Source organism: Bubalus bubalis, chromosome 9 (assembly GCF_019923935.1).
Source record: "Bubalus bubalis isolate 160015118507 breed Murrah chromosome 9, NDDB_SH_1, whole genome shotgun sequence".
Classification (NCBI taxonomy): Eukaryota; Metazoa; Chordata; class Mammalia; order Artiodactyla; family Bovidae; genus Bubalus; species Bubalus bubalis.
Window position 1 is genome coordinate 65,206,555 of NC_059165.1, and position 142,270 is coordinate 65,348,824.

General features: G+C 48.2%; 2 protein-coding genes and 1 long non-coding RNA gene across 10 annotated transcripts; 2 read left to right on the top strand and 1 right to left on the bottom strand.

Moving 5' to 3' along the window:
* Positions 1 to 26,054: 26,054 nt before the first annotated feature.
* On the top strand, positions 26,055 to 38,470 carry SKP1 (S-phase kinase associated protein 1). The gene is made up of 6 exons (XM_006042808.4): positions 26,055 to 26,212; positions 29,385 to 29,481; positions 33,386 to 33,459; positions 36,196 to 36,339; positions 37,284 to 37,424; positions 38,050 to 38,470. The coding sequence occupies exons 2-6, from the start codon at positions 29,385 to 29,387 to the stop codon at positions 38,083 to 38,085; spliced, it is 492 nt and encodes a 163-aa protein (XP_006042870.1). The 5' UTR covers positions 26,055 to 26,212; the 3' UTR covers positions 38,086 to 38,470.
* Positions 38,471 to 42,873: 4,403 nt separating this feature from the next.
* On the bottom strand, positions 42,874 to 74,907 carry TCF7 (transcription factor 7). 6 transcript variants are annotated; one of them, XM_044947657.2, is made up of 13 exons: positions 74,440 to 74,907; positions 74,179 to 74,245; positions 73,529 to 73,653; positions 52,363 to 52,474; positions 51,480 to 51,570; positions 49,942 to 50,034; positions 48,722 to 48,841; positions 48,104 to 48,266; positions 47,882 to 47,989; positions 47,334 to 47,382; positions 45,742 to 45,814; positions 44,256 to 44,500; positions 42,874 to 43,919 (listed from the first exon to the last, which is right to left on the bottom strand). In XM_044947657.2, exons 1-13 carry the CDS (start codon positions 74,689 to 74,691, stop codon positions 43,807 to 43,809), a joined length of 1,611 nt encoding a protein of 536 aa, XP_044803592.2. In that variant the 5' UTR covers positions 74,692 to 74,907; the 3' UTR covers positions 42,874 to 43,806. The 6 variants fall into 6 exon arrangements, with proteins under 6 accessions (XP_044803592.2, XP_044803591.2, XP_044803593.2 ...); XM_044947656.2 differs by having other exon boundaries at positions 42,874 to 44,500; positions 74,440 to 74,904; XM_044947658.2 differs by lacking the exon at positions 49,942 to 50,034 and having other exon boundaries at positions 42,874 to 44,500; positions 74,440 to 74,901.
* Positions 74,908 to 97,600: 22,693 nt separating this feature from the next.
* LOC102408782 lies at positions 97,601 to 111,020 on the top strand. 3 transcript variants are annotated; one of them, XR_003111403.3, is made up of 4 exons: positions 97,601 to 101,008; positions 103,720 to 103,802; positions 104,001 to 104,100; positions 110,626 to 111,020. It is a non-coding gene; the product is annotated as an uncharacterized LOC102408782 (long non-coding RNA). The 3 variants fall into 3 exon arrangements; XR_006553390.2 differs by lacking the exon at positions 97,601 to 101,008 and adding an exon at positions 101,016 to 103,218; XR_006553391.2 differs by lacking the exon at positions 97,601 to 101,008 and adding an exon at positions 101,016 to 102,574.
* Positions 111,021 to 142,270: the final 31,250 nt, after the last annotated feature.

Sequence of the window (142,270 nt, forward strand, 5' to 3'; positions counted from 1 at the left end):
TAACAAACTAATGTGTCTACTTATCAGTCACTGCGGTTTCTGGTAGTAAATATTGCTGTGTAACATGGACATTTTAAGACAATTGAGAGATTGGTAAGTTTTTAACAAATACTGGTACATTGCTTGTCACATGACCTTACAGTTAAATTGTCTCCGATAAGATATAGCTCTTAAAATATTTTCCTCTATTAATTTAAGTTCTTTAAATGATACTAAATCAAATGAAAAACTATTACTGGATCATGGTTTAGTGTTATGCACATTCACCCTAGGATAAAAATGGCATTTGAAATGAAGTGGCAGTGATAAATACATAATGAGTTTTCCCCCAGCCTGTCTTTTATCCTTTGAATAGTATTAGGAAGTTGAAATAGATACTAATACTTGATTGTTTTAAGCTACCAGGATAAATAAACTTCAGGACACTTAATTGTGTAGGTACAGTAATAAAAGTTTTGCTTTGTACTGTGGTGAATTTGGAACTGATGAGGAAATTTTTTGCATTTCTCTAAGATACTTGAAGAAAATACACACATACACAGTATATTTTTTTAAGTGGTCCACTCTCTTCTCTGTTCTAATTGACAATATTTTTGGTAGCTCGTGGAGTTGATTGTCCAGAAGACCTTAGTTTTTCCATGTCTCCATTTCATTTTGTTCTTAAATGCTTTCATGAGAAATACATCCTTCTCTCTCTCTCTCTCTCTCTCTTAATCATTTTATGCCTTTTATTTCTGACTGGACAAATAGTTTATTAATGTGCAGTACTGATGATCCAGTGTCCAAGTGATCTAGATACAAGCAGTGGTTTTACAAGTCCTGTAGTTAAAATTTACTCCAAAGGAACTCACGTCTTGTAATTGAGTTTTTATTGTCATCCAGGTACAAATTCTCTAAAGTAAACTTTGTGGTTAACAGAAAAGGGCTTGTGGGGACTTCCTGGAGGTAAAGTGATTAACACTCCAAGCTTCCACTACAGGGATTTAGGGGATCAATCCCTGCTGGAGCAATTAAGATCCCACCATCCTTTCTGTGTGGCTCAAAAAACCCTACCTGATTATGAACTGGATAAAATGGCATTGTTAAAACGTTGTAAATCAATCATGCTTCAGTTTAAAAAAGTTTTTTAAAAATAAAATGCATTGTTAAGTATAGTAAATTTCCTTTAAAGAAATATAATTGCTGTTGGTGATTTCTCAGTAACGGATTAAAATACGATTTTCAGTTTTACAAAGCTGCTTGTTCAAAAAAGGGAGTGTGTGTCTTGAGTATTCTAGACTGAAGAATTGGAGAAATTTGCTTTGGAACTTACTTTGTAAGGGTGAAATGAGTCAATAAAATGATGTACTCATTTCTTAGGTTGAATATCCTAAGCAAACACGGTGACTTTTTCTTGATTGCAGTAGGTGTGTTTTGAATGGAAGTGTAGTGTGTCAATATTGGATAATTTTTCAGAAAGATCTTCCTGTGGCTTAATAAGGGAAGGATGTTTTTTCCTATTGTTCTTAACATTGATGCCCATAGAGATTTTATATCTAGATTTAAGAGCCACTGCTCAGTTTTCCAACTACAAATTGAAGAATACTGGATTTTGTGGTGATTGATGGTGATCATGGGTTTTAGTAAATAATTAAAATATACCATGTGACTGTTCTTTCAGTAGTGAGTTAACCTGTCCTGTGTGATAAGTAGTCCTTCATTTTCAACTGTAATGTGTCACTAGGAATGGACCTTAAGATTGAGTAATAGGCTTGTTTGTTACGAGGTAGATTGTGTTCTCAAGAGCTAAAATGTTTTTTCATTAAAGCCTTAATCTCTTCTCACATGTTCTTTGATGTATTACTAGCTTTCATGAACTTTTTTTTGGCCACACCACACTACCACACATGTGAGGTCTTAATTCCCAGATCAGAGATGGAACCATGCACCCTGCTTTGGAAGCAGACAAGAGGAATGGGAGGAGAAGCTATATGGTGTATTTGGCCTTGAGGAATCTTTGTTTCTTGGAAGGAAAGTTATGACCAATGGAAGGAAAGTTATGACCAACCTAGATAGCATATTAAAAAGCAGAGACATTACTTTGCCAACAAAGGTCTGTCTAGTCAAGGCTATGGTTTTTCCATAGCCTAGTCATGTATGGATGTGAGAGTTGGACTGTGAAGAAAGCTGAGTTCCGAAGAATTGATGCTTTTGAACTGTGGTGTTGGAGAATACTCCTCAGACCCCCATGGACTGCAAGGAGATCCAACCAGTCCATCCTAAAGGAGATCATTCCTGGGTGTTCTTTGGAAGGAATGATGCTAAAGCTGAAACTCCAGTACTTTGGCCACCTCATGCAAAAAGTTGACTCATTGGAAAAGACTGGTGCTGGGAGGGATTAGGGCCAGGAGGAAAAGGGGACGACAGAGGATGAGATGGCTGGATGGCATCACCGACTTGATGGACGTGAGTTTGAGTGAACTCCGGTAGTTGGTGATGGACAGGGAGGCCTGGCATGCTGCAATTCATGGGGTCACAAAGAGTTGGACACGACTGAGTGACTGAACTGAATCTGTTTCCTGGAATCACATGGAAAAGAATAATCTCTGTTGTATAGTTACAAAGTTGTGCCTGACTCTGCAACCCCATGGACTGTGGCACGCCAGGCTTCCCTGTTCTTCACTATCTCCTGGAGTTGGTGGTGCCAGCCAACCATCTTTTCTGTTACCCCCTTTACCTCCTGCCCTCAATTTTTCCCAGCATCATGGTCTTTTCCAAGAGTTGGCTCTTCGTATCATTTGGTCAAAGTATTAGAGCTTCGGTATCAGTCCTTCCAATGAATATTCAGGGTTCCTTGGTCCAAATAAAACTACCTCTTTAATTTTCATTCTTCTAATGATCTGTGACTGAAAGTAGACCATAAAGACAATAAGCCCTAGCTCACCACTCCTTCCCTGTAGCCACACCAGAGCCGATTGTCCAGAAAAGGGCTAGAGAGATAGGACAATCAAGGACATATCAAGATATTTTTAATAGTGGTATAATAGCTTTCATGTCCTCTGTAAAGCTCAGGGTGATAGGAAATACGGTTACGGCCTCTTTGGTACCACAGCAGCATATTTTGTCCTTGGCTGAGTTTTATTTCTTTAGATTGAACTATGGTTGATTTACAATATTGCATTAGTTTTAAGTGTTGGGTTTCCTTAGAGCAGAAGCTTTTTTTCTGACTGTGCTGTCAGGCATGTGGGATCTTACTTCCCAACCAGGGATCAAACCTATGTCCCTTGCATTGGAAGTGTGGAGTCTTAACCACTGGGGGTCAGGAAGGTCCCTAAAGCAGGATCTTAATGATTGCAGTGTAGGCCATTTGTAGTGTTTTTTCCAGCTTTTCCTCAGATCCTAGGGAAAATACCCAACACCAGAAATTAGAATCCAGGATGGCTAGATGACTTGAGTGAGGATATTTGTTTAAGCCACCTTTTAGAAGCACATTGACATTTCTGCTTTCATCTTGAGTGGTAGATAACCTACAACATTAGGTATGTTTGAAGAGTGCAGAAGGAGTGATTTGTGGCTTCTGAAGTACATGAATTTGATACTGCAATCCTAAAAGCAGTTGCTGATGTTCTAAACTAGGTTAGTTCTGGTGGTGGTGTCATTTGTGAATGAGGAGGGGGGAGTGCTGAAATGACCATTACTGTGAAGGGGTTAATTGAATTCAGAATGGTCAGGAGAGCATTAAGCATTGGCCCTTCAGTTCTTGAAATGGCAGAAATAGCTAATAGTGAATAATGTCAAATATTGAGCATTTCCCATCTGCCAGACATTTTACATGGATTATTTTATTGAGTTGTCTTAACAGTTTAAAAGGGGTGGGGAGGTGAAGCTGTTTTGGCAGTGTTACCCAATTCCTTGAATTTCAGAAGGCATTAGAATTTGCTTTCCTTTGCTGAGATTTGTATTCAGTGGCCTTTAGGTAAGAGCTACACAGCTTTTGGCTCTAGGTATGTGCCTGATCCTGCTTCAGATAAGCCACATACGCAGTAGGCCCTTTGCGAAGCATGGTCGAAGGAGGTTTTTACACGGGCCGTCTTGAGTGTTGGCGCGAGTCAAGTATACTGGTCACTGCACTACTGAACTTCTGAAGCTTGTGTAATAACTTCACTGTGTGTCTAAGGGACATTTATATGAGTTAGACTCTGAGAATTGAGTCTGATTAAGAAAAATTATTTTTCACTTTTGCTATCTGCCACCATAGCCTTGTTATTCCTGAAGATAAAGGAACATTCACAGGGGACTTAGACTGACAAATGTATTAAAGACAAAAAGGAAAACCTATGATTTATTTTAAGGAGGTATGTGTGGAATGGGATATCCCATCCTCCGGTTTTTGTTTTTCGTTTTTTTTTTTTTTTTTTGAGAGAGAGAAAATGTGGGTTCACAGCAAAATTGAGATGGGACAGAGGTTTCCCATATGTTTCCCATATGTTCCTCTACCCCAACATATGCATAACCTCCCCTACTGTGAACATCCCCTATCAGAGTGGTAAATTTGTTAAAGTTGATGAACCTACATTGACGTGATCTCCTGGAATTTACAGTTTACATTAGGGTCCATCCAGTCTTAGTGTACATTCTCTGGTTTTGAAACCATTCACCTCAGATTGGAAGCTGAACCCATGTACTGGGACTCAAGACCAGCCAAAATCCACAACCAAGATCGCACATCTAGTTTCAGGACTTAATTACGCTCAGGTTCTTGATGTCTCATGCCAGAAAGAATTCAGTGAGAAAGTGATAGATAGGAAGTGGATTTATATAGAGAAACACTCCACAGAGCGTGGGTCATCTCAGAAGCTGAGAGTGGCCTCGAAATGTGATGAGGTTAGCTTTTATGGGCTGGGAAATTTCATAGAGAAATCTGTATGCAGGCCAAGAAGCAACAGTTAGAATTGGACGTGGAACAACACACTGGTTCCAAATCAGGAAAGGGAGTACGTCAAGGCTGTATATTGTCACCCTGCGTATTTAACTTATATGCAGAGTCCATCATGTGAAATGCAGGGCTGGATAAAGCACAAGCTGCAGTCAAGATTGCTGGGAGAAATATCAATAACCTCAGATATGTAGATGACACCACCCTTATGGCAGAAAGCAAAGAAGAACTAAAGAGCCTCTTGATGAAAGTGAAAGGAGAATAAAAATTTGACTTAAAACTCAACATTCAGAAAACTAAGATCGCGACATCTGGTCCCATCACTTTATGGCAAATAGATGGGGAAACAGTGGAAACAGACTTTATTTTGGGGGGCTCCAAAATCGCTGCAGATGGTGACTGCAGCCATGAAATTAAAAGACACTTGCTCCTTGGAAGAAAAGCTGTGACCAACCTAGACAGCATATTAAAAAGCAGAGACATTACTTTGCCAACAAAGGACCATCTACAAAGCTATGGTTTTTCCAGTAGTCATGTATGGATGGGAGAGTTGGGACTATAAAGAAAGCTCAGTGCCAAAGAATTGATGCTTTTGAACTGTAGTGTTGGAGAAGACTCTTGAAAGTCCCTTGGACAGCAAGGAGATCCAAACAGTCCATCCTAAAGGAAATTAGTCCTGAATATTCATTGTAAGGACTGAAGCTGAAGCTCCAATACTTTGGCCACCTGATTTCAAGAAGTGACTCATTGGAAAAGACCTTGATGCTGGGAAAGATTGAAGGTAGGAGGAGGAGAGAACAGGATGAGATGGTTGGATTGCTCGTTGGAAAACACCCTGGTGCTAGGAAAGAATGAAGGTGGGAGGAGAAGGAGAGGACAGGATGAGATGGTTGGATGGCATCGATGGACATGAGTTTGAGTAAACTCTGGGAGTTGGTGATGGACAGAGAAGCCTGGCGTGCTACAGTCCATGGGGTCACAAAAAGTCAGACACCAATGTGCAACTGAACTGAATTTCACAGGCTAATGAGTTGGAGAATTATTTCAACTCTTTTGGAGAAGGGACAGACTTCCAGGAATTGGACCACTGCCTACTTTTTGGTTGATGGTTGGCCTTGTTCTGATCAGTTTATATTCTGTCCTTGGGCTATGTCATTCATTCAAAGGTTGTGCCCTCCTACCCTTTCCCTCCTATTTTGGTTTTGGACATGTATGACTTAACGTGGCTTCCTTGGTATCTCAGCTTGTGAAGAATCCACCTGCAATGAAGGATTCTGTCCAATAAAGGGCAGAAATGGTATGGACTTAACAGAAGCATAAGATATTAAGAAGAGGTGGCAAAAATACACAGAAGAACTATACAAAAAATATCTTAATGATCCAGATAGCCATGATGGTGTGATTACTCACCTAGAGCCAGACATCCTGGAATGTGAAGTCAAGTGGGCCTTAGAAAGCATCACTACGAACGAACCTAGTGGAGATGATGGAATTCCAGCTTAGCTATTTCAAATCCTAAAAGATGATGCTATGAAAGTGCTGCACTCAATATGCCAGCAAATTTGGAAACCTCAGCAGTGGCCCCAGGACTGGAAAAGGTCAGTTTTCATTCCAGTCCCAAAGAAAGGCAATGCCAAAGAACATTCAAACTACCACACAATTGCACTCATCTCACACACTAGCAAAGTAATGGTCAAAAGTCTCCAAGCTAGGCTTCAACAGTTTGTGAACCAAGAATTTCCAGATGTTCAAGCTGGATTTAGAAAAGGCAGAGGAACCAGAGATCAAATTGTCAACATCCATTGGATCATAGAAAAAGCAAGAGAATTCCAGAAAAACATTTGTTTCATTGACTACGCTAAAGCCTTTGACTGTGTGGATCACAATAAACTGGAAAATTCTGAAAGAGATGGGAATACCAGACTACCTTACCTGTTCCCTGAGAAACCTGTATGCAGGTCAAGAAGCAACAGTTAGAACTGGACATGGAACAATGGACTGGTTCCAAATTGGGAAAGGAGTATGTCAAGGCTATATATTGTCACCTTACTTATACACAGAGTACATCATGTGAAATGCTGGGCTGAAAGAAGCACAAAATGGAATCAAGATTGACAGGAGAAATATCAATAACCTCAGATATGCAGATGACACCACCCTATGGGAGAAAGTGAAACCAAAGAGCCTCTTGAAAGTGAAAGAGGCGAGTAAAAAGCTGGCTTAAAATTCAACATTCAAAAAAACCTAAGATCATGGCATCCGGTTCCATCACTTCATGGCAAATAGATATGGAAACAATGGGAACAGTGAGAGACTTCTTTTCTTGGGCTCCAAAATCACTGCAGTTGTGACTGCAGCCATGAAATTAAAAGATGCTTGCTCCTTGGAAGAAAAGATATGACCAATCTAGACAGCATATTAAAAAGCATAGACATTACTTTGCCAACAAAGGTCCATCTAGTCAAAGCTAAGGTTTTTCCAGTGGTCATGTATGGATGTGAGACTTGGACTATAAAGCAAGCTGAATGCCAAAGAATTGATGCTTTTGAACTGTGGTGCTGGAGAAGACTCTTGAGTCCCTTGGACAGCAAGGATCCAACTAGTCCATCCTAAAGGAAATTAGTCCTGAATATTCATTGTAAGGACTGATGCTCAAGCTAAAACTCCAATACTTTGGCCACCTGACGTGAAAATTGACTCATTGGGAAAGACCCTGATGTTGGGAAAGATTGAAGGCAGGAGGAGAAGGGGATGACAGAGGATGAGATGGTTGGATGGCATCACCGACTCAATGGATGTGAGTTTGTGCAAGCTCCGGAAGTTGGTGATGAACAGGGAAGACTGGCGTGCTACAGGGGATCACAAAGAGTTGGACAGGACTGAGCAACTGAACTGAATGGCTTAATTTTTGTTATTCAGTCGCTGAGTCATGTCCGACTTTTAGTGACCCCAGGGTGTTGCTAGTGGTAAACTTTTGGGGTCCTTCAATGGACCGGGACCTGGCGGTCCAGAGGCAGTGGTAAGAAAGTGAAGGAGAGAGTCCTGGTTTACGCAGAAAACCAATAAAGCCCTTGACACAGGACTTGCATCTCTCACGAAGGCACCGGGCGCCTTCTTGAGAGAGTCTTAGAAGCCCAGGCAGGAGAGTGAGCAAGACGGGTTTCTGTGCTCCAAAGAATCAGCTGAGGAGAGAGACAGAGAGAGAAAGAAAGACAGACAGACACGGGGACCCAAGCTCTGATGGAGCAAAGGTGCTTTAATGATTTCTCTGTGAGTATATAAAGGCTGTGGTACAAGAAGTTTCTTTCGACAATGATAAAGATCAGAAAACCAAATGTACAGCACTGTCACCAAGGGAACAAGGGATTAATAATGGTCACAAGGTCAGGAGACAATCCATATCTCAAGAAAGGGGATTGAGACTAAGCAGTTTTGTCATAAAGAGAATGTTTACTAACGGAGATTCAAGCCTATCTCACACAATGATCTCAGTTCCTGGGAGCAGCGTGCTGTTCCACTTAAAAAGAAATGAAGGACTTGCGAGAAACAGCACATAGGAATCCTCCTGTTAAACATTCCCTGACAGTAAACCCACCTGCCAATGCAGGAGGCATAAGAGACACCAGTTCAATCCCTGGGTCAGGAAGATCCCCTGGAGGAGGCCATAGCAACCCACTCCAATATTGTCTGGAGAATCCCATGGACAGAGGAGCCTGGAGGCCTCATACAGTTCATGGGCTCACAAAGAGTCAGACACGCTTGAAGCGACTTAGCATGCATGGACTGCAGCATGCCAGGCTTCCCTGTCCTTGACTATCTCCTGGAGTTTGCTGAAGTTCATGTCTATTGAGTTAATGATGCTATCTAACTATCTCATCCTCTGTCGTCCCCTTCTCATCCTGTCTTCTATCTTTTCCAGCATCAGGGTCTTTTCCAATGAGTCATCTCTTCACATCAGTGGCCAAAGTATTGGAGCTTCAGCTTTAGCATCAGTCCTTCTAATGAGTATTCAGGATTGGTTTCCTTTAGGATGGACTGGTTTGATCTCCTTGCTGTCCAAGGAACTCTCAAGAGTCTTCTCCCACACCACAGTTCAAATACATCAGTTCTTCGGTGCTCAGTCTTCTTTATGGTCCAACTCTCATGTCCATACATAACTACTGGAAAAATGATAGCTTTGACTAGACAGACCTTTGTCAGCAAAGTGATGTGTCTGCTTTTTACTTTTTTATTAGTATTTTGTCTAAGTTTGTCATAGCTTTCCTTCCAAGGAGCAAGCATCTTTGCATGGCTGCAGTCACCATCTGCAGTGATTTTGCATCCACTATTGTAGTATGCAGTGCTCTCACTGCCCCAAATATGTTCTGTGCTCCACCTGTTCACAACTTCCTCACCCCACCCCATTCTGTTGCATTCTATCTAAGTGTGATAATTTACTTTTCTCCCTGTTAGCCCAAATTCATTTTTGATCATACTGAAATGATCCTGGTATTCTATACTCTTTAATTAAACATCTGGTATTTTGTACAGGACCATTGGAAACTAGTCAGTTGTTAAGGCTTTAACAAGGAGAGTAAGTGGAAGCTTCTGCTTGCTTTTCATCACTAAACAACCTCTCCTTTCTGAAGACCATTAACTTAGTTGATATTTTAATACTCGTAGTAAATTCAAGCAATAAAGATGTATACAAAAGTCTCCCCCACCTTACATCCTGTGAGGTTCTTTTAATGATTCTAGATACCTCCACAAGCATACATACCAGCATGTGCCTTTTGTATGATGGTCATGCTATATCCCTCATGATAATCATGAAAAGTAAATTGCTTCCCTGGGAGTAACTTGGGTTTGCTTTACAATTGTCTTTCATCATCTCCTGGAGTTTGCACATAGAATTCTCTCTGTGTTACTCCTGGCCCTTTTCAAACAAATGGTCACAGACACTTCGGTACACTGCTTTGGTTTAGCACATTATCCAGGTTTTAACATCTTGGATATTGTGCCAACTGTATGCACTTCCAGTTATTTCACAAGTAACAATAGTGAGCTGGTGAAAGTATGCTGGGCCTTTGATGTAGCCAAGTTTTAAACAGGGAGGCAAAATTAAGTTAATTCACAAGGTGTTTGTTCTGTTGGTTTTTTTTAATATTTAAGATGTTTGAATATGGTAATAGTTGGGCACAGTTCCAACATAGGGTGTTTGTGAAGCCCTTGAGAATTTCCCAGGAAGCAGAGCTTTCAGTTTGAGAACTGGGACAGTTGGTCACCCCAATATGGGGTTCTGTACCTACCTCTTGTGCATACATAAAATCTCTCCTGCTCTTAGCAGAATCAAGGCTCTGCTTTGGCTGTCATCTGGGTTTCTGGTGGAGGAGTGCATGAGGGGAGATGGTAGCTGGATGGATACATTCACACCTGAATCCTAAGTCCTATTTTTGGACTGGTCAGCAGGAACCAACCTATATTTAAAAGCCTGTGTCTCTAGGGTTTACTGACTCCCAGCACTGCAAGCCTTGTTCTTTATTAATGCTCTTGTTTATAAGAGAATTTCAAGGCTCCCCAAGTCTTGAAGCAAAGGAAAGAGATACTTGTCTAAAGGGGAGATGAGAAGTAGGAGTATCACAGACAAGTGACAATATGGCCTGGGGATGGGGGACTTGGGAACCATTTTGATGTCACTGCAGCACAAGGCTGTGTCCTTTCCTCATAAGACAACTGGATGGTGAAGGAAGTGGAGAGTATACTGAGGCAGGCCTCCTGATTGCTGGTGTGTTGTCCTGCGTAACTGTAGCTTTAAAGTTTCTTCATTAGATACTTCTCTTTTGTTAGCCAGGAGCTTCTTAAAATATAACAGATTTTGAAAGGGCAAAGAGATTTAAACACTCATTCAGCAACTACTTACTGAGCCACCTGTTAGGTGCCAGGTATTATTCATTTCCGTTCAGTTCAGTCGCTCAGTCGTGTCTGACTCTGCAATCCCATGGGCTGCAGCACGCCAGGCTTCCCTGTCCATCACCAACTCCTGGAGCCTACTCAAACTCATGTCCATTGCCTCAGTGATGCCGTCCAACCATCTCATCCTCTGTCGTCCCCTTCTCCTCCTGCCTTCAATCTTTCCCAGCATCAGGGTCTTTTCCATTGAGTTGGTTCTTCGCATCAGGTGGTCAAAGTATTGGAGTTTCAGCTTTAGCTTCAGTCCTTCTGATGAATATTCAGAACTGATTTCCTTTAGGATTGACTGGTTGATCTCCTTGCAGTCCAAGGGACTCTCAAGAGTCTTCCCCAACACCAAAGTTCAAAAGCATCAATTCTTTGGTGCTCAGCTTTCTTCACAGTCCAACTCTCACATCCATACATGACCACTGGAAAAACCATAGTCTTGACTAGACGGACCACTATGCACCTGCCTTTTTGTCCCCTATTTCTTATAGGCAAGACTCCAGCCTCCATGATATTCCCTGAGTTCCAAAGAGCAGATTCAAACAGTTCCTAATCAAGGGAGGTGGTTGTTATTTAATCGCTCAGTTGTGACCAACTCTTTGTGACCACATGGACTGCAGCACACCAGACTTCCCTGTCCTTCACCATCTCCCAGAGCTTGCTCAAACTCATGTCCATTGTGTCGGTGATGCCATCCAACCATCTCATCCTCTGTCATCCCCTTCTCTTTCTGCATTCAATCTTTCCCAGCATCAGGGTCTTTTCTAATGAGTCAGCTCTTAGCATCGGGTGGCCAAAGTATTGGAGCTTTAGCACCAGTCCTTCCAATGAATATTCAGGATAGATTTCCTTTAGGATTGACTGGTTTGATCTCCTTGGTGTCCAAGGGACTCTCAAGAGTCTTCTCCAACACCACAGTTCAAAATCATCAATTCTTTGATGCTCAGCCTTCTTTATGGTCCCACTCTCAAATCCACATACATGACTACTGGAAAACCCAAGAAAGTGAAAAGTCACTCAGTCGTGTCCGACTCTTTGTGACCCCATGGTCTGTAGCCTGCCAGGCTTCTCTGTCCATGGGGATTCTCCAGACAAGAATACTGGAGTGGGTTTCCACGCCATCCTCCAGGGGATCTTCCCAACCAAGGGATGGAACCCAGGTCTCCCACATTGCAAGCAGCTTCTTTATCATCTGAGCCACCAGGGAAAACCCATAGATTTGACTATAGGGACTTTTGTCCATATAGGCAAAGATCAAGAGAGGAGCAGCCACAAAACCACCTGATTAGGAGACCTGACCAGCTAAAACCCTCCACCCTAACACCCCAATCTTGTCAGAAACCCCACCCACCCTTTTAAATTTTGTAGAAGAGAATGCCAGACTGTTACTCCCTTGATCCTTATCACATAACCCTACCAGACTATGTAACCTTTCCTTATTCCTGGGGTGGGGGTTTGGGATGGCACAGTTCTTGAGGTTCTACCCTAGTGTTTTCCCCTTTGCCTGGCAAATAAATAAATCCACTTTTTCCTTCTCCTCCAAGACTCTGTCTCTCTATTTCTGTGCACCAAGAGCCAAGATTTGGGTAGCAGCAACATCCCCATCTGCAAGGAGATTAAACCAGTGAGTCCTAAAGGAAATCAGTCCTGAATATTCATTGGAAGGACTAATGCTGAAGCTGAAGCTCCAATACTTTGACCACCTGATGTGAAGAACTACTCATTGAAAAAGACCCTGATGCTGGGAAAGATTGAAGGCAGGAGGAGAAGGGGGACTACAGAGGATGAGATGGCTGGATGGCATCATCACCTCGATGGACATGAGTTTGAGCAAGCTCCAGGAGTTGGTGATGGGCAGAGAAGCCTGGCATGCTGCAGTCCATGGGGTTGCAAAGACTCGGGACATGGCTGAGTGGCTGAACTGAACTGAATATCCCCAGAGATTTTTGTATTCACCTGCTGGGACAGAGAGGTTGGGGGCAGCAGGACAGAAGCTGCTGAATGGTAACCTGTTATAATCTAGCCTGGGATTTTCTGACCAGAGCCTGTGGCTGAACCTGAGCAAGCAGAACATGGCTAGGGAAACTGACACAACTATACTCTAGGGACTCATACAAATGTCAAAGGGACTGTAGTTACCGCCAGAGGATCCCCTTCACTTCCTGAGATTTCTTCTCAGCCATCAGGACTGACACAGATTGCCAGCACCTTCCCTCCAGAACTCTGATGACCTTGCCTGTTAACACCAGCACAGTATAATCAGACAAGATCTCTTTCCTTCCTCCTGCCACCAGCTCCATCAGCTTATCTCTAATTTTAATTTCCTCAATTGGATTATTCTCAGCAGCATCAACAAACATGGCTCATTATCTTCAATCCTAAAAGCAAACTCCTTTCATCTCATAGCCCCCATAAGTGTCTACTCTTTTTCTCTACTCCTCCTCTTAGCAAAGCTCCTTGAAAGAAATGTTATCTATTATTTTCATATTATATTCTCTTCTCAGTACACCACTTTGCTGAAATGATTAACTTTATTAAGATTACTTACATACTGCCAAGAACAGCAGATATTTTTCTGAATATTAAATTCCAGTTTCTTACATTTGAAGCAAGTGATCTAAACAGTTTCCTGGAAATAATTTATTCTTCCACCTTTACTCAGTTGGAGAAGGAAATGGCAACCCACTCTAGTACCCTTGCTTGGAAAATCCCATGGACAGAGGAGCCTAATGGGCTACAGTCCATGGGGTCGAAAAGAATCAGACACGACTGAGTGACTTCACTTTCACTTCACTCAATTCAGTTCAGTCGTGTCTGACTCTTTGCAACCCCATGGACTGCAGCACGCCAGGCCTCCCTGTCCATCACCAACTCCCAGAGTTTACTCAAACTTGTGTCCATTGAGTCGGTGATGCCATCCAACCATCTCATCCACCTTCAATCTTTCCCAGCATCAGGGTCTTTTCAAATGAGTCAGCATCAGGTGGCCAAAGTATTAGAGTTTCAGCTTCAACATCAGTCCTTCCAATGAATATTCAGGACTGATTTCCTTTAGGATGGACTGGTTGGATCTCCTTGCAGTCCAAGGGACTCTCAAGAGTCTTCTCCCACACCACAGTTCAAAAGCATCAATTATGTCCCCTCACCCCTACTTCAGCTCTTATTTTCTTCATGGTACTTACCTGCTTAACAGTCCCTTATTTGTGCTTGTCACATTAGAAGATAAACTCCCTGGTGTCAGAAGTCTTCTTCTTGTTTACCACTGCCTCTAACATGGTGGGGTGCAGCAGAAGCTACAGAGTATGAGATAAATACTCATTGAAGAACTGACACAGTCCATACACTGGCAGTTTTCTGGGCCAGTTAGAGGGTCACTAGTCACAGATTCTCTTGGGGAAATCCTTGACACTCAGTGGCGTCTTGGCTGATTGGCCTTTCTGCCTGGGCATTCAGTAGTCACAAACTGACACCTGCCTTGTAGGACCTAATCAAACCACACTTGCCTTCACTTCGCTGATGTCTTCCTGAGTCTGGCTCATAGAATGCTCAGCATCTCAGGGCCTGGGCTGGAGCGCCACAGGCCAACAGCTAGCAGGCTAGGCTGCAAGGCTTTCAGACAGATTGCTCTGTCTGGTAGTCTCTGTCCCAGTCAGCTGGCTCCAGATTCTACGCTGGTACTGGGGTCTTCTGATCCCCCACATAGGCAAACAGTGGGAAGACACAGCTGGAGTCTGTAGGTCATGCCTGTCATAGTTTTGTCATTTGCATAAGAAACTTTGATGCCCTGCACTGCCCTGCTCCTGACTGAACCTAGTTGACTCCTGCTGCCAGGACTTGCTGTGTGTGAATTCGATTTCACAGACTGACACTGTGGTCCACAGGACTGGAACAACCACAGTGTGTGTGAAAAAGCTGTCCCAGCATTCATGCTCTAGTAGTCAGACCAGGGATCTGGACAGGATTCTGGGTCCAGAGGGGAGAGAGGGCAGGGCAAAGAGGACAAAATTTGGAGGGGAAAGGCTCAGTAAAGATGCTCCCCTTGGACAGCCATCTGGGCCCTCAGGCACTATCTGCTGCCTAAAACTAGTCAGTGTTGACAGTTCTTGGGGATTCAAGACCAGCCTGTTGTTGTTTTTCAGTTGCTCAGTTGTGTCCAACTCTTTGTGACACCATGGACTGCAGCACGCCAGGCTTCCCTGTACTTCACCATCTCCCAGAACTCATGTCCACTGAGTTGCTAATGACATCCAACCATTTTGTCCTCTGGCGTCCGCTTCTTCTCCTGCCTTCAATCTTTCCCGGCATCAGGTTCTTTTCTAATGTATCAGCTCTTTGCATCAGATAGTCAAAGTATCAGAGCTTCAGCTTCAGCATCTGTCCTTCCAATGAGTATTCAGGATTGATTTCCTTTAGGATTGATTGGTTTGATCTCCTTACTGTCCAAGGAACTCTCAAGAGTCTTCTCCAGCACTATAGTTCGAATACATCAATTCTTTGGTGTTCAGACTTCTTTATGGTCCAACTCTCACATCCATACATAACTACTGGTAAAATCATAGCTTTAACTATATAGACCTTTGTTGGCAAAATAATGTCTCTGCTTTTTAATATGCTATCTAAGCTTTTCAAGGAGCAAGCGTCTTTTAATTTCAAGGCTGTAGTCACCATCTCAGTGATTTTGGAGCCCAAGAAAATAAAGTCAGCCACTGTTTCCATTGTTTTCACATCTATTTGATATGAAGTGATGGGACCGGATGCCATGATCTTAGTTTTCTGAATGTTGGGTTATAAGCCAGCTTTTTCACTCTCCTCTTTCAGTTTCATCAAGAGGCTCTTTACTTCCTCTTCAATTTCTGCCATAAGGGTGGTGTCATCTGCATATCTGAGGTTATTGATATTTCTCCTGGCAATCTTGATTACAGCTTGTGCTTCATCCAGCCCAGCATTTTGCATGATGTACTTTGCATATAAGTTAAATAAGCAGAGTGACAATATACAGCCTTGATGTACTCCTTTCCCAATTTGGAACCAATCTGTAGTTCCATTTCCAGTTCTAACTGTTGCTTCTTGACCTGCATACAGATTTCTCAGGAGGCAGGTAAGGTGGTCTGGTATTCCCATCTCTTTAAGAATTTTCCACAGTTTCTTGTGATCCACACAGTCAAAGAATTTATCATAGTCAGTGAAATAGAAGCAACCTACTTCTACTTTTCTGGAATTCTCTTGCTTTTTCTATGATCCAATCAGATCAGATCAGATCAGTCGCTCAGTCGTGTCCGACTCTTTGCGACCTCATGAATCGCAGCACGCCAGGCCTCCCTGTCCATCACCAACTCCCGAAGTTCACTCAGACTCACGTCCATCGAGTCAGTGATGCCATCCAGCCATCTCATCCTCTGTCGTCCCCTTCTCCTCCTGCCCCCAATCCCTCCCAGCATCAGAGTCTTTTCCAATGAGTCAACTCTTCCCATGAGGTGGCCAAAGTACTGGAGTTTCAGCTTTAGCATCATTCCTTCCAAAGAAATCCCAGGGCTGAAATCCTTCAGAATGGACTGGTTGGATCTCCTTGCAGTCCAAGGGACTCTCAAGAGTCTTCTCCAACACCACAGTTCAAAAGCATCAATTCTTCGGGGCTCAGCCTTCTTCACAGTCCAACTCTCACATCCATACATGACCACAGGAAAAACCATAGCCTTGACTAGACGGACTTTTGTTGGCAAAGTAATGTCTCTGCTTTTGAATACGCTATCTAGGTTGGTCATAACTTTCCTTCCAAGGAGTAAGCGTCTTTTAATTTCATGGCTGCAGTCACCATCTGTAGTGATTTAGGAGCCCAGAAAAATAAAGTCTGACACTGTTTCCACTGTTTCCCTATCTATTTCCCATGAAGTGGTGGGACCGGATGCCATGATCTTCCTTTTCTGAATGTTGAGCTTTAAGCCAACTTTTTCACTCTCCTCTTTCACTTTCATCAAGAGGCTTTTGAGTTCCTCTTCACTTTCTGCCAGGGAAAACCACTAGACCATTCAGGTATGACCTAAATCAAATCCCTTATGATTATACAGTGGAAGTGAGAAATAGATTTAAGGGCCTAGATCTGATAGATAGAGTGCCTGATGAACTATGGAATGAGGTTCGTGACATTGTACAGGAGACAGGGATCAAGATCATTCCCATAGAAAAGAAATGCAAAAAAGCAAAATGGCTGTCTGGGAAGGCCTTACAAATAGCTGTGAAAAGAAGAGAAGCAAAAAGCAAAGGAGAAAAGGAAAGATATAAACATCTGAACGCAGAGTTCCAAAGAATAGCAAGAAGAGATAAGAAAGCCTTCTTCAGCGATCAATGCAAAGAAATAGAGGAAAACAACAGAATGGGAAAGACTAGGGATCTCTTCAAGAAAATCAGAGATACCAAAGGAACATTTCATGCAAAGATGAGCTCAATAAAGGACAGAAATGGTATGGACCTAACAGAAGCAGAAGGTATTAAGAAGAGATGGCAAGAATACACAGAAGAACTGTACAAAAAAGATCTTCATGACCCAGGTAATCATGATGGTGTGATCACTGACCTAGAGCCAGACATCCTGGAATGTGAAGTCAAGTGGGCCTTAGAAAGCATCACTACAAACAAAGCTAGTGGAGGTGATGGAATTCCAGTGGAGCTATTCCAAATCCTGAAAGATGATGCTGTGAAAGTGCTGCACTCAATATGCCAGCAAATTTGGAAAACTCAGCAGTGGCCACAGGACTGGAAAAGGTCAGTTTTCATGCCAATCCCAAAGAAAGGCAATGCCAAAGAATGCTCAAACTACCGCACAATTGCACTCATCTCACACGCTAGTAAAGTAATGCTCAAAATTCTCCAAGCCAGGCTTCAGCAATATGTGAACTGTGAACTTCCTGATGTTCAAGCTGGTTTTAGAAAAGGCAGAGGAACCAGAGATCAAATTGCCAACATCTGCTGGATCATGGACAAAGCAAGAGAGTTCCAGAAAAACATCTATTTCTGCTTTATTGACTATGCCAAAGCCTTTGACTGTGTGGATCACAATAAACTGTGGAAAATTCTGAAAGAGATGGGAATACCAGGACACCTGATCTGCCTCTTGAGAAATTTGTATGCAGGTCAGGAAGCAACAGTTAGAACTGGACATGGAACAACAGACTGGTTCCAAATAGGAAAAGGATTTTGTCAAGGTTGTATATTGTCACCCTGTTTATTTAACTTATATGCAGAGTACATCATGAGAAATGCTGGACTGGAAGAAACACAAGCTGGAATCAAGATTGCCGGGAGAAATATCAATAACCTCAGATATGCAGATGACACCACCCTTATGGCAGAAAGTGAAGAGGAACTCAAAAGCCTCTTGATGAAAGTGAAAGAGGAGAGTGAAAAAGTTGGCTTAAAGCTCAACATTCAGAAAAGGAAGATCATGGCATCCGGTCCCACCACTTCATGGGAAACAGATGGGGAAACAGCGGAAACAGTGTCAGACTTTATTTTTCTGGGCTCCTAAATCACTACAGATGGTGACTGCAGCCATGAAATTAAAAGACGCTTACTCCTTGGAAGGAAAGTTATGACCAACCTAGATAGCATGTTCAAAAGCAGAGACATTACTTTGCCAACAAAAGTCCGTCTAGTCAAGGCTATGGTTTTTCCTGTGGTCATGTATGGATGTGAGAGTTGGACTGTGAAGAAGGCTGAGCCCCGAAGAATTGATGCTTTTGAACTGTGGTGTTGGAGAAGACTCTTGAGAGTCCCTTGGACTGCAAGGAGATCCAACCAGTCCATTCTGAAGGATTTCAGCCCTGGGATTTCTTTGGAAGGAATGATGCTAAAGCTGAAACTCCAGTACTTTGGCCACCTCATGGGAAGAGTTGACTCATTGGAAAAGACTCTGATGCTGGGAGGGACTGGGAGCAGGAGGAGAAGGGGACGATAGAGGTTGAGATGGCTGGATGGCATCACTGACTCGATGGACTTGAGTCTGAGTGAACTTCGGGAGTTGGTGATGGACAGGGAGGCCTGGCGTGCTGCAATTCATGGGGTCGCAAAGAGTTGGACCCGACTGAGCGAGTGATCTGATCTGATCTCACTTTCTGCCATAAGGGTGGTGTCATCTGCATATCTGAGGTTATTGATATTTCTCCCGGCAATCTTGATTCCAGCTTGTGTTTCTTCTAGTCCAGCATTTCTCCTCATGTACTCTGCATATAAGTTAAATAAACAGGGTGACAATATACAACCTTGACGAAGTCCTTTTCCTATTTGGAACCAGTCTGTTGTTCCATGTCCAGTTCTAACTGTTGCTTCCTGACCTGCATACAAATTTCTCAAGAGGCAGATCAGGTGTCCTGGTATTCCCATCTCTTTCAGAATTTTCCACAGTTTATTGTGATCCACACAGTCAAAGGCTTTGGCATAGTCAATAAAGTAGAAATAGATGTTTTTCTGGAACTCTCTTGCTTTGTCCATGATCCAGCAGATGTTGGCAATTTGATCTCTGGTTCCTCTGCCTTTTCTAAAACCAGCTTGAACATCAGGAAGTTCACAGTTCACATATTGCTGAAGCCTGGCTTGGAGAATTTTGAGCATTACTTTACTAGCGTGTGAGATGAGTGCAATTGTGCGGTAGTTTGAGCATTCTTTGGCATTGCCTTTCTTTGGGATTGGCATGAAAACTGACCTTTTCCAGTCCTGTGGCCACTGCTGAGTTTTCCAAATTTGCTGGCATATTGAGTGCAGCTCTTTCACAGCATCATCTTTTAGGATTTGAAATAGATCAGCTGGAATTCCATCACCTCCACAAGCTTTGTTCGTAGTGATGCTTCCCAAGGACCACTTGACTTCTTGCTCCAGGATGTCTGGCTCTAGGTGAATGATCACATTATCATTGTTATCTGGGTCATTAAGATCTTTCTTATATAGTTCTTCTGTATATTCTTGCCACCTCTTCTTAATATCTTCTGCTTCTGTTAGGTCCATACATTTTCTGTCCTTTATTGTACCCATCTTCACATGAAATGCAGGACCAGCCTGTAGGGCAACCCTATACCTGTCCCTGCCTTCACAGGGTACAGTCTGCCCACTCTGAGCCCACAGGGGCACCTACATGTTCCCATAAACTTTCGTTCCGGGAGAGAGAATGGAACAGAGAAGAACCTGTGTTCTTCTGGGAAACCTTGTTTTTTCTGCAGTGAGTCAGCCAAACCTAGGTTCAAATCTCACCTCCCCGCTTGTCTGCTGTGTGGCTGGGACAATTTTCATAATCCATCTCAGTCTCATGGGCAGGCCCACTCTGGCTTGACAGTCCTCCAGTCGAGCCTGTGCCCACAGCTCTGTGATGGTACTTGGTACAAATATGGATCAGGACATTTTCTCCTGTACCGTTTAAGTTGGATGCCCTTCTACTGAGAGCTTCCATGGCAACTTCCAGCGGGTGGGTCCATAGCCCTCCAGGGGAGACCCAGCGCATGGACTGGCTGTAATAGAATCAAGGAAGCCGACTAGTGGCCGTTCCCTTAGTGTTGCCTAAGGCCTCAGTTAGATACTTCCACCCTGGGCAGAAGAGACACATGGGCCTTGCAAAACTTCCCACCTTCCCTCCCATTGTCTTTCAGTACTTCTGCAGACTGGGTTGTGGAAGGTTGGGTACCATGTGAAGGACAGGCTGTGGGCATATATGCTCAGTCACTCAGTCATGTCCGACTTTTACTCCATGGATTGTAGCCCACTAGGCTCCTCTGTCCATGGAATTTTCCTGGCAGGAATACTGGAATGGGTTGCCACTTCCTCCTTCAGGCAGTCTTCCTGACCCAGGGGTGGAACCCACATCTTCTGAGTCTCCTGTACTCTTTATGCAGATTCTTCACCACTTGAGCGATCTGGGAATCCCTGAAGGGGAGGATACAGGGGCTTGAAGTTCCATCTGGACTTGATTCTGGATCCATGCTAAGCACACAACATCCATTTTCATATACCCCCCCTACTTTTAAATTGTTATGACTTGTATACAATACACAAATATGATTATAGCTCAGTAAATTTTTATATGTGCATACACCTATGAAACTACCACCTGAATCAAGTTAGGTAACTGCCAGCATCCCAGAGCTTCCCTCATCAGTACCTGCTTTTCCTGGCAAAGGGAACTATTATTCTATCTTCTCTCACCAACATTAGTGTTTGCCTGTTTTTGGTCTTAATTTCAGTGGACTCATAAAATAAGTACTCCTGTTGTCTACCTTCTTTCGGTCAACATTGTGAGATACATCCATGGTTATATAAGAGGTTACTTTTTCATTGCTGTTTAGTGTTCCATTGTACAAAGATATAACAATTTATTTTTTCATTTAACAGTTGCTGGATTTATTATTTCTATTTTTTTCCTCTTAAAAGTTACTGGGAACATTCCTAAACATATCTTTTGATGGACATGAGGACTTACTCATGTTGCCGATTAGTCCAGAATTGGGATTACTGAGCCACTAGGTATATGCATGTTTAGTTTTAGTAGATGTTGTCAATTTTCTGAAATATACCAATTGGTATTCCCACCAGCAATGTGTGAGAGTCCCATTTGTTCCACATCCTTGGTAATACTTGGTATTATCATTCATGCTTAGCTATTCTAGTGATTGAAATAAGTTTCATAAAAATTCTGTGAGGTAGGTATTACCAAAAGCCCCATTCTACAGACATCGAAACTGAGGCTAGAGAGGGGAAGCCACATAGCCCACCCAGATCACACAGAATGTGAAGAGCAAGTGGGCGGCAGCGGATCTATATGATTGCTGTGCACCATGGCTGTATGAGATTTTGTCAGAAAATTTGGGTGTGCCAAAATGATAGATCTCTTTTTTATATATAATTTTATTTATTTATTTATTTTTTGCTGTGCTGGGTCTTTGTTGCTGCTCTGGATTTTCTCTAGTTGTGGCGAACGGGGGCTACTCTCTAGTTTTAGTGTGTGGGTTCCTCATTGAAGTGACTTTTTTGTGGAGCATGGGCTCTAGGCCACTCTGGCTTCAGTAATTGTGGCTAATGAGCTCAGTAGTTGCGGCTCTTGGGCTCTAGAGCACAGGCCTAATAGTTGTGGTGCATGGGCTTTTTTGTTCTGCAGCATGTGGGATCTTCCTGTACCAGGGATTGAACCCATGTCTCCTGCATTGGCAGGAGAATTCTTTGCCACTGAGCCACCAGGGAAGGCTAATGGCTCTCATTACTTTCTATAGTACCTACTTCTATTTGACAGCAAAAATATAACCTGTTCATTTCAGACGGTTGTATGATCATTCAGTCATTTCAGGGGTGTGCTCAGTCAAGTTGAGGGTTTTGTCCCTGTTCTTCTTTCCAGGGTCACAACTATATCCTGAGCTTATGTGATCATGGCATGGAGTGGGAGTTGAGGGGGCTGGAGATTGCCTGGTCCTTGGTCAACATCCATCTTCAACTGCTCATCGAGGCAGGTAGACTTGACCTCTACTAGTTGTGAACTGTCATCCTTGATTTCTGCTCTGCCCACAGATGTCTATGTTTGTCCATGGTCTCTGGCTTGGATTGTCCAGATTCTTCTAGGTTCATTTGGTTCTGTTTATTACATCCCACAACCTGTCTGCCTATCTAGGCCCTCTGAGCAACTTACAGACCAAGCACAGATTCTCTTCACTCTCAGAGCTCCCAAACCTTTTTTGGGGGTCCTATTCTCCCCTTATCCCTGGGTAGAGGGGATTGGGGGAGGAAATGAGAGAGTCTCTTCTCAGAGACCCACCCCAGTAGCTAACTGTAATGCTCTCTTTGATATAATTTTTCCCCACCCCCATTCTTTTGGAAAACTGACTCTGGTATTATACCTTCTTACCAACTCTGCTATTGCTGATGTAAAATATAAGCTATGAGTCCTTCAGCCTCTTGGACTTTCACTGCTCCAAAAGAATTTTCTTGCTCTAAACAGCTTTGGGTTTAAGAGTCCATTTTGCAAATCAAGATCCAAGAATTTCACTCTTTTTTTCTTTGCATTCAGCACTCTCTCCACAGGAGTAATAAGGAAGTCTTATTTTAGATGATTTTAGATGGAAGACTTAAGAGTTTGACAACAGGGAAGAAGGAGGGGCTAAGCAGAGGAATGTGAGGCTTAGAGAGGTGAAATAACTTGCCTAAGGTTACATAACAGTCAACAGTGGCTGTGCTCACCACTCTATCAGGAGAGCAAGACTGAGAAAGTTGACAGAGCAGGAGAGTACAGCCAGTGGATCTCTGACCATGAAGACTGTGTTACTTCTTAGCTTACATGCTGTCCTATGGGCTATGGGTAGTTGTCTGAGAAAGGGAGTGTGATTGAATTCTGGGCAGGAAAATCTGATTTTAGATCCACTGAGAGGGCAGGTCTTCATAGGAATGCTGTCAACCCTTTTCAGCAGTGAAACTCTATTTACAAAAGGAGATCATCTCTAGAAATGAATTCACCATAAAAACCAGATTTTCCCACCTGGACTGTTTGAATCCCAGGGCTTTAGCTTCCCTGGAGGTATAATATGCTGGGAATGGTTAATCAGAAAATATTCCTAGCATTTGAGGATGGGGCTAAAATTCAATATCTGGTTACAGAAGCATAGCTGGTGCTGGAACCTCAGCCCTGCTCTGCAGTAGCTTTGTGACACTGGAAAAGTCCTTTCTCCTTCAAAGATCCTTTTTGATCACATGGTGTGTGGAGTAATTGAAGTAAGCATGAGACCTCAGCCTTCTCGATGCCACTGTGGAATCAGCAGAACTCCACCTCACACCCCCATATTCCAAGGGGACTGTGTGGAGGCCAGTCCTTTCTGATCTGGTGATTATGTATATGTGCTAAGTTGCTTTAGTCGTGTCCGACTCTATGCGACCCTATGGACTACAGCTCATCAGGCTTCTCTGTTCATGGGATTCTCCAGGCAAGAATACTGGAGTGAACTGTCGTTTCCTTCTCCAGTGATTATGTATAAATGAGTGGAAATTCGTGTTCCTCAGCCTGTAGCTCACAGTCCTGCAACTGTCTTATCTCTCCTGAGTGGAGGGTAAGGTTGATTCAGAAAATGTGAAGCTGAATGAGTCACCCTTGACAGACACTGCTGGCCCCTTCTTAGCAGTGCTTCATCACTGAGTTCCTACCATAGTGGTTTCTCAACTTACCCTTTAAGAATCACTTGAGAGAACTTGTTCAAAGGCAGAAAAACCTGCCCCCAGGGAGTCTGATTCATTAGATCAAGACTGGACCCAGGAATCCTCATTTTTCTTGACCTGATGCCAATTTTTTTGAAGTAAAGAAAAATTTGAATATGTCATACATTTATATGGATCAAAATCCAAAAGGTAGAAAGGGTATAAAGTGAAAAATGACCCCAACCCTCTTCTCTCTTCACCTAGTTCCCCTCCCCTGAGGCAAACAACTATTTGTTTATCTTTCCTGAGATAATCTATGCATATGATAGCTGTAAGAGTAATAAGATCTGCATTTAAAAAACAAGACTTTCAGGGAGTTCCCTGGTTAAGACTTCACCTTCCAATGCAAAGGGAGCTTCCCTGGTCAGGGAGCTAAAATACCACATGTCTCTGGCCAAAAAGCCAAAATAGAAACAATACTGTACCAAATTCAATAAAGACTTTAACAATGGTGTACATCACAAAAAATTAAAAAAAAAAAAAAAGATTCTCTTGGTGATTCTAATGCTGAGGGAGCACAGGCATACTTGGAAAAAGCATACTCTTACTTTATGCCAGGCCCTGTGTGGGATCTTCAGATCAGATGTGTGATTGGCACTGATTAGTATGCTCAACAAGACTAGACGGTGCCACTGTAAGCAGGGGAGCAAAGGGACTCCAGTGGGCCTTGACTAGGAGACCAGAAACCGGAGCTAGTGAGGGCAGGGTTGTGCTGTGACAAAAAAAGTATGAGGCCTGTAGGTCCTTTCATCTTCCTGTCATCAGCTGTGGCACCTGGCAGACACTGGATACCACAGCTTGCAAACAAAGACCTGGTAACCCAAGGAGCTGCTTGGCCTTCCTGCCCAGTCCCATCCCACAAGAGCTGTGGGCCTCTGCTTTCTTTAGGGGCCCCTTGTGTGGAAGTGTCTTTTGTCTCTTCGGCGTCAAGAATACCAGTCACGTGCTTGTTGGTTAGGTGAGCTGGCGCCTTGTCTCCTGCGGTGGGGTGGCTGTTGTTCCCTAGGCAGAGCAGGGTAGGGTCAAAGTCCCTGACTGGCGAGGGTGGGGGTGGGAATTTTCAGACTAATCCCTTTCCCTTAAGGGTTCAGTTCAGTTCAGTTCAGTCGCTCAGTCGTGTCTTAAGGGTTGGGTTCATCCAAAGCAAAATTATCAGGGAGCATCCCACACAAGTGTTCAGAGCGGGTTGGGCTGTGGCTGCCTAGTTTGCTGCAGAGCTCTTCCCCATTCCAGTCCTCACCCCCACCCCCCAACTCCCGCCCCAGGCTCAATACACTTATGCAGAACGGATGTTCACCGGTTGAGACCTCCACTCTAGACTTGGGCTCTCCCTGTTTATTTTGGACTAGAGGCCTCTTCAGAAGTCCTTGGCAGGAAATACGGGTTAAGAGTATCAAAAACTCCTTGCACTGCCTCGTTCTGAACCTGTTCCCTCACAAATAAAAAAGGGAATAACGATATTTCACCATATGGATTATTGTGAAGAGTGAGGTAACTCGTGTTAGGTTCAGGGGAGGGCACGGAGGCCCTAAGCAGAATCTCACAACGCTGCCTGGAAACGCCAGCTCCATTCTGAGTCCCAGTTTCCCTACCCTGCAAGGGAGTCACAGCCCCTCCCAAACATCACCCACCCAAGAACACCTCTCCCTCCCTCAAACCCCGCTTCCCCACCTCTATCCCACCCTTCTCCTCCCAGTTCACTCCCTTCCCCCTCCTTCCCCTACGCCCGTGGCTTTTAGGCTTTTCAAGACCTGGGTCTTTAATTCAGTTTAGGACATCCCCGCCTGAAGGACCCCTGCAGACCGTGATTTACCGCAGCCAGTCCGCCGTTCCTGCTTTGAGGAGAGCGAGCCGAGCTTTCGAGGAAGTGGGTGAGAATCAAGGCCCGCCGGACCTCGCCCAGCCGCGTCTCCACCTTGCCCGTCCCGTTGGCCTCCGCCTGCCTTCAGGCGATCTCGCCGGCCAGCCCCGCCGGTTCTGTGACGTCACGGGCCCCAGGGTCCTCGGCGCCTGCGCCCGCTCCTATAAAGGTCGACGCCTCGCCGCCCCGCTGCGCTGTAGTGGCCTTGTTCTCCGCTGTTCAGTGTTGCTGTTTGACGACGTTGCCCTGCTCACTTCAGCCTCCGGCCCGCCATCTCCTTGAGACCTAACACCGTAAGTGGACGCCGACGGGGCTGGAAGGGGCGGGTTGCGAGCTGGTGGTCATACCGTTAGGGCTTTGGCCAGCTGAAGGCGGGAGGCACCTGGGCCTGGCCTCACCTCAGGCCTGGTGGAACAGTTGTCGACCCCTATTCTCCGGGAGGTGCCAGCGGGCCCAGTTCTCCCATCCCTTGGTTCGACTCGAGGAGGCGGCCTCTAGTCGCGCGTCTTCACCGCGCCCCCGTGAGTGCCCGGCGGGCGGGAGGGAGAAGGTGCGAGTCGAGCCTGGGATTGGGCCTCCTCTCCACGGGGCGACCATCAGCCGCTGCGGTGTTCGGCTGCAGGCCCAGTCTAGGGCCGGGGGCCTCCCTTGTCCGTAAGCCTGCCGGCCCCAGGACCCAGGGCGAGGGTGGCGGTGGGGCTTTTAATGGAGTTCCAGGGGCTGTCGTGAGTGTGGGCGTGTGTCCATGTTTATTGTTTTGGTGTCCGGAGCGAGCGTGGCAGTGGTAGTCCGGGAACGCTGGATTCTTGGTTCACATCCTTTCTCGCCCGTTTATCTGGCGTCACTAGTCACCAGTCCTACCTAACTGCTGGGACCGAATCTTGACCAGAGAGCCGCCTGCTCCTTCCGAATATTTCTGTTTTACCACAGCTAGGGATTGCTGAAACGGTTGTTGTAATAGCAGATGCCATCGTCATAGTGGTGTGGTTTTTTAGGTGCGTTAACTCCAGGTGCCTGGCTTTTTTTTGAAGGGATATTCATTCCCTGCTTTGGTTCACTTTTTCATGGAGACTTCAGGCTTAGATTTGGGGTCATGAATTTTTTTCATCAGAGCCTTATTATAGTAGAAGGTTTCTGTGTTATAGAGCAATGCAGGTTTAATTCTACCCCCTAAAAGGTGTTAGAATTCCGAGTCACTTAAAACAGGTTTTTTCCTCTTTTTCCTCTATAAAACCCACCTCATAGAGGGTGATTTAATTTACAAATACCGGAGCATAAGGAATTGAAGGAATAGTCTTGAAAGCATTTCAAACAAAATTTCATCCATTATTAAATTTTGCTCTGAATTCCAGATGTTTAACCCTAAAAAAATTTGAGTATCAAGTTTAGTGTTAAAAAGGGCATCGAATTACAGATTAAGCGATTGCTTCCTTGCTGTTGAGTAAGATCTCAACTCCTTTAAAAGTAACCTAATACACGAATTTGACTGTGAGTAAGCAGATCTTGCTGTTTATCTAAAGTTATTTGAAATATGCTTAAACGTAATTTTATCAGCTGTTTTGCCGGACTTGGGGTTGTCTAATAATTTTCGCTCCAGTACATGGAAAGTAAAAAAAACAACAACAAAGAATGTTTCATAATTAGAAATTGAACTTACATTAAAATACTTCTTTGGGGGATACCTTTTGTTAGCACCTTGTTACAGAGAAGGTCCTCTGCTCTGGGTCTTTACCCATGGAACTTGACAACTGCATTATTGGCAGGTACTGAGCAACATGGAGAAAACAGACGTATTTGTGAAATGAAAAATGAAATCTGATTCTCTCCAACCATGGATGAGGGAGAGCTGGGTATTTCAATGGCTGGTTTTAAGATAACTTTACCTTTTTGCTTCCTTGTGCTAATTTGTCTCTTTGGGAAATGGGGATACTTATCTGGGGAAAGCAGAATGAATATTTTAAGTGTTTTAATGGGTTTTAAGTCTTGGGACCTTAACAAAGGTTCAGTCGGTGTTTTCAGTGTCAAATTCTATGTTTTTAAGTTGTAATGATGTCACAGGATTGAAAAATTTATACTTGAAATTGAAAGAGGTCTTGAATTTTTAGGGTCAGGTATTGCTGCCATTACCCTCTTCCCTGAACCACTCACCCAAAAATCTGAAGATGGTAAGAAATTGCTGGCTTAGAAGCTTAGAACGTTTCAATTTTAAAGAGGTTTTTTTAAAAAAATTTTTTTGCCACAATTCAGCTCTTTTGAATTGTTTAATTTTATGTAAGAGGTGTCCTTTTCCTAATGACTCATAACGTTGAGTTAATAAATTTTTTTTGGAGCAAATAATAGGTTATTACTCTGAGGATTTTGGAAGATCTCAAACTGGGGATACCTGGACAGTCAGTAATGAAAGATAAAAAGAAAATTTAAGTTATTATGTTTAAGTCATTAGGACAACATCTGCTTATTAAATATTATATTCACTTGTATATGGTCTTGCATTGATCCAAACATAAGTATATCCTGATCTACTCTTTCGATCTGAACTCATTTTTCACTGATAAGTCTTACTGCTGGGAAAATTACTATCTTATTTGGTAGCTTTGGGAGGGATTGGGGGCAGGAGGAGAAGGGGACGACAGAGGATGAGATGGCTGGATGGCATCACTGACTCGATGGACTTGAGTCTGAGTGAACTCCGGGAGTTGGTGATGGACAGGGAGGCCTGGCGTGCTGCGATTCATGGGGTCGCAAAGAGTCCGACACGACTGAGCGACTGATCTGATCTGATCTCAGGTGTGCAGGTGGTTAATAGTGGCAGTTAACTATTCAAATAGGGTAGTCAGTGAGAGCAGAAAGGCAGAGTCAGTAAGTCCATTTTAGATGTATTTTGCATCAGAATTATAAATTATTTATTCTAAATCTTAAACCAGTGAGAGCAGGTGTTAAAAGCTTCTGTACCTAGGAGTTATACTTAGAAAAAAGGTTTCTACCTTTGTGTGCTAGCCTGTGAATAATCAGAGTGTTTATAGTGTTATATACTATAGGTCCTTAGGATTTTATGGTTAATGAGTTGGAAGGGCTCTAACAGGCTACAGTTGATGAAATGCCATATAGAAGTATTATCTCTTAAATTTCTTTTTTTTTTTCTTTAGCCATGGACTTTATTGTTTGAATATTTGCAATTATTATTCTATACACAAATGTTAATTTCTTAAAAAACTCTGTATTCCATATTGCTAGGTCACTTCACTCTTCATTTTATGTCACATTCCATCAAGAACTATTTACCCAAATCACCATCTGCCTGATTGTGTGTTGTTGTTCAGTTGCTAAGTTGTGTACGACTCTGCGATGCCAGACACTAGTCCGCCAGGCTCATCTGTCCATGAGATTTTCCAGGCAAGAATACTGGAGTGGGTTGCCATTTCCTTCTCCATTAAATTTCAAATTCAGTATAATACCTTTTTTTAGATGCCTTCAATTAAGTTGCAGAGTTCTGATGGAGAGATATTCGAAGTTGATGTTGAAATTGCAAAACAATCTGTGACCATCAAGACTATGTTGGAAGGTAAGTTTATTAGAAAACCTGGGTCGGGGAAAAGGGGAAGAAATACGTAGTTTGATATAACCTGTAAACATAGTCTGGAAGTAACATTCTGTCAAAATTGCTCAAGGGTATGAAGAGGTAACGTTTTTTCTTTCTAAACTACATCTATCTGATAGAGGTCATTTTTTCAGCATTTTCTGAGTTAGTTTTTTCTCTTATTAAGTAGATAATATCGTAGGCTATTAATAATGCCTAATGGACATGATTTCCAAGACTCAGATAATGGCTCATTTCTCTTCCAAGGAAATTTGCATTCACATTTCTAATGGCAAAAACTAAAGCCTTTGTAAAAAGATACCTTATATATGGTAGTTAAATAGAACACCTTGTTTCAACAGAGGGAGTAAGCTGAGTAGATTGTAAACCAAGTTAAAAAAAACCAAGGTGTTTTTTTTAAACCAAGTTTTCCCTTTTATTTTGTCATTCCTTTGAAACTGCAGAGCATGAACACTACATAAAGAAGGCAAGAAAACAAATCCTGAAGCGTTTTAAAACTTTTACTATTAACATGGATCTCTTACTAATATCAGTGGGTTGGTAGACATCAATAATATATGGAGATACACAAATCAGTTTCTAGAACTGGTGGAGAAAAATACTTAGAGTGGCAAAAATGTTCTTTAGTACAGTTGTCCCCATATCTGCAAGGGATTGGTTTCAGGACCCTCTGTGAATACCAAAATTTATGGATACTCAACGGTCACATGATATAATTAATGCATTAGTCCAAGCGGTGCTATGGAAACATCTTGGCTGCTGTTATTCTTTAGGCTTGTGGAGAGAGTATAGTGTGTAGTCCTAGTGAGGTGATACTTCAAACTAGTAAAGATGTTTTGGCAGAGCATTCTGAGGTAAACTGAGACAGGATGTGTTTAAAATTTGAGGGTTTTTTGCTGGGATTGTGATTGTGATTCTGTACTTGATAGAGCTGAGTAACAAGTTTGAGGGGAATGGAAAGGAAATGACTTTGAGCTTGAACATGTTGTGTAAGAGATTCGCTCAAAAGATCTTTGTAATAACCTACTGGTCAATTGACTGTTGGCTCTTGGTCCCTGAGTTATAGATCACTGGAGATCGACTTACTTTGTATGGGGTGTGTGTGTGTGTGTGTGTGTGTGTAAGTAAATGAGATTGGCAAGTGGCTATATTGAGGCAGGGTAGGGTGTTAGGAGTGGAAAAGTCAGAAATGGAGAACCTGTAGTAGGATTTGTGAAAGCCAAGGGAAAAGGGAGGATTATCAGATTGAAGACTGATCAGTTAGGATTTCAGAGATAATTTAGACTTCTAACAAGTCAGATACTAGGTGTGGTAGAGATGGAAGCTGAGAGGCAGAAGGTTTGTCTTGTGTTTTTTTAAAAGAAAATAAAATAACATACTTTCAGATTTTTCAGTTTTTTAGTTTGGTAATTGACAACAATTATGTGGCACTTAACTATGTGGTTAACCAGTCCTGTACACTGGTTAACTTATATGGATTACTTCAGTTAAGTTGTAAATCCCTTGATACATCCCACAATCACTGTTCACCAAGTACGTGTTGAATGAAGAACTGTGGTATGGTCACATAGGAGTGTGAAAGCTAACCAAGTATTCCTAAAGGCAGATGAGTAAGGCTTTATCTAGAAGATGTAGAAATTGATACCAGAATTACTGCCTAAATACTTGGCTTTGGCAATGAAAGTGTTCTTTACTTCATCTTAGTTGGTGCCTGGCACCCTAATCGGTCCTTTGCTGCTTCAAAGAAGCATTTGCCAGGTAGAACGAACATAGGACTTCTTGGGTTTTCCATGTCAACTTTGATCACTGAAGCAAGTGAATAGTAGACAGCAACAGTTCATTTCTTCCCATAGCCTTTGGGCTTTGGAGGTGAATGGCTTCATCTAAAGTACCAGTGGTTTATGTAGAAATCTAGTCTCTTGAGGACTGGAGTGAATTGAAATGAAATCTAATCACTGTAAAATCAGAAGTGAAAGTGTTGTGTGTACACATGAATTGACTGATTTCTTCAGGTCCAGAGTGTGGTATCAGGATACAAGTGTTTTTCAGACATTCTTGAAACTAAATAGCTTAAAGGAATGACTGTTGGTACTTGAGCCTTCTGTTAGCAAAAAAACATTGCAAATGCTTGGTTTAAATGCTAGAGAAGTGGATCATTGACAACTATAAGGCCCTTATTTCTAACATGAATTAAGGCTTCCAAATAACATTTGTATCTTCTGAACAAGCTGGTCTTCTGCATTTCCTGTAATATGTTCACTCCCAAAACCACATGTATATTACATAGTAGAACTTCTTTCTCTCGCCTCTGATTTAAAAATATTTCATACTAGTTCAAGAAAAGGGTAAGTGGTTTGATCCAAATTGAAATATTGTCATTTTGTAGTTTTACTCTCAGAGATGGGATCAGGGAAAGGCATTGGTGGAGAGCAGAGGGGAGATGAGTGAATGCACGCATACAGGAAAATAGGATGCTTTTTGAATCTACTCTCATCTTTACCACTTGATTGGAGAAAGCTCATTGAGCTCCATGTTGTCAGGTGCATCATTTCAGTTCTCATCTATACTTACTGAGAGCTTCTGGCATTTGATCAGTCCCTTCTAGATTTGGCATTCAGGATACTTACTACTTTCCTCACTCACATCCTATCTCCCCATTTTTAAAGCCTTCAGCCTCCAGGATTTGCTTAATCATTGTACCTCTTAACTATATCAATACTCGTTCATTCCTTGGTTACCTCAGCTAGTCTTATAGTGTTAAGAATGATTTACGCATCAATTCCCACCTACAGTTCTGATTTCGTTGGATATTTGTAGCTAATTCTTCACTGCCTAGGATAGCTGTAAATTAGGGACTCAGAAGTTTGAGCCCTGTCAGCATAACTGATGCTGTGAAACAACCAGTATAGCGATGCAGTAACTTTTGACTTAATCTTGGCACCGTTACACGTTTCTTTGGCAACTCTGGAAGACAGACCCATTTGGTTTGAAAAACATTCTTTCTTAGAATCTGAGTAACATACAGATTTTAAGTTTTTCTTTGGAGCTCAGCATCCACTTTGGTAATCTGAAAGTTATGATGACATCTGGAAGCCTGTGTCCCCAACGTGCCATATGATGTTTAGTTGATACATTCAGAGAAATTTTTCGTCCAAAGAAATACCAAACAACTATTCTACCAAGAAACTGAGACACTGCTGTTCTTTGGAATAAAGTTTCATACTAAAATAATTCTGATATAAGATGCCACAAAAGAATGCTTTAAAGCTTGGGAATAGGAATAACATAATTTGGGAAAATCATTCACTTCCTGAGTCATTCCAGAAAAACCCTATCTTTTTAAAATTCTTGCCTTACAGAAACCATGAAAGACTTTTTTGTTAGAGAAACCTGTATATTACTTTAATATTGAATCATACCAGTAAGTGTGGAGCTGCCTGCATTGTTTTTGTCAGTGGCTGCATAATCTGTTGTGTGTGTGTGTGTACATATTTGGGCTTCAAATTTTAACATACCATTCTGAGAAGTAAAACAATAATTCACATTGTTTTATTTTCCTAAATGATCTCCATCTAGAGAGTTTGGTATCAAGAGTAAGGGTAGGAGTCTGGCTTTTATTTTTTCCCAAGTGGTTGCCAGTTATCCCACTTATTAAATCACTTTTCCTAATTAAGAACTCTACTTATATAATATTCCTGTATTTGTTAACTCACACGTTTTAATATAGTTTTGGGTGAACTTGTTTTAATAAGTAAAATACTTTTTTGAGTCTTTCAGATAAACTTGTCTTGCAAATTATTTGTTTGAAGCAGCCTGATTGTTATAATGGAGTTAGATAATAATGGCAACTCCCCGCTTGTTTTCTTAGATTTGGGAATGGATGATGAAGGAGATGATGATCCAGTCCCCTTGCCAAATGTTAATGCAGCAATATTGAAAAAGGTAAGGGAGCAAACTATACATGTGAATACATATGTATCCTTTTTTTAATTAGCAATATCTTGGTGATCTTTTTATAGAGATACATAGTGTTCTTAAAAAAAAGCTATCGTAAGATTATGACTAAGGTATTTGTTTTGTTAACCAACCCTGTGAATATTTAAGATGTCTTTTTCATTAGCAGATTTGAATTATTGATATATGATAGTATAAGGTTAGCAAAAAGGAAAATATTTTTGATTGCTTGTCTACTGAGTAGGTGTGCCTCAAAAGGAGTTTGAGAACATGATACGTGCTTTTTTTTTGGTTTGTTTTTTTCTCAGTTGATCACCTTATCCTATGCATAAACATCCATCTACATATTAGTGTTTCAGGGAGTGTGGCTTCTTAATAGAGCCTGCTGTGTAATTGAATGCTCTTCTGAAGAAACGGCATCCAGTTTCTACACTAGGGGGAAAACTGGCTAGGCTTAGAGATGGGAATAGTTGGTTCCAATTGGTCCCTTCTTAAGGAGTTTTCAGAGTCATTAACCATACACAGTTGGATTTTATGTGTTCTCTTGAGCTTGGCATGAGATGCAGCTATACTGCATATTTTTCCATATTCTCACTGTGATTGGCTGTTACCAGTCTTTTTAATGTCCCTAGTGTAGGTAAAAATTGTCTTAAAATCACTATTCTGTGTTCCGTGTATGAATTTGACTGTACTGGGTATCTTTTAAAAATGGGATCTTAGAATATTCTTTGTGTCTGGCTTATTTCACTTTGCATAATGTTTTCCAGGTTAATGTGTTTTATAGTCTAATAGACTTTATAGGAGTTCTTAATGAATTTTTTTGACCACATTGCTTTTTGTTCAGTCACAAAGTCGTGTCTACTCATTGCAACCTCTTGGAGCCTCCAGGCTCCTCTGTCCTACACTGTCTCTTGGAAAGAGTTCGTTGCTCAGTCATGTCCAACTCTTTACAACTTTGTGAACTGTAGCCTGCCAGGCTCTTCTGTCCATGGAATTTTCCAGGCAAGAATACTGAAATGGGTTGCCATTCCCTTCTCCAGAGACCTTCCCGACTCAGGAATTGAACCCAGATCTCCTGCACTGCAAACAGATTCTTTACTGAGCCATCTGGGAAGCCCACTATCTCCTGGAGTTTGCTCAAATTCATGAGTCAGTGATACTATCTAACCATCTCATCCTCTGCCGCCCCATCCTCCTTTTGCCTCTTTAATCTTTCCCAGCATCAGGGTCTTTTCCAGTGAGTCAGCTCTTCCACATCAAGTGGCCACAGTATTGGAGCTTCAGTTTCAGCATCAGTCCTTCTAATGAGTATTCAGGATTGATTTTCTTTAGCTAATGAATATTCAGGGTTGATTTCCTTTAGGATTGACTGGTTTGATCTTCTCTCAAGAGTCTTCTCCAGCATCACAATTCAAAAGCAGCAGTTTTGTTGGCAAAGTGATGTCTCTGATTTTTAATACGCTGTCTGGGTTTGTCATAGCTTTTCTTCCAAGGAGCAAGCATCTTTTAATTTCATGGCTGCAATGATTTTGGAGCCCAAGAAAATAAAATCTGTCACTGCTTCCACATTTTTCCCTTTTATTTGCCACGAAGTGATGGGACCAGATGCCATGATCTTAGTTTTTTGAGTATTGAGTTTCAAGCCGGTTTTTTCACTCTCCTCTTTCACCCTCACCGAGAGACTATCTGTCATTAGAGTGGTATCATGTGCATATCTGAGGTTCTTGATATTTCTCACAGCAATCTTTATTCCAGATTGTGATTCATCTAGCCTGACATTTCACATGATATACTTTGCATATAAGTTAAATAAGCAGGGTGGCAATATACAGCCTTGTTCTACTCCTTTTCCATTTTTGAACCAGTTGCTCCATATCTGGTTCTAACTGTTGCTTCTTGACCCGCATACAGGTTTCTCAAGAGACAGGTAAGGGGATCTGGTACTCCCATTGCTCTAAGAATTTTCCAGTTTGTTACAATCCACATACTCAAAGGCTTTAGTGTAGTTATTGAAGCAGCAGTAGATGTTTTTCTGGAATTCTCTTGCTTTCACCATAAGGCAGCGAATGTTGGCAGTTTGGTTCTTCTGCCTTTTCTAAATTCAACTTGTATTTCTGGAAGTTCTCAGTTCACATACTGCCGAAGCCTAGCCTGAAGGATTTTGAGCATAACCTTGCTAGCCTGTGAAATGAATGCAATTGTACAGTAGTTTGAACATTTCTTTGTCATTGCCTTTCTTTGGGATTGGAATGAAAATTGACCTTTTCTGGTCCTGTAGGCTTTGCTGAGTTTTATAGATTTGCTGGTTGAGTGCAGCACTTTAACAACATCATCTTTTAGAATTTGAAATAGCTCAGCTTGAATTCCATCACCCCCACTAGCTTTGTTCATAGTAATTGTTCCTAAGGCCCACTTGACTTTCAGACTCCAGGATGTCTAACTCTAACCACACCACCGTGGTTATCTGGATAATTAAGACCTTTTTTGTACAGTTCTTCTGTGTGTTCTTGCCACCTTTTCTTAATCTCTTCTGCTTCTGTTAGGTCCTTACTGGTTTGCTGTTATATAAGATCTTCCATCCTCTAGGGTTGTGATTGTCAAGCTTGGCTACTAACTTTATTCAAGCTGACATATAGCCAGTCCCTGTGTAGGAATGAACTTGCCCCAGCAGTGGAAGTACCTTGTTATAAAATGCCACATAAGAATAAACTTTTTATGTTGTAGGTCATTCAGTGGTGCACCCACCACAAGGATGATCCTCCTCCTCCTGAGGATGATGAGAACAAAGAAAAACGAACAGATGATATACCTGTTTGGGATCAAGAATTCCTGAAAGTTGACCAAGGGACACTCTTTGAACTTATATTGGTATGTTTTTAATGCATAGTATAGGATATTTTTGGCATAACCTTTAGCACTTTTCATTTGTTACATTCATTGATACTGAATTTTAACTTTAAACTTGTGCAGTGCTATATTTAAATCTACATATCAATAACCACGTTAAATGTAAATGGTCTGTGGGGAGGGAGAATGGAGAATTAAATGTTTAATGAGGACACAGTTTCAGTTTAGGAAAGTGAAAAATTCAGGAAATAGAAGATGGTGAGAGTTGCACAGCAGGGTAAATGTAGTTAGTGCCCTTGAACTGTGCAGTTAAATATGGTTAAAGTAGTATGTTTTATATTATGTGACTTTTTACCAGAATAAAAAGATGTAAATGGTCACCACAAGTAATTGGATAGAAAAATAAGACTTAGCTATTTTTACCAGAAAAACTCACTTTGAATATAAAGACACAATTAAGTTTATAAACGGTGGAAAAAATATGCTAACAGTAATAACCAAAAGAAAACTAGAGTGACTATATTAGATTTCAGGGTGAAGAATGAAAGGATTAAAGAGGTTCACTATATGATGATAAAGGATCTGTTCATTATTTAAGAGGACATAGGAATCCTAAATGTTTTTGTACTTTTAAGAGCAGAATTTCTAGAAAGTGAAACAAAACCAGTAGAAGGATAAGTATGTAAATCCACAATCACAATTGTAATCTCAGTTGAGATCTCAACATCTGTCTCTGGTGAAACAGACAGAATCCACAAGGATGTAGAAGACTAACGACAGCGGAATATGCTTTGAGGTATATACTTCCAAGATAGACCTGTTTTGGGCTTTAAGATTTAACAAAGTCTTTAATTTCCTAAAATTGACTAGCTTTTTAAGCTGAATTAGATGTTCATTGTTAGTCACTAACTTTGGATTTGATTTAAAGCATCAAGTATATAATAAAAATGACAATTACTTTACAGGCAGCAAACTACTTAGACATCAAAGGTTTGCTTGATGTTACCTGCAAGACTGTTGCTAATATGATCAAGGGCAAAACTCCTGAGGAGATTCGAAAGACATTCAATATCAAAAATGATTTTACTGAAGAAGAGGAAGCCCAGGTAGGTAGCTAACAGCTTGTTCTTAATCAAATGCTTTTAAAGAAACAAAAAACCCATAGCATGCTAGGAATAGAGGTGTTTATATCAAGGAGTCTTTACCTTACTTGAGGGAAAATAGGTCCCTTTGGTATGCTAAAAATATACTGGTCTCTTAATCTAAGCACTTAGATGATACTGATCTTTTATAAGCATAAGAACAATTAGTTCTTATAGTGCAGTTTGATGTTTGTTCCTTAGCAGTTACTAGTTTTGGACCTGGGACCTTACATATAAACCATCAGTATTTTACTTCAGAAGAGCAGGCCCTATGGATTGTATGCCAGGATAACTAGTGTACTGAGAAGAAATGAATAGATCAGAATGATTTTGTTGACACAGGTCATAACTAAAGCTGTAATTGCCAATTGTCTTTGCTTTTTTTGATAATTTCAGCAGGGCACAATAAAAAAACTCAGGAAGGAAAGAATGGCAACCTGAAAGTATACTCTTAACCTGTTTGTTTGTTTGTTTTTTAACTAGTTTTCAGTCTGTCTTTCTAACCTACCTCACAGGCTATTGATGAATCATTAGGTAGTGGTTTTAGTAAAGACTACTTAAGGTACTTCCTTATATGTGTCTCTTCTAGGTACGCAAAGAGAACCAGTGGTGTGAGGAGAAGTGAAATTTCGTGTCTAACGCTGTAACACTGTAAGGATTATTCCAAATACTAGTTGCACTGCTTTGTTTATAATTGTTAATATTAGAAAAAGAATCAACAAATGCAGCAGCAAGTCAATTGTATCAGCAGAATGTTGTCCTCATTGCATGTGTAGTTTCAGTACAGTTCCCAAACTTAAGGCCCAGTTTCTTCTAGTGTGATTGAAAGTTTCTTTTCTTTGCTCTGAATAAAATTGAACTGTGGGTTCCCTATAGAAAGTGGCATTTTGGGCTTTCCCTTTTTGTAAAGCAATTTCTGCCTAGTTTATTGTCCAGTTAATTTTAGTTCAGTGACTTTTAAAGTTGGCGTTGTAAATAAAGCAACTTGCAAAAAACCTTCTGAAATAGAATTTAACAACGTATTATGTTTATTCAACTGGAAACTGGATAAAGGCTACTTGAGGTAAATGGTTTGAGTGGGGTTATCAGAGTGTCTTTAATCTTCCTGGAGGAGTAAATACCCCTGGTATTCATTAGCCTGTATGTAGCAGGGCTTCCTTAATTGGGTCTGAGGGCTTATTTTTGCATTTTTAATCCTCTCAGCTTTGAAGGCTCAGTTACTACTCAGTTAGTGGTTTGGGAGGAGATATAATAATTAGTTTGCTAGCTTTTCAGTTAAAAAAGATAGCCTATATGGTGTGTCATCTTTTTATAATCAGTGATCCCATGTGGGGAAAACTATTCATACTACTTGCATGTAGAAAATAATTTAACCTTTAATGTTAAAATGTGTGGCATAACCCAGAAAGCATCCGTCATGAATGCAAGATACTTTCAATAAAGTTACCTAGTAGGTAGTAAATGGTTTGCTTTTTGTGTATTTAAATGTTTCTCTTTACTTAATATTGAAAGAGTTAAATTTGTGTGTGGTTGTTTAGTTGGAAAAGACTTGGAGGCAGTTCTTGTCCTAGTTCTCTGGAGGCTGCTTACATAACTAAGGTTCTGATAGACCTCTGCCTCTTCTAATTGTCATTGATACCATTCAGGGGAACCACTGGCTGTTTTTTACTGGTGTACGCCAAACTGCTCTGCTCTGGTTTCCAGCCTCTCACCTACGGTTGAATTAAGTTTTTCTTGGTAGTTTGAGATAGCTCACAAATTTTTAATTTTCTTTCTTCCTTGTGCTCCCTGTTTTTCTTACTTTAGAATTATCTGTATTCTGTTTTAATGTGTTCCCTTCGTGTAGCTCTTGTGGCTCAGATCATTACTAAACAGTAGTTTGCCTTTATTTCATCTGTTTGTCTCATATCTACTTCTACAATAGTGTGTGTGTGCTCAGTCATATCTGACTCTTTGTGACTCTACATAGCCTGCCAGGCTCCTCTGTCCATGGGATTCTCCAGGCAAGAATACTGCAGTGGGGTGCCATTTCCTTCTCCAGAGGAATAATTGACACACCAAAGACTATACCTGACCAAAAAGCCTAAAATATTTACTCTATGGCCCTTCACAGAAAAAGAATGCCAACCCTTTGATTACTTCTGGATTAAGCTATTTTTCCATTTGTGCTGGTTTTAGTGGGGAAGGTAGCAGCATTCAGTCTAGCTAGAGTATCTCATTTCTGTTTCCCAGAAGAGAAAGGTCTTTCTGAATATTTAAGATTGAGTGGACAGACAATATGATTGTTCCCTTCCTTTCTGTAGACCTTGACCACAGTCTTTAAATCATGATTAATAGAGATCTGACAGCTCATTTAAGAAAACAGGCAATTTATGGACATTATTAAGAGACCCTTCAAACTGGCTGCAGCACTTCCCTAACCTTTTCCCTCTTTCTGCTGTATACTCATTATTTCTTGAATGTGTCTACCAGTTTTCCAGCCTCTCATTTTTATCCAAAGAAAGTGAGGGGCCCTTTCCCACAGCATAACAACAAACCTGTCAACCTGTCTGCCTTCTCATTTCCGAGTTATTCTGAGCTAATACTGTAGTATGAAGTCAAGCTGTGAGGCTGGAGTCCTGCCTCTGCTTCTTAGGACCTATGTGGTTTTGGATAAGTTGAAAACAGTAGCTCCCTGCAGTGTAATGCTGTTGGTGAGTTGCTGGTTAAGGATATATGCCCTCTAAGAATTCTTAACCTTTTTTGAAGTGCTATTATTAGCTTGCCTTCATAAGTCCATCTTTAATATACAAAATAGATATTAGTTTTGATATTTTTCCAAAGATTCACAGAGGTATCCCTTATAAAAGTTAGAGATCCCAGAGTGGCATTATACTGTCATTTGTTTATTCTACAATTGTTCCAACATACCTGCTGCTGGAATTAATTAAGCAAAATCTATATTGTAACTTGTTGGACCGCATGATGTCATGCTAATTCTTGGTCTGGAACTAGCTGGAGAAGGATGGTGGCAGTGAGTCACTGGGCATGTGACTCAGGGCATATGAAGTTTTCTTGGTAGTTTGAGATAGCTCACAAATTTAATTTTCTCCTCCCCTTTTCTCTAACTCATGGGGGCCAGTAGGCATAGACTCATTCTTACCCCTTGGACAGAATTTGCCCTTTCCAGTTAACTCCATTCTGTACAATCCCATACTATTCTTCAACATCTCTTTGGACCTAGGCTGGGCTTTTATTAGTGGGACTGTCCCCATCTCTGTTGTACCTCTCCCTGCTGTACTCTCTGAGTATATTCAGTTACGGCTCCTCTGAGACCCCCCACTGCCCATTGTGGACAAGCAGACCAATATAGAGAGCCTGAGGTCCATGGTAATTTGAGGTCTGAAATAGGTGATTAGAATAGTTGGGATTGGGGGGTGACACAACCTAGGAACCTGTTCTGCTTTGGTGACTGGCTCTGTTTCAAGAACCCATGTGTGTGTGAGCGTGCTCAGTTTTGTCTGAGTCTTTGTGACCCCATAGACTGTAGCCCTCCAGGCTCCTCTGTCCAAAGGGTTCTCTAGGCATTTGCCGTGCCCTCAGGGGATCTTCGCAAGATAGGCATCAAATCCCCGTCTCCTGCATAGGCAGGCGGGTTCTTTACCACTTGCGCCGCCTGGGAAGCCCCTATGGTGAACTCTTAAAGCTCTCTAGAGACTTGAAACAGTTACAGTAAAACAGCTTTTCTAACCTGACAGAAAAGGCAGTTTAGCTTTTTTAATATAATGAATTAGTTTTTGGTTTCACATCTTACAGGCCTGGCAAGTCTGTGTTACCCTTGCCCACTCTTTGTGCAGTTTTTTCCCCCTAGAATTACATGCAGGGACTAATAGCCTTTCTTTTTTAGAACAGTGTAGAGAACCATTCTGGCCTTCTTTAGCCAGGCTTACTAAACACTGAATAAGGTTGGGCAGCATGGCTTCTGGGCTGTTCAAAGTGTAGTTACAGTTCTGAAGTTAAGCCACAGGGCTTCCTATAGAGGGGGAAATGTCGTCAATTTGGGAGGCTTGGGGAGATTCTGCTGGCTTGCTGGGCGGAGCCCTCACTGAGTGTTCTAAGCCCAAGAGGGCAGGGGAGCAGCTTTAGCAGGGGTTGGAACAAAGCTCTGTATTTCAAGCAAATCTGCCAGTTGTCTAGGAATCTGTAAGGGAAGTTCGGGTGTCTCAGAAATATCTCAGAAAATGACTAGGTTTTGGCTGGAAATGAGGTGGGACTGCTGTGGTATTTGAAATTGAATTTGAGGGTACACTCTGTCAAGTCACCCTGTGGCCTCACAGGAATGTGCTGGTATGATCTCTGAGGATTTGAGTTTCCTCTTTGAAGTCAGGGTTTTTTTTTCATTTTTATTTTTAAGGCTGGTTCAATTTTAAGAATGTTGCCAAAGCTCTCCTCTTTACTCTCACATACACAAAGAGTGCATTGTTATGTATCCTGTGTGCTCTTAAATAAGACACCAGATCAGATGCAGCAACCTGGTCTTGCATAAGCCTTGGTTAAAATGCAGTTTTTTGAAACAACTAGGCCAGTAGCCAGAGTGGATTTCTTTAAATGGGACAGATGTCAAGAGAATGGCTGGTCTCCTCTAGCACCCAGAAAAAAGCAAGTCTAGGATTACAACTTCCAGTGGCCTACTTCAATGATACTACCCTGGAAGATGACTTTATATTTTAAAACATAAAATCCAAAAAATTAACCGCATTAAGTGAAAATTGTAAAACATGATGGTGGCCCAGCCGCTGGCTATTGTGATACACTTCTTGGTCAACATTTGTATCTAATGGTTGACTGACCTTTTGAGCTGGCTCTGTAACTTCAGAGGTTTTGTATAAAATGAATACTTCAGGAAATACATCACGCATCTTGTCGGTCTTTGGGAGGAAAGGGTGCTTAAAATATCCATCTTTTGGATTTTACGAGAATACCAACTTACAAAAGATTGCTTTGTGTTCATGTTTTCCTTAGAATAGGATATGCACTTGTCTTTTCTTTGCCTTCAGAGGGAAATTAAGCCCAGTAATGTGTGCCTGTTTCTGGTTGGGTTGACTTAGGGGCTGTGGGTGGCAGTTTCCAATCCATCCCCATATAAGCAATGGATGCAGGTTGGCCTGTGCCTGCATCAGTGTGAGGTCAGAGGACTAGCGGGGTTAAGATCACAGCTTGGAATAGGGGCTGTACACCTAGCATGAGCTCTCTAGGTTGGAGCAGGCCCCAAGTCCCTTAAGGAGAGTGACCAGAGTAAATCCCTGGCTCAAGGTCTTGAACATGTGTAACATAATAGAGAAGAAACCCACAGTTTTGTGACTGTGGAAAAGAAACAAGTGGCATACTGTCAGTGAAACAGCTTATTGTTCAGAGGCAGGATTTGAAAAAGAAACCCAGTAAAAAGTATCTTTATTCTCATATCAAAGTTTTTCTGTGATATGCATTAACAATACAAAAATATCTTGAATATTACAATGGTCCTTTTTCTGTCAAGACGTCTTGCAGCACTACACTAGAACATACGATCTTTGGATTCTGAGAAGCCAGTGGCTAACGTAGGAACTAGGCTTTTGTTGAGGGGTGTGTGTGGGTACAAGGATAGCCCTTTCTCTTTGGATTCAGGCTACGTACAGTGAAGTGGAGGCAAAAAGAAAACAAAACTAAATTAAATTAAAACGTGTGTTTTTTAAGGCTCAGGGTTGAAGCTTGGCTCAGAAATGGGTTAAAGTAGGCTGTGGTGAAAACCCGATGTTCACCACTAGAGGTTTTCTGGGCTCCTGCTTTAGTTGTATGGTCTTCCTTCCTGCAGCCCCATAGGGAAACTGAAGCTGGCCTGCTTACATGCTGGAAAATAGGTACTGGCTGTCCTGAGGTTTGATTTGCCCTATCTTACAACTGTCTAAAGAGCTGGCTAGACTGATGTGGATAAGCTGGAATTGGATCGGACAAGGCTCTCAGAAGTGGGGAAGGATGCACACTGGTTTTGAGCCACAGCTGACTTGAACCAGTGACTAGGGCATTAGGTATCAGGGCTTCTTAGGTGGTTGAATTTCTCAGGAAACATTTCCAAGTAATTTGAACTATAGCCACAAACACTCACCACCCACACTTGCCTGTAAGGTAGTGTCAGGTTATTCCTGTTGCCGGGCTGATAGGCCTAAATCTAACCTATTCCATTCACTTATTGAAAGCTGCTAAAGAGAATGTGGGAAGAAGCTTCCCTTGGTTCAGCTTACAGATAGCAGATGGTTTTCTGTAAACAGGGCTTCTCCAGGCCCTTAAGAGAGAAGCACTGTCATCTTGAGCTTTGTGGTTGTGACCATGCTTACATGTTGTTTGGTAAACCAGCTGGTTCTTGGTCCATGAAGTATCTGGTACAGGGAAGGTGGGGCAGTGGTGGAGGGAAAGCAGCTGGGCTCAGTCCAGTCCACCTATGACCTATGGAGGAAAAGCAAGGGGGGCAGGGGCACCTGGCTGTCAAGACAGGGAGGGAGCCTGCCACAGGCATGGGGGATGCCCCTGATGAAATGACACAACACAGATCTGCTTCCCATCACTTGGAGCAGTTTAGATTGATGGCCCCAGGTTAGGCAGAAGTTGTGCAGACTCTGATATCTCCAGGGCCTGAGCTGTGAGAGGGAGCCAACAAGCCCCCTGGCCGGTTTCCACCTGCTTTGGGACTCTGTCGTATCCTCTCAGAGGGTGAGCCCCTGGAGGAAGCCATGTGTCTTGTGCATGCTAGGATGCCTGTCTCTGAGATTCCTGTTGCTGTACCTGTGTACTCTGCTGGTCGCTCTGAGGGGGCTGAGAGGCTGAGAGTGGCTGAGAGGCCTGGTGATGTAGGCGCCGATTCTGCAGGGCTAGCAAGCAGTTCTGTGGGGAGGTGGGGCAGCAGGAGGTACGAGGGCGAATCCTGGGGAGTTGGGGACCTGGGGCAGCCTAGAGCACTGTCATCGGAAGGAACGGGGCTGGGGCAGCGGCCTTCTCCGGGTAAGTACCGAATGCATTTCTTTTTCCTCCTAGGAATAGTGAAGAGAGTTATCTGTAAACAGAGGGTGAATTCATAGTCATACACCACAACCAAAAAATGCTGTCCTTGCACAGGCCTATCTCCCCATGACTTACATACATATGCCTATGCCTTAGGACTTAGCCTGACAACTGCTGGGCCTGGCCCAGACCGTGGACAGGTGCAGTTCCCAACAGAGCCACTAGATGGCACAGGGACCTTTTGTAGCTCCATGTGTGGGCTGCCTGCTATCTTCCAGGACAGCTGTCTCCTAGTCTAGGCTGCTGCAGCTCTGCTTCACATGTCTGTGAAGCTCAGATCTGATTAATGTGTGCTTGTGGCTTCTAGCCCTGAGCATTCCAAATACTTAGAGCTACGCTAGGAGCAGAGAAGGGGAAGAAAGGGAATTGTCTCACCCATTCCTACCATCTTATTTTCTGTTTGAGGACAAGGCTGCCTCCCATCATGTGTACATATGTACACACACTTACTCCCCCAAATTCCTCTTTGTTCTTGGACAGGGAACGTGGGGGTACCCTTCAGGGCTGAACAAGTATTCCCTAGAGTCAGTGAACTTACTGCCTGAGCCTAATATAGGCCAGGCCTGAGCCATTTGGTAGGTATATTTTCTTTTCCCATATACAAATATTGTATGCTGAAACACAGGTTTAATGCCATAGGATCTGAGTATGGGTGCCAGGGGTACCTGTGTTCACCTCTCCCTACCTCTGGTCTCAGTAGGTCACATGGCCATTGGGCATTTACCTTATTCAGGTTATTCTCTACTACAGTACTACTTTGTTGTTCTTAGATATGAGGCTCAGTGTGGTACAACAGGGATCCCAATTTGACGTGAGGGAGCTGGTGGTCCACAATGACGCTGAGGCCTGGGGACAGGGGCTTGAGCCACTTAAATGCTGTGTGTGAGATTTGTCTAATACGGACCTGCTCGGCCTGATTAGCACATCCATTACCAGGGACCCCTGGGCACCGGGCACCAGGCACCAGAGATGCCTTTTAAGCCTGCCTTTCCTTCCATCTAGGATATTCTCTCCTATTCCTTCCACTTAGACCCAAGTGATCTTCCTCACAAGCTGTGTTCATTCTCACTCTCAGGAGGCAATGGCTTCCCAATCTGTGGGTATGTTGGGGGGCTAGAGGCCAAAGGAGAACAGCAGGCCCAGCAGAATCTGTGCAGAGTCAGGGAAGCAGCTTGAAGCAAAGGGAGGGTGGTGGTGGGGACAAACCCACCTGCACGGACCACACCAATCCGTCTGCTGGTTGAGGCCAAAGCGAGCACGGCATTTCTTAGGCGAGCCAGGGTCTGCTCACAGCCATGCCAGAGGGGCAGAGCAGGGCAGAGGGCGGGCAGGCAGGCAGCAGGGCAGAGCAGGGCCCAGAAAGAAGAGGTAATATCAGTGTTAGCCAGTCACAGATACCCCACAGTCCCTACAGGCAAGGGCCTCTCCATGGCCTGTCCAGTCTTAGTGGGAGGCCAAGGGCCCAAAGCCAAGGTATCAGGAAAGGCTGGCACCCAGCTGGCAGTAGAGAGGCAGGGGAAGAATGGTGGGGGTGGGAGGGAGGAGACCCTATCAGGCTGGCTCCTCTCTGCCTGTGGGGCCCCTTGCAGCAAAGGGGCTGAGAGAAGGGCCTGAGGGGCCCATGGGGATCAAGCTTCTTCTGCCTTAGGCCTTCCCATCCCCTCCCCCAAGGCCCTGCCCATTTTGTCCATCTATTTTAGCCATCAGTTTTTCTTCATCTTTGCCAGTGCCCAGTCTTGCCTGACTCATTTCCCCTTGTGTTGTAGCTTAAAGCCTATGCTATACACGATTGAACACTGTCCAATCTTAGAGAAAAGACTGAGGACTCTGCTGAGCCCCAGTACTAGCCCCCTGTGTGGGGGCAGCACAACTAAGAAAGTCATTCATGGATATGGAGTGTGAATTACCAGAGTTGGGACAGGAATTCACCCACAGGAAGATTACCTGGAGCAGGGTGTGGCTTTCCTGGGTCCTCTATACAGTGCACTTGGCACCTCCATGAGAAAGAGGGGCTGGGGCGATAGAGAAACTACTAGGTACCAGCCAGCAGGCTTAGTGACTATAGGGCTCGGGCCTGGAGCGTGGCTCGCACTCCACCCAGACAGCCTGATGCTCACCTCCGCAGAACTAATCTGGATGCAGTGTTTGGGTTTAGTCTTGATTCAAACACTCAGTTCTCACTAGGTTCTCTGGCAGAGGGTGGCTGTTAGGAGGGCTTACAAAGGAGTGTATGTTTGTGGTGGGTCACAAACCATTGCTACAAGAATTGGCTTCGGGCTTCCCTAGTGGCTCAGTGATAAAGAATTCACTGGCAATGCAGGAGACACAGGTTCGGTCCCTGTCCTGGGATCCCACATGCTGCAGGGCCACTAAGCCTGTGTGCCACAACTGTTGAGCCTGTGCTCGCAAGCGGGGAGCTACAACTACTGAACCCTGCATGCCCTAGAGCCTGTGCCCCACAACCAGAGTAAGCCCTTAGGTGGAAATGAAGACCCAGCCCAGCCGAAAATAAAATTCTGCTGGTCTTCCCTGGGACTTAAAATAGTAAAGAGTCATGTCCAACTCTTTGTGTCCACTCATGGTGCCAGTCTCCTCTGTCCACAGGGTTCTCCAGGCAAGAATACTGGAGTGGGTTGCTGTTCCCTTCTCCAGGGGATCGTCCCGACCCAGGGTTCAAACCTGGGTCTCCTGCATGGAAGGCAGATTCTTGACCATCTGAACTCCCTGGGATTTAGTACAGCTCTTTCTTTGGTGGGGCTTTGATTTGTGAGATGCAGGCCTAGCTCTGAGGGAAGGCCTCACCTGAGTTGGATTCTTGGTGCTTTTCCCTCGACCGTCTCTTCTTCTTCCCCTGCAGGGAACAAAGTGGAAGATGCTCAGGACTCTGGATGGGAGTGGTTGGGACACCTGCAGCCTACTGCCTAGTCAGGCTGTCCCTGGGGTTCCCAGCCCACCGTCCCCTCTGACCTGACCTGGGGCTCTGGTGTTTTCTTGACACCAGTTTTTGCTAGGTAACCACAGGGAAATTAGGGGCTCCTCCTCCCTTCCCCACACTGGCCTCCATTTTGGAGGAGGAGGTGACTTCAGGCTCATTTTCTTCTTTGTGCTGACCTCATCAAATACTGCACAACGGCCCTGTGTGGAAGCACATCCTGGGGAGGGGATGGGATGCGAGCCTGCCTTCACGGGTGGCTGCCCTCATCTGAGCCTTCCTGAGCTAGCCATCAAAGGTCTTGAGCCTCTCCTCCACCCTGTCCCCTCCTCCTGTGTGCCTTCAGGACAGCAGGCCTGACTTCCTCTGGGGTATGGCACGCAGAAGGCTCCCCTACTGCGTGTGTTTGGCCACTCACATAGTTGTCCCGCGCCGACCAGCCTGGGTATAGCTGCATGTGCAGCTGCCTCTCCTTGCGGGCCAGCTCATAATACTTGGCCTGCTCTTCCCGGGACAGTGCGTGCCACTGCAGTGGGGAAGGGGGGCAGATGGAGGATGCATCAGAGAGTTGGCAGGCTGCTCAGGGTGAAGGTAGTCAGGGTAGTCACCCCTACCAGCCCACCTGCCCCCGTGGCCTCACCCGACGGCCCAGGATCTGGTTGATGGCTGCACTCTCCTTGAGTGTGCACTCCGCAATGACTTTGGCTCTCATCTCCTTCATGTATAGCATGAAGGCGTTGAGTGGCTTCTTGATGGTTGGCTTCTTGGCTTCCTTCTCTGCCTTGGAGTCTGCTTGTGCTTTCCTGAGGGACAGATGAACACTCTGGAGCCCTCACGGTGTGCACCTAATGCGCCCCTCTCCTGTGTCCTGTGCGTCTGTCTGTCTCTGTGTGTGGTTGGGTAGATATACTAGGGTTTTGTAAATGGTGGCTTATTTTAGCTGCCCCAAAGTAGGTGAGCAGAGCTCACTATTGTTCCTTATAGGAATTTTGTAGCTAAGTAAGAAAGCCCCTCCTCTCTGGGCTCAACCTAAATCCTTGTCCCCCATTCCGTCCACCCCACTCCTGCTTCTGAGGGTCAAAAAAACAGTGGTCAGTGGTAAATTGCCACAAGATGGCTTGACAGGGGATCTCCTGGCAGTCCCTGGAGGGAGGGCTTGGCCCTGGTGAGAGGAATGTGTGTCCTGGGGTCTGCTTATTTTCCCTGCCGCCACCCCCACCCCACCCCCCCACCCCTGCCAAGTGTTTGTTCCACTCACAGGCTGCGGTCATAGGGCTGCAGCTCCTGCTTCCCTGAAGAGGGCACGATGGCTGGGTGGGGGATGGCTGCGGGGTGACCAGGGACACCAGAACCTAGCATCAGGGGTGGATGGGTGAACCTAGAGGCAAAAGAAAAGTTAACACTGAGCCAGGCATGTACGGCCCAGATCTATGGACACACAGAGGCCCCTGCACAGCACACGAGGACAGGCGAACGGTCACCCAACCCCACTGGCTGCACAAGTACACAGAAATACAGACACCTGCTCCCAAAACTGCAGACACTGCGCGAATCTACATGTGCAGCAGATTCAGGCGCTTCCTGGAGTCCTGAATAACTTCTGAATCAGTTCCCTTCTCATCTCCTGCTCTCACCAGCTCAGCCTCAACCTGTAGCTGCCCTGTGGGCTTCCTTACTTTCCTCACTGACCCCTCCAGGTCTCCCTCCATATAACAGCACTTGACTGCTGTTTCCCCCACTGCTCATAGAATAAAACCCAGGCTTCTTCCTAGGGATTGCACACCCATTCCCCACCCCATTTCCCATCACTTCCTGCCCCTCAGCCATCTCCAGCTGGTTGCTGTTATCTTTGTCCCCCTCGCTCAAGAGCTGTCCTCACAAAGCTTGTCCTGACCCATCGGACATGGCTGGGTCTCCTTGGGGCTCCCCCTTCACCCAGATAGCTGCTCTATCTCTCCCTCCTCTGCTGGGCTGGCAGCTCCAGTAGGTCTAGAAGTGTCTGCTGACAAACCCGTTCCATACCCGGACAGGTCTGTCCCCAGGGAGGTGAGCTAAGCGAGAGGACACGCAGGGATACAGTCCCCACTTGAACAGTGTGGAGTCACTGAGCAGGTGGCCCCTGAGACGTGTAAGAGGTGCTGCCTGAGTTTGGACAGAGTTCCAGGAGTGTCCAAGAGAGGTGTCCTGACTTGCCCTTTTCGGGATGCACAAGAGGTGAGTGCACACACACCTGCACACGTGTGCCTGCACTCTCTGGCTGCTCTCTGGTGCTTTGCACAGTACAGCTTGGGCTTAAGCCTCCTACACTCCCACTGGCTTCATTCTCAGTCACAGGGCAGCTCGGGGCTGGAGAATGACAGACGGACGGATGGACAGACGACTAACAGAGGGCAAGCACTGGCCTGGGCATAGCCTCTTGTGGGCACTGAAGCCTGGGCAACAGGAAGCAGGAGCCTGGCTGCAGGGTGGGGGACTCACCTGGGGTAGGGGGCGCCAGGGGCTGCGGTGGGGGCAGGGAAGTGCTGTCTATATCCGCAGGAAGGGGACAGGGGGTAGAGAGGAGGGCTGGGCCTGTGGTTGGGAGAGATAGCTGTTAGCAGTCTGGCTACTGGACAACTGTTAGTCTGACTACTGGCCAGATGTGGGGAAGGACTTCCCCACTGTGCTCAGGCCTGACCCCTAGTGTAATAAGGTAAACTGGCTTCCGCTTGGACCGCTCTAGTGTGTGTTTTAAACATCTGCCACCAGAGGGCAACCTTTCTCTCTGCAGGCTAACCTCCTTTCTACTGGTGTATAAGGGCCAGAAATGGCAGCACTCTCCTGGCACTGAGCTTAGTAGATCCCTGGGTCCCCTCCAGTCTCATCTTGTGAAATTTGGGCTTATTTCCATACCTGCCATAGGACCTTTATGCCCAGTGTTAACACTTGGGATTGTTCTGTCCCACTTTGCTTCAAACTCCTGGTCATCTGTCAAGGTCTTACTTGGCCAAAACAGCCTTTCTTCTGAAACAGCCATGGGAATCCCAAACTGGATGAGGTGTCCCCCCAGGCTTCTACAGCCCTCAATCAAAGCACTGCTACCCATGCTTTGTAACTGGCCTCTTGTCTAAGTTGTACACGAGGTGGACTGAGATATGGGAGGCAGGGACCTGAGGATCAACCCACTTGAGCAGTGCTTCTCTGGTGCCCAGAACTTGCCTGCCACACATCAATCCTGGGGATAGTCCTGATTTGTATTCAAGGTGAACCTTTATCCAAGGTGAATCTGGACATGGAAGAGTGAGCTGAATGTGGATAAAGGACAAGTAGAAAGAGGCAGGCAGGCCCAGGGAAGCCAAGCTTTCCTACTTTTGGGTGGCTGTTGCAACCTGGAGAGGCCTGAGACCTGCCTTGGTCGAACTGCGGTCGATGAGCAAAAGGTCACATACCCTGCCAAGAACCTGCTCCAGCCAAAGACAGGCCCTTTGGCTCATGGTTGGATTTGCTGCATAGGATCCAGGTTGGCTTTTCCTGGCCCAGCATTAGTGGACTCTATAAGCAGGCTGCCAGGAGTTTGGACTGAAGCAGGCACCATACGGGCAAGACAGACCCTGAACTTCGAGCAACTCTGCCAAGGAGGGGACCAGCTGGCAGTAGACACAGGGGCGAGTGGGTAGCATCCCCCTGTCCGCCAGGCCACTGAGAAACAGCGGCCTCTCCTGTGTCCTGCAAGCTGCCACCTCCCTGCTCAGGCCTGCCTTTCTATCTCACACACTCATATGACCCTAAACAGCCCAGGGTTCCCGCATTCAAGTCTCCTAGACATTAAGGCGGAGCGTGACAGGGCTGGGTCTCCTGTCTTTCCAAAGGGAGTTTGTGTGGCTGGCTGACGCAAGGCTAGAGCGGCTGGCCAGCCCGTTACTTGTATAGAGCTGGCAGCAAGGTGCTCCGCACAGAAGAGTGGAGGAGAAAAGTGGAAGGGCGGGTATGGGTCCGGCCAGCACAAGGGGCCCCTTTCCCACTGAGCCCTCACTTACCAGCTCACAGTGTGGGGGAGCTGTCCCATGCTGCCTGAGGTCAGAGAGTAGAAGCCAGAGAGGTCAGGGGTCTGCAGAGGCCTGTGAACTCCTGCAGGGGAGAGGGCAGAGTAAGTGAGCTAGCCTGACCTAGAAGCCGCTCCAGCTGGTTCCTGCATCCTAGAGCCTCCTGTGGGGCCCTCAAGATCCCGTGTCCCTGTGCTAGAGGACCAGACATACTGGTCTTTTCAGGATTAGCCTGGTGTGATCAGAGTGCCCCATTTGCAGACTGTGGGCATCAAGGGCAGATGGTTGGTGTGACTTGCTTGTGGACAGTGGCTGGGTAGTGGCAGAGCTGGAGTCATGAAGGAGTGGAAGACCAAACCTTGCCGCACCCTGGCTCACTGCTGGTCTACAACTGGGGCCTCTCTGCTGGGGACTCTAGCCTGGCTTTCTGGGCAGGAGGCAGACCCCCTGGCCCAGGAGCCCAGGGATCCAGGGCTCCACCCATTCCTCTTGCCCCCTCCTCCCCAGGGTTGAGTCAGCAGGTTTCCCACAGCCGACAGTGGCTGATTTCAGAATGACTTTGCCCGAGGCTGAGGTGAATCAGCCATCACAACCACCACTTTCCATTTTCTCACTGTGGGGAGGGAAAGACTACAAGTTCTCTATCATCTTCACACACAGGCCTACTCCCATACTGGCACTGGTTAGCCACTCAGGATTCAGTCTCCTGCCTAAACCTCAAACTTTCAAATTTTGACCTGGTACCACCTTGCCCACCCCTTTGGTGTCTTCAAGAACTGTCTAGCCTCTTGCTCTCAGAAGGCAGGGACTTGATCCCCTTTCCCCGCCACTCCCCGGCTCTGGGTCTTGTTGGGCCCTTCCCATCCAGGATCCATACCTTGCTTCTGGCTGATGTCGGCTGGTGCAGGTGTGGGGTGTGGGCTGCTGAAATGGTCATAGAGAGGAGAAAGTTGGGGGACGCCATGGGAAGGCTGACTGGCCTTGTTGTGCTGAAAAATGAGGAGGGTGGGGGGGTGAATGTGGGGGACCCAAGGGAGGAAGGCACAGGACTGGGGTGCACATGTAAGAAAAGTCCCAATTTGCTGTGTGGGGGTAGCCCAGTCATCAGAGGAAAGTGGAGGTGGTCAAAACCACAGGCTTCACTGGACAGGACCCCACTCAAGCTACCCTGTGTCCAGTGGCTCTCTTGACCCTCTCCACCAGCCTCACCCCAGACTTTGCCCAAAGAGTCCAGTCTCCCAGAGAGTCTCTCAGTCTTTCTTTGCCCTCAGTTCTAGTAAGGCATTTTTCCCCTGCCCAGGAAATTCTTCCTGTCTCTTAGTTTCAGAGATCCCCCAGTTTCTCTGAGGCCCAATGGCTTGCCTGGTGAGTTGCTCATGCCTTCAGCCTTAGGACAGCCTGGAGCTTGCTTTTCTCCTCTGGCCCCCAGACTGAGGGGCTTATGTTTGACCCTCTGGAGCCACTGCTTAAGAGGATTTGATGACATAGTGGAGGAAGCCTTTTCTTCTTCAAGGGAGGTGGAGCAAGCTGGCTCCAGGTGTGGCTAGGCTCCCTCCAGAGCCAACCCACCCAGCCTCCACACTTCCTGTTTCCTCGGCACCACAGGACTCTTACTTTTCACACTGGTCACATGGATTTGTCATGAGATGACTCATTCAGGCTGGGACGGGGGCTCCCCATCAGAACCCAGCCACAGGGAGTGTGCTGCTCAGGGCCACGGCTCAGCTCTGCATATCCTCAGTGCACACCTTTGCTGGCCGGGGCCCTGGAGACATCATCTAAAGCTCAGGTTAGCACCACTTGTAAAAGCCCACCTATGGGGATGCTGCTGGCTGGGCTCACAGTGAGCGACCACTAACCCATGGCACAGAAGAAGTATCTTTGGGACGTATCTGGGGCAAGACACTAATGATTATAGAGGTTGTGGTCTGGGCTTCTTCCCAGCCCGTAGGTGAAATTTCTCACTGGATGAATGTAGCCAGTATAATGGCTGGGGCTCATGACCCTTCATCACCAGCTTTGGGGAAGGTTAGGGTCGCTCTTGGTGGGAAGACTTGGCTTAGGTCCTTTGGCACTGGCTCTTGGCAGTCCAGGTGAGGCTAAAGGGACGGGCAGGTATGAATAACACTGTAGCCGTGGCAGGAGGCTCCCAGGTGGGCACAGGATCCCACACATGTCTGCAGCAGTCCTGGCCACCATCTCCCCCACATTCCTGCCTCCAGGGAAGCTTCAGGCTGGGCTACAAGCTGCACCCTTCCCCCCAGATGTTGGTAAGTTGCCGACATTACCACCTGTCAGCCTCCCTCTCATCCCTCTGCCGTCCACCAGGAGGAGTCTTCGATCCCAGGGCTAATCAGTGTCTCAGGAAGACAGGAGTTACTGTTAATAGTGCTGGCTCCTTTGTGACTGGCATGGATTTGACACTACACCTACTTCCTGAGGCCAATGCCTCACCTCTGACCAGAGCCTGCTCCTGACCGCAGGCAGGAGAGCTTCCTGAGGGCTCTCCACTTGAAGCCTGAGAGTCTGCCAACCAGGTTCAGTTCCTGGAGCTAACTTTATTACCATACCCGTGCACCCGTTGCCTTGTCAGAAATGGCTGTCGTGACGACATGTAAGAAGCCCCTCATTCACCCTGAAGGGTGAGGATGAAACGCTACTCATAGTGCCTCCCTTTCCCTGTGGTGCCCGGTTCCACAGGGGCCAGACCCTTTGGTCTTATTATGCCAAAGGAGGCCTGCCTGGAGATGGCAGACATGCCTGGCAGCATCACCTGGGGAGACTGATGACAGGGCCATGTCATTTCCAGGTTTTGGTTGCTGTGACCTTCCTGTTGCTATTTGAAGGTCAGGCTTTCTGAGCAAGCTGGGGAAAGGAAGGTCCTGCCACTCTCAGCTCCTCTTTTATTCCCAGCACAGACCCAGATAATAGTAACAGGCTGGGATTGTGTGGGGGAGTGGAAGGTGGAATGTAGGATTCTTAGGCCCACAGGTGTCTGGCAGGAGAGAGAGGGGACTGGGACAGATATGGGATATGTGGGGAATGTGATTTCTTCATGTACTGAGTTTTAGCCCTGTGCTAGACCACTCTTTATTCCCACTCAGGGGACCAGCAGATTGCCATGTCTCCAAGCTGTCAACGTTCCGGGTGTCACCTCTTTTCTTGCTTCCCTTTATTGCACATCTCAGCAGAGCAGTCCTTGTCCTCTACCTCCAGTCCTCAGCCCTTGTTATCCCTTCATCCAAGCCAGCTTCTTGCCCCCATCACTTCACCAGATGACTTGTCAAGGTCCCCAGGGACTTGCATGTTGCTGAACTCAACAGTCAGGTCTCAGTCTTCATTGTACTTGGCTTCTTGGCACATTGAACACAACTAACTCCTCCCTTCTCCTCGCAATAGGTTCTTCACTTTGATTCCAGAATGCCACACTTCCCGATTTTCTTCTAACCTCTGAGGCCACTCCTTCTTGGCCTTGTTTCTGGCTCTTCATCGTTTTCCTGTCCTGACCCAAGTCTGGCCCTCAGCTCTGTATCAATCCTCACCTCCCAGGGGTGCTCTCATCCAGGCTTACAGCTTTAAATGTCTTCATCTGATGACGCTACATCTGTATCTCCACAGCCTCTACTTCTCTCCGGAACGCTACTCTCCAAATGCTCCCAAATGCAACACGTCCAAAGTAGAACCTTTGACTTTTTGCCCCAAACATTCCTCTCCATCTTCCTCAGTTAATATCAACTCCCTCCTTCCAGTTGCTGAGACAAAACAGCTTGGAGTCATCTCTGATGCTCCTTTTTCTCACACTCCACCTCTAGTGTGTCAGCAGATCCTAATGGCTCTACTTTCAAAATATATCAGAACCCAACCATTTCTTCCTTTCTCCGTGTCCCCACCCAGTCTAAGCCACAGTCACTTCCCACCTGGCAGACACAACAGTCTCCCACTCTTCCATCCAGCAGCCATATAAATCAGATCATGTCAGCCTGGAGCCTGCACCAAACTTCCCCAGGCCTATACAGCCCTAGGATCAGACCCTAATCACCTCTCTAACCCCATTACCTTCCTCTCTCCTTGTTCATTGTGCCCAGAACTTAATCTCGTTGCTTTAGCCTTCAGCCACCTCTTCCATTTATTCCAGTGGTCATTTCTTAAGTGTGCCTAGGATATGAAGTGGGCTGGGAAGCACAGCTACTAGGCTTGCTGACCTTTTCGGTAACCTTACCTCTGTAGGATCCCAGGCCAGTTTGCTCCTTGTAAAATAAGCATGAGCCTATTCAACCCTGCTACCTAATTGGTCACAGATGCAAAAATCCTGTTATACCCTAGAATTTTGGAGGCAGGAGCCCAGGGCCTATGCAGGTAGAAAGCTTTCTGGAAACCTCAGGGGCCTCCTTAACCTGATAAATTCCTAGGACAGGGATTAGCCAGATCCCAGGCCTCGTGGCACACAGGGAAGACTAGCCTCAGGGCCTCCCTCAAGAAGCTGGGACCTTAGTGGGGGCATCCCACCATTTGCCGTCTTAAGGGCACAAATGCCTGGAGCCCAGCGCAGGTGGTGGAGTGAACAGGTCCCTCCAGGCCATAGGGCTTTCAAGTTTAAACCGCTTCAGAGAAGGCCCTGCCATCCCACCTTGGCGCTGGCTTTTCAGCCCTCAGGGGTAAAAGCCTGGTTGGTGGAGTGGGCAGCTCTGAGCTTGGGAAATCTTAGGAGCAGAGCCTGGGGTCCACGGTGCCAGCTCTAGGAGGACAGTCCCAGAGTCCCACCCTTCCCGGAGTGGGAGGGTGAGAGGGGGTATCTACTCCAAGACAAGGAGAGGATGGCTCCACAGTGGATTTCTCAGCAAACCACTTTCCCTGCAGACGGCTAGCATGGGCCACAAGTCCTAGAGAGCTCTCTCACCTGACAGATGGCTAGGGCCGACCCTCCTCGGCCAGGCTAGTTAAGCTCCACGTTGTATGTAGCACAGCTCACTCTAAGCCGAGGGACCCTCAGAATCTAGCTCAGCCTCAAGCCCGGTATGCACGTGCGCAACAGGGGCAGGTGCTCTGAGGCCTCGTCCTGTCCACCAGCCTTCCCTGGGGACTGGGGAAAAGCCTCATTAAACAGGAGTCTACTGCCAAACCACAGGAGAGGTGCCAGGTGGGCAGAGGGGGCACTGAGAGCCTGCTGGCAGCTCCTCCAGCTGGAGGACCCGAGGTGCCAGGGCTCCAGGGCAGAGCACCGAGGGCCTGGCCGGTCCTTCCCACGTTCATGCAGGCTGCCTCTGAGTTCACTCCCAGCCCCCTCCACGCCTGGTGGTGGTAGCCAGGGTGGGGGGCGGGGAACTGTCTGGCGGGGGACCTGGTGCCCCATGCCCCCCTCGGCCAACAGAACGTCCCGCTCCACGGCCTCAGCACAAGGCTGTCCCAGGGCTAGGCTGCCCAGACAGCAGGGTGGAGTTGCCTGGGGCCTGCCTGCGTCTGGGGAACTTAGTGACTGGAGCTTCTCTCCTCCCCTGATGGTGACTGCCCCGTTCCTAGGGAAGGAGGCAGGCCTTGATGGATTGTCTGCCGAATATCTGGACGGCACAGCCTCTTCTAACCTCTACAAGCAGAGAGCTGGGCACTCATGGTGGGATGTATAAGCCAATGACAGACGGGACAGCAGACTGTATTCCTTGACCAGCACACTCCCACACCCTTGTTTTGACCTTTGCATACAAGCCCTTTCCCCTGTTTCCCTCCAGACTGCAGCACTCAGGACGAGTCCAGGACTCTGAGACCCCTGGGCTGGGAGGCCATGCCTGCTGAGGCCTTAGCACAAGCGGACCTTCCTGCCTTGGCATTGCTCTTACTGTTCGTCCCACGGCCACTTCAAAACCCATCATCCCAAAGCGGGTCCTCATCCTTCTGGGGTTAGCCCATGGCTGGAGATTGCTCACTCTGGTGCCCTCATATGCCCTCCTCTTGTTGAGCAGGCTGGAGCCAGGAAGGGGCCCTAGGGCAGGGCCAGGCAGGAGGAGGTGGAAATGAGGGACTCCTGAGGTCGGTCTCCCCTGATCTGAAGGCGAGCTTGGGCCTGGCTGCTCCCGCCTCCCTCTCCCCACCCCCACTTCCTGCAGGCTCAGGTGAAAAATAAACACAGTCGGCATTTTCCCTGCAGACCGCAGAGGTCCGCTTACAGACTGTGTGCACCCTGAGAGCCCTTGCCACCGCCAGCAGAGAAACTCCCTCGCCTCTGACGGTTGACTCTGAAAACCCCCAAACGCTTGAGCCCCACAACACTTTCCCAGCGAAGAAAGTTGCTGCTTCCTCTGGTCTCAAGCCTGGGGGGGTGGGGAGCGTGTCAAGCCTGACAAGGTCCTCCCAAGAAGGCCTCCCCTTGGCAGGGGACTGTGCCAGGAGAAGCACCCCCACCCTCCCTGCCCCCGCCCAAACACACACATAAACACACTGTACCAGAATTCACAGTTGATCACTATCAGCAGAGACATTCAGTCAGGGTGTATTTACTATGCCTCTACTATGTATCAGGCAAAAGAACGTTCTCGGCTAGAAGAAAGAGCATCTGCTAATGGCAGATGATTATGAGAGGCATAGCTGTACCCTGTGCCAGGCATAGTTCTGAGCCCCTTGCAGATTTTAACTCATAGACTCCTAAAACAAACTTGTGATACAGGTGTAATTATTATCCCCATTTGATAGATGAGGAAACTTGAGGCAGAGACATTACATAGCTTGCCCAAGGTCACACAGCTTGTAAGCAGCAAAGCTGAGCTTCCTTCCACCCATGGTGCTGCAGAGGCCCTCTGGTCGTGGACCAACAAGGGGGAGCAGGGGAAGGAGCCCTAGTCCTCAAATCAGTCTCCCTGCTTAAGCCTAGTTGGTCAGTCACCTAAGTCAGTGCTTCCCTGACCCTAAAAAATGCTCCTGTAAGTTCTGAGACCCCACACTGGGAGCTTCCGTGATGGCAGTATTTAGACACGACCCCCAGGTCCCCAGCTCACATCACTCCTCACCCTCTCACAGCCACACCTCAGCCTTGTCCAGCCTCACAGGCCTGCTTTTCTCTTACCCAGGCACCCAGCTCAACTTCACCTCAACACCTTGCCTACCCCTTGCACACTGCGCTCTCCTGCTAGCTTTCCATATTTCCTCCTCCTCTTTGCCAGATTCCTTCTCATCCTGACCTCAGTCTAAGGGCCACTTCCTTAGAAAGGGCTGTAACCTGGGAGGGGCTCCAGCAGGTGGAGGTGCCTACTTGCTGCAGGAGTGGCTGGGGGTCCCGGAGGGCAGAAGGGGCTTGTTGGTCCTCTCTGCCTCTCCAGGGTCTGTACTTGGCTTATTCACTAAGACTTTTAAACAACGGCCTCTAGAAGTTCTGGTGCCCCAGAACTTCTGCACGCCCACCCACTCATCCACCATGGACCTGACTCCAGTCTCTTGGCTCCTAGAAGGCAGGGGAGGGTATTCCTGATGCCTGCTTTGAAGCTGGGGAAAGGCCTTTGGGGACAAGTCCACAGCAGGAGTCAGATCCACACCTTGAACACAAGGTGGCCTATTGAGAGTGATGGCTCTCTGTGCCAAGGGCACACACATGAAGTTGAGTACTGTAAACGCCACAATGACAGCTCATTTGAGGCCAGCATTATCCTTCCCATTTTACACATGAGGGAAGTGAGGCTCAGGGACACTGAGAAGGTTGCTCAAACGTACTACCTCGAGTCAGTGCTGGGGACCCCTTTAGGACTCTCGGGGTCTTCGGCGATGTCAAACAGGCACAGTCTCATCTCTCCCTTCCTCTCCCTCTGCTCCAGCCACTGAGGGCTGCTGGCTCAAGGGCAAGGCTGTTCCCTCTGCCTGGGGAGCCATCGTCCACAACTTGCTGGGTCCTCTGGCAGTGTATGCGGGCAGGGCCCAATACAAGCCAGTGTTTGGGGAGAATGCGGCAGCACTGGACAAAGCACCCTGGCTGGACACAGCAGCACACAGGAGGCTGGGAGGAGCTGGGCGACTGCTGGGACTCAGGGACATCCTGCCTGGCACCTGGGAACCCATGCCGCCTTCCATCGCATCTCCTCCTTTCTCCAGACGGTCAAAGCCAGGGTTGCCAACTTCATACGGTACCTTTGTGCTAATTGGAAGAAGTACCTGCTCTGGAGAGACACCTGGGTCCATACCAGGCCACATGGCTTGGGGAGCATAGTGCAGGCTGGATCTCAACTCCTTGGCCCAGATCCCCTGCGTAATCACACAGAGTGGCCCTGCTCATAAGGCCCTCTCCAGTTCTCACTTCTCTTCCCTGCGTTGCCAGAAACTACGCGTGTCAACTCTCAGAGTGCCCCTGAGCATCCACTCTGGTCTTGATCAGTTCCTCTGGATGCCTCCCAACTCCAGGGTCCCCTAGTGCCTACCACACCTCCCCCAGACCTCTCTATCACCGTGGATGGTGTGTAAGTGCCAAGGAGTCTGGCCAGTTGCTGAGTGGGAACCCCCCCCACCCCTACACACACACATAAGGCCTGGGACAATGAGAATGAACTTTCCAGAAGGAAACAGGTCCCCTTTCTAAAGGGGAATTCACCTGCGTATCAGCCAAGCCTTGAGGTGTGGGCTCCCACAGATCCCACCTCTGCAGATACACCCTAGCTGGGCTCATGCCCCTTTATCCCCACCCCTACTCTGGGCCCTTCTGCCCAGGACATGGCGCTCTCCAGGGGATGGCCCTCCAGCTCCCCGCCCCTCACAGAGCATGGAGCTGTGGCACTGTGGCCCGCGGAGCTGGGGACTGGGGGATGGCTGGGCCACCTGCTAGTAGACCAGGAGGCTTCAGTCCTCCCGCCAGCCCGGGACTGTTGCCAGGGATGCACAGAGCCCCACCAGGCCCCTGTGGCCAGTCCACCAGCTGCCTGGTCCTGACATCAGATAGTGGGGCCCTGCCACAGCAGAGGTGAGGACCAGAGACCCACAGGCAGCCTTGGCAAACCACAGGCCTGCTCTAGACCCAGCCCAGCCCTGAGGCGCCCTCAGAGCTAGCGGAACCTCACTGAGTTGAGTGGCCTGGCCCACAGCCTCCAGCGGTTTCTATGCATTCGTTTACTTTTGTTTTCCTTCTTCCTCTTTGAGGTAAACGCCCCTCAGGACAGGATGTTTTTAGAGGAAAATATAAGCTTCCGGGAGCTGCTGCAGCGGAGCTGCTAGTTGATACACCGACACATTTTTGAGGACTCTGCAGCAGCCCTGGGGCTGGGCATCCCCCTGTCCAGGGAGTTCCTCTCCCAGCTCCTCGATCTCAGTGCCCAGCCATCTGGGACCCCGCGGGGGCTGAGGCAGGCCAGGGGCACAGCATCAGCTCAGGCTGTCTGAGGCAGTAGGGAAAGCTGGGATCTGGGAGGACAGCATCTGAGGAGGTCAGAGGTTTTGTTACCCTAGGAGTGAAACCAAGAGGCTTTGTGGAAAAGTCCTGAAGAAGGTGAACGTGCAGGTTGAGTGATGGCAGCCCCTACTAGTGACAGCCTCCTGTATGCCGGGCGCCCCGCAGAGTCCCACCCTGCAGAGTCTTCCCAGCCACTGTGTGATCTGTGTGTAGACTGTACAGACGAGGAACAGGAAGACAGGAGAGGGAAAATGACTTGCCCAAGGTCTCAGAACAAGTAGTGATAGATCTGGATTTGAATCCAGCCTCTTGGGTTCCCGGCCAGAAATCTTTACCACTCAGTGACAGGCCCCACAGGCCACAGGTGGTAGCCAGCGAGGAGACCACACGTGTGAGGCCCAGGGGCCGAGTGGTTGCCAGATTCTCCCTTGCCCACACTGGGTCTCCTCACTGAGACCTCCACCCACCCAGGACCCCAGGGATCACCGACTTCGCCAGCAACACCCTGGCAGTAATCTCTCTTGGAAAAAACTGACCAGCTGTGTGACTCTGACCCCCATCTCGTTCTGTGTGAAGGGCGTTTTCACCCTGCCCTCTAGGTGGTGGTTTTGGTCCTCAATTATAAATGACTAAAGGAACCATGAGAAATTCTTCCTACGGGGTCTGGCCTCCATTTTCCCAGTCCGAGTGCAGCATTTGTGGGGGTGGGGATGGCAGGCAGGGATGGCCACTGGCAGAAGAGTGAATGTTCTGCATAGGAGCAGGAGCCAGGCAGGCCCTGGAGAGGTGGGGGCTGATGGTTAGCAATGGCTTGAGGCTGGGAGGTGGAGACTTGGAGATCTCATCCCCAACCTTGGCACTACACTCCTGCCCCAGTTAATTCCAGCCAGCTTCTGAGGACCAAAGATAAGAGAGGGGTCTGTGAATTCCTCGGTCTGTTTAGCTGCCTGTACCAGCCCCGGTAGGACAATTCTGCCATGGGGCCACAGTCAGGAAGCTCACTTGGGTCTGACCCTGGCAGCTAAGGCCCTTGGGGCTCTGCCTAGACTTGGTCCAGCTAAAGGTTTATCCCCTGTGAACAAGGAGTGAAAAGGAGTTGCTGAAGGCTTCGGGGCCCAGGATGCTCCCCTCCCCAAACCCTCACACCCAGTGTAAGCTGACAGAGGAGGGCAGGGCTGCTCCAACTGCCACAGAGGCCCTCGTGAGGTGGAGCACTCTAATGAGGTTGAGTCAGGGGGTTCTGAAAAAAGCCACACCAAACAGCTTTTACAGACACACACCTGCGTCTAACAGTATAAAAACAGAGGAGAGGGTGAAATACTACATTCTTGGGGGGTGGGGAGCCAAGGGGACCCAACTGTAGCTAAAAAACCCAATTTTTAAAAGAATGAGTGGATAGCTATGTTGCCTAAGAGGCAGAGTGGCATGTGGTAAGGGCAGGGAACAGAGAGGTAGATGTTGGAGATCCTGTTTCTCCTCCAACACGGGCAAGGTACATGTCTCCATGCTTTGGCTTCCCCATCTGTACCATGTCCATATCTCATAGGGATGAAATGAAGTAATATTTGTGTCTGGTAATTTTTTTTTTAATTAATGAAGAAGAAAACAGAAGACAAAGGAGAGCATGTTCCCAGACCAAGGCTTTTCAGGAAAGCTGGCCTTTGTATCAGGCTGGGGCTGCTGGCCCTTGATCTCCTTTGGACTGCTGCCAGATTGCTGTTGGGCCAGACTGCTGAGCTCCTGACTAGCCTTCAGTGACAAGAGCCAGGGTGGAAGCAGGGTGGGAGGTGCAGAGGAGGGCAGCGGTAGAAGCAGAAACTCTCAAAATGTCCTAGCAAGGTTGGCAGGTGGATCTGGTTCACAAGCAACTTTCCCAAGGGGTTTGGCAAGGGGACACCCACGCCCAGGGATGCCCTCAGATTCCTCAGTCCAGCCAGTCCCACTGTCTTAGAACCGAGGATACCCTCTAGTCCATTCCTGGACCACACAGAGGAGGGCCCCTGGGCCAGATAAGTCTAGCAATGAGCTTCCAGCTGAGCCCAGACCAAAGTAGAAAGAGGGAATCCACTGATACATAGTCCTAAACTGTCCTTGCATCATGCATCAGAACCTGATGCAATCTTGTTTTTTATTTGGCCCCGCTTAGTGGCTTGAGGAACCTTAGTTCTCTGACTAGGGATTGAACCCGTGCCATTGGCAGTGAAAGTGCAAAATCCTAGCCACTGGACCGCCAGGGAATTCCCAAACCTAATGTAATCCTGAATGTCATTTATGAACACTTTTCCAGGTAATATTTATTCTGGAAGCCCTGAGGTCCTGCTTTCAACCAAGAAACACAGCTCTTGGCCCTGGTAGCCCTGACCTTGCCAGGCATTGGTCCAGCCCTGACCCAAGTCCAGAACTTTGAGGTCATGCCCAAAGGGGGGCAGGAAAGGACCAAATCTTTCCTTGAGGCCAGAGGAATCCAGCTCATAAACTCAGCGGGAGTGGGGGTAACATTCAGCTTTGCAGCCTACAGTGACCCCAACTAACTGCACAGATTTGAGAGCAGAGGGACAGAGCAGAGTCTGGGCTCTGGGGGAAAAGAGTCCACGTCCTGATGCTGCCAGGTACTAGCACATTCTTAACCTCTCTGAGCCTGAGTTTCCCCGTCTGTAAAATGAGAGCTATATAGTGACTACTTTCTTGGCTTCTGGTAAGGATCTTGATCTCGGGATTCAAGGCCCCTGGCACAGGTCTGGCACTTGGGAGGCTCTTGACACATGCACTGTTACCATGGCTGTTGTTACTCTCTCAGCAGCTGTTTACGAGCACCTACTATGTGTCATGCTGTCTGCTGGCCACTGAGAGAGTCTAGCAGTGAAGAGGACAGATGTGGTCCTGGCCCTGTAGATCCTCTCTCGCCCTTTTGATCCAAACCACCATCCCTAAACCCCTATCCCAACATGGTCATCAACCCCTACGGCCTCTGCAGTCCCAGCTTCATCTGTCCCACACCCTTTGGTCTATGTGCATGCCCCAGCCCCACCCAGGGGATTGCCCACCACAGCTGGGAGGTTCCTGGGCTGCAGACTGCTTCAGAGCCTGCCTTCGAGCTCTGGGCTGGCTGCTGCAGCACAGCATATACTCAGGGCTGCCTGGACCCCAGCTACAGCCAGCAGAGACCTCACTGTAAAACTCTCCAGAGGCTGCTGCTCAGCATCCCTAAGGGCCCACCCACCCTCTGCCTGCCTGGCCACCGGGCCAGCCACAGAGCCATCTGATTTGAATGAAACTTAAAACTTAATGACTTTCATGCTGGTTATTTAAAACGCAATGTAATTTTCTTAAACACCCTATTATTTCCTTTGATAGCTACAAAGCTTCCCCCAATCCCATAAGCATGTTTATTTTTAGGGAAAAGAGTGGTTTTGCAGTTGGTCATAGAGACCAGAGGGAAAGGAGCCCACAGAAAGTAGGGCAAAGAGTCAACCTTGGCAGCCTGGAGACCCACAGCTGCCCTGCCTTTGTGCTGGGACAGATTCCCCACTGACACCATGGGGTCCAGGGCAGGACCCTGCCCTTCTCATACCAGCACATCCACCAGTGGCCCTCCTGTCCACCATCTGACGGCGGTCAAGTCCCCCTTCCCATGCTTCACCTCCACAGGGCCCCAGTGTCCCTCCTGTGAGACAGTTCCACTGGCTTCCACAGACATGCCAGCCATATACAGGTCTGGGGAAGGGGGCCTGCGGTTACTGACACACTCTGGGCAGCCTCCTCCTGGCTCCTCCAGACACTGTGCCCTAGGTAAGGCCTTGAGGCCTGAAGCATTGACCAGCTGGATGAGATCTGTGCTCAGATAAAGTGGCCTCAGGCAGTAGCTGCCCACACTGGGAGGGTGGGTGGGTGTGGCCCTGCCAGTCGGGGCTCCCTGGCAAAGGGGACAGCCTAGTGGTGGGTGTGCGTGCAGAGGTCAGCTGAGCCCCGCCAATGCGGGGCGTCCTCTGGGAGTGGCTATTTTTAGATCCCAAGCTTTCATGTGGCCGAGTGATGTGCAGTTTACAAAGCACTGGTAATGTGTTTCAGATGGCGGCCCAGCAGACCAGGAGGCTGGGCCTGCTGCCACCAGAGCCAGGTCAGAGTTAGTCAGAGTACCCTCAGCTGGACTCCTGTCACCTGTCCCTCCCGCCCTCCGATTCCCTCTTGCCTGATGGGGAGGCTAGGTCAGGAGCAGTTCTTGCAGTGCCCAGCAAAGCCCCAGCTGAGGCCCACCAGAGCAGCAGGCCTCTCCCACTAATGCTTATTTGACCCTCAGGAATCCTCATGGCCAGGGCCCCCTACCCCCATTTACAGAGGGAAACTGAGACCTAGAGAGGTTGACAGATTTACTTGAGGTTACACGCCAGGGAGGAGGTGGCCTTGGCTCCTGGCTTCCTTGCCCATCAGAGCCTCCTCCCATCGTGGGCAAATTGGGCTCCCTGGGAGGGGGTGATCTGCCCTCCCTGGCCAGGCTGCCCTGGTGGTGGGCTAGGGCAGCTCTAACCACGTGAACCCCCAGAACCCACTGTTCCCTGGGGCCACATCCTGCCCATCCATGCCTGCAGCCCTAGCCACACATTCGTCGTTATTTGCAAGCAGACAGTGTGGGGCCCAGACAGCCTCCTGTCCTTGGAGAGAAGAGATGGTTGTTTCAGTGGGAGGGGTAAAGGGGTTGGCAAAGCATCTGCTTTCTCTGATCTCCAAGGAGCTCTGGCTGTGGAGTTGGCTGTGACATGAAGGCCGTGTATCACCATCTCCCTCTGCACTCTAAAGCCATATCTGCTGGTACAGCCCAGGCAGGCAGGCTCCATGGGTGGGACAGGCTACAAGGCGGCCTCCCCCAAGAGAGGGCCACACTCAGGCCCACCTTGGCCAGGGACCCTATCCAGTAAGGGACAGTCCCTTTTCCCCCTAGGGAACGGGAGCCCCATGTCCTACAGGACCCTCTGACCAAGATAAACCCTCCAGGCTGCAACTTAGAGACCATGTGCCAAGGCTGATGAAGACCACACCTCTTTAAGGGGAGGGAGGTGGCACCCACATCCAAACCCCAAGCATCACAGGTCTGTGAGCTGAGGCAGCAGACTACCTGAAGGAAGGAGATAATAATGTCTTGGGTTCTCAGAGACCTTCCACAGACTCCTGGGGCCTTGGAGTCCTGCTAGAGACAGAGCTGATGAGGGGGGCTCTCCAAACCCTGGCCGGGGTTCAGTCCCCTCAGGGACAGGAGGCGAGGCCCTGGCCTCATGACCCTGGAGACAGACCGAAGAGTCCAATGAAGTAACACGAAACTTCCACCTCTGAGGCACTCCTGCCTGGCATGTGCCAGCTCGCTCGGGTCTCCCCTGCCCAAAGCCCACCCCCTCCCTGGCCCTGCCCGCCTCCTCCAGTCACCCTGTGCCTCCCAGCATCCGCCTGCCAGCCTTACCCTCTCTGTCCAAGTCAGACCATTTCCCGTGGGCACCATGCTGCCCTTCATGCTGCCAAGTCCTGGGCTGTGGCACCAGCACCGCCTGGGCACATGCTAGGCCTTCCAAGCTGGCCCTTCTCCAGCCTCACAGACCCTGGGCTTTGGCGGGCCCTTCCAGTGGCCAAGAACATACTCAGTTCTGCCCCTCCTCCTCTGTTCCAGCTGTCCCCCAACCTAGAGCGTTCCCCCACTCCCGAATTCACAGGTTCTGGGCCTGCCAGAACAGCCCCCTGCCAGGAAACCTTCCTAGCTGCCCCACCAGCCCCTCTCCTCAGCGTGCTTTATCCAACACGGCCGGCACTGAGCCCCCAGGAGAATCTCTCTGCCTTGCCAGAACTGAGCCCTGGAGCGGGCAGAGGCAGCCGTCCCCTCTGTGCTGAGCCAAGGCCAAGTACCCGGGGCGGGGGGGCGGGGGGGTGGGGCTCAGTGAATACCAGTTAGGGGTCTGGACCAGGATTCCAGATACAGTGGGCACCGCGTCATTGACCAGCTGAGGGCCCTCGGGCTGGCCGGGCGGACAGCTGTCCTCTTTGCTCTGCCCCCGGGGAGCCGGCTGAGGGGCTGAGGACGGAGAGTGTCAGGGGCTTCAGTCCAGCCCCCTTCAGGGGTAGTTACTGCACCTCCTGGCATGGCGTCCTTTACAAAGGCCATTCCCCACAGTGTTAACAACCCCTCCCAGGCTGGCACCGACTGTGTGGCAAGAACTCCACATACATGAGCTCGTTCCATTCCACAGTAACCCAGGGAGCTAGGAACCTTCACTATCCTTGTTTTTAGGTGAGACAATAAAGCCCAGAAGAGTTAACTTACCCAGAGCCACTCAGCCAAGGAGTGGAAGGTAAGGCATCTGAGGGTAGAGCTTCCCAACTCAGGCCTTCCGCCTCCACTCCTCTAAGGGGCCATGGATAAGTCCCTTCCCTGACACGACCTGCTGTCCCCACCTGCAGAGGAGGGCTGGCACCCCAGGACCCATGCACTGTACCATGGGGGAGGGGGAGCCCTGTGACCTGATAAAACACCTGTTTCCTCCACCAGAGTCTTGTTTGTCCACAGTGGCAGGAAGCAGCCAGTCACAAGGCATGAGGGAGCGTGACTGTATGGCTTCGGGACCGCAGCTGCTCCCCCTGCCCCTCCACGCGGCTCTGTGCCCACCCTGCTCCACCCGGACCTCAGCTGTTGTGTGACTTGAAACCACTGCCCCAAGAGCTCATTCTCACAGCTCAGCTAAACCTCCCTTCATGAGGGGACAGGGGGTGGGGAGTGATCTCAAGAGGACCCAGGAGGGCATGGGCTGCCAACTGCCCATGAGAAGGGACCACCAAGACCCTGCCTCCCACTCCAACCCCACTCACATCTAAGTCTCAGGGCACCTGGGGAGGTGGGCAGAGCTGGTATGGACAGCCCTGTTTACTGCCTGTGACAGCTGGTTCGGGAAACCCTGTTCAGGCCCGGGGAGGAACACCTGGGTGCTAGTGGCCGACACAGGGCTCACCGTCAGCCCCTCCCTCTGCTCCTGAGCTGGAGGCACGGATGGGCAGTCCTAAGCTGCGGCAGTGGTGGCAGGTGGGGCAGGTCTGCAGGACAGGCGGGCCTCCTTCAGGGTGACTTCCTAGGCCTGAAAGGCATCACGGAGGCCCCCCTGAAAGTTTCCACCCTGGGGGTATGCGGGTGTGGGGGCTGCAGATTTTCCAAATACCACACAGCCCTCCAAGTCAGGAAGGAATCCAAGTCAAAATTACTTTTAAGTCTCACTGCCCAGCTCGAACCTATAAAATGAACAACAAAAGAGGGGAAACGCCATGTGGGCTGGGCTTGGGCTCTGCCAGGAACCCTCCATGAACTGGGGCCACAGGGAAGCAAAGCCGCGATTCCTTCCTAACTCTTGAGCCCACAGTTCTCACACTTTGCTCCAGGAAAACAGTCAAACAGTGAGCATCATTCCCACTGGTAAAGAAGGCAACCCCTGAGAAAACTAGAAGCCACATGAGGGAGAAGTGAATAATAAACATGAGGGGAGACAAGCAAAGAAGCCACACGTGGGCACTGCCCGGGGTGCACCCCACACCCGGGAAGCACTGGGACGAGACACAGGAGGTTGTGCACAGGGGGACCATGTGAGAAGAGCTCGGAATGGTTCAGAGGCTAATGGCCACAAAGGTCTTTCCCCCTTTTTCCCTTACAAAATAGCTTCAGCCCCTAACATCATATGTAAAGGGCTTCTGTATGGCTAGGGAAGGAGGGGCCTCTTTCAGACAAATCTCTAGGGTGGTAGGAGAGGATTCTCAGGACAGAATGAGTGGATGTGGCTGTGGCTCCCAGCCTGGTCCCAGGATTCACACTTTTCCTCCCAAGAATCCCTGGGTGAGGAAGGCATCGAGGAGGGGCCCATATACCCAAGTCCCCACTCCAGCGTTCAGACCCCAAACTCTGTGGCCCAAAGTAGAGTTAGTACCACTGAGCCAGCACTGGTCCCAGAGGGGCCAGGACAGCAAAGGAGAAGGGATCAGTTGTGGCCAAATCCTGACCCCCAAGCCCACGCCACACTGGCACCTTCCTGGGCACGTCCCTGATACCCCTGCCTCTAGTCCTCACTCCAACTCTGGGAGGAGGGCTTACTACCCTTGTTGTGCTGAGGAGGAAACTAAGGCTCAAAGATATTTCTGACACATGGGCCACCTCTGGCCTGAGCATGGCAACTGCATCATAAACCAGTGCCAACCTCCTTGGCCTGAAATGCTGCTAGGGTGGGCAAGACAGCTGAGGCCTGGGGCGGGGTGTGATGGAGGGCCCCACTTGGATGGTCAGAGCCAAGTATCTCTGAAGAGGTAACATCTGAATAAGCCCTGGGTGAGGAATGAGAAAGTGGCAGTGAGGTGAAGAGCTGAAGTGAATGCCAAGCTGAAGGAATGAGTGTGAAGGTCTTGAGGTACAAAGAACTCAGTGTCCTGTCAGGGCACTGGGGGGCTGCTTTTTAGGGAGAGAGGAAGAGTGTGGTGCAGATGAGGAGGGGCGGTCAGCAGGGGCTGGCCACCTAGGCACTAAGGCTGTGCTGAGTGGCTCAGATTTTACTCCAAGACCAATGGGAGCCTCTACAGGGTTTAATCCGGCAAGAGATGCGATCTGACTTTTGTTCAGCTCCTTGGGGATCCTGGGTTGAGGGTGAGGGTTAGGGTGGGGACCCAGGTCTATCAGAGGGACTATAGAGGCGGCTGCCCTCCTAGGGGAGGGATGGTGATGGTTTGGGCTTGGGGGTGGCAAATTCAATAGAGAAGTAGATGATCTGGGATGTCTGAAGAGGAGCCCAGATGCCTGCCAGTCGCCGGTGTCTTTATTTGGCAGACTACTCCTTCAAGGAGCTGCTCAGCAGACCCTCTCCCGCAGCCCAGGAGGGGCCAGGTATGCCCAGGACACTGCTAGCAGGCCCTTTTGTAACAGGACTCCTCTGGCCAGGGATCTAAGTCTATTCATCTGTCTCCTCCGCTCAGCTGGGCACCCTCAGAGAGGCTGCTTCTGGTCCATCTGGTACTCAGCCTGGTGCCAAACTCATTCACCCCAACCAGGGCTAGTGACCAGCCATCACTAACCCTCCCCTGCAAGGCCTCAGTGCTTGTCTTCTGAGGGGTGTGGGGGGCTGGGTGGGTGCATCTCTGCAGAGCTCCCCAGGACAGGCTGGCCATGCGTCAGCAGCACTTCCTTCCTCTGCTCAAGGCTTGCTATTACCCTCAACTCCTGCTCCCCCAGGCTCGCTTGCACGATCCTCACTTGGACTTCAGACCTTGGAGTCAGAGAATGTGAGCCCAATGGCCAGGAGCCCAAGCATGCATCCACTGCTTCAAGTGGGCACCTCCACCTCAGAGGTCTCGGGGCATGCCCAGACACCAGGGTGGCACAGGGAAACAGCCCCAAGTCCCTGCAAGAGCCAAAAGGCTCAGCTCAACTATTTTTTTTTGGAATTGAGATGTAAATTACATACCTTGAAATTGACCATTTTAAAGTACACAATTCAGTGGCTTTTAATATGCTCACAAGGTTGTGCAACCATCCCCATGATCTAATTCCAGAACATATTCATCACCCCAAAAAGAAATCCCATACCCATTGGCAGTCACTCCCTATCCTCTTCTTCCCTGAGCCCCAGCAAACATTCCCCTACTTTCTGTCTCTGGATTTGCCTATTCTGGGCATTTCATCTAAATGGTGAAAGGCCCACCAGCCTTCTGGGCCACAGACAGCAAGCGGAGCCCCTGGAAGGGGCCAGAAGAGTGACGAGGCTTCATATCCTTTCTGAGATGAGAATTTGCACCAAACTGTCAGTTCTGCACATCCTAGAGTCTGAGTTTCCCTAAGGAGTGATGCCTCACTCATCCCAGAAATCCCTCAAAGTCTGGCCCAGGACCAGGTCATTGCCCTCCCCACTACAATCCCAGAGCGGAGCAAACAAAACAAAACAAAACAAGCAGTGGCTACGGGTCTAGGTTTGTCTGCAAACCTACATGAGGCTCCTGAAAGACATTAGCTGTGAAATTAACTTTGACCTAATTTCCACTTCCAAAAAGAGTTTGCGAGGAGCCAAGTACCAAAAAGAAGAAAAATCTCCCTCTACACCCCCCTGGTAGCTCCTGACAAGATTCCAGTCTGCCTACTTTGAGGTGTCTAGCGTAGTAGCCACATGGGCGTTCCATCCAGACAAGGGCAGAGGAGGTCCCTGGCATGGGTTTTCCCTACTGTCAGGGAAGGTCAAGCGATCGGCCTTAAGCTCCCCAGCACAATTGTTGACCAGTTGATTCTCTCAGAGAGGGCAAAGAGCAAGAGGGGCCTAGTTCCAAAGCCCATGGGCAGGGCCTGGGCAGCGTGTCCTCTGTTCCCTGAAGATGGCCTCAGGAAAACACAGCATTGGGGAAAAAAGCCTCCAAAGGCAATCCTTCCTGAGGACCTCACAAGGGGCTCCTAACCCACTGTAAGAGTACCTTTCCTCATTCTAGACACAGGAACCTTGAATCACATGATAAATGGGTTCCCAAAACACAGGGTCAATTAATTTTGCCTTTTAAAAGCTCACCATATTTTAAATGTCCACATAACTCTTCTAGTAACACAAACACCTACTACTCTTCTAGCTGTTCCTTTGTAACAGGTTTACTTAAAGGAGGGCCCCCCATATTCACGTACATCTTCCTCACCCAGTGTCTCCCCAGTGCGGGCCCTCCTGTGCCTCTGTTCTTGTCTCCGGCCCTATGGAGCAGCCAATGCCAGGGCACAGAAAGTCAGCTCCAGAGCCTGCCCTCTTCCTGTGAGCCCAGAAGCCAGGCTGTGGGAGGCAACGGCAGGCTGGGGAGGAGGACAAAAGGATTCGCCCCTATAAGAGACAGTGTGACACACAGAAACGCATCTGCTGCAGCTTGAGAAGGATCTCAAAGTTTAAAAGATAGCTGATCCAGGCAAGGGGAGTGCTGGTGTGCCTGTTCCACCCCCGCTCCCCTCAGTCCTGACTGCTGGAAGCAGCCGGCCATCTGCGACACTCTGACCAGTATAAGCTAAAGGACACCAAATGGTTCCATCACCACACCCTTGTGGAGAACAAGGCACTCCCACTCTGGGCGCTCCCCTACCACTTGCCCAGACTGTGAAAGGAACTCAGAAACACCGCCTTTTCCCTGCACCTCTGTGGCATCATAAGATGCTGGAGGGAACCTGCCTGCGAGGTCTGTTTTGAGCCTTTTGTTTAGTTTTGGTTATCAGCAACCCCAGCCTCCTGTCAGCAACTCAGCTACCGGTGTTTAGGCAGCGGTGGGTTATGTCCCACCACCTGGCCCCAAGTCTAAGAGTTTATACCTTGTAGGGAGCCCCCAAAGCATTTTTGTTAATAGCAGGCTCATGGAAGGTAGAGGTCCCTGGGGAGAGCTGCTGTGTCAGGTGGCAAGGTCGGAAGGCAAGCAAGCCCCTTCCCCCACAGACTTGGAAGGAAGCAAATACCTCACAGACAGGAGCCAGAAAGCGACAGACCACTCAACCAACCAACGTGTTCCTTTACAGATGAAGGAACGGGGGGTCCAAAGGGCAAGGAGCTTATTTCCAGTCAGCTGTCTACCAGGTTTTCCATCTTGGGTTTCTGGAGAGAAGCCCCAGTCTACTTTCTCACGCCCCACCAGCTTCAGCATGAAACTGCTTTCAGAACCTACCCTCCTCGCTCTTGATCGGAAAGAGCCTGGCAGTCACTCTCCACCCTCTGGGTGATGGGTGACCCCCCATCACTAGCATATGAGCTTCCCCCTGCTGGCCTGACCTGCACGAGGGTCTATGTTTGCACCCAACACCCACCCACCACAGACCCCAGGGCCCTTTCAATGTACTCTCGAAGCTCTAATCTCACCCCTGACTTGGGCTAGCTGAGCAGTCTGGAACACTAATCTGAGTTTATCGTTAAGCACAGCTTTACTGCTGCCCCGAAGCACTCAGAAAAGGCTCTTCACACTTTAGGTCATCTGCACCAATGGGCAGAAAAGCACGGTTTGTAATGATCTTGCAGTCTTCTCAAAGCACTGAGTACTTAGTTCAATTTGCAAATTGATTAAACAGGCCCCTAACTGACAGTACTGATTTGAAACACCTTCGCAAGCCCTTCCTGGTGCATTTGAGACCAAGCCAGCTTCTTAAAAACCTAATTTCCCCACATTGTGGTTGGGTTCTTTCTCTGGGAAGGCCACATTCATGCCAACAAGGACAGAACGAGTAGGAGATGTTTCTCCTGTACAACCAGAAGACCTGAAGCAGCCCAGCTTTTCTACCCATTCCCCCCACCTTGGGACTTAGTGGGAGAAGGCTAACAGCAAAACTCAAAACTCCATGCGACTTACACCACCCTGAGAAGGGGTGGGTGGTCTCAGCTTAAAAGTTCTTCAAGAAGATGCCACCCCAGCATCACCAAGCTCCAAGACAGAGCCAGCACCTGCTAGTGACCAAGCTGGGAAGACAAAAGCCAACCGCTGGGGGTAAGTGGGGGTGCTTGCGGCTGTCCTCTTTCCTTCAGGAAAGATCTCTTTCTGGTTCAGATCCCACTGGGTGTGTATGGGGAAAAGGACGAGAACAGCGTTCTCCTGTATCTATTTTGTTCTAGGTAAAAGTCACTTCTTGCCCATGCCTCACATACCTGATGAAGGAGGTAGCAGGCACAAAGCGGGATGGGCTGCTGGGGCCACTTACCAGCGGGGGCTGCGGCTGGGGGTGCTGCCCTGCTCCCGAGGGGGGCGGGTAGTGCATGAGCAGATTGAAGGCGGAGTAGACGGTGTCTTTGTACATGCCGCTGGTGCACTCCGGGGCCTTCAGGCCTGGAAAAACCACAGCTGGTCAGAAGCGCCAGCCCGGGGCGGCTGGGGCTGAAGGCTGTCTGCTCGATGGAGAGAAGATCAGAATTGCCAGGGGGTCCCCTTCAAGTTCCTGACTTGAAGGGCTGGGGCGGGGGGGTCCCCGCAGTGCCAAGGTTTGACAAAGGACCCCGAGTTCGGGCCTCCCTTCCTCGACCCCAACTCTGCCCTCCGGCCAAGGAACCTTGGCCAGCGCTTCCTCCTCAAGACGGGGAATTAGTCAAGTCACCTGGACAGGAGGGGAGGCGGAGATGGCGGGGGTCTGTTTACTCCTATAAAGGTCAGGGCACCGGAAGTGACTCGAGCCTGGCGGCGCCCGGGAAACCCGCCCCCCACTCCCCCACCCCCTCGGTTTTACCGCCTCCTCGAGCTGCCGTGGGGGGCGGGGGGAGGCACCCCCTCGGCTCCCTCCCGTACTCGGCGGCCCGGCTATCCCACCGAGGCAGGGCCTTAGCGGGAAGAGGGGAGCTGGGCCGGGCAGAAACTCACCGTCTTCCAGAGACTCTGGAAGTTTGTCGGGGAAAAGTCTCTGCGAAGTGTGTTCCCGCCCGAGAGCCTGCGGGGAGATCCAAAGGGGCCTTGAGAGGGCTGGGAAAGCTCGGGGCTCGGGGCCCGGGGCCCGGGAGGGGTCTGAGGGATGGGGACCCCTGAGAGCCGCGGGAGGGAGGGGCGGGGCAGCGCGAGCCGAGCGCCAGGGGCGATGGAGCGACGCGGCTTCTTAGGAGCAACGGGGCGCGGGCCAGCGCTCACCTCCGCCCCGACCTCGGCCTCGCCACGGGCACCGGCGCCCGCCCCCGGGACCCCCGCGTCGCCGGCCGCGCCCTCGGACTCATTGACGAGCGACGACTTGAGCTCAGCCAGGTCGCGCTCGGGGCCCGCGGCGCTGTCGCGGCTCTTGTCGTCCTGCTCCTCGCCCTCGTCCTGGAAGGCCAGCAGCTCATCCGGCGCGCCGAGGTCGTCGCCGCCGCCCGCGCCACCCCCGCCCGAGTCCAGCTGCGGCATGGTGCTCTCAGCCTGCGGGGGCGCGGGGCTCGGGGGTGCGGGGCGCGTAGCCGGCCCGGGAGGCGGCGAGCCCGGAGACCGGACCTCCGAGCCCGGATCGCAGCGGGCGGAGCGCGGGCTGACTCCGCCTGGGCGGGCTGCGGGCACGGGGCGCGGGGCGCGGGGCGCGGGCGCGGGGTTGAGAGGCTCCGGGAGCTGGCGGGTCAGAACATCAAAGGCGCCGCCGGCGGAGTGCCGGGGGCGGGGCGGGGACGCCGGGGGGTGGGCCCGGTCGGGGGCGGGGCCAAAGTGCCCCCGCCCCTCCTCCCCTGGGAGAGGCCAGGACGCGCCCAGTGGGCAGAGTCTTAAAGGGCTAGCTCTCCCATGAGTAAATCGAATGGTGCGTCGGAGGAGCCTGAAAAGCATCACCCTTCTCCTGAAATGCGGGGAATCTAAAGGGGGTTCTTAACCCCGATTCCTCACCTACAACCAGGGGTTCCCTTCCTGCGCCCAGGTTTCTTCCTCAGCTGTGTAGTGCTCTGGTCCCCTAGGCCTTTGGGGTTTGGGAATGCCTTGGATAAGGGAGCCAAGTTGTAAACAGTGTCTGTACCTGGGCTCAGTATAGTGTGTCCTGGGCTTGGAACTGGGGTCTTCCTTGAGCTTAGGGGCTGCTCGAGGCTATGCTCGAACACCGGGCCAGCAGAGTTAGGACTCCGCAAAACTCCATTCTCTGGGTGCATCTTCCAGCCCTCTGCCAATCCGGGACCTCCTTCCAGGTTGCCCTCACACAGTGCCAGTGCAGGCAGTATACTCTCACACATTTATTGAGTGCCTCTCATATGAGGGACTCATACATCGCATAACTGTGACGGGCCTCTCAGCCACGTGGCGGCTCAGAGGCACGAACGCAGCCAAGAGGGCAAGAAAGAAGTATCCCTCCAGGGCCCATGCCAATCCTCCAGACCCGACCCACCCCCCACCCCCCACAACAACTCGTCCAACTGAGTTCCATGCCCGGAACCTGTGGCCCGGCCCGGGAGGCGAGGCTTTGGGCAGCTCCTTGGGCTGCCGGATTGTGATGAGGGGTTGGCGGTCCCAAGCAACTTAACCGGGAAGTCTCATTCGCGGAGAGTCCATTGACTCCGAGACTTGCGCAGGCCGGCCCTCAAAAGATCTAGGCTTCAGGGTCTATACGCAGAGGAGCGCCGGAACGTGAGCCAACTTCCATCTGAACTACCAGGCCCCTTGGGTCATGTCCATGCGGGCCTCCTCAGCACACTTGACTTCAGCTCAGCCACTGTATCTAGGCAAGATACAGGCCCTTTAGAATCGCGGTGCAGTAAACCGCAGACCCGGCAGGTTTCCGTGCTGGATTCAGTGTTGACCTTACCACGTTTCCCGAAAACAACCGGTGCAGAGGGTATTTGGGAGGAGAGAGCGTCTTAGACGCTTGTCCGGTTCAGAGTCCCACAGGACTCCTGCAGCGGCGCAAAGCGGGCTGGCCGGAAGAGGGCCGAGCCGCCCCTGCGTGTCCAGGCCCAGCCGGGCTGGCTGCGGATCAAAGAGCCGCCCTTCTCTGCGTTCAGATCCTATCTGCACCCGCCCAGCGGGGCGCCTCGGCCCCTCACTTCGGGGCTAGAATGCCCATTTTTCCTCCCTTCCTGTTGCTGCGGGTGGGGTGGGGGGGCTTTTGGGCACTAGTACTCAGTTTGGTGATGGAGATGTGGGAAGACCCTGCCCATTAGGTTTCCCCAGACTCCTATTTTGGGTGTGAGCTGTCTGCTCAATCTCACTCATCCCCTCTAGAGAGACAGAGAGAGACAGTGTGTGTGTGTGTGTGTGTGTGTGTGTGTGTGTGTGAGCTCACTCATCCCCTCTAGAGTGTGTGTTGGGGGCGGGGGTTGCTTCAGCCTGACTCAGCCCAGTTGGGAGGGGAGAAGGTACTGGAGGAGGGGCTCGCAGCTTCCCCCACCTCCCCTGCCCCTGAGGTCGCTGGGTCTGGCCTTTGACTGAGCTTCCTCTGGGAAGCTGAATGGGAGTATAAATCTGCCCAACCCAAAAGCTTTGGAGGTCCTCCTCCGTTTTCGGGTGGCCCCAGCTTTGGCAGGAGCCTCCTCTGGCACAAAGGTCTGCAAACCCATGCGGTCTCAGTGGACATAGACCAGTGGGGATTGAAGATTTCTCCATGGAGAAAAGAGAGAAGTCAGGGCAACAGTGAAGTGGCTGGTTTGTTTTTCCCAATAAGGGTAAATTTTTTTTCAGCTTAAAGTTTTAGCCTTTAGTCAGAGCTTACGAGCTCTCTATTCTATTGGTGTGAAAACAGCCTTTCTTTACTAAAATGATGGTAAGAATTGATTTTTAAAATATTTTTATTTATCAAAAGAAAAACTTGGCCACTTTCTATTCCCTGTCCCACCCCAAATTTCTTTGGACATTTTACGGGGCTGTGAAATCCCACCATCTGGGAACTGCTGTGCTGTGGGGTGATGGCCCCAACCTCTTGCTCTGTTGGGTGGAACAAGGGAGCGGGTAGGTGAGTAGGGAGAAAAAGGTGTGAGATAGGGTAAGGTAGGGAGAGAGAGATTGAGGCTCAGACTTCCACAGCCACACTGGAATCAGCCTGAAGGTGTACTGAGGGAGCATCCAGCCTGTACCTAACCCTGGACTCAGGCTGTGGAGAAGGGAGGGGCCAAGGAGGGGACCTGCCCTCCAGGAGGCATTGACTGCTAGAGAAGCTGAAAAATTACTAGAGCCGAGTTTGTTACTTCCTTAATCTATTCAGATGATGGGCAGAAGGAGCTCAGATATGGGGAGATCAATGTGGCTGGACTGGTCAAGCTGGCTTCCTGAAGGAGATGGACATACTTCATCTGGGCCTGGAAAGCTCTGTAAGGCTTAGGGAAGGAGAGAGGAAAAGATATTCGGGCTTGTCCCCATAAGACAGACCACCTGTGCAGCAGCTCCTTGTCTGGTCAGCACTGATTCCAGCAGCAGCATCCACACAGAGATGTCATAGTACTGACTGATTACTATGTGCCAGGCATCAGGTCAAGGGCTCCACACACATTATCTATTTTAATCGCCATACCAATTCTATAACATAGGGGCAGTTATCCCCATTTATGGATGAGGAAACTAAGCCTCAGAGAATTTAAGTAAGTTATCCCAGGTCTCACAGCTTAGAAGTAAGAGTATTAGTATTCTGAACCCTGGCAGTCTAACTTCTGAGCTCCCCTAAGTACCGCATTCTAGTGTTTCATTATGACTTCTAAAATTCCAGAGGGTCCTTATCTGCTTTGTGATCTTTGAAGACAAATGGGGATGAATGAGGTGTCACTAGGGACTTCCCCAGTGGCTAAGACTCCACGCTCCCAATGTGGGGGCCTGGGTTCAATTCCTGATTAGGGAACTAGATCCCACATGCTACAAGTAAGGGTTTGCATGCCTCAGCTAAAGATTGAAGATTTTATGCTACAACTGACTTGGCCCAGCCAAATAAATTTTTTTTTTTAAAAAGAAAGAACTGTCATTAATAGAATCTCAGCTTTCTGGGTGGCTCACGTTGCATACAGGGGCCACCCGGAGGATTGGGGACACTTCCTGACTGGTCTGTATAAAGTAGTTCAAGCCATTTGCTGGCTGAGAGGGCCCAACCAGTCTCGTCTCCCTTGAGTCAGATGGACCTTTGCCTGTACCATCTCTCCCATGATGTGCCATCTCTCATCCCACTCTAGACACCTGCTCTGGGCACTGATTCAGATCCCAAACAGAGATGGTAGGCTCTGGGGTGTTTCTAAGGGGTGGTGAGTAGAACCTGTGGCTGCTCCCCTGAAGGTAACCAGGGAGTTTGGGGACCAAGGTCAGCTGCAGGGAGGCCCCAGAATCCTCTGGGTTCCTGCAGCCCAGGATTTTAACGAGGCTTCATCTTCACGCTAATGAACATGGTGGACTGCGCTGTCATCAGAATCTGAATGCAGGACAAAGTCAGAGCTCTTACGAGTTGAGGGATGGAACAAAAGAGCTCTGGGTTTGAATTTAGACAGACCTGGTTTCTATCCCTGCCCTGTCATTTGTTAGCTGGGGGACCCCAGACAAATCACTGACCCTCTCTGAGCCTCAGCTTCCTCATGGGTAAAATGGGTATCACCCTGAGCCTGCCTTGCTCTGTGGGATCGAGGTTGAGATGACTCATGTTTCCTAGGAAAAAGCTTAGCATGACACCCAGCACATTCCAAGCGCTCTAATAAATGGCTGCTCTTGAGCTAGATATTTTTCGGAAGTTGTTAGGCTAATTGGCTCTTCATGTAACGTCATGTAAATCATCTAAATGTTCTCATAGCCCAAGCCCACTTAATCACAACTATAAGGCTGAAAATATACATTTCCTTTCCTTTTCTTTCAAGTTCCTTTAACATGAAAGGATCACATGAACTCTCTGACCTTTTCTAACAGGGAGACCCTTGAGATGTGGCGTTTCCAGAAAAAGCTCAAAGGAGCCCCAGATGGATTTGGTAAATTACAATGAGGAGAGGTTCAGAGTGGGTCTCTTCCTGCCCGCCAGCCGCCTGGCATCCTGTTAGGGCTTGCTGAATACTGCCTGGAGGCTGGGCTGCTGGCTCTAGGCAGGAACCCTTCCCGTGGAGCTTTCTTTCTCAGGGCAAAGCCTGGTCACACATCCTAGAGGCAGACTGTGGTTTGTTACTAGAAACACAGTTTGCTCTCTGAAAACTCTGTGTAGTTTCACTGCATGTCTGTGCATGTGTGTCTGTGTGTGTACATGTGGGAGGTTGTGGCCTGCAGAATGGTAAAGATACACGGTTGCTGGAGGCAACAGCTCTGGCAGCTGCCTTTAAAATAAAGCAAGAGGGGACTTCCCTGGCGATCCAGCGGCTAAGACTCCTCGCTCCCAATGCAGGGGCTCTGGGTTCAATTTCCTGGTCAAGGAACTAGATCTGGCCTGCCACAACTAAAAGATGCTGTGTGCCGCAACTAAGACCCTGTACAGCCAAATAAAAAAATAAAAATAAGTAAATGTTTAGAAAATAATTATAAAATGAAGCAAGAGGGTTTGCTTTATAATCTTCTGTGTGTTCTCCCCTAAACTGCTCCCCCCATGAATGGAATAACAAAGAATTACTTAAAAAAATATTTTATTTATTTGGCTGTGCGGGGTCTTAGTTGCAACATGTGGGATCTAGTTCCCTGACCAGAGATCAAACCCAAGACTCCTGCACTGGGAGCTCAGAGTCTTAGCCACTGGACCACCGGGCCAAGAATTACTTTTAAAGTAGAAATTTAATAATGAAGCTCCATGTTAACTTTCCCTGATGATAACCCAAGGAAGTTTGACCAAATTAGCTTGAGGGGCTGTGGTGGTGAGAGTATAAAGAGAGCTGCCCCACAAGTTCCAAGGGCTCCTAGGACAATTTCCCAGGACTAATTTGCCATATATGGGCCAGCTATTGTTCTCAGTCAATGCGGCTGGAATCCACTCACCCACCCACCTGCAGGAATAAATAGCCCTGGGTTTCCACTTGAAGGGGTCTGCAGTCACAGGCACTAGGGTGTCAGCAGCAAAGGCAAGCTGGGAGTGGCTGCTGTGTGCCAAGCACGGTGTGCCAAGCACCCTGTGTGCCACCAGGATGCACTGATCTCCGAAGAGCTCAGTGGCACGTGGCTGGGTCCCAAACCCTGCTCCACCACTGGACTGCTGGGTGAACTGCCTTCTCCAGGCCCAGGACTCCTTTTCTAGTTTTAGGGATGCAGTGAGGAGCCTCTGGCAATGAGTCCAGAGGTGAGAGACAAGAGGCACCAGAAATGCCACAGGAAGTGGGCCCAGGGTCCATGGAAGACGCACCTTCAGCTTCACAGAGGAGTGTGTCCACATTCGCTTCTGTCTGGGGTGTGGGAACAACCCTGGACATACTGACATATGAACGTGTTACTAGGGCAGTACCATTCGATGTCTCTTTTTGAGACAGGGATGTCAAGGCTTTGCTGCTTATCGCTAGGGTCTGACACAGAGCTGGCCAACTGCAATGCTCAGAAATTTGTAGATGGATGACTTACTTGCTGGATGGATGTGTGACTAGATGGATAGATGGATGGGTGAATCATTCACAGTGGTGATCACTTAGATTTCAGGGAGAAAGTAGCAAGCCCAATACCTGCTTTCAAGGAACTTGTCATCTTGTGGGGGACATCAGGGCACTAGAGTTCCCAGGAGTCAGGCGTTTGGAAACATGACTGTTATATGCATGGTATGGTAGACGGGAAGGGCTTCCTGGAGGAAGAAGGTCAGTCCAGGAGGCAAGTAGAATTTAGGAGGTGGGGCAGTAGCCCACACTCTGGGTTGTGATGAAGTTCGACCCCATAGGGTCTCTGGGGCCTAGGTGAGCCAGGATCTTGGGGGAGAGTTTGGTTATCTGTTGAGCCTTGCTCAGCATGGTACATCTTCGTAGCCTAGTTCCTACAGTCCTCTCTAGAGTCTCCTCATCCCCTCCCTCTACCAACTGGGACAATTTCTCCCAAGAACCCCCTCTCCAGACACTGGCTTTCCCTGTTTGCCCACATCCTAGGACAGACTACCTCCTGGGTGCACAATCCACCATCTTGTACTGGGCCTCAAGGCTTTCCTGGCTCCGTGCCCCGTGTGGAATACCCCCTCTTTTCCAGCAGCTAGAGGTAGGGGTGGAGAAACAGGACGTGGAAGGCAGGGAGGATTAAAGCAGATCTTTATCGGATCCTGGAGTCACTGCCAGTCCCAATGTACATGGCCAGTAAAGATTCTGAGAAGTCCTGCACCAGAGAACTCCTGTCTAGCCCCCTTTGGTTAAGTGCCTTCCAAGTTTATTTGACCATAAAACTATTTTTCCACATATGTATGGTTTTCCAAAGAACATGGCTCGCCTGAAAGTCTTTTGGGGAATGCTCTTATCTCCGGTTTTAGGAGGCAGGGATGGGCACTCCTTATCCAACACACATTCCAATTTTGTCCCTGATGTGGAGGAAATTAGCAACACTTGCACTTCAAATTGGTCTTCACAGCTTTAACCAGACTTCACTCAAGCCCTACTGGGTTCTTGGCTTCTTGGGATCATAGAACTTTCATCTGTGTCCTTGCTGAGCACTAACGTGGACCAAGCATACTGTAGCATCTAATAAATGCCTGCTGACCATAGGATGGGGCTGTTGTGTAAAAGTCCAACCCAACTCAGTTGCTCAAACTCCCGTGGCTGTTTCCATTGGTTTGTTAGCCTCTGAGAGGCTGTGCTTTTACACGGTTCATCTCTGGTCTCTCTCTCATCCAGGAAGCCTTCTTGGCTACGTGGCTCCACAGGGATCTCTCTCCTGTCCAAAAGCAAGATTCTCATTGCTTTTAGAATTGGAGCCCCTCAACTGCTCCTGAGCTGTTCGGTCTCTGTTCCCTGTGAATGAGTCCTCCTGATCTTTGACTACAGCCTGTGTTGTCTGGTGGTCAAGAGCAGGGCTTGGAGCTCTCAGCCTGTGTGTGAACTAGGGCTTCTCCACCTATGCACAGTGGGAGGGGCCTTGGGCGAGTCACCTCCTTCTAGGAGCCTTTGGTTCCTCATCTGTTAAGAGGGAGCTTTAATAGTATAGTCTAGGACTTCCCTGGTGGTCCAGTGGCTAAGACTCTGTGCTTCCAGTACAGGGGGCTGGGGTTTCGATCCCTGGTCGGGCAGGAACCTGGATCCCACCTGTTGCAAGTAAGAGTTTGCAAGCTGCAACTAAGACCCTGTGCAGCTAAATAAATACATAAAAATTTAAAAATATTTAAAATAATAATATTGTCTCAAGAGCTGGGAAGATGAGTTCTTGCTTGTAAAGGCCTTGGCACAGTGTCAAGTGTGGAGTAGGTTCTTGCTAAGTGGCGACCAGTTTCAATTATTATTGTTGCTCCTAGCCAGCAGGGCTGCACTCAGGCCCAGCTCTTTGAAGTGCTTCACAGAGACTATCCTGGCCAGCCTGCAGTCCTGCTAGTCACGGGTGGGGAGTGGGGACCAGAGTGGGGAAGGCACCAGGAACCCTAACTTCTGAGACCACGCCAAGGCCACCGAGTGTTCAGCCTGAGTGGGAACTCCTCATGCCAAGAGATGGCCATTTCCAGATGTCTGCAGGCCGGAGGGAGCCAGCTGGCCTGTGGGGCCCGAGGGCAGAGACTGGACTAATGGGAGGAAATTACACGGAGAGATTTCATCTTGGCTTGAGGAAGCACGTCTACCAGGCAGAGCTGGCCAACCGTGGCCTGCCCAGGCGACCAACAAGAGGCAGCGAGCTCCCTGTCACCAGAGGTGTGTGAGCAGAGGCTGGGGGCTTCCAAGGGAGGGGAGCCACTGAGCAGGTTTCTACCCATGAGGCCCCTCCAAAGCTGTGGACAGTCTCTTGTACTTCCTGAGTGGGTCTGTCCTTTGCTGGCTCATCTGAGTCCACAGCAGGTGTCTAAGAGTGAGGGCAAAAGCGTGGATACCTCTGACTCTAACCTGGGCCTGGAGGCTGGAGAGGAAAGGGTACTGTTCTAAAAGGCTGATCTCAAGGGGGTTAATAACCACAATGTCACCTTCCAGAGGTAGCGACTCAGTGTAGCTGCTGACATAATGGATCCTGTTCTGTGCCTAGGCACCCACCTTAGGCCTGCTAGGGTCACGGGGGACAGAGATTGGTGGTGGGAGGGGGCTTATTCTTAAATCAGCTTCCCCCAGCTTGCTTCAACTTCTAAAACTAGGGGCTAAGGAGAAAGATGGGAAAGAGCAGGAGAGCAGAGAGCCTGCGTTTCAATATCAGTTCTGCCACTTAGTAGCTGTATGACTTTGGACCAGTCACTTAACCGCTCTGTGCTTCAGTTTTCTCTGTAAGACAAAAAGACAATAACACTTACTTCACTGGGTTCTTGTGATGATTAAGTGAGTGTTTATTTGTGGTCCATAGTAAGTACCATGCAAATATTTGTTAAATAGATAAAAATTAATCGATAAACTCATCTATGCCTAGCCTAGTACCATGCAAGTTTTTTTTTTTTTTTAAGGTATCAGTGACTTCTTATTTTCTTTACTTGGCCACACCTTGCACCATGCAGGATCTTAGTTCCCCAACCAGGGATTGAACCTATGCCCCCTGCACTTGTGGAGTCTTGACCACTGGACCGCCAGGGAAGTCCCCAGGGGTATTTATATCGTTCACTTTGTTTAGTCTCCACAACAACCTAACGAGGTTGAAACTACTATTAGTAGTATTATTAGTAGAAAGTGAATCTGAGAAAGTCAAGTTCCTTGCTCAAGCTCTCACTGCTGGTGGGAGGCACAGTGAAGGTTTAAATTTAGGAGGGTCTGACTCTCAGTCTGGAGAAGGCAATGGCAACCCACTCCAGTACTCTTGCCTGGAGAACCCCATGGACAGAGGAGCCTGGTGGGCTGCAGTCCACGAGTTGCAGAGAGTCGGACACAACTGAGCGACTTCATTTTTCACTTTCATGCATTGGGGAAGGAAATGGCAACCCACTCCAGTGTTCTTGCCTGGAGAATCCCAGGGATGGGGGAGCCTGGTGGGCTGCTATCTATGGGGTCGCACAGAGTTGGACACGACTGAAGCGACTTAGCAGCAGCAGCAGACTCTCAGTCCCCCACAGGTCTGCAGCCCCTCTAGGGAGGTAGAGTGCCAACGAGAACAGGGTAACAACAAATGAGTTGGCAGGAAGGGGTCAGAGGTGTCCCCCCACCCCCATCCACCTTGCTTAGGCAGGAAGCCCCCTCTCGTGGCTGCTGCCTGGGAGAGATTTATCTGACTAATTTGTGGAAACATTGCTGGGTGACTTTGATGACAAATTACAGCCTTGCTTCCTTCAGCTGAGTAATCTCCATGGTGGGTGGAGGGGATGGTCTTGGAAGTAGCTGGAGTTTTGGGCTGGCAGTGTTTGCCTTGGGGGTAACAATGCCAAGGGAGCAGTGCCACACCAGACAAGCTCCAGGGACAAGGGACAGGAGCTGGGCAAGAACACAGCCTCTCTGGGTGGTGCAGGGCTATGGGCCTAAGGTGTCCTGCTCACTCCCACTTTCTCTTGTCCCAGCTGGACTCCTCTCTCTTGCTCATGACTGTGTGCCCTGGACTGAGCCAGGGCCTAGCAGAGAGCCGAAGTCCAATAAATACATGTTGGATTCCAGAATATCTCCAGACATGGTACTTCACTGTTTACAAAACTCTTTCCCCTCTATTATCTCATCTGATCCTTACAACAACCCTGAAAGGTAGCTCTTTTAACCCCATTTTACAGATGAGGAAACTGTGGCTCAGAGAGAGGAAGTGACTCGCCCAAGGTCACACAGCTCAAACCCCGTCCCTGAGGCTCTTAAATTAACTGTAGCTCCGTAGCCCACAGAGATGTCTCCCCTGTGCTTGTGTGAGAACGGTGGGAGGGCAGAGGAAACCCCTCGTGGATGGAGGCCCCCCATGGCCTCCTTCGGCACAGAAGTACTCCTCAGAAATGGTCAGGGAAGCTGTTCTAATTTGTCTACTGGGGCACGGAGCCCCTCTGGGGCTTCAGACTGGGGAGTGGGGGCTTTAGCATGCCAAGTTCTTTCCCAGCCTCTCATGGATGTCAGATGGACAGGTCCAGGCCCTCAGAAGCTGAGGGAGTTTTGTCCTAGCCCCCGGCCCAGAGGCCAGCCTCCATGCTGCAGCGGTGAAAGTACATCGCTTCACCTCTGGGTCACGGGTGGGCCTCTGCTGACAACTGTGGTTTTCTTTGTCAGCTCTGCCGTTTTTACTTTTTGTTCACTGCTCTATTATATCTGATATTTTAAAGGGTTTCCCCTTCTGGTCAAGCTTTGTCTTTTGTTTTTATAATTTGGGAGCTACTCTCCTCTTTTCTTTCTCCTCTCAGCCCGGTTTTGGAAGATGCTGAAGCAGGAGGTGGGTGGGAGGCAGTTTAAAAGCATCATCCTCCTGCATCCTTCCTCTCCGTGTCCCGGCCCCCAGCAGGCCTGAGGAGCCTCCCTGGTGGACCCAGCTTTGAGGGCAGCACTCAGGGTAGAAAGCACCCCTTTGAACTAGGAATTATTTTTCTTATTCTAAGTGGGGCTTTGATTCTTCGAGCCCTGCACATACAAAGCCCCCTTGGTGCCATGAACCCACCCCTTCTCCTTCCTTCCAACATTCTCCCCCCACTCAAGGCTGTCCCCACTGCTAGGGGAAGCTTCTAGCACAGATAAGACCATGGACCATAAACAAGTCACCTTAGTTCTTAGCGTCTGTAGTGCCTGGGAAAATAGCCCATGGCAGATTCTGATGAGATGGGGGTTGGGAAAAAGCTTTTGTGGGGCCTCTCTGCACATCCTGATTCATTGTGGGACTAGATCTAGGCCAAAATCTTCCCTTCTGAAATTTGCAGCCCTCTTCCTGGGGCGGGGGTTTCTGCAGCTGCCACACTTGGGCCACAGCCACTGGCCCATTGCAGTGGATTCAGGGCCTTAGGCAAGGGCTGCGATGGCCCTTTCGTCCTGACTGTGGGGCTACTGCTTGGCAGTTGGTATTTGGGAGGGCACGACTGCAGAGCTCTCAGAGATTAACTTGAATTCCTTCCTCCTCCACCTTGGAGCCAGAGAAATGTTCCTGGCTTCCTGGTCAGCCCTGTACCCAGAATCCCCAACTGAAGGGACAGAGATGAAGGCTTTTTGCCTCAGCTCTTCCCCCTCCAAAATACTACGGTTAAGACCTGGCTGATTCTCGAACGACTTGCTTTTGTGACTGAGCTCTAACTTTTCATTTTATGTTCGAAGGTGAGATTCACATCTGCAGGGGGAAAGTACTTCACAACCTTTTGGTTGCTGAGTCCTGTACCTGGGACAGACCCACAGCACACCAGGGTGGTAAATGCTGGCCTGGCCTTTCCTTTACACCCACAGAAATTCCCAAAGGTGCCTGGGGCACCAGCTCATAGGCTGGTTGGGGAGCTGAGCCATGACGATTGCATAGGGAGGACAAGACCTGTCTTGCTGACTGCTGGTGCCAGAGCCCCCAGAGAATGGGGGCTTGCTGGTGGGAAGTTAGAGGGTTCCACTACATGGACAAGAGCCTGGTGTAGCTCCAGGCCCCCAGATGGCAGGATCTAGCTGTGCTGGCCTCAGAGGGAAGAGAGCAGTGAGGACCAGAGCAGTCAGGGAGGGTCCCTCATGGAGGGGCCAGAGCTGCACTAGAGGGCGAGTGAGATGGGATGCAGGAAGGCCAGCCCTAAGCACCAAGGAAAGCCAGCTGGTTAGAGCTCAGAGACACCCAGGAGATGGCCAGGACCCCCAGTTGTGCAGACAGGGGAAAGTGAGGCCCAGAGAGGAGGTCTCACAGGCCATTGGAACTCCTTTGTTTATTCCATTGCCCAGAGAATTCAGGAGCCCCTTACCCCAAGTTCAGGACATTGTGAAACATGCAGCAAAGTAAAATTCAAAGCACCCCTTTAGGACACTGAGCATGAACTGCTTTTGCAATAAAAAATAAACCACTGAATGTTGTTTTTTTTTTAATGCAGGTGGAAATAAACACTTTGGGGATCGGGTAGGGCTTGGGAGCTTGCAGCATTATACTTAGTTCACACCCTCACTGCCCTGGCCCAGGGTGACCAGCCTGGGTTCTTCCGCAGCCTCCTCCCTACTCATCTTGGGAAGGCCTGAACTTGCCGGGGAGCAGTCGGGTCTGCGTACAGCGACCCCTGGTGGCTGTCTCTGGAAGAGGCTCTGTGTGAAGGACAGTTCAGTTCAGTTCAGTTCTGTGGCTCGATTGGGTCTGACTCTTTGCGATCCGATGGATTGCAGCACGCCAGGCCTCCCTGTCCATCACCAACTCCCGGAGTCTACCCAAACTCATGTCCATTGAGTCAGTGATGCCATCTAACCATCTCATCCTCTGTCATCCCCTTCTCCCACCCTCAATCTTTCCCAGAATCAGGGTCTTTTCAAATGAGTCAGTTCTTTACATCAGGTGGCCAAAGTATTGGACAGGGGTGGGAATTAAAGAAGTTGGTCCCTGCCTCCCTCCTCAGCTGCTCACACTGAATACGAGGGGACAGGTGCTCGATCTTACTGGCAGAATTCACTTCCCTCAGTTATCCAGGAGCTGTGACGGGGTTCTCACCTAGGCCCTGGAGCAGGTCTGGCAGCCAGATGTGCAGATTCAACTGAGCCCAGAAGGGGAGTCTTCTGGAACACAACTGCTCCCATGGAACCCAACAGGCCTGGCCGGCTGCAGGAGAGCCTGGAAGCCTCCTGTTGCTCCCGAGCCTCAGTCTGAGCCTCACCTTCAGTGTTGCTGATAGACCTGTGGTGCACAGCTGGTGACCAGCCGCCCACGGTGAGGGCTGTCCTGAGAGGCCCGGCTCCGCCCTGCTCAGCTGCTCAGGCTGGCAGGACAATAACCACAATAAAGCAGTAGCAATGTCCCTTGGCCTTCACTGAGTGCCTCCTGTGGGCCAGCGCAGCCAAAGCCTCACAACAGCTCCATGAGGCAGGTAGGGTTTTTCTTTTACCTTAAAGGTAGAGATGAATTCACATATGTCCCATCACCCCAGTTTCACAGTTGTCAAGAGTTACCACCAGTGTTTCCCTTTTCCTTCCTCCCTTCATTCCTCCTTTCTCTCCTCCTTTCCTTCCTTTTCTTTCTTTCTGTCTTTTAAATATTTTGAGGCAAATCCCATATATCATGTCATCTCACTCCAGCATGCGTTAGTATGTATTTCTAAAAACATGGACATGTAAAATAATTAATTAATTAATTTGGCTGCACCAGGTCTTAGTTGCGGCATGTGAGATCTAGTTCCCTGACCAGGGATCGAACCTGGGCCCCCTGCATTGGGAGCATGGAGTCTTAGCCAGTGCACCACCAGGGAAGTCCCTGGACATTTTCTTAATAACTGCAAAGCCATTATCACATTGAAAAAAATGAGTAATAATTTCTTGATGTTATCTAATTCCTAGCCTGTGAAGCAGATACTCTCATTGTCCCCATTTTAAAGATGAGGAAGCAGAGATTCTGAGAGGACCAGTAACTTGACCACATGTTACACAGCTTGTGAGTGGTGGAGATGGGATCTGAACCCACAGAGTCTGACTTGGGAGCCCACCCACTAAACCATTCTTTCTGATTCCCCAATTTCCCTCTCTGTAAAGTGAGGACTACTTCACAGGATAATGCATGCGTGTACCATATTATTCTTACTTCTAACAATAACAATGAAAATATTAATGAAATAAAACAATCAGAAGAATTAATATGATGTTGATATGACTGCGAAAAAATATGGCAGTTAAAGGAAATTAAGGTTTGCTTTGTCCCCACTCATCTCTCAGCTTATGCTTATCTCATGTAATCTTTAACCCAATCCTGTGTTTCCTGATTAGCAGCTTCATTCTATAAGTGAGGGAACCAGAGGCGCAGAGGCAGGAAGGGCCTTTCCAAGGTCAGGATACTGGTAGCTGACAGGAGTAGGATTTGGAGCCAGGCTGGTCTCTCAGGGATGGCAGACATCCCTGGGGTGTGTCAGTGAAGATGACCTTTGCTGAGGGCTCCAGATCATTCTGCCATCACAGGGAATGTGTCAGCTGGGGTTAGTACTTGCAAGCAACAGAAATCAGCTTTGGGAACTGGGGGCACAATAGAAGTTATAAGGATTGTAAGGGTATGGGATGGCTCACAAAATGGGCTGGAAGGAGACAGCCAGGCAGCCAGGCTGGAAAAAGGGCCTGGAAGGCAGCAACTACTCAGAGGTCTCAACTGGCATCCCCCCCGCCCCACTGCCAGCTGCCAGTACACACCCTGGGATAAATCCACTTCTGCCTATTTTTGTGCTTCCACCCAGAGACCCAGGAGAGAGCAGTCAAGGAACCCAGCCTGGAGGCACAGCCACTGCCCATCATGGCTGGGAAAGCACGGCATTTTCCTTGAGGGTTCCAGAGCGCTGGGCGGTGCCAGGGCTTTTTAAAGGAGTGAAACATAAGGGAGCTGGAGGGGATTCCCCAGAGAAGACTCTGCCGGCTCTGGTTTTCACACTGTAATTTTGCTTTTAGTGCTTAGTGTGTGAGTCACATGTGAAAGTCTCTTGTGTTTTGAGGCCTGTGTCTGCTGCTGCTCCCACCTTCAGAGCAGCTGCCCCCTCTAGGTAGGAGGCCCAGTTCAAGGGCAGGATCCCCCGTCTGCCACTGTGTGCTCCAGATATGGGAGCACAGCATTAGGGACTGTCATCTTGGGGCCCACTGTTGGGGAGGGATTTTCCATCCTTTGCATCACAGGCAAAATGGATGCTAATGTTATGCAAATGAGTGGATGCCCTCAGCACCCAGCTGGGTAAGATGTGAAGGGAGGGGACTTGGCTCTGGTTGGCTTGTGCCCTCCAGAAAATGCTCACCTGCCCCAGCTTGCCCCCAGGGAGAGCCTCGACTTTGGACAAATTTGCTGACACCACCTTCTCCTAGAAATGTGCCCTGGGCACTGCTAGAGTCTACCCCTGGGCACTTAGTACTTCCTGAGAGGCCTCAAATCCTTGTGAGAAGTAGGAAGGGCATAAATCTACATGAGGTGGAGCTGCCATTTGCTCCACCTGTGGTCCATGCCCAGGGCTGGACACACAAGGCCTGCTGGATTGGCCCACGACCACCAAGGAGCTGGGCTGTGCCAGCAAGGCCTGGGAGACAATGGGGCAACGCCCTTCCCACTGGGCCTAAGCCCTGGGCCCGGACAGTGGCTTCTGGTGAGGCGAGGGAGGCAGTTGGGAAAGGCTGACTCCAGGGAGGAGATATGAGGGCTGTTTAACAGCTGGCAGAGGCCTGAAAACTTCCTGGACATGATACCCTGCTCTCTGCAGGCTGTGACAGGTAGTTCAGATGAGAAGACAAGCCAGTGGGGTAAGTGGAGAGGAAGGGAGAGAGAGGGACCCCTGTGGGCCTTCAGGGCCCTGAGAGGTAGGAGGGCTTTAACTTCCGGGAACTTAAGGGGCCAACCCCATCGAGGGGCAATTCTATGGTGATCAGAGGGCAAGCCAGAAACAGTCCCCTAAACCAGGCCCAGCCAGATGCTGACTGGTCCAAATTACAGTCTCCCCGAAAGCCCTGCTTCTAAGAGCCTGGCCTCAGCCTGAAGCACTCCAGGCTCTGGTCTGGTAAATTTCCATGCATTCTGTCTTTTCTGTCCATCTGTTTACTTTCTCTCCTCCTCCTTTCCTTTCCCTCTCATGCCTTTTCTTCATGAGGTTCCATTATTCCTTGGCCTCAGAATTTTATCTCCACTGGGGCAGCCATGGCCGGTCTCACCTTCCTGCTCATCATAGTGTAGGATCTGAGCCTGGAATCCAGCCTGGCTTGCTTGCTGCTCCTGAATAGACATAGACCCCCAGACTCACAGGCCCTCAAACACAACTTGGAATCTGGTGTAGCCCACCTGGATTGTTATCCTTATGGACCCAGACTTGGCCTGTTTGGACTTGGCTCCCTTGCCAGTGCCTCAGTCTCTCTGGGTGAGCCTCCAGGCATGGTCACCATGGCTTAAACCCTCTACTTATGCAGCTGCAGATAGTTTCAAGGATGAGGTTGGGCTGAGCAAATTCAAGAAGACTCAGATGCCTGGAGCCAAGGATCTTCATGTGATGGAGATGGGGCTGGTGGTCAGGACCACACAGGGGATTACCACCTGTCCAGGCACAGAGGATTGGAGGGTGAGAGGGGAGCAGTGTCAGAAGCTGGCAGAGGATTGTCCAAAAAGAGAAATCCTTGTGTTGGCAAGACCTGTCCGACTTGTCCCATGAGGGTACCAATGAGAAATTCCCCAGGAACCTGAGCCCCAGTTGCACAGAAATTAGACAATTACCTCCTTGATGGTTGTGAACTTCAAAGACATACTGCTGCTTCTGTCCCCCTACCACCCAGAGGGACACCCACTCACCAGCAGCCCCTTCACCATAGATGGGGGTGTGTAGAGTGGCAGAAAACAAGCACCCTTGAGCCACTGGCATGACCTCTCCCTGGTGACACAAGGGGGGCTGTGGGTTTCCCGAAAGAGGTGGCTTCCCTATGCCCGTGCCCAGCTGCCACTGAAAACACTCCCTCACCATTTCATCATCTGGAGATTTATTGAAGATTTTGTGTTGTGGCTGTTCTGCGTGAAGCTCTGATTTTAAAAAGCCTTTTTCTCTGCCTGGACCCTCAGCAAGTTGCCCTAGAGATACTTTAGAGGCAAAAACAGAGCTAATGAGCTTGGCTGTGCCTTTGTGATCCAGAATGTTTTCCATTCTGAGCCCTTAACATATAATTAAAGATTACTTAGCATGGGCTTTTTCTTTTATCATAAATTAATTTCAAAACCAAGTTCTGAGGTTAAAAAATGATTGTTAATCAAACCAAACTGGGTTTCCTTCTAGAAGAAAACCGGATGCCATTGTTTAAATGTTGGGAATGGAATGTTTGAGAATTTGGGGGTTTTGCTGATTGCAGAGATGTTAAGGGTCCTAATGTGCTGATATGTGTCCATGTCTTTTCGTTAGACAGGGATGGGCTTTGCAAAGAGGTGAAACTGGAGATGCTGATAGGAATATGAGCTGGGAGCTGTGAACCTCCAGCTATGTTTTGGGCCTAGGAAATTTACAGCTCCCTTGAAGGGGACTGTCAGCTCCTTGGCCAGGCCTCAGCTTGCCTGCTGGGGAGCTCATAGGTGTCTGCACAAACTCGGAGAAGTGGATAAGGAGGGCTTGCCACTCAAGCCGTGAGACAGGTTAAATCATCTTGCAGTGTCCATGCTGCCCTACCCCAGTCTCTCTGTTAAAGAGATTTCTGATGTTTTCCTCAGAGTTTCGCAGGCTTGGCACTATTGACATGTCAGCCAGATAGTTCTTTTTTGTTGGGGATTGTCCTGTGTGTTGTGAGATGTTTAGCAACGTCACTGACCTCTACCCACTAGATACCAGTAGCACGCACCCACCCCTCCCCCACTGTCGAGACACTAAAAGTGTCTGCAGATGTTGCCCTTGGGGACAGAATTATCCCCACTCGAGAACTACTGAATTAAAATATAATACATGTTCATGGTAGAAAATGAGAGAAAAATGATCTATAATTCCAGTACCCAGAGTTAACCCCTTTTAAGCTTTTTTTGTTTGTTTGCTTTTGGCCGAGACACGTGGCATGAAGGATCTTGGTTCCCTGACTAGGAATGGGGCTATGCCCCTTGCAGTGAAAGCTCGGAGTCTTAACCAATGGACCACCAGGGAAGTCCCCATTTTAAGGTTGTGATGTTCTTCCTTCAGACTTCCTTTTCCATGGATGTATGAATTTTAGCTTTTTTGAACCCAAGGCCATACAGTGCACTGTTTTGTCACTTGCCAAGCCACGGGCTGCACAGTGGATATTCCCCTTCGTCTCCAGATCTACTCTACTGCACCTCTTTTCAAGCTCTGTTGGCAGCATCCGTCTTCAGTAATGGTGAACTGGAGGGCCTGGAAGAGTGATGTGAAACCCACCAGGATCACACTTTAAGCTTTCGGGGTCCAGGGGATTGATATGCTCATTTACCAAGAGGTGATGTGGGGACTGACCCCATGCACACCCAGGCACCATCTACCAACGAGTCACCCCAGACCCGTTCCTACCTGGCCCAGAGCCTGGTTGTGCTCTGTTGGGCTTGTGTTTTGATGGATAGGCTTTGCAGAAAGCCCACCTTACAAGGAGGGGGATGCAGGGTGGACCAGGGCAATCAGAAGCTGTCAGGTACCAGGCAGCAGGTGGAGGAGGGTTCTAAACTTATGATGGATTGTGGCCCCTTTGAGCATCTGATGAAAGTAGGAGCCTTTCTCAGGAAAAATACCCACATCTGCCTGGTTCTGCATCTAGGTGCAGAGCCCACAGGTTAGGAACTTCTGAGGGCAGTGGTTTTCCTGAGGACTTGTGATCACCTAGCTGGACATATATTCCTGTCTTCTAGGAATATATGTCCAGGCCCAGGGCAGGCTGTGACCTCAGTCCTCCCCATTACACAGGGCAGGGTCTCCTTCACAAAACAGCAGTGTCGTTCCAGGCAACAGATGGATGGATGGATGGGTGGATGGATAGATGCAGGCATTCATGGATCTGAAGAACTGGGACTAAGCTGTGAACTCCTCCAATGATAATGTTGATTAAAGTTAGCATTTGCTGAGCCAGGCTACTCACCTGGTGTGCTCGGCTTCCTATCCCATGGAAAGGAAGGTACCATGATTATAAGTGCATTGACATTTTCCTGAGCTGGAAACAGGCTGAGACTTGTCCAAGGACATGGAACCTTGTGAGTGGAAAGCCAGAATGCCCATGCTGTCAACCTTGATGATGTGTTGCATGTATGGAGGGCACGATGGTGTTGCTGGAGCTGTGAAAGGTGAGTGTACCCTGACCCACTGGGAATTTTGGCCCTGGGCTATCTTCCCAGACTGAGGCTTCCCCTGGTGGGTCAGTGGTAAAGAATCTGCCTGCAATGCAGGAGACCAGGGTTTGATCCCTGGGTCGGGAAGATCCTCTGGAGAAGGAAATGGCAACCCACTCCAGTATTCTTGCCTGGAGAATTCCATGGACAGAGGAGCCTGGTGGGCTAAAGTCCATGGGGTCAACTGAGCATGCAAGCGTATCTTCCCAGCAGGGATCACGTTTTATGCTTAGAAGCAGGAGGCAGAAGGGTGGATGGAAGGGCTGGAGCAGAGGGAGGGGAATCAGCCTTTCATGGGCATGGAGTTTGAGTGTGGAAAGATGAAAAAGTCTAGAATTCCATTGCAGAACAATGTGAATTCACTTAACACTACTGAACTGTACACTTGAAATGCTTAATGTGGTAAAATTTATGTTATGTGATTTTTACCACAATAAGAAAATGCGGGGGAAAGAAGTCAGTTGTGGAAATCTGAATGCTGGAAGAAAAGAAAATAAGAATGCTTCTAGCTCTGGCCTTGCCTCTTTCCCCTGAAGGTGGGCAGCTCCCCACCTGCTTCTCTATCTGAGCTCCCAGGGGCGGTCTCACCACATTATCTGCAGGAGTCTAATGGGACCAGAGAGAAGCTAGCAATTTGGGGGAGATCTGTGAGAGGGAGGCACTTGGAGCAGGCTGGGGGCTGAGAAATGGAAAATGTGCACCCCAAGGGAGCTTTATGACATTTTATTTTATTTATCTTTTGAAAAGACTATAGGTAGTAGGACAAACTTCACAGGGTACAGATACGCAGTGAAAGTTGCCTCCTTTCTGCCTCCTCCCCTCCCCCATCCCTTCCCAGAAATAGCCATTGCCACCACTTTCCTGCATCTTTTCAGAAATAATCAACGCTCCTACAAGTGTATTTGTAGGCAATTTTTTTTCTGCCATAAAAGCATATTAAACATATGGTCCTGCATTCTGTTTTTGTTTTTTTTTTTCACTTAACAGTATATCTTGGAGATTGCTTTATGTTAGTACAGAGAGATGGCTCTCCATCTACTTTAATAGCAGAATAGTATTCCACTATGTAAACGAATCGTATTCGAATGGATCAGTCTCCTTGTGACCATCTCTTGGGTTGTTTTGGATATTTGCGGTCAAAAACAATGCTGCCGTGAATGATCTGGTACATTCACCATTTCACACATGGGCAAGTTATTTGTGGGCTGCTTTGCAGCTGTGGAAGTGCTGGGTGAAAGAGGATGTGTTTTAGTAGCTGTGATGGCAATAACCAAGCGCTGTTCCATTGGGGTAGTTCCCACTCAGAAGGGCGCCAGGCCCTCCACTGCCTCACCAACACTCAGTGTTATAAAATGTGTCAGTCTTTTTTGTTCTGATGGGAGAAGGATGGCATCCTGTTGTAGTTATTTGTCTTATTATCTTCTCATATGTTTAAGAGCCATTTTTAAAGTTTTTGTTACTTCTGTGTCCTTTGCCTGTTTTTCCTTTGGGTTGTTAGCCTTCTTACAATGAGTTTATTGGAGCACTTTTTTTAAAATTTAAGAATTAAGGTTTTATTCTAATGAGAGTCCACCAAGATTTTAATCCAGGAAGTGACATGATTTAACTAACATTGTTTAAAGATCTCATGGTTTTTTATATTTTTTGGCCACATGGCATTCCAACCAGTGATGATCGAACCGGCGCAGTGGAAGTGTAGAGTTTTAACCACTGGATCATCAAGGAAATCTCTAGAGTGCTTCTTGAACTACAAGAATGTGCCTGTGATTCAAATGGCAGCTTTTTAGAGAAAAAGCCTGTGGGTTCTTGGCCTCTCCCTGCCCCAAGTCCCATGCTAATGGCCTGGGTTGGGCTCGTGGAGGAACTGGCTGGGGCCAGACTCTGGGTTGAAGCAGTCGCTCCGGGAAAGGAGCGGGGAACTCCCTGCCCTGCGTTGCGGACAGTGAAGGCTCCCGCAGGATGTGGACCCCCTCAGCCTGGTTCCATCTAGGGCTGCTGCATGTGGCCACCAAGCTCAGCCCGCCCAGCGCTAGAAGGCATTGTTTATGTGGACTGTCAAGTGAATGGCGACCCCAGGAATTCTGAGACGTGGTGGCCCTATTGGCCCAAGTAGAACCAAGGGTGAGTGGCTAAACTGGTTTCTACTTTCCAGTTGTTGGGAAGGCCGTGTGACTTCCTAAGCACGCAGGCCTGGGCAGGGCCAGTCCACAGCCAGGTGTGTGTAGACCTACATCCAGGTAGGGCAGGACAGCCATGTGCGGCGTCTGTGTTATCACGGGCTTGGCTTCCTACAGAGTCTATTAGCTCCCCAATATAGCAAGCTGCCCTGGTGGGGAGTGCCCAGGGTCCCCTCCCCTTGAGGGAAGGCTCAGTCCTCTCTGGGCAGCAGGGAAGAGGGTCCGCATCCCTACTCCCCCCAGAACTCTGTGGGTACAAGCCTCTGCCCTGCCTATAGGCCTGTTTTCTCCTGTCCAGATCCAAGCTTTGAGCTTGATTTGAGGAACCCTGATGGGAGATCCGGACGGCTCCCTGCTGTCTGCTCTGGGAGGTCTGAAGACACTTCTGTCTGGAAGATCTGGTCAGGCCTTGTGAAAAGACATCACCAGCTACCCGGGCAATTATAGGTCTGTCGGGCTTGGGCTGAGGTGGGATGCTCAGCTCTGCCTCAATCTGGTATTCTGTGGCTGGACCTGTCTCCCTGTGAGGGCACTGGACGCACAAGCAGGTTACCATGGAAACACTCTGGGAGCACCACTCACATGGGAGCCCTGTGGCCGTGCTGGGGACATACACACATGCACGTGTGTCAGTCTTATCCCCGTGCACATCTTGCTCATCACTGTGCAGTACCCCCATAACGTGACAATCCAATTTGATTCAAAGTAACAGACAGTGATCTTGCCCACCATTGGAAACAAATGGCATCCTTTGGGGCATTTGGAGTGGGTTCCATTGACATCTAAATTTGCAGGACCACATCCAGCTCTATCAGGTAAGGAGCACCTGTGCTCCGATGACTCACATGCATTCGGGTTGCCAAAGGCCAGGGTAGCTGCTGTTCCCCACTACAGCAGGTTGCTGGTAGGTTTACGAATCCGTAAGTCACCTTTGTTCCCTGGAAGGGTGACTGAGCATTAGACTGAAAGAGACCTTTGCTGCAAGTGTCTTTGGCAAACCCTGGTAAAACTTTTAGCCATCATAAGGAAACTCCAGCCGTTCTGCTGGTTCCTGAGAAGTTGTTGTTGTTGTTCAGTCGCCCAGTCGTGTCTGACTCTTTTCGACCCCATGGACTGCAGCACATCAGGCCTTCCTGTCCCTCACCATCTCCCAGAGTTTGCCCAAGTTCATATTCATTGCCATCAGTGATGCCGTCCCGCCATCTCATCCTTTGATGCCCTCTTCTCCTGCCCTCGATCTTTCCCAGCCTCAGGGTCTTTTCCAATGAGTTGTCTGTTTGCATCAGATGACTAAAATACTGGAGCTTCAGCCTCAGCATCAATCCTTCCAGTGAATATTCAGAGTTGATCTCCCTTAAGATTGACTGGTTTGATTCCTTGCTTTCCAAGGGACTTTTAGGAGTCTTCTCTGGCACCACAGTTTGAAGGCATTAATTCGTTTGCATTCTGCCTTCTAAGGGCTAAAAGCAAGAAAGACTTGGATGCGGATCTGTGGTAACCTATGCCCCGGAAGTGAATTTACTGAACTAGACAGCAATGCTGCAAGTACAGTATCTTTCTTCCGTCCTCGTGGGGGGCCAGTGGAGGTTGGTGGTGGGCACTGGCAAGAGTGGGAATATCTAAGACCCAGAGAAACCTGCACATCTTCTAGATGAGGCAACAGATCCAGAATGATCAAGATGTTACCCTAGGATTTAACAGCACGTGAGGGGCAAAGCCAGGACCCCAGCCTTGGCTTTCCATGCCTGGCCCCCATCCTGGAGCCCTCCCACACACAGCTCTCTCTCCAGAGCAGAGAGCCAAGACGGTGACTCACAACCCACTTGGCAGTTTTGCTGATAAATTTTTTGTTTTGAAGCAAGAGGTTCTGCCTCTATTAAAGTCTTTAGGAAATTATAGTGATCTTGACTTTTTCAGACATGTTTGAATTACTCACAGTCTGGAATTCCCAGGCAGAGGGTGAGACCCAGAGAGGCTGCATGCATATAAGTTAGGGGCTCAGGATCTGGTGTCGGATGGATCTGAATTCAAAACTGTACTCTGCCACTTAGTAATTGTGAGCTAACCACTCTGAGCCTCAGTTTCCTCACTGGTTTTGGTAACGAACATCATGATTTTGCTGGAGTTGCTGTGGGACTAAATGAGGTCGTGAGCAGAGAAGGTGTGGCCCCTGAAGAAATGGGCAGTGGAGTCATTCCCTGTCTGAGCTGGAAGGCTGGGGTCTTGCTCAACAAGTACAGAATAGGCCTGTGCTAAGACCTTATGGATCACAGGCAGGGCTGCCTCAATTCTAACGCAACTCCAACTGAACTGGGGCCTAAAGGACTTGCCCTCTCCGAGGCTGTTTCCCTGAAGGAAGAATGAATACAGGTCATGACAGCGAAGGTCTATTGCAAGGACCTGCATATTCAGTGCTTAGAATTGCTGCCTGGCATACAACTGGGGCTCAGGGATGATCGTTTCATCGCTGTCCCTGTTCTTGCTACCTGTGTTTCCGGCAGGGCAGCAACGGCTCATGCAGAGGTAGTGGGAGAGTTTCCATAGCTCTGTTTCTGCCAAATATGGTGTGAATTAGAAACTTCTCTTGCTAGGTTTGTGGCTAAGCCTTTGCCAATGCTGTTCCAATGCTAAGAAGTCCCTTACTTCTCCATCCCTGTCTCTTAGCATCCTTCCAAGGGCCTAGCCCACAAGGCTGAGGAAAGAATGGGAAGAACTTTCCTGGTCTCTCCAGTCTGCAGCCTTCACTGAAAGTCCAACATATACTTAATGAGTGTCCAACACCAAGCTGACGCTAACTTCTCCGTTCTTTTTCCCCAGCCCATTTCTGTACTTGAACTCTTAAATATTCCACCTTATCCTGTAGCATGATTTTTCTTTCTAGATTTTAGAAAGCAAAGGGCCTTATAAAACTAGCAGCCTCTAGGTCTTTTCTGACTTTTCTCCTTGCCCATAGACTCACCCAAGGGGCAGATGTGTCTGTCCCCTACCCCCAGCCAATGGCAGATGGATCTGAGCATGCTCAGTAGGATCGAGGTGGGTACCATCACCCAGCTGGGGATTCAAAGCCCTTGAGAGGTAGCCCCCAAGAAAAGACGAAGGCTTTAAACTGTTATTGTGTGTCTTCTCTCCGTGGGTTGCATGGAGATCAAAGCCTGAAGGAAGTAGAAGGTTGCTCTCTGACAAAAACACCGTATTTTTAGAAGCGCTTGGTGGTTTAGGATGTTTGCCCCAATGCTGCCTTTCAGTGGCAGGGGGTGGGGCTGGGGGTGGAGGCCGAGGGATGGGACCTCAGGCTGAGGGTTGGTGGGAGTGGGTTTCCTGGCAGCAGAGGACCTGAGGGTGGAGGCTGAGGGGACACTCCATATCACTTTTCTTTCCTGAAGAGCCCCCAGACCTGACACTTGGGGAGTAGGCAGGCAAGGGGGGTGCCTGTGAGGCCTCTGGCTCCATCTCCTTTCAAAGATGGGAGCACTAAAGCCAAGAAAAGGAGCAGAGAATTGGCTAATTTCCACCTCCCCACTCCCTCCACGCTTCCCTGTCTGGGGATTTGGGACTTGCATACATGAAACCGTTAAAGAACAATGCATGCATTCTGTAATCAGTGCTAATTGGTGTGGTTCAGAGGAGCAGGGAGGAATGGCAGGCATTTGGGGCAGGACATCAGTGGGCTGTTAAACCAACTGCTCACGAATAGCCCATGGAGAATTGGAATCGCTCCTGGGGTCTGGAAAGGTAAACCGTGGGTAGTGAGAGGATAACCCCGCAGCCGTGGGCAAAAGTTAGGAGGCGGAAACTCACTGGCCCTGAACATAGGGAATGATGGGAGACACGCGGTGGGGGCAGGGGCTTGACAAGACGGGAGGGGGCCTCTCTGCACTCCCATTGCTTGGAGCCTGCCTCACTAAGTTCTGTTGAGCCTCATTTTCAATGGTGATGGGGAGAGGTGAACTGGCTACTCCCCATACCCAGAGGGGAGCAGAGAGACTGTTGGGGGGCTGCCCAGCCCACCCCACCTCTCTCCAGGGCCCCTACCTTATAATCAGGATGGCCCTTCCTTAATGTTTATGCCAACATCCCAAACAGCCAGGCTGGGATGGTGAACTATAATTTATATCATTTTTCATATGGGTTATAGGCTCCAAAGGCTTAGACTCCTTCAAATGGGAACCACATTGAAGAAGGGGTAAACCAATGTTAGGAAATCTGGTCCCAGGAAGCCACCTGCTTCTCATTTGGGATGTTCCTGGGTTTATTGTTTGTTTCCAAGGCCCAGCTGGATTTGAGAGATGGCAGGGCTGCCATGGATCACTGCCCTTGCCAGGCGTCCGTGCTGAGGCTGGGGTGAGCCTCTACTCTGAGTGCTCGGAGCCTCTGGTGTGCCCCCACATGGAGCTCTGTGGGGGAAGCTGTGTGGGAGCACGCTCTCTTTGTACTCGCATGTCTCCATGGAGCAAAGCCAGCTGGAGACAACCGAGTCTGAGCAAATCCCCACGGCCTGTGGGAGGCCTGGTGCCCCAGGCTGGTTCGGGGGAGCAGGATCTCTGCGCCTCCCCCAGCCACTGCTTCTTGCAAACTGAGAGGCAGGGCAGCAAACAGCCCAGGAAGCTGGCTGCAGTGAAGATGAATGAACCGAAGCGCCTCACGACAACATGGATGGATCTTAAGCACATGGTGTTGAGTGAAAGAATACAAATGATGGACTCCATTCATACGTGGTCCCAAACCAGGTAAAACTACTCTGTGGTGTTGGAGATAAAACTAAGTCGGAAGGGGTTACCCTGGAGGTTGGGCTAATGGTAACTTTCAGTGAGGAGTTTGGTGGTTAGATGAGGCAAGGAGAGTCCAGGCAGCAGTCCATGTTCTTGCTGGGTACAGGAGTGTTCTCTCCAATCATTCATTAAGCTGTACAGGATTATGCTTTATGGACTTTCTGAATAGGCTATTTTTCACAATAAAAAAGTCTAAGATGGGGACTTCCCTGGTAGTCCGGTGGCTAAGACTCTGTGCTCCCAATGCAGGGGGCCCGGGTTTGATCCCTGGTCAGGGAACTAGATCCCATATGCCACAACCAAGACCCAGTACAGTCAAATAAATAAATTTTTAAAAAGCCTAAGAGGGAATTCCCTGGCAGTCTACCCACAGAGTGAGTAAAACTCTGTGATTCCACTGCAGGGGCATGTGTTCAATCCCCAGTCGGGGAACTGAGATTTTATGTGCTGTGCAGTGCCGCCAAATGAAAAACAGAACCACTAAGAAAACAAAACCAGGACATTTGATGACTGAACGCAGCACTCACTGCCCTCTCCTCTCCATCGCACTTTGTCCTCAGGACCCTGAAAAGTCTCTCCCTCTTCTCTCCCCACCTAACCCCCACCCGTGAGTGAGCGGTCAACCCTTTCCCACTTGTCCCACCCTAGGCTGGCTCAGGCCCAGGCCTTCCCTCATGCTGACGGCATCACAGGTGAGGGGGGAGATCCCTGATTCCCAGAGGGCTCTGAAGCCCAGGGGGCTGCAGGGCCCCTTCTTAGTAGCCCCTGTCTACTCTGGGCCTAGCCCAGCCTTGGGCCCTGGATGGACAGGCACAACCCAGCCCTGGGCCCCGGATGGACAGGCACAACCCAGCCCTGGGCCCCGGATGGACAGACACAACATTCCTGGCTCTGAGTGGTCCTACCTGGTCCCTCACCAGGTTAAGGTGCACCAGAGCTGCCTGAACTGCCTGCCTCAGTTCTTGAGTGGATGGGTCAGAGGACCTCTGAGGATGGCCTTCGGGTGACCTCTGATAGCAGGTCTGCCCTGGCAACTTCAGTTTTCTCTGAGGGATGCCTTGGGGGGACCCTGGGTTCACTGTGAACCAAGGGCAATCTTTAGAACATGCATCATTTTTGAAGAAAAAAAAAATCTCTGATCTTCAAAGTTCTGTTTGCTCTTTTAAAGGGAGGTATAGGAGAAAATGAGATGTGTGGGGTTGGGGTTCCTAGGTGGGAGAGGCGGGCTCTGGGGACTGACTTCCTCCACATTTGTAATTTCTGGGAGCAGATGAGTCTCCCCCCAGTGCACCCAGGCCTGTGAGGGGGGTAGGGGGCTCTTCCGCAGACCTTTCAGGTGAGAAAACTTTCCATTGTTGCCTTATCTCGCGGCAATCCTTGCCTCGCTGCAACCACAGGTGCGCGCAGATCTGAGGCCCTGATCTGTTCCACTCGCTTTGTGCCAAGCAGAGCTGGGGACGCGAACCCCGGCATGAAACGGCGCCCACAACCGCAAGGCCCGGTGTGCGCCCTCTGAAACTGTAGGTAAAGACAATTACCGGCAATTTCCACAGCACGAATTGTTTTCTATTCAAAGGCCATGAAGGCATTCTCAGCAGCAGGCCCAAAATATAGTATTCCCACCGCATGCCGCCCTCATAATGTGCGATAAAAGCTGTGGTCGCTTTGTCCCGGCTCTTCCTTTTAACAGTCACCCCTTCAAGTCTGATGTTGAAACTGCTTTTTTCTCAATGTGTACTTTGATGGCCCAGATAACGCTCCATGATAAGGAACTGCCTTCAAAACCACTCACTGTACCTCGTGCTCACCAATAGGATGCGCGTCACAAGAGAAAATCAGGCGCCTGAACTTATGAGAAGTGGGATAGGAATGTGCTGAGTCTGTGAAATTCTCCTCTCTGCTGCCTGTATTGAAGATTTTGCAAAGAAAAAAAAAGAAGCAGGCACCAATCGGAAGAGGAGAAAATGCTGGGCCACGTCCTAGAAAGAGCTGGTTCTGCTTGGCAACAGTTGCCAAGACTCTGCATTCAGGTCCATCAGTTTTCCTTAAAGGAAAAGGCTCCATGAGGCTGATGTTAATCGGCCTGGAGAGTGTGGGAATGTCGGAGGTCTCCTGGGGGAGTCTTGAGGTTCTAGTCTCATCAGGCACTGCATCTCCCATGGTTGAGTGTAAGCTTTTTTGTTTGCTCATCGGTATTTGGAATCTACCAAGGGCTTCCCATGCATGGTTTTCCCTGGTAGCTCAGATGGGAAAGAATCTGCCAGCAGTGCAGGAGACCCGGGTTTAAACCCTGGGTTGGGAAGATCCCCTGGAGAAGGGAATGGCAACCCACTCCAGTATTCAAGTCTGGAGAATTCCATGGGGCTGTGGAGAGTCAGACACGACTGAGCAACTAACACTTTCAACACTTTCACTAAGGGTTGCCCACACTGGAGTCATTACCTCAAAATCAGAATAGACCCCTGTGTAAACAATGGTGGTTGTGTTTTTTCAAAATATTGATTTATTTGGCAGCACTGGGTCTCTGTTGTGGCATATGGGATCTTTAGTTGTGGCATGTAGGATCTAGTTCCCTGACCAATGATCGAACCCAGGCCCCTGCATTGGGAGTGTAGATTTTCAGCCACTGGATCACCAGGGAAAGTCACAATGCTTGGTTTTTTTCAAAGCATTCTTCATGTCCATTATCTGATCTCCCAACCCATGGAGAAGACTGACGTCGGTATGGTGGCCAGCACAAGCCCCAGGTAAGGTAAGAGTGACTCAAGTGACAGGGTCAAGAGAGGGGCTTCTCAGTGGAGGTCTCATAATTGTGTTTGCAAAATCCAGGCATTTTCAAAGGCTTCTAAGCTTTGGGCTAAAATCAGTGGCTTCCCAAGTCTCTTGGGAGAGACCATCTTGACTTCATTTCTGGCTCTTGACTTCATTTTTCACTTTGCCTTGTTCCCAGGAATCCCAGAGATCCCCAGCATGCAAAGCAGAGGGATTAGAAATGGCTTGGATCATACAAACTGAGGCTTGAATCTGGTTAACCAGCTGTGTGACTTTTGGTGAGTTACTTTACCTGTCTGGGCCTCCGTTGCTTCATCGGGAAAATACAAGTGTCATGGTGAAAGCGCTTCAGGGTCCTTAGTAGGCATGACAGTCTGTGATTTGTGATTCTATGAATTACCCTGAATTTGCATAAACATAACATCTTATAGGTTTCGAAGCACTTTCACATACCTTTTAGCAGTTCATTTGATCTCGGCCACAGCTCTGTGGGGTAGGCAGGCAGGCGTGCCATATTTTCACAACCCCATGTGAGAGATGGAGAAATCGAGGTGCAGAAAGGTTAAGTGGCTAGCCGTAGGTACTCTGGCAAGCTGGTGCTGGCCAGGACCTGAGCAGACATGTGGAGATTTCTGGAAGGTCTCATGGGCAGCTCCTTCAGTCAGGGATCCCTACTGTGATATCCTGGAGGGACGAAGAAGGGCCAGAGCTTCAAGGTCTGGCTCAGAGTGCCTGGTGCTCTGGGCCTCCTTATCATGTGCAGCTCCAGTAGCTGGATCAGACAAACTGAGACCCACTCAGAACAGCTGGCAACATTTTAGGAGATGCTCTGGGAGGCAGCTACGGAGGCCTTTCCGGGGCAGAGGCAGGGGAATCACCACCCTGGCAGCCTCTTCCCACCACAGCCCCTTTCCTATGCACCTTGGGTCACACAGGCTTCCCCTACTGGGATCACCTCATTCTTCCTGAAGTCAAATCCTTAGCTATCCTCAAAGCCCACGCCAAAAAGCCCTCCTTTGAGCCAAGTGCTCTGCATACACTTTCTTATTTTATCCTCTCTGTTGTCTCATCTATAAAATGGGAATAGAAATACCCACAACCAACATCATTTATCCCCCAATTTGCAGATGGGGAAACTGGGGCTCAGAGGAGACCCAAGCCGCATGCCTGAGGTCACCCAGCTGAAAGGGGCTGGAGCCTGGATTTGAAACTTATGATGTAAAATGCTCATGGTTGTAGGCATCATGCACTGACTTCTTTATGCCTTTCACAAAGCACATGGGGACCACCCCTCTGTCTTCTGAGCATTCCATCCTCACTGAGTGTGTGTTCCATGGATCTCACTTGTCTCCTCCTCTGGGCTCTGAGCCTTGCAGGTTAGAAGTTGTATCCTTTCTTCAGCACCATCTGCTCCACACACCTGCCGGGCACATAGTTGGCCTTGGGAAGCCCTCACTAGTTGAAGGCTCAGAGTGAAGGCACCTGGTGTGTGGAGGGGGCCTGTAAGCCTGGAGGCTGCCTTTCTGTCCATCTGGCCCCACAGGGCCAGGCTACTGATGCTCCAGCGCTCTCTGGCCTAGCACTTACAGGATGGCATTGCAGTAGGGTAGCCCAGTGTGTGTTTTTTCACATTGCCCACAAATGTGCTCCTGATTTTTTTTAACTATATAGAATAATATGCTATTTAAAAGACAGGGTCAAGTTTGGACACTCTCTCCCCTATCCACTGTGTGACTTGGGGCAAGTGACTTCATATATTTTGTGAATCTGATTCCACCCATCATAAGGTGCACCCTATTTTATGTCCCAACAAGAAAGGAAAAAAAAACCCTCCCTGCCAGTTAAGCTATGTTAAGCCATCAACTTTAAGATATATCTCAATGTCAGAGATATTAAGACTTGTCTAGACACTTGACACACAAAAATTCAAATGGCCGATAAGCATGTGAAAAGATATTCAACATCGTCAGTTGTCAGGGAAGTACAACTTAAAACCACAGTGAGATACCACTACCATATCCATCAAAATGGTTTTAAAAAAATCCCAAACTGACTATGCTAGGTGTCGGCAAAAAAAATGAAACAACTGTATTGCTTCTGGGGACTGTAAAACCACTTTGGGTAATAGCTTGACAGTTTCTTGAAAAATTAAACATATACCTATTATATGATCCAGACATTCTACTTCTAGATATTTACCCAGAGAAATGAGAATATATGCATACAATGACTTTTGCATGAATGTTTATAACAAACCTATTTTGTAATAGCTCCAAACTGGAAACATCTCAAATATCTACCAGAAAGTGAATGGATTAACAAATTGTGGTACATCCATTCAATGGACTAGTACTCAGCAATTAAAAGTAGTTAACTATTGCTATCTGTAACAACATGGATAAATCCCACAATAATTATGCTGAATGAGGAAATCCTGATAAAAGAGAAAACATATTGTATGTTTTGACCTATATAAAACTCTAGAAAATGTAAAGGAATCTATATTAACAGCGACTATGTCCGCGGGTGCCTAGGGCTGGGGTGGAAGGAGGGAGGAATGGATTACAAAGAGGTATGAGGAATCTTTGTGGGGGTGATGGGAATACTTGTTGATTGTGTGGGTATAAACAGGTCAGAACTAATTCATTGTACACTTTATTTTTATGACTATTTATTGATTTATTTTTGGCTGTGCTGGGTCTTCACTGCTGTGTGGGCTTTTCTCTAGTTGTGGTAAGCAGGGGCTACTCTCTAGTCGAGGTGTGAGGCCTTCTCACTGCAGTGGCTTCTCTTGTCGTGGAGCACAGGCTTTAGGGCACTCAGGCTTCAGTAGCTGCAGACCCTGGGATCTAGAGCACAGGCTCAGCAGTTGTGATGCCCAGGCTTAGTTGCTCCTTGGCATGTGGGGTCTTCTCGCATCAGGGATCAAACCTGTGTCTCCTGCATTCACAAGCGGATTCTTTACCACTAAGCCACCAGAGAAGCCCCATCGTACACTTTAAACGTGTACACTTTAAACGTGTACACTTTATACCTCACTAAAGCTGAACAATATATACATTTAGGAAAGCATGCTTTCCTTGTCTATGACCCAGGAAGATTGTTATGAGGCTTCAGTGGATAAGACATTAGCCCAGTATCTGGGGCTTTACCTCTGCAGGTGTCTTACAGTTTTTATTTCCCCACAAGGTCCCGTTAGCAACAGAGGCCTGGGGCTGGGACAGGCTGAGGGCACTGCCCGAGGTCTGATGGGGAGTTGGTACAGTGCAGGCCGGCATTCCTGGTCAGAGTGTGTCCCGGCCCCATGTGTCATGCACTGGTCCAACCTCAAGCAGAGAAAAAGGAAACAGTCCCAGTCTCCAAGGGCCTGAGAATGGTCTGGCGGGTGGGAGCCAGGGCCACTGGTGACTGTGACTTGAGAAGCCCTTGGCATCTGATGTTGGGTCCTTCTTGAAGGTGACTGGCCGCACCGAGCAGAGTGGATGTTGCCCACCCTGCCGCCTACCCCTGTCAACGCAGTAGTCCTTCTATGCAGCCTGCCCAGGCCGGGCCCCAAGTCCCCTGCCAGCGAGTGATTCAAAGCCACCCTTCACAGAAAGTGTGAGAAGCCCCCACCGCAGGCCGCCTTCGCCTTCAGGGCAGGCCAAGATTCAACATTACTCACAGCTTCCAGTACCTGCCTGAGTTCAAACAGGAAGCCTGGTTTTTCCTCTCGTGTCAACAACAGCCTTTCTTTCTCTCTTCTATTCTGGCCTCTGGGCTGTCTTGTGGAGAGGGTTTCTTGGGGGCGAAGGTCTGAGGCAGCAGTGGGCCGCACCAGCAGATGCCTCAGCCTGCACCTCCTTACCTGGGAAGGCCTGGAAGAGGGTTTTGTGCCAGTAGGCTGTGAAAATGAAGCAGCTCATCTACGGCTTTGTAAACCCAGGGAGCACCTGGCCAGGCACATAGTAAGCCTTCCATTTATTTTTGTTCAACTGATCTACATTGAAATGTAGTACTGCGTGTCACCAAACAAATGCAGTTCCTCCTAGGTTCCCGGCTTAACAAATAGCCTCCACCTGCTCCCTTGGGCCAGATGTGCTGGAGACACTGCTCTGGCTTCTCTATTCCCTCATTCCTCACCCTGAGTGGATAGCGAGGGCATTGGTCCTTCTTCCTCCATGTTCCCAAACCCACCCCCTCCTCCCCAGCCTGTCTGTGATGGTCCCTTTCCGGCCCCTGTCGGGTGATCCTATCACTTTCTCCTCTGTCTCCTCTGGCCCCATTCCACCCACAGACCACACAGTGGCTGGAGCCATCCTTTCTAGATACTTGAGGGACCATACCACAAGTGGACCCTCTCTGCTCACTATCCTTGCACACCCTGTGTGGCACATCTAGAGCCCCTCCTGTGGTCTACAAGGCCCATCTCTCAGAAAGCATCCTGCTCCCAGGACGTTCTCTGTGCTGAGAATACTCAGCCACTTGGGGTTCCCTAAGCAAGCCTTAGTCCTCCTGGCCTCCTGAGATTTGCACAGTGTTCTGAGCAGGCCCCTGCCTGCCCCTGCTCTCTCCCTTCCAGTGCAACTACTTCCACCCTCTAGCTGAATTTCCATCCACCTCCCCACGACCCATTCCCCTTCGCCTTTCCTGTGGAACAGCGAGTTGATTTCCCTCCCGTGCACATATGTGCGTGCAGCTTGGTTTTGCATGCATCACCCATGTGTATTTCCAGCCTCTGAGAGCAGGGGTCCCATTTGGCTCTGTGTGTGCAAGCCAACCCAGCCTTGTTGGGTCAAGGCGAGTCCAACATGGAGCAGGCAGGTATGTGCTGGATAGCCATTCCTCTGTGCACTTCATAATCTCAGGAGACCTGATTCTAGAAACAGCTGGCACGTGGTAGCGACTCCCCACTTCTCCCTTGCCCCCTGCCCCAGGCTCCCTGATACAGCTTGCTTTATAAGGAACACATCCCATGGCACTGATAATTAGGGCCAGGGGGAAAGGGTCTCTCTCTGGAGGGAATTTCTATGGACATTGAATACCTTTTGTGTCCTTCTCTGGCTTTAGCTGGAGATCTGACCTGTCTGTGGCCAAGGCTGGAAAACTCAGATGACTATATTGTATTTTTTGCCAAGTTCTGAAGACAATATTCCTGGATTCCCAGAGAAAAGGGCCTTCCTGGGTTGGATGGGTGCTAAGAAGACAAAAGGGAGGCCTAGCTCTTCTCTGTGATTATTGTGGAAATCAAATGAGTGAATATCCGTGAACAGACATGGACACATGGTTAGTGCCATATGTCTTGATGATGATGGTGATGATGATGATGGGGGTCTGTGGGCCTCCCACTGTGGTGGGAAGTGGACTGATCCAAGTGTGGGGAGGACAGGCCCCAGGCACATGGGGCGGGGCCACACATCTCCCTCTCATGAGGGATAAGCTCTATGAGGGTTGAGGCTGCGTCTGACACGTGCTAGATGCTCAGCTTGTTGAGAGGAGTTACAGGTTTTGTGTGCGTGTTTTTTTTAGACCAGGTGGTGGTAAAGTTTTTTCCTCCTGTGTCAGGGAAGGAAGACTTTGTGGGACAATTGGGAGTAAGGAGGTTTAAGGATGAATGTTTAATCTCTTAAAAGGAGAAACACTTTATGTGTTTATTCATGAGGGTAGTGCTAATTAGTAATAATTATTATCTGGTCATTAAGTCAAACCTCCCCCTAGAATTGTTAGGTACCCACACAGACCCAAATCGGGCTAAGAGCAAGGAAACTGCATTAAAAAAAAAAACAAAAAACAACCTGATTCAGCTCCCAAAGGGTCAGGTTCTTGTCTCTCTTGCCCTTTCAGCCTCCTGCACCTAAGGCCTGGGGCTTTGGATGGGATGGTGCCCTGTAGAGGCCATCTGGTCCAGCCCTCTGCCTCAGGAATGAACGTACATGGCCACCATGGAGGAAAGGCCATGTCTAGAATCCTTTGAGGACTGCCATGCTGCAAGAACTCCCAGCCTGGGTCTGGAATCCCTCCCCCACAACACAGCCCCTCCTTGGACCTGAATCCCACTGGGTACCAGGTTGTGCTGGGTGCTGGGGAGAGAGCAGTGAGCCAAACCGACTCTACCCTGCTCACACGGGGCTCAGGGGCCAGGAGGGGAGATGGGGAGACAGACATTGCACAAGCATGAGACATACATAAACATCATGGTAACATGTGCTGCGTACAAAGGAAATGTCCGAGATGAAAATGAGGCTGACCTCAGCAGGAAATGACCCGGTCTGAGGGACTCAGGAAGGCCTCCCTGAGAAGCGGGTGTTCAGCAGAGATCTGAAGCAAGTGATGGAGTTATCTGGGCAAGTGGGGGTTTGGGGAAAGAGCGCAGTAGGCCTAGCAAACCGTGTGTGAGAAGGTCCTGGGGCCTGTTGAAAGACAGAGGGAGGGGGTGTTGCTTGATTGAGCAAGGTTATAGGGGATCTAGAGGAGAGGCAGGGACCCGCCCATGAGGGTGCCCTTAGCTCTGTCTAGGTTTCCATGCGAAATGAGCCTTGGGCGGTGGACAGCATGTGTGAAGACTATCTCACACCAAATCTTTGTTCACCTGCTTGGCATTCCCTCCATGGCCCACGATTCTTTGCAGGGTGGGGAAAGCATTGTTCTTCTGCAGGTTTCTTGAGAAAGAGGAGCCAATAGTTCTCCCGCTGCTAAGTGGTTGGGGTTAAGGTTGCTACAGACGCCTTACAGGTTAGGTTGACCAGGCCTAACCAGCAGTCCCTTGGGCAGCAAACCTCGTGCCTTCCACTTGCATGATCCCGCACTTCTTCTTTCTCTTCCAGGTGCCCTGGTGACTGTGAGCCAGGGTGGGACCTCTGGCATCTGATGTCTACCCAGGCTCTGTGCTGACACCAGCTTACAGGACACCCCCAGCTCAGTATGCTTGCCTCTGGAATTAATTTCCTTTCTCAAATCAGATTAACTTCAAAGTTTTTATTCATTCTTTTAAATTGACTTAATGATTCATTCTTCCTAATTAACAGATATTGGAAAAGAAAAGAAACAGTATGGTTAGAACTAGAGTTCTCGCATTCCACGCCCCTCCCTAGAGGGTATCAGTCTTTTTCAATTCATTTTCATTTATATGTGTATAAATACACAGACAGATAATTTTGTTTAGTGTATGTTGGATTGTTTTTAAGGTTTTTTTTTTAATTGAAATACAGTTAATGCACAATGTTGTGTCAGTTTTTGGTGTATAGCAAGTGATTTAGTTATACACATATATCATTTTTCATATTCTTTTCCATTATGGTTTATTGCAGGATATTGCATATAGTTCCCTGTGCTATGCAGTAGGTCCTTATTGTTTATTTTCTATATAGTAATGTGTATCTGTTAATCCCAAACTTCTAATTTGTCCTTCCTGCATCCTCTTTCCCTTTGATAACCTTAAGTTTATTTTCTACATCTGTGAATCTATTTCTATTTTGTAAATAAGCTAATTTGTATCCTATTTTAGGCTCCACATATAAGTGATATCATACTTATATCTTTGTCTTTCTCTATCTGACTTAACTAGTAAGATAATCTCTATGTCCATCCATGTTGCACAAATGGCATTATTTCATTCTTCTTTATGTCTCAGTAATATTCTGTTGTATATGTGCCTCATCTTCCTTGTCCATTCGTCTCTTATCATAGCTTCTCTGGATATGCCTAGGAGGAGCATTGCTGCATCATACAGCAAGTCTATTTTTAGTTTTTGAGGGACCTCCACACTGTTTTCTCTAGTGACTGCATGTCCTTTTTTAAAAAACATAAGTCTGAGTCCTTTGTTTTATTTGCCAACTTCCTTTTTTACTTAATGGTACATCTTGGAAATCTTTGCATATCAATATAGGCAGTCTTACAATGTTCCTTTTTAATGACTGCATAGTATTCCAAAGTATATATTCCTATGGTTTATTTACTCATTCTTTCACTGATGAACATTCATTTACATTGTTTACAGATTTCACTATCACAAGCAGATCCTTGTAGGGGACTCTCAGTCTAGCTCAAAGCAAGGCTATCTGTCTTAATTGGTGGTGAGGTCTCCGTCAGAGGAGGTATTCAAGTAAAAGGTGAAACAGTATCTTCTTTAGCCCAGAACAGTGATGCTTAAACTTTCCTGTGCATGAGAATCACCGGAAGAGCTTTTAAAGATACAGATTTCTGGGATTGCTGGGCCAGACCCCCAGAGTTTCTGATTCAGGTGGTCTTGGATGGACCTGAGAATCTGCATTTCTAACAAGTTCCCAGGTGAGGCTGCTGATTTAGGAACCCTAATTTGAGAATCATTGCCTCAAGATGGTTGGCTTCTCAGCCTCTACTCACTTACTTGAAGAGTCATCTTCCCCTTGGAAACAATGTTCAGGAAGAATTCACTCTGGGCCCCTCCCTCTCCTAGGAAGTAGGTTTTCTACCCAGCATCCCTCTGGGAGGCAGGGCCCTTCAGGGCTCTGGTAATGGGTCCAGAGGTCTGGCAAGCAAGGCTGTTGGGCAGATGTTCCAGCTGGGGCTGTGAGCTCTAGGGCCTCTTGACTAGACACAGCCTGCAGCACCAGACTTTTCTGGGTACCACCCCCCTACACACACACTCTTGACCTCACCCCATTCTTCCCTGCAGAGTCTAATGAAGAGCTGAGACTGAGTGAGCTGTTTACACAGCCTGATTGGGAAGTGCTCTGGGGTTTTCATAAAAGAAACAACTGGAGACCACATCCCCAGAGAGGGTCTTCTAAAGGTCTTGAGGTTTCAGGACCCCAAGGCGCTCTTTGTTCCCAGCTGGACTGCAGGGGGGTCACACTGTGGTTGGGGGAGAGCCTCTCTGGGATGGGAGTGGGGAGACCAGGCACCTGGACCCTAGGAGCTGAAAAGCATCACCCTTCTCCGACCTTCCTGGTAACTGTTTGAAGAGCACACTTCTGTGCTTAAGGGTGGTCAAGTTGCAAGTTGACAGTCAGACCCCCATGGGCATTTGGCCCATACCTCCTCCCAGAGCTAGACTTTGATACCCTGCAGCTCACCAGGTCCCTTGCTCTTTGACCCCAAGTATGTTGTCTCTGGGCATCAGCAGTCTGGCTCATCAGAAGGAAGCTTCCTCTGAGTTCAGTTCGAAGGTAATAGAAGGGAGAGGGGGAAGATGCCTCAGCCACTATGCCCCAAATCCACTGGGAGGAATAGGAGAGCTGCTCCAGACCCCTCTTACTCATGGGGATAGAGTTTAGACCCAGTTCTCATCCCATGCAGGAATGTCAGTTGAGCCTGTGTGCCGCACTCTCTTGGGTTATGTTTAAGGTTTTGAATATTCTATCTGATTTGTAACCCTGGCATCTAGCATATGGTAAGAGTCTAACAGATCCTTGTTGAATAAATGAACAAATATCTTAGACCGTATTTGCAAGATGGTCTCAGGCTTCACATCCCTTGGATGTGAGGTTAGATCCTAAGGGCAGCTATTCAGCTAATCAGGGCAGCAGCTGTGAGGGGCTGGGTCCCATCACAGAAACGACCTCTACACAATCTCAGATATGAAAGGGGCCCTGGGGCAGCTCTGCCTCCTAAGCGGGGCGTACTCTGGAAGAGGCTGACAGCACAGAAGAGTGTGGTGAGGCGAACTGGCTTCCGGCTTCCCGGGATGCGCGCTCTCAGGGCGCAGCCGAGGTCTGGCGGAGTGCACTCAGGGCAGAGGCAAGCTCTGTCCAGGGTCCCATCCCCCATCCACCGCTCCACCCGCCTTCTCTTGCAAACTCTGCAGTAATACTGGAACTGGCGGGGTAGGGAGGGAGAGAGTTTTTTCATCCTTTCAGACTCAAAACTTAACTTCTCATTTCTCTCAAGATACCCGCTCCTAACCCAAAAAGCGAAAGCGAGGCTGGGGGGAATTCTGCTTGGTGGAAAAGCTCAGGGTGTTACTTTTGGTCTGGGTGGGGCCAGTCTTCCGCGTTCACAAGTCGCTCCTTGCAGCAAAAGTGCTCCAGACTGAGAGCATCGAGGGTCTGTGGGTCGGGTCCCTGAGCTGGGTTATGGGGGCAGGGGCACGGAGGACCCCCACCCCAGGGGCTGGGCGAGGAAGCTGCCCGGCCCCCTGCATAGCGGTGGCACGACAGGGCCACAAGTGAGTTCCCGGCTCCGTGGAAAGGAGCGCATCCTCTGGAGGCTTCCCTCTGTGGGTCTCCAAGCCAGGCCCCTTCCTCTGCCCCTCTAACCGAGCGCTTTGAAGTGGCCGAGTTCGCAACCCTGGTCCCCAGCGCGGCGCCATTCCCCGCTGTGCCCGCACCTTAGCAGTGGGCTGGTGTTTTACATGGGAATGCGCCCCGGAGCACCCGCTGGGCGCCCTTTGTAAATTTGTCCCCAGAAAGGTCCCACCAGAGGCCTCTGGAGGACTCGACTCCGGGTCCCAGGGCCGGAGCCTACAGGCTTAGCTTTCCTCCTCACCTCCAAAAGCTCTTCCAGGGTTAGATACCTCCTTCGGACTTAGGGTCGCACAGTCGGAGCCCTCACAGGTTCCTCTGAGGAAATTGGAATCAGCTGGGCAGGACTGAGGAGTCCGCTGGGGCAGGGCATCCATCCAGTTTTCAGTGAAAATCCAACCGGCTATTTGCAACATGTTTGTATCAGTGCTTAAAAACTATGCAGACGCTTTGATCTAGCAACTCCATTGCTGCTAAGAAAATAATTATTCACTTCAGTTCAGTCACTCAGTCCTATCCAACTCTTTGCGACCCCATGGACTGCAGCACACCAGGCCTCCCTGTCCATCACCAATTCCTGGAGCTTACTCAACTCATGTCCACTGAGTCGGTGATGCCATCCAACCATCTCATCCTCTGTCATCCCTTTCTCTTGCCTTCAATCCTTTCCAGCATCAGGGTCTTTTCCAGTGAGTCAGTTCTTCGCATCAGGCCAAAATATTGGAGTTTCAACTTCAGCATTGGTACTTCCAATGAATATTCAGGACTGATTTCCTTTAAGATGGACTGGTTGGATCTCCTTCCCGTCCAAGGGACTCTCAAGAGTCTTCTCTAATACCACAGTTCAAAAGCATCAATTCTTCAGTGCTCAGCTTTCTTTATAGTCCAACTCTCTCATCCATACATGACTACTGGAAAAACTATAGCTTTGACTAGATGGAGCTTTGTTGGCAAAGTAATGTCTTTGCTTTTTAATATGCTGTCTAGGTTGGTCATTGGAGAAGGCAATGGCAACCCACTCCAGTACTCTTGCCTGGAAAATCCCATGGACGGAGGAGCCTGGTAGGCTCCAGTCCATGGGGTCTAGAAGAGTAGGACACGACTGAGTGAATTCACTTTCACTTTTCACTTTCATGTGCTGTAGAAGGAAATGGCAACCCACTCCAGTGTTCTTGCCTGGAGAATCCCAGGGACGGGGGAGCCTGGTAGGCTGCCGTCTATGGGGTCACACAGAGTCGGACACGACTGAAGTGACTTAGCAGCAGCAGATTGGTCATATCTTCTTTTCCAAGGAGCAAGCGTCTTTTAATTTCATGGCTGCAGTCACCATCTGCAGTCATTTTGGAGCCCCCAAAATAAAGTCTGTCACAGTTTCCACTGTTTCCCCATCTATTTGCCATGAAGTGATGGGCCCAGATGTCATGATCTTAGATTTCTGAAATAATCATAGATCTCTGCAAAGACGACTGTACATACAACACACTGGAGTGTTGTTTAGCACTGGGAGACTGAACACACCCAGCTGTGACAGTGTGAAAGTGTTAGTCACACAGTCATTTCAGCTCTTTGTGACCCCCATGGACTGTAGCCTGCTAGGCTCCTCTGTCCATGGAATTCTCCAGGCAAGAATATTGGAATGGGTAGCTGTTCCCTTCTCCAGGGGACCTTCCCGACCTAGGGATCAAACCTGCGTCTCCTGCATTGCAAGCAAATTCTTTACTATCGGAGCCACCAGCGAAGTCCTATCCAGCTCTGGAGCTTGCTTATATTCACTAATGAATTAGTTTACCAGGGATCAGATATTATTGGAGGAAATACCTAACTTCAAATCATTAGCAATGATGATACAGAATATTTACTACCCCCCTAATCCTCTTGATATTGAATTAAGGCAACAGAGTATATATGTGTATGGCAAAACTGCAAGGTAGAAATTATTAGTGGTGGTTTTCTTTGGATCATGAGATAAAGGATGACTATTATTGTCTTAGGCTTTTCTGAAACTTGTTATAATTTATCATATAATCATGTATTTAAGATAAACTTTAAATAAAACTTCAGTTCTAAGAATTTAAAACACAATTTTGGGGGACTTCCAGGTGGTCCAGTGGGTAAGACACCATGTTCCCAATGCAGGGGATGTGGGTTTGATCCCTGATCAGGGAACTAGATCCCACATGCCCCAACCTGGCAGAGCCAAATAAATAAAAATATAAAAAAAAAAAACAACCCACAATTTTGTCAGGCTTCTCCATAACTTCTAAATGTGAACAGCATGCCTCACAGCACTGTAATATGTGTTTCTCTTTGATTTTCAAAACAGGCCTCCAGCTCTGAGGGGTGAGTAGGTAATTACTGTTATCCTCATTTCACAGAAGAGAGGGCTGGTGCCTCAGGAGGGATGGTTGGTAGGTAGGAGGCAGAGCAGAGCCAGACACTGGGCCTTCCATAGTGAGAATCTATTTGCAGACCATGCATGGAGTCAGGGAGTGGAAAATGGGGAGAGGGTGGCATGCAGAGTGGAGCGTCCTGAGCAGGCTCCCTTGGGCTCCCCCTGCTGCAGGCCAGATATCCCTGCGGGTGTGGCCAGGACCCAGGCATTCTGGGTTTCCTTGCTACCACCAACATGCAACATCCCTACCCTCAATGGCAACCCAAACCCTTAATGGTGGAGAAATGAGAAGTGTGAAAAGTGTCAGCAGGAACATGACCACCAGTCCATAGTCTCCCAGAGGTCCTGGTTCTGGTTTTTTTTCATCCTTTTCTCTGATGCCACTCAGGAGCCCTGCAGTGATGGGAGGGGGCTTCTACAGGACTTGGACTTGTCCAGGGTTCAGCTTTTTTCCTAAAATGTGGTGATTAGCTAGCTGTAGGAAAGTCCCTCCACCTTTGTGTGGTCATCCCTCCACTTCCATAAGTCCCTTCCTGGCTGGTCCCTCACATGGTAAAGAACAGGCATGGATGATGGCGGAGAAGTGTCAAGGAGAGGTTTGTTATCTTGGGGTGTATTCAGAGGGTTGGAGCCCAAGTGAAATGGCTACTGTGATAGAAATGGGCCCCTCAGTCTTCCCCATAAGGTTTAGAGAACACTAAAAAAAAAAATTCCCTTTTCTCTAGTTAGCTTCGGTGATCTTTGATGTTCTTGTTTCTAACCTGGCAGTTTATTACTCTAAGTCATTCTACGCTTCTGACTTCTTTAACATTCATCCTTGTTTTCTTCTGAAAACACAGTAAAACCTGGGGGATGGCTGTGTGGGCAGAGTTTTGCTGGGGCCCCTGGGGGTACTGCTGCTAAGTAAAATTTGGTTTCACTAAAACACACAAAAATTACCTCCCAGAGAACTTTTTTCTGTTCTAAATTTACTTTAGACAAAGGTACCAATTCGGCATAGAGATTTTTAAAAGATTGAAAATAAATGAGAAAAAGAAACCAAGAAATTGAAAAGGATAGAAAAGCAGGGGATAGAAAAGCAGGTCAAATACCTCTAATACAAATTTCAGAAGATGATATAGTTGAGGGAATGGGAAAGAAGCAACATGCAAAGAGCTGACAGCTACTGATTTTCCAGAACTGATGGATACAAAAATCCTCCAATTGAGAGGCACAGTAATTCCTGGGTAGATAAAATATAAATTGCCTATATTCTGCTGCATTGTAGTGAAAATTCATGACACCAGAGATAATGAGAAAATCCTAAGAGAAACCACAGTAAAAAGAAAAATTCCCTACAAAGAAATGATAATTAAACAGCAGTAATGGAGGTGAGAATGCTCTGTTCAGAGTACTGGAAGAAGGAAACAGTCATCCGCAAATTCTCTGCTGGACTACTTGTCCTTCAGAATGAGGGCAAAATAAGGACTTTTCAAACAAAAAAGGACTGAAGAAGATTTTTCACTTAGATGCCGCCATTGAAAGCAGTCGTAAAGGATGCTCCTCAGAAAGAAGGAAATTGATACCTGAAGTAAGGGGTGAATGAAATAAGCAACACTGAGGAAAAGTATATGTTTGGGTAAACCTAAATAAGCCTTGTATGTAAAAAGCAACAACGGTAACAATGGAAACTGATTGCAGAGGGTTAAAAATAAGGCAAAAAGTACTATACAACAATAATTAGTAAGATGGAAGAGGATGATTGGAATAAAGCATTCTAGGATTCTTCTGTTATTTTGGAAAAGAGAAGAGTAGAAAGGGAATTTATCATGAAGCTAAGGAAGCATGAACTGCAGGACTAATTATCTCACTCTTCTTTTTTTTTTCTTAAATAAGACTCCTAAATTGAATAAACTGCAGATCCCATAAAACCTTGATCTGCTTCTGTGTGCATGCCTGTGTGCTCACTCAGTCCTGTCCCACTCTTTTGCGACCATATGGTATGTAGCCTGCCAGGCTCCACTGTCCATGAGCTTTTTCCAGGCAAGAATACTCAAGGGGGGTGCAATTTCCTGTTCCAGGGGATCTTCCTGATCTAGGGATCAAACCTGAGTCTCTTGCCTCTCCTGCATTGGCAGGCAGATTCTTTACCACTGTACCACCTGGGTCAGAGGATCTAGCTCTGGTGTCAGGTTAATGTTTTATATTTAGGTTGTAGTAAAGCAGTATGTGTGTAAAAAGTTGTAACTATAGCTACTGAAAGTATAAGAAACTGTGTAGTTTCTAATGTGATAAGGAAATTAAAGATAAGAAAATTTGATCGAGAGTTCCGTGGTGGTCCAGCAGTTAAGAATCTCCCTTGCAATGCAGGGAATGTAGAGTGGATCCCCGGTCAGGGAACTTAGATCGCACATGCTGAGTGGCTCTGGAGCCCAAGCGCTCTGGAGCCCGCATGCCACACCTAGAGCGCGGTTGATATTGGCTCAGGTTGTTCTGTTTCTCATGTTAGCTGAGGGAGTCTTAGCAAGCAGTAGAGTGGGCAAGACCCAGTGCACAAGTATCTGCAAGCCTCTGCCTGTGTCACACTTTTCTGTGTCTCATTGGCCAGATACAACAAATCATGGCCAAAGCAAGTCTCTGTGGGAGGGATTGTATGTTGGTAAGAATACAGGGTTGGCATTCATTGAGGGCTTGTTTCTATAGCAATCAACCAAAACTGTAAAGGAAACATAAAAATCAACCCTCCCTAAATATTATGTGGTAGTCCACATTGGATGCTGGAACAGAAGAAGGACATGGTGGAAAAACTGGTGAAATCTTAGTAAAGTCTGGAGTTTAGTTAATAATGATGTATCAATGTTAGTTTCTTATTTTGACAAATGTACTATGGTTTTGAACCCTTATATTAACATTAGGGAAATCTAGGTGAGATATATAGGGGAAACCTCTTTGCTATCTTTGCAAAACTTTTCTGTAAATCAAAACTTATTCCCTGGCAGTCCAGTAGTTAAGACTCCATGCTTCCAAGCAAGGGGCACAGGTTTGATCCCTGGTTGGAGAACTAAGATTCTACATGCCACGCATAGTGTGACCAAAAACAAATAAAAGAAGACTTATTGCAAAATTAAAAGTTTTTTTTTTTTAAAAGAAACCACCCTCCAACACACTTAAGCACAACCCAGATGGTTTTATGGGTGATTTTTGCCAAATTATTCAAGAAACCCAGATGGTTTTATGGGTGATTTTTGCCAAATTATTCAAGAAACAGATATTCTTTTTTTATTCAGACTTTCAGAAAATGGAAAAAGAAGAGACATCTTGTAATTAACTTTATGAGGTTAGTGTAATCTTAATATGCAAGCTGGTTAATGACAATATGAGAAAAGAAAATTATAGGCCAATCTCAGTTATGAAGTGAAGAAGTGAAGTCGCTCAGTCGTGTCCAACTCTTTGCGACCCCATGGACTGTAGCCTATCAGGCTCCTCCGTCCATGGGATTTTCCAGGCAAGAGTGCTGGAGTGTATTGCCATTTCCTTCTCCAGGGGATCTTCCCGACCCAGGAATCGAACCTGGGTCTCCTGCATTGCAGACAGATGCTTTACCATCTGAGCCACCAGGGAAGCTCTCTTCAGTTATGAAGAGAAAGGCAAAAATCATAAATCAAATACTAGCAAGCTGAATATATATATATATATATATATATATATAATCGACTTAGCAGTTATAAAAGAACAGTTTAAAATGAGAAAATCCAAAGTAACTTACCAAATTAAGTGCCGCAAGGAGATTAAACCAGTCAATCCTAAAGGAAATCAACCCTGAATATTCACTGGAAAGACTGATGCTAAAGCAAGTCCAATACTTTGGCCACCTGATGTGAAGAGCCAACTCATTGGAAAAGACCCTGATGCTGGGAAAGATTGAAGGCAGGAGAAGGGGACGACAGAGGACAATATGGTTGGATGGCATCACTGACATCATTGGGACATGAGTTTGAGCAAGCTCCAGGAGATGGTGAAGGACAGGGAAGCCTGGAGTGCTGCAGTCCCTGGGGTCGCCAAGAGTCAGACATGGCTGAGCGACTGAACAACAACAACAGAGAAGAAGAAAACTCACATAATAATCTCAATAGATGCAAACAGAAAAAGCACTCTATAAACATTTAACTTCACTTATTATAAAAACTCTTGACCAATTCAGAATTGATGGAAACTTCCTGAACCTGATGAAGGCTGTCTAGCAAATACCAACAGCAAACAATATCCTTGCTGCTGCTGCTGCTGCTGTTAAGTCGCTTCAGTCGTGTCCGACTCTGTGTGACCCCATAGACGGCAGCCCACCAGGATGTCCCGTCCCTGGGATTCTCCAGGCAAGAACACTGGAGTCGGTTGCCATTTCCTCCTCCAATGCATGAAAGTGAAAAGTGAAAGTGAAGTCGTTCAGTCGTGTCCGACTTAGCGACCCCATGGACTGCAGCCTACCAGGCTCCTCCGTCCATGGGATTTTCCAGGCAAGAGTACTGGAGTGGGTTGCCATTGTCTTCTCCCAAACAATATCCTTGGTGGCAAAATATTTGAGGCATTTCCTTTAAAATCACTCATGGGAGAAATCCACCTGCTATCGCCGATACCATTCAACTTTGTACTACATGTTTTAGCCAGCAGAGTGAGACAAAAAAAAAAATAATAATAAAATTTACAATGGAAGAAAAAATTGCCATTTTATGTGCAGATGACATGATTGTCTACAAAAAAATTTCAAGGAAATCTACAGGTAAACTGTTTGAAGAAAGAGTTCAGTAAGATGGCTGGATGTAAGGTCAATGTATAAAAATTCATGTACCAATGATGACATGTACAGTGTACAAACTGTTGTCTCCAGGAGGGAAGATGGGAAACAGGATGGAGGATAGGCTTTAGTCATACGTGTAAGTTTATTTCTTAAAGGACAGAAAGAGAAAGAAGGTCTGAAGCAAATCAAATCTTACTTGTTAAATCTGGATGCTAAATCTTATTTGTAATATATATTATATGGTTTTCTTTTTTTTAAGTTTCTGTATTTTATGTGATTTATGCAACAGATATGTGTCTTCAGTTCAGTTCAGTTCAGTTCAGTCGCTCAGTCGTGTCCGACTCTTTGCAACCCCATGAATCGCAGCACGCCAGGCCTCCCTGTCCATCACCAACTCCCAGAGTTCACCCAGACTCACGTCCATCGAGTCAGTGATGCCATCCAGCCATCTCTTCCTCTGTCGTCCCCTTCTCCTCCTGCCCCCAATCCCTCCCAGCATCAGGGTCTTTTCCAATGAGTCAACTCTTCGCATGAGGTGGCCAAAATACTGGAGTTTCAGCTGTAGCATCATTCCTTCCAAAGAAATCCCAGGGCTGATCTCCTTCAGAATGGACTGGTTGGATCTCCTTGCCTAGGAATTATAATTTACAAATGAAAACTGAGCCTGGTGACAGCTCCAACATCATTTTGCTACCTGTGCTCCCCTTGCCTATTCCTTGTCTTAAGCCCTATCCTGAATGTTGCATCTGTAAATTCTTTGCTGTTTTAAAAATAGAGTTTGAGAACTTCCCTGGTGGCAAAGTGGATAGGAATCCACCTGCCAATGCAGGGGACATGAGTTCTATCCCTGGTCCAGGAAGATTCCACATGCCTAGGAGCAACTAAGCCCCTGTGTCATGACTACCGAGCCCGTGCTCTAGACCCCACAAGCCGCAGCTACTGAGCGCAAGTGACTAGAGCTCTGCAACAAGAGAAGCCACTGCAATGAGAAGCCCTAGCACCACAACGAAGAGTAGCCCCTACTGACCACAATTAGAGAAAGCCCGTGTGCAGCAGCAAAGACCACAGCCAAAAAAAAGGAGTTTGGTGTATCATATTTTTCCTATACTTTTCCATGTGTTTGAAATGCTTCAAAATTATAATGAATAAAGCAAAATGTGTCTGTTTACAATCTTGAAAAGAAAAATGATTCTAGGAAAGAAAATTTGGAAAGAGTACCTTGGTGGAGAACTCTGATTTCTTTATCTGTGTCCACTTTGCTATTCATGCAACAATATTTCCTGAGTGAGTGCGTCCCTAGTGCCAGGAATTGGGGACTTGGGCTCTTAGCATTGGTGGGTGGGTGGCTGAGGCTGGGATCACGTGTGTGAGTTGCACTGGCATGGTGACTGGAGCACGGTTGCCACTCAGTGTATGGGGACCATTACTATAATCGGGTCTTCAGAAATGGCACAGCTGCCAAGACAAAAAAAAAAAAAGCATCTGTCCCTCATTAATCTTAGCCTTGGCTTCATTGTGCCCAGTGCCTGCTCATTACAGTCAATGTTCAGCCTGTCTGACGCAGTTCTGGAGGCCAGCAGCCTGGCGTGTAAACAAGTCATCGCCAGTAGGGCTCTTGGTGGTATAACTTGGGCACTGGAGGGCATGGAGGTTGCAGGGAGGCCTGTAGATTTCCTGAGCCAGAGAGTGAAGGATGGAGCCCTGGTGGGGGTGTGATTGTTCCTACAGGAGACGCACAGTCTCCCTGGGCCTCTGCCCAGACCTGGCTTTGGCCCTTCTTCCTTGCTGCCCGTGCCTTTCTGCGTCACCTTCAGCCACACAATCAAACATGTATAACAAAAGAAAATAAATAAGACATCCAACTTGGGTAGCCTGGGTAGCATTTACTGTTTGCTGTTTCTGAGAATCTGTCTTTGAACTAAAAGGCACAGTGTGTGGGGCAGGGTTGGGGGTGGGGGTGCAGTGTGTCTGGCTTCACTATTCTAGAACAGAAGAATCACCCAGGTCCCTGAAAACTCTGGAAGCCCTTGCATGCTAAAACGGCTTGGGGAATGTGCAAATGCTCAGGAGTCCCGTCTGGTGACTGTGAGCACGGCGGCTCAGGCGCCGGGTATGGGGCACGTCTTGGAGGATTGGGGAGCCGCTCCCAGGGCCCAACACCCGCTGCACGTGGCAGACGCCCTGGCACTGGACTCTGCTGGAGTTTCAGTTGGAAGATGGAAGCTTTGAAACTCCACTAGACTCTGACGCCAGCCAGTTTCCTTCTTGTCTGGAGCTGGGGAAGACCTGGGTCCAAGCACGTCCAAGCCTTCTACCTGGCCTTGCACCCTTGAAACTGGGCCTTGGCTCTGTGGCCTGGGAGCTTGCGAGCCTCCCTCCCATTGGCTGGTGGGGAGGGAAGCTGTAGGAGTGCTGGTCTGCTGCTTCTGTCAGGACCTTTCTTTCTTTCCCCATTGCCCCGAGCCCAGAACTCTGTAGCTCCCTGCCAGCGCTGCAGCCCCACAGGCTGGCAAAGCCTGCTCGGACGAAGACTCCCAATTTGTGAGTCATGGCCTGTCTCGGACCAGGGACCACGGGCCGTGCTGAGTCATTTGGGCTTGTCTGTTCTGAGAAGTGCTGGGAGGGCCAGCCTTGCAGGCACTGGGGGGAGCAGCGGAGTCTACCCTTGACTGCTGGGTGGACTGGCCTCAGCTCAGGGGTATCAGAGCCGATCCACTGGGGTCACACCTCCTTGGAGAGAGGCTTTTTGAGAGGCCTCTGGAGCCCAGGTTGGTGTTGCTTTGTCGGGGCCTCGGCCTCAGGAAGCCCTACGTGCTCAGGTCCCCGCAGTCCCCATCAGCTCTGACTGGGATGCACCTCGGATGATTGAGGCTGGTGCAGTGGGCAGTCTGCCCAGGGTCTCTCAGGAAGTCTTAAGAGTCAGAGTTCTGGGCTTCCCTGGTGGCTCAGATGGTAAAGAATCTGTCTGCAGTGCAGGAAACCTGGGTTCAATCCCCTGGAGAAGGGAATGGCTACACACTCCAGTATCCTTGCCTGGAGATTTCTATGGACAGAGGAGTCTGGTGGGCTACAGTCCATGGGGTCGCAAAGAGTCAGGCACAGACACGACTGAGCCACTAACACTTTCCATTCAGCCAGGGAGGGCCAGGCTGCTGTCCTGGGTTCTCCAGTAGCTCACTCAGCCTTCCTGCCCTGCTTACTTAGAACACAAGGACAGAGGTGACAACAGTGAGAAGCACCTTTTGTCTTTTTTTCCCTGCTCATTAGATTGGCAAAAAATAGAAAGGACTAATAATGCCCAGTGTTGAAGAGAACACAGGGAAACAGGTACTATACTAGGAATATGGCAGGGAGCAAGGGGCCCAGCCTGCTCCTGACAGGCCAGCTGGCAGGATCTATTAATATTTAACCAGCACACACTTCTAAGGACATTTCATAAAAAAAACTTACACAGTGATACAAAAACATCTTGCAATTCCAAGTGTATCTACAGGGGTAGGTAACACTGAAAGTATGTTCACATCCCTGCAGCTTAGTTTGCAATTGTTAGAAAAAAAATAGCAACAGCCTTAATGTCTATCAATAGGATGAAATAAACTAGACTCTGTACTATTGAATCTTCATAGCTGTTAAAAAAAATGAGGTAGATCTGTGTGTACCAACTGCTATGAAAGGATGTTTGTGATACAAAAGTGAAAACAAGTCACAGAACCATGTGTTTAATATGATCTCATTAAACAAACAGCCGTGTGTGTGTGTGTGTGTGTGTGTGTGTGTGTATGCACACGCACATGCACATACATAGGTACAGAAGGAAAGGTCTGGAAGAAGATCAGTGGTGGTTTTCTCTGGGAGGGGGCTGATAATTGAGATAATAGGAGACTTTCACTTTTTCATCTATATGTTGCTATGTTGTGTGATTTTTTTTTTTTTCCTGGTGTGCCTTTCAGTTCAGTTCAGTTCAGTTGCTCAGTCGTGTCCGACTCTTTGCAACCCCATGAATTGCAGCACACCAGGCCTCCCTGTCCATCACCAACTCCCGGAATTCACTCAGACTCATGTCCATCGAGTCAGTGATGCCATCCAGCCCTCTCATCCTCTGTCGTCCCCTTCTCCTCCTGCCCCCAATCCCTCCCAGCATCAGAGTCTTTTCCAATGAGTCAACTCTTCGCATGAGGTGGCCAAAGTACTGGAGCTTCAGCTTTAGCATCATTCCTTCCAAAGAAATCCCAGGGCTGATCTCTTTCAGAATGGACTGGTCGGATCTCCTTGCCTTTACTTTCAAGTAAAAAGAAAAAACAATTAAAAAAAAAAAAGCAGTTGTCCTTATGTGTCATGAGGACTTGAATGAGCGTGTGTGTATATACATGTGCATGCATGTGAGATGGGGGAGAGATTTCTCCTGTCTCTCCCAGGACTGAAAGCTCTTCCCAGGCAGGGTCTGTCTTCCCTCCGGTCAAATCGCCCAGTAAGTCCCACATCTGGGTGTAACTCCCATTCCTAAACAACTTCCCATGTCTACCCTCCCAGCCTCCATGTAACTCCCCCACCCGCTGTCCCAAAGCCCCCTGCCCATCTCCTTTGTGGCCTTTTCACACTGGATTTCCACCCCCTCCACCACCACATGCAGTTGCTCTGTGGGTCCCTCCACCACAGGGTCCTGCCCCTCTTTGCTCTTCATTTATATGCACACAAAGAGGGACTTAAAAAATGTTCAGTCAGTGACCTAAGAATGAATAATAAAGAACCATGAGTGGGACGGTGGACAGAAAGAGACCTCTGAGATCAGCCAGCCCACTTTTCTACCCAAACACCAGATGCCCTTGGCTTGACACCTCTGGTGATGGGGCGGCCACACCCACCCAAGGCAGCTCACCCCCTCTTCCTGTACTGAGTGAGTGGTTTCTTTGGGTGAATCAGGAGCAGGGGCTGTGGCTGAGCATTTCCAGGTAGATTTAAAGCCCATGGTCAGTTCAGCCAGCAGTTTAGAAGTTGATCTGGCGTGAGATGAAATCCCTCCGTGTCTCCAGCCAGGAGAGACCATAGCTGCTGCAGGTGACGCCTCATCCAGTTTCAGCAGGTCAACCCCACCCTAACCACCACGTTGGCAGAGTAGATTAAGCATTAAAAACAAACTAATTAGTACTTCAGGGTAGCTTCATTCAGAAAATTACCACACCAAGGAGGTGTCTCATTTAGAACCGACTTAATTAAAAGACACTTGGTAAATTCCTGTAACAGATGAAGACAGCACTTTCCAGAAATGCCATAATCGAAATATTTTTACTGCATATATCAAATGGTTATTAAATCTTTAATATCCTAATTCCTTAAGAATGCCGTTGTCAGTGACAAATAGCAACCCTGGCAACAAAGGAGTCAATTGTTCCCTCCTCTTGGCTCTGTGAACCTCAGGAAGTCGTTACTTCTCTGGTGGACTCCGATCTGTACATTCTTAATTGCCTGTGAGTACATGCCAGCTCCGGGAGGAATCCACCATAAAGATTATTAATGGGAAGAAGACCGTTTCTGACTGGTTGACTTCTGGTTTAGGGAAGAAAAGCATGGCAGGGGTTGGTTGAATATCTGCCATGTGTGTGGGCTGTGGTCTGGAGGGAGCACAGAGAAGCTGAGTGACTTGTCCAAGTTGCCCAGGAAGCTGGAGGTTGGAAAGAAGGCCTTGCCCATCAGTGTGTGATGGCCAGGCTTGGCTCCTGCCCCAGATGTGGCCTGAGGCAGGCAGGATGAAATAAGCAACTGCTCTGTGCCCCCCACCCTCACCCGAGGGCTTCCGTCCAGTCTGGTTCTCCAGGGACGCAGCTCTTCTCCCTGAAGGATGGGGGCCAGGCCTTCCCTCAGGGCACCTGGCCCTGGCGTGGCTCAGGGGAAAGTGAAAGTGAAGTCGCTCAGTCGTGTCCGACTCTTTGCGACCCCATGGACTGTAGCCTACCAGGTTCCTCCGTCCATGGGATTTTCCAGGCAATAGTACTGGAGTGGATTGACATTTCCTTCTCCAGGGGATCTTCCTGACCCAGGGATTGAACTCAGGTCTCCTGCATTGTAGATAGACACTTTACCGACTGAGCTACCAGGGAAGTCGGTAAATGGTGGAGGGTTGGGCAGTGGGTCCATTGACCCAGGGGAAGTTAACAAAATGCACAATCTTCCAGGCTTTGGGAAGCAAGGGGACTGAGGAAGCTTGTGAACAGAGTGGGGTCCCTCTCAGAATAAACAGAAAGTCACCTTTTTGCTGACTTGCTGCGGGGCTGGTAAGTGGCATGACCACTCCTTGCTTCTGTTTCCTCACCTACAAAAGAAGTGGAAGCACCACGAGAGCCTGGTTTGGAGACAGCGTGATCTGAATTTGAATCTTGCTTAGTTGTGTATTTTGGTATTTGGAGCCTCTGTTCTCTAACCTTGCAAAATGGGGAATGTGTCCCCAGGTCATGCAGGTGAGTCAGCATGAGCACGTTTGAGGGTACCGGGCAGGGCTCAATACATTGATTGGTTTTGATTGTTCCTACCCCTTTGGGCTTCCTTGGTGGTTCAGAAGGTAAAGAATCTGCCCATAATGTGCAAGACTTGGGTTTGATCCCTGGGTTGGGAAGATCCCCCAGAGAAGGAAATGGCAACCCACTCCAGTCTTCTTGCCTGGAGAATCCTGTGGACGGGGGAGGCTGGTGGGCTACAGTCCATGGGGTTGCAAAGAGTCAGACACGACTGAGGGGCTAACACACACACACTCACCCCTTCAGCTGGGTTTGCAGGAAGAGGAAAGGGAGATGGTGTGTTGGTACCACATCCAGATGGCGAGCAGGGCGTCCTGGCTGACTTACTCACCAAGGCTCTGACAACAATCAGGCCCTCAAGATGCAGCTGAGGAGGGTTGGTTATTGGTCACCCAGACTTGTTCAAGCACCCCAGGGTGTCTTTCTCTCACCCCAGCAGATGGAGCTCACAGTGGGTAGTGCAAGGGCTGCCTGCAGACTCAGAATAGACTCAGAGTGCAGTGCTCCATGGGAACCATTGGAATCAGCTAGCCAACAACCTCATCAGATGGATGGGGGTACTAGGCGCAGAGAAGGTATTTCAGGTTCCCATCTGGAGATCCATGGCTGAGGTCCCTGGTCCTCCGGACACCCCCCACCCTGTCCTTAGTGGTTCTTTATTCTTTAAAATTTTATTTTTTAAATAGCTTTATTTTTTCTTAATTTTTATTTTTATTGAAGTATCATTGCTGTACAATATTATGAAAGTTGCTGCTGCTACTGCTGCTAAGTCGCTTCAGTCGTGTCCGACTCTGTGCGACCCCAGAGACAGCAGCCCATCAGGCTCCCCTGTCCCTGGGATTCTCCAGGCAAGAACACTGGAGTGGGTTGCCATTTCTTCTCCAATGCATGAAAGTGAAAAGTGAAAGTGAAGTCGCTCAGTTGTGTCCGACTCTTATCAACCCCATGGACTACAGCCCACCAGGCTCCTCCATCCATGGGATTTTCCAGACAAGAGTACTGGAGTGGGTTGCCACTGCCTTCTCTAATTATGTAAGTTACAAGTATACAATTACAATGATTCACAATTTTAAAAAAGATTTATTTATTTATTTGGCTGTGTCGGGTCTTAGTTGCAGCACCCAGGATCTTTGTTGCATCTCACAGGATCTTTTGTTTCGGCCCACGAGCTCTCTTGTTGTGGTGCTCAGGCTTAGTTGCTTCACGGCATGGGGTATCTTAGTTCTCCGACCAGGGATTGAACCCCTGTCCCCTGTATTGGGAGGCATATGCCTAACCATTGGACCACCAGAGAAGTCCCACAGTGGTTCACAATTTTTGAAGGTAGTACTGTGGCAGGAAGGGGGACCCCTTCCAGGGCCTGAAACTGGGCTCTTGTCTAACACTCGGAAATGAATTGTCCAAGGAGACACATGTGCTGATAAAGCAAGAGATTTTTTATTGGGAAAGGGCACCTGGGTGGAGAGCAGTAGGGTAAGGGAACCCAGGAGAACAGCTCTGCCACGTGGCTCACAGTCTCGGGTTTTATGGTGATGGGATTAGTTTCCGGGTTGTCTTTAGCCAATCATTCTGACTCAGAGTCCTTTCTGGTGGTGCAGGCCTTGTTCAGCCAAGATGGATGTCAGCGAGAAGGATTCTGGGAGGTGGTTGAACATGTGGTGCCTTATTTTGACCTTTCCCCAACTCTTCCAGTTGGTGGAGGCTTATTAGTTCCGTGTTCCTTACCAGGGCTTCCTGTCGTAAAACAACTTATGCAAATAGTTACTATGGTGCCTGGCCAGGGTGGACGGTTTCAGTGTGCGTCCCCTAACAGTGCTCCTTTTATAAAGTATTGGCTGTATTTCCCCATGTTGTACAATATATCTTTGTAGTTTTGTTATTTTTATTGGCGTGTAGTTGCTTTCTCAGTGGTTCTTTTGCAGGGAAGGCAGCGAGGTCTTTATCCGCCTGGGTCATTGTCCATCATCCTACTCTGACTCCTACCACCCATTCACCCAAAGCCCATTCACTATGAGCCCAGCAACACCCTCATCCCCAATTGGGCATATTTTTAGTACTCCATTTGAACAATTTTTTGCATCCTGTAGTTTTTCAAGGAGTTTCTTAAGCCAGTTCTTATTTACGACAGTTCTGCCTTAATGCGGGTGAACCGGTGAACTTGAGAAGCTTCTAAGAAGAAATGGACGAGACCTTTTCTGTCCTGTCTTGATTTGCTGAGGGAGATTGCGTGAATGGTCAAATTGGTACCCAGGGAGAAAGAAGAAAAAATGTCCCCCCTCCTGCAAAACACAGGATAAATTACAATAATATAAGTAGCGAGAATGTAAGAATTCTATTTCTTGGAATGAGCGTTTCTTGTTCCTAGTTGTAGGGACCCTCATTTTCACCTTCTCATACAGTGCTGATTCATAAGAAATAGTGTAACCTTAACAAAAATTTCATCTGAATGAGATATTTATTTGCAATGGTGTTTGAGTACTGTATTTTTTTTCCTGTGCATTAGGTTAGTGTCATAATATTGTCTTTATTTTAAGATAATATGCATGCTTTCCTGCCAAGGAACCTTTACACAGATGCAAACAAACAAAAATTCCTTCATATTCTGAGAAAATGAGGCACAGCATGGAAAAGGAACAGGAAGAAGAAATCAGTCTCAACTTGGGTCACAGACATATGGCAGAAATGTCTGTAAAGTCAGTGCCCAAAGAAACAGTGGGCCTGGGTGAAGGGTCATGTTGGTAGGACTACTAAATAAAGAATAATCAAAAGATAAGGGGAAAAAAAGAGAAGGAAATGGAAGACCTTGGGAGAAAGTCATTCATGTGTAGAAGAAGGGGCATTCCTTCCCCTGTAATCAGGAGAACACCAAGAATTTCTCACTCTCCTTATTCTCCATTCCCTTTCATCTCTTCCCCCTGCCCAGAGGAGGGGGGATTCCTGGGAGGACTTGGAAGTGTAAATGGGGGCCTTTTCTCTAGCACATTCCCCAAAGGATTCACTGAAGAACTAAAGGGCTGAATAATTTAAAAGCAAACTGTACAACCAGTAGAAAATAGAATTATTAATTTCTGGAAAGGGAAGATGTTTCAAAGATGGAAACAGTGGATGAAAATGTAGACCAGTAGGTGGTGTATTGACTAGGTCTGAATTTCCATATGTAAACCAAAACCAAAACAAAACATAATTGAAGGGAAAACATGCCCGAAAGCGTTAAAAATGCACCATTTGAACCAGTAATTCAATTTCTGGGGAGTCTTTGCTAATGAATAGACATTACACATGGAATTTGGTTATGTATAAAGTTGTTTATTGTAGAATTATTTATGAAAGCAGAGGAAAAAAAATAGAAAATAACCTGAATATGCTGTGATTGAGGAATAGCGCAGCCCATTGAAAATAATATTGTGAAGTCATTTTAAAGGCTCTTTGTAAAAATGTTCACCAAGAGGCAGTGATACAATGCATTAGCAACACAGGCTTGGGGTTGACTGGACCTGGGTGAGAAGTCAGCTGCTACCTGTGTAACCTTGGGCCTTAATCTCTCTCCCTAAGCCTTAGTTTATACATCTGTAAAATAGGGGATAATAATAGTAAACTACCTTAAGGGGTTATTGTGTCACATGAAACAATGTTGATAAAGTACTCAGCTCAGAGTAAGCCCTCAACTGTCACATATTATGATTATTATTACTTTTGTATAACATAGAAAAATGATCTCTGTTCACTCACCTTAAGTCAGCAACTATTTATTGAGGTCCTATTTGTGCCAAATACCGTGCTACATACTGGAGCTATAGCAGTAAATAAATTAATGCTAAGTGAAGAGAAATCAGAAGGAAGGCATGCAGCATGAACACAGACATGTTAAAAATAGAAGATGCCCAGGAGGAAAAAAAAAAGATGAAAGAAAAATAAACCAAGGTGTTAGCTGTAATTTCTTTGGATAGTGAAGCTGTTTGGTGGTCTGTCCTTACTACCCATTTTTCTTTAATGGGTATGAATTTCTCTTATGAGTAGTGACAAAGTTCCTATGTTTTTAAAAAGTCAGAGAAAAATGATGGAGCACACTGAGTAGCCTTTTACGGGCCAGTATCACACCACAAACTATGGAAATATTCAGTACTTTTGGTCACAAAAGACAGTGAGGAGGCAGCCTCAGGGGGGCGGCCTGGGAGGTCCTGATGTCTTTTCAGTCATGGAGTTCCCTGCTGCGGGGCTGAATGAGGACCTTGTGGCCTGGAGATGGGCAGGAGAGCATCTTTTCTTTCTCCAACAGGAATGGTCCTTGGAGGCCTGGCTCCACCCCCTGCCCTGGAAGCCTTCCCAGTCTCCTGGGAACCTCTCCTTACCCCATCCTAAACTTCTGTTTGCGGAGCACTTGGCAGCTCCTCTGATGTCACCTGTCCCTTCCAGCTGTGGGACACTTACCGAATCTCTGGTGCCTCTGTGTGGGCAGCCCCCCGGGGGGCGGACCCCATGGACTTCTTTCCCGAGTCTGCAGTCAGGAAACATCCAGCTGTATGAATCGGGGTTTCTTCCCTGCACCAGCAGGTGGCTTTTCATGCAGAAAGCATCCCTTTGTTCCCTTTCTGAGACCCAGTTAGGTATCAAAGGCTTCCTTCCCTGGGGAGATGCCAAGAAAGTGGCCACCCCACTGCTCTGGGGAGGGGCCAGAGAGGGGCTCCAGGGGTCAAGGTCACTGCTTCGGTTGCCAGTCCTGCTGGGTGTGTGTGTGCCTCCTTCCCTCTCCTGGCCCTCACTTCATGCACTTCTAAATGGGATGAGTAGGGGGTGGGGCAGCTGGGATCACTACTGGGACTGGGAGAGTTCAGTTCAGGCTCATTGCAAAGTCAACAAGCCTTCGTGGTGGCGCTCCTCATCACCCCACTTCACAGATGGGAAGACTGAGGTGCTGAGACATTAAGCTACATGTCCAAGGTCACCCCGTTAGTAGGTGGTGGAACTGGCATGAAAAGCAAACCAGGTGTGATGGGCCAGTCAGTGCAGCCTATTTAAAGAGACTTAGCTTAGGTTTTGGGGGCCAGCTTCTTTTACCTCTATCCTGAGGTGCTGCCCCAAAGGACATAGAACTGGGGCCCCGTAGCCTGAGTTCTGACCTTCACCAAACCCTTCAGACCTTGGGTAAGACCTTTCATTTCTGAGCATGGCAGGCAGGACAGTGTTGACCACCTGCCTAAAATGTCTGGGTCCTAGTCCCCAGAACCTGTGACTACGTTCCCTTACATGGCAAACGGGACTTGGCAGATGTGCTGAGTTAAAGATCTTGAGATGGGCCTGGATATCCCAAAGTAGTCAGAAGGCTTCTTCAAGCAGAAGCCGGGAGAGTCTGTGGGAAGAGGGGACACACCAGAGCAGAGATGAGGGAGGTTAAGAGCTGCTATGCCCCAGGTGCTGGATGAGTTCAAGAGCCAAGGAAAGCTGGATGCTTCTAGAAGCTGAAGAAGGCAAGGAGCTGGATGAGTTCAAGAGCCAAGGAGAGCTGGCTGCTTCTAGAAGCTGAAGAAGGCAAGGAAATGATTCTTTCCCAGAGCTTCCTGAAGGAATGCAGGGATACTGACACGCTGATGTGTGGGCTTCTGACCTCCAGAGCTTTAAGATAATAATATTTGTGTTGTTTTGAGTCATTAAGGTTGTGGTAATTTGTTACAGCGGCAACAGGAAACAGATACACAGGGCCTCAGCCGTAAACAAGCCTCAGAGTGGCCAGGCGGCCAACACACTGCACTTTCTCCACAGGCAGCCCAGTCTCAGCCAGTGGGGCCTGGAGTTATTTGGACTGACTTTGTGGGTTTTCTTTGGGCTTCTTGATCCCTGGCTGCATTTCCTCATGGAAGGATCTGTTGCTTTGCCTTTTGTTCCCACTGGTGGGTGCCCTGTGATGAGGGCAGGGAGGAAAGGATTGAGAGAGGCTTTGCAGGGCGGGCCTTGTTGGGGGTTGCTGGGCCCTTGCCTTGAGACCAGCCCCTCAAAGGTCAATACTGCCCTCTGACTCCCATGCATAATTAGAGCCCTTGCTCTGGCCTCTCTTCCCAGACTGGTGTGGGTTGAGGGCACTGTAGAGAGGGCTCTGCTCTCCATCTGGCCCGGTTCTCTGTTGTGTTCCCAGCACGGGTGCAGCGACGCTCACGGAGCAGGTGGTCAAGAGTTGTTTGCTGAATGAGTGATACAGAGACACAGACACACAGCTCAGCAAGCCACACCGTCATCTCTGTACCTGGACACACACTAGGTCCCTACATACAAGTGAGCAAACAAACACACACCCAGGAGGAATGTGCACACACACACATATAGAAATGTGTACACATGCACCTTAATTCAGCAAATATTTATTGAGGTCCTATTTGTGCCCAATACTGCACTACATCCTGGAGCTATAGCAGGAAATAAATTAATGCTAAATAAAGAGAAATAAGAAGGTAGGCAGGCAACATGAACACAGACATGTTAAAACATAAAAGATGCTCAGGAGGAAAAAGAAGATGAGAAAAAATAAAGGTGCTATCTGCAATTTCTTTGGATGGTGAGGCCATTGGGTGGTCTATCCTTACTACCCATATGCACACACACACGTTGCTGAAATTCACATGTGTTGTTGAACTCCTCTACTTAAGGAAAAGGAATCTCTGTTTTGTGGAGACAGTTAGGATGCCAGCTAGCTTAGTGGGGCCTTGGAAGTTTTCATGAATCCACTTGTTGGGCCCAGCAGCTGAGGAGGACTAGGCAGGAAGGAGGGGGAAGATTTCCCATTGATAGTTGGTGGGTAGCCAGATGCTGGCTGCCGTTGGTGGGTACACACACCTGCACACCACGGGAGCTAGAGCTGGGTAAGGGGAGGGACCGGGACCCCCACAGATGTCTGAATCTACCTCCCTCCAAGGGCAGATGAGCCCCTACAGGTTAGGCCTTGAATCATAACCCACCTGGGATCCTGGAGAAAGCCCAACATTAGGGCCTTTTCAATGTTGATATGATCTTTTAAGAGACAGGGCAGGGAGGCAGGGTACTGAACAGAAAAGAGCCTGCTTGGGATGGGGGAAAGGCTGGCTTTGAGTCCAGGCTGTCATTGACCAGCTGGGTGACCTTGGGCTGGTTGATGAGTGTCAGCTTCCTTATCTGTGAAATAGGCTGATGAAGGCACCAACTTATCAAGGGTGGAGGGAGGATTAAGAGTCATGTGGTTAAGTTGTTGACAAAGAACCAAAAAATGGTCATAGCTTAAGAAAATTGAGGCACTCAATACAAAATCTACTCAAGCCATCCTAGACCCAAATGACAGGGGAGGAGATGAGGAATCCCCACAGCCTAGAATCCTGCTCCAGGCAGGTTGACCCTTAGGAGGGGTATAACCCACGCTGACCAGGTGCTGACTTGCTGTGTGACCTTTAGTAAATTGCTTTGCCTCTCTGAATCCCAGCTGTCCCATTTGAGTTTATGAAGCTCAAATGAGACTGCGTATTTGAAACTTTTAGGATAAGCAAGGAATTCTCACTCAGCTGGGAGCATCTCTGGCCATCCTTGGATAGTCATTATTTTTTTAAAAATTATTTTTTAAAAGTCTATTGAATTTGTTACAATATTGTTTCTGTTTTATGTTTTGATTTTTTGGCCATGAAACATGCGGAATCTTAGCTCCCTGATTGACCATGGATCAAACCCAAACCCCCTACCTTGGAAGGCAAAATCTTTAACCACTGGATTGCCCAGGAAGTCCCGGCCTTGCATTATTGATGATACCACTCTGCCAGGCCAGCTGACCCTTAGTCGCTGACCACAGTCCTCCTGCTGCCTCTCACAGCTGGCTCATGGTTGTTCACTGAGGCTGTTGACAGGATCCAGTAGCACCAGCTGGGCCTCTGCAGGCCTGGCTTCAGTTGCTCCTATTTCCTCATCTAAACTCAGGACACAGCCCAGGAAGGGTCCCCAGCCAGCATGGCTCCTGGAGCCCACATGTTCTGGGTGTCAAGATGGGGAGTCCCCGGTCTCTTGGAACATCCTGGCTTCTGCCCTCTGTGAGCTCCCTCCTGGAGGTGGAAATATGGGGGAAATACAAGTCCTACAGGCAGATGAATCGGAGCCTGGCCAGACCCTCCCTGTTGCCACCAGTGCTGAGGGGGTCTCACCTGCTGACCCTGTGCTCCCATGAGGCTGGACTCCGGGCATGTTCACCTTCCTGGTTCCTCAGCGTGGCCTGTGGGTCTGTGGGCTGCTGAGATGGGAGTGGATTGTCAGGTCCAGAGTCTCTGACCTGGTGTCCATTGCTGCGCCTTGTCTTCTCACCAGGCCTTGCTAAGCGAGGAGGCCCAACCCCCCAGGGCCTGGTCCCCTGCCAGGTCCGCACTGCCCAGGGTGATCGGGAGGGGTGGCTCCCGCCTTGCGCCGCGGTGATGGCTGTCCGACCTGGGTCACTGGTGCCGGGTCGGTGGGTAGCCTTGTCTCCGAGCCTGCCACGCCCTCCCTTGACTCATTCAGAGGCAGCACTTCCAGGAGGGTTTTTGGCCTCTGAATTCACCTTTGGTTTGGTTTCTGCTCGGGCAGCTCAGAGCAGTTTTGTTTTTAAGTGCAAACCCACAGAACTGCTTTCCCCTTTCTCTGATCCCCCAAAACAAACAAAGGATGTTGGTCTGCATTTTGGTTTGTTTTGAAGCTGAGGGAAATGGGTCACCTCAGGAGCTTCGAGGGTGGCCAGGCTGGTCAGGGAAGCGTGAGAGTGTCTGGTGAGGGCTGGGTGGGGGCCTCGGGTGGCGCCTCACTCCCTCCCAGGGCGGGCTGGCCAGCTCACCCCGTGTGGGCCCTGCTTCCAGAGGGTTTCCAATCACCAACAGGGATGCTTGGAGCTGGGAACTCCTCGTGGGGCCAGGAAGGGCCCCGTGTTGATGGCGGGAGGCCTGGGTCTGAGGCATGCCTCTGAGGCCCCTTGCTGTGTGATGTTAGGCAAGGCCTGCCCCTCTGTGAACTTTCATATCCTCCCTGGTGAAACTGGAATTGGGCTCCATGTTGCACTCTGGGGAAGGAAGGGTAATTCAGAGAGAAATGCCTTCCTGGAGTCCCCTCCTTATTATTTTTGGAGTAGGCACTATTGGGTAACTGGGTTTTTCTCTAAAGGGCATTTGGAGGTGGAGAACTGGTGACTTCTCTTAAGGTATGAGCACTGTCTGCTTAGAGGGTTCTCTCTTGGTCATCAAAAGGGGAGGTAACTTTCTTGTGGACCCCGGGAACTAAGGCCCCACACCTGATCCCAAGAGGGACTTATTTTGGTGTTCCTGGAGCTCCCTACCTACAGGGGGTGCGCTGGCACCCCTTGTTTTCTTAGTTGACCAGATCACAGGTGTGGGGGAATTTGCTTTGTATGTGTGTGACAGGGGCGCTCTTTTTGCGATCCCCTGCAGCCCACTAAGGTCCACATGGGCTCCAACCAGAAGCAATCTGAAAATATTGGGGAAATGTCTCTGGGCAGACACCCCACACTCTTAGGGTGCAAAACAAACAAACAAACCATCTCTAGTGGCTGGAGGCTTGGAGAAGGCAATGGCGGCCCACTCCAGTACTCTTGCCTGGAAAATCCCATGGACGGAGGAGCCTGGTAGGCTGCAGTCCATGGGGTCGCTAGGAGTTGGACACAACTGAGCGACTTCACTTTCACTTTTCACTTTCATGCATTGGAGAAGGAAATGGCAACCCACTCCAGTGTTCTTGCCTGGAGAATCCCAGGGACGGGGGAGCCTGGTGGGCTGCCGTCTATGGGGTCGCACAGAGTCGGACACGACTGAAGCGATTTAGCAGCAGCAGCAGCAGTGGCTGGGGGCTAGTACTTAATCCCCAGGATTTTGTCTCCTCCCTGCGCAGCAGCCCCTTTTGGCCTGATTCTATCGCCATCTGGTGGCCAATTCTCTAATAGCAACCGGGTCTCCACCAGGCTGTAGAAGGTTCTCAGCCCTGGCTGCGTGGTAGTCACCAGAGAGAGCTTTTCAAAGTACTGGCCACCCCAGACCAATTAAATCGTCATCTCTGGGGGTTGGGGCTGGCATTAGGGTTTGGTAGGGCTCTCTAGGTGATACCAGTGTGACGCTGCGGTTGGATATCATTGTAGCACCAATAGTTTGTTTCCCTGGTCCTCAGCCCATCAGCTGGGAAGGGTGTGAGAAGAAATTCCAGACACTTTCTGAAGAACATGCTTCACTTCCCTTGTGTGGACTCGCTCCAGTGCTCTGAATATTCAGAGGCAGGCAGATCAGTGAGTCATGACCAGGACCATGGAAAGTGTGGCAAGTAAAGAATGTGTCTGTGACTGAGCCTTTACATCAGTGTCTGTTGACATTTTGCTGAGGGCCACAGGTTTTCTATGGGCATTTGTTCGTTTTATGTCTTGTCTCAGTGATAATATTCACAAGTCAACATAGACATGTCTTGCATTACTTGGAGGGCTGTTAACTGACTTTCTTGTTGATTTTTGTTAATTTTGGGGGTATAAGAAATATTGCCATGGTTTTAAGACGCAGAATTATACAAAAAGATAAACTCAGAGAGAGAGCACACCCTCATCATGACTTCTCTCCATTCCCCTTCCCTCCTCCTCCTCATCCTTTCCCATCTTCCCTTGTAGGTAAGCAACCTAATTGATAATTAGTTTCTGCTTCCTCATTTTTTTTCCCAGAATGAGCAGATACATATATTTTGTACATATTATGTACATATATGTACATATGTACATACATACATAAGAAAATACATATATTTTCTTATACTATCCTTATGATAGTCCAAAGTATCATACCATAGATACTCTTTTGCCTTTTTTTTTGCTTAGCATCTTTTGGGAATCAGTTTATACTAATTTCCTTATTTTTGTTCATAGCTGCATAGTATTCCATCAAGTGGTCACATCAGAGTTTATTCAACTACTGTCCTATGCATGAACACTTAGTGGTTTCCAGTGTTTTGCAGTTACAAACAATTCTGCATCAAATAATCTTATGCATGCATATTTCACATTGGAGGTGTAGCTTCAGAGTAAATTCCTAGAAGTGGGTTGCTGGGTCAGAAGGAAGGTACACATGTAGTTTTGTTAGGCAATATATTAGTTTCCTAATGTTGCTGTAACAAGTTGCCACCATTTTGTGGCTTGTGAAAGTCTCTCAGTTGTGTCCAACTCTTTGCAACCCCATGGACTATACAGTCCCTGGAATTCTCCAGGCCAGAATACTGGAGTGGGTAGCCTTTCCCTTCTCCAGGTGATCTTCCCAACCCAGGGATAGAACCCAGGTCCCCTGCATTGCAGGAGGATTCTATACCATCTGAACCACCAGGGAAGCCTAAGAATTTGGGAATGGGTAGCCTATCCCTTCTCCAGGGTATGTTTCTGACCCAGGTATTGAATTGGGGTCTCCTGAATTACAGGCAGATTCTTTACCAGCTGAGCTATCTGAGAAGCCCATGCTGTGGCTTAAAGCAGCATGCATTTACTGTCTTAGAGTGTTCAGTTCAGTTCAGTTGCTCAGTCATGTCTAACTCTGCTACCCCATGGACTGCAGTAAAGTTCTAGAGGCCAAATATTGGAAATGATTTCGCTGAGCCCAAATCAATGTATTGTCAAGGTCATGTTCCCTCCGTTTCTAGGAGAGTCTGTCTCCTTGCTTTTTCCAGCCTCTAGACTAGACCTGCATCCTTCGGTTCCTGGCCTCTTTCTCCAGTCTTCAAAGCTAGCATGTAGCGCTATTCAGTCTACTACAGGTAACGCATGCTTCCTTGAACTCAGTGGATTTGATCCTTAAAGATTTATTCCAAGTCTTCATTTTCCCATCTATAAAAGGCAAGTATAAGACCAGAAGGTCTTTGAGGTTCTTCGCTGTCTAAAATCCTATACCTGGGTTTAGTTCCCTCGTAATCAACTGGAATGGTCAGTAATGGCTGCTTCTAAATCTGACAAGGTGGTCATCCAGGGCTGCTTTGGGACACAGTGTGAGGTCCTTGTGGTCCATATGAGGAATGACAAGTGGTGGTAATGAAAGTGGTGTGTGACGAGGGCAGTCTTCCTGTGGGTCCCCTGGGCTCCCTAGGGGTGAGAACTTGTTCTAGAAAATCTGGGCCTAATTCATGATTCTAGCACAAATGGAGAGGTGAGGAGAAAACTCTTCTACCCCAAAACCTGCTGGCCTGAACTTTCTTCTTATTAGAGCTGCCAAACAGACCTTGAGAGGCTGTGAGTTCCCTGTCACCAGGAAGTTCTGAACAGAGGCCAAATGACTAGAAGATATTCCAGGAGGATCTGTGCATTGCTTAGGGCCTCACGGTCCAACATGTTAGGCACTAGCTACCTGTGCTATTTAATGCTTTATGCTTATCTCATATTTAAAAAAAACTTAAACTTTTTATTTTGAAACAATTATAGATTTGCAGGAAGTTGCAAAAACACTGCAAAGAGGTCTCATGTACCCTTCACCCAATTTCTTTCAATGGTTACATCTAATATTACTGTAGTACAATATCAAGACCAGGAAACTGATGTTGGTACAATGTGTGTGTAGGTCTGTATCATTTGCTCACATGTGTAGATTTACGTAACCACTACCACAATCAAGATACAGAACTACTCCATGGCTGGGACTTCCCTGGTGGTCCAGTGGCTAAGACCCTGCACTCCCAATGCAGGAGACCCAGGTCCTGTTTGGGGATCTAGATCCCACATGAGGCAACTAAAATGCCACAGCTAAGGGCTTCTCTGGTAGCTCAGTTGGTAAAGAAACTGCCTGCAGTGCAGGAGACCTGGGTTCAATCCCTGGTTCAGGAAGATCCCCTGGAGAAGGAAATGGCAACCCACTCCAGTACTCTTGTCTGGAAAATCCTATAGACTGTGGAGCCTGGCAGGCTACAGTCCATGGGGTTGTAAGAGTTGGACATGACTTAGTGACTAAACCACCAAGAACTGGCCTGGAGGAGGCAAAAAAAAAAAAAAAAAAAAAGAAAGACCCAAACTACTCCATGGCTATGAAAATCTCTCACAAGTTGCCATTTTATAATCACATCCATCACGCTTTCCCCCACCATCCCTAACCCCTGGTAACTACTAACCTGCTTTCCAATCCATAATTTTGTCATTTTGAGAATGTTATATAAGTGAAATTATATACATGTAATCTTTAAAGTTGAATTCATTGAAATTTAAAAATCCAGTTCCCTGAATCTACCAGTCACATTTCTAAGCTCAGTAGCTACAACTGACTTGTGACTATCACGTTGGACAGCACAGATGCACCGCTGTTTCCTCTTGCAGAAAGATCTATTGGAAGTGCTGCTTTAGGGAATGAGACCAGATCCATGGTTCACTCATGCTGATTCATAGCTCATGTCACCCAGGAGCGTCATGAAATAGAGAGTCCTAAGCATATTACTCATCTATTGCTGTTTAATAGATTGGCCCCAATGTAGTGACTTGAAACAACAGTCAGTACATTGGGACGCAATAAACAACCTTTATTATCTTGCATAATTTCTGGAGGTCAGGAGTTAAAGAGTGACTCAGCCATGTAAACAGGCTCAGAATCTTTCATGAAGTTGCAGGGAAATATTGATCAGGGCTGCGGTGGCAGGCCTGGGGCTGGAGGACTGGCTGGAAGGTGGTGCTGCCTGTTGGGGTGACTGGACTACTTGCCCAGGTCTAAGAAGTTTCCTGGGATGTGGGGTTTTAGTGTGAATTAATTCTAGGACTGTCCCAGACAAAAGAGAACAGTTGTAAGCAGGGGGACTCAGTTCCTCCCAACATGGGCCTCTTTCAGGGCTACTTGAGTGTCCTTGTAACACAGCCATCTTCTCCCAGAGTGAGCGATACTAGGGAAACAGGGCAGAAGCTCTGAGGTCATTTCTGAGCTGCCTTGGAAGTCATATGGTATCACTTCTACTGCATTTTTTTTTTTCATGAGAAGCAAGTCACTAAATCCTCTGGTCCGCATTCAAGGAGAGGAGAACTAAGATCCACCTTTTGAAGGGAGGACTGTGAAAGAATAAGTTGATATATTTTAAATCCTCTGAAAAGTGAAAAAAAAAGGGAAAGTATTAGTTAGTCATGTCTGACTCTGTCATCCTATGGACTGTAGCCCACCAGGCTCCTCTGTCCATGGAATTCTCCAGGCAAGCATCCTGGAGTGGGTAGCCATTCCCTTCTCCAGGGGATCTTCCTTACCCAGGGATCAAACCTGGCTTGGGTCTCCTGCATTGTAGGCAGATTCTTTACTGACTGAACCACCAGGGAAACCCTTTTAAACCCTCTACACTGACCTATACTTGAGATCCAGATTGGGCAAAGGGGGCAGAGCCCAGGAATCCATACTTTATTAAGGTTCCCTCTTGACCCCTGATGTGAGGTCCCATTTGCCCATCTCAAGGTCCTGTCCCACCGTAAGACGGTGGGCATCCCACCTACCACGGTGGACACTCACAGGAGAGGAGAGGCGGAGGGCAGCTTCAGGTTGGTGAGAGTGGTGAGCTGACCGTGATTCCAGAAACTCTTATTAGATTGCTAGGATGTCTTTTCCCACAGGATGAATGAGCAACCAATGGGGA

Coding starts and splice junctions, on each gene's coding strand:
- SKP1 (XM_006042808.4), top strand. CDS start 29,385: ATGCCTTCAATTAAGTTGCAGAGTTCTGATGGAGAGATATTCGAAGTT. Junction 29,482..33,385: donor CATCAAGACTATGTTGGAAG/GTAAGTTTATTA, acceptor TTGTTTTCTTAG/ATTTGGGAATGGATGATGAA. Junction 36,340..37,283: donor CACTCTTTGAACTTATATTG/GTATGTTTTTAA, acceptor ATTACTTTACAG/GCAGCAAACTACTTAGACAT.
- TCF7 (XM_044947656.2), bottom strand. CDS start 74,691: ATGCCGCAGCTGGACTCGGGCGGGGGTGGCGCGGGCGGCGGCGACGAC. Junction 74,246..74,439: donor AGGCCGAGGTCGGGGCGGAG/GTGAGCGCTGGC, acceptor ATCTCCCCGCAG/GCTCTCGGGCGGGAACACAC. Junction 47,383..47,881: donor GGTCGGCGCGGGACAACTAT/GTGAGTGGCCAA, acceptor TGTTCCCTGCAG/GGGAAGAAGAAGAGACGGTC.